This window comes from Antechinus flavipes, chromosome 4 (genome assembly GCF_016432865.1).
Source record: "Antechinus flavipes isolate AdamAnt ecotype Samford, QLD, Australia chromosome 4, AdamAnt_v2, whole genome shotgun sequence".
NCBI lineage: Eukaryota > Metazoa > Chordata > Mammalia > Dasyuromorphia > Dasyuridae > Antechinus > Antechinus flavipes.
Genome location: NC_067401.1, coordinates 44,408,999 through 44,553,177, shown reverse-complemented (window position 1 = coordinate 44,553,177; position 144,179 = coordinate 44,408,999).

Genomic DNA, 144,179 nt, shown 5'->3' with positions numbered 1-144,179 from the left:
ATGTATGTATATTTATATAGTTATCTTGCTGCACAAGAAAAATCGGATTTAGAAATAAGATAAAAATAACCCGAGAAGGAAATCAAAAATGCAAGTGGACAAAACCAGAAGGAATGGAAATGCTATGTTGTGGTCCACACTCATTTCCCATAGTTCTTTCACTAATATAGATCATTCTCTTTATTATTGAACAATTGGAACTGATTTGGTTCATCTCATTGTTGAAGAGAGCCACATCCATCAGAATTGATCATCATATAATATTGTTGTTGAAGTATATAATGATCTCCTGGTTCTGCTCATTTCATTCAGCATCAGTTCATGTAAGTCTTTCCAGGCTTTTCAGAAATAATCCTGCTGTTATTTTTACCTTCCAAATCCAGTTCTTCTTGTGCAACAAGAGAACTGTATGATTCTGCACTCATATATTGTGTCTAGAATATATAATAACATATTTAACATGTATGACTGTCTGACATCTAGGGGAGGAGGTGGAGGGAGGGAAGGGAAAAGTCGGAACAAAAATAAGTGCAAGGGATAATGTTGTAAAAAATTACCCCATGCATATGTTGTATCAATAAAGTTATAAAAAAGGGGGGGGAAGGAATAATGCTGCTGATCATTTCTTGCAGAATAATAATATTCCATAACATTCATATACCACAACTTATTCAGCCATTCTCCAATTGATGGGCATCCATTCAATTTCCAGTTTCTAGCCACTTCGAAAATGGCTGCCACAAACATTTTTGCACATGTGGGTCCCTTTTCCTCCTTTAAAATCTCTTTGGGATATAAGCGCTGTAACACTACATTGCTGGATCAAAGGGTATGCACAGTTTGATGACTTTTTGAGCATAGTTCTAAATTGCTCTCCAGAATGGTTGGCTCCATTCAATTTCTACCAACAATGATTAGTGTTCCAGTTTTCCAGCATCCCTCAAACATTCATCATTATCTTTTCCTGTCACTCAGCCAATCTGAGAGGTGTGTAGTGATATCTCAGAATTGCCATAATTTTCATTTCTCAGATCAATAATAATTTGGAACATCTTTCATATGGCTAGAAATAGTTTCAATTTCTTCATCTGAAAATTGTTCATATTCTTTGACCATTTATCAATTGGAAAATGGCTTAATTTCTTAAAAATTAGTCAATTCTCTATATATTTTGGAAATGAGGCCTTTATCAGAATCTTTGCCTGTCTTAATTTCTTAATAATAATTTCCTTATTCTTATCCAAAGCAGAGTCTGCTTTTTCTCTTTCTCCATAATAGGTTTAATATGTGGCAACACAAGACAGCAGTGGAATGGGGAAAGACTAGGGAAATATATATTTGGGGACATGTATTACAGTGATGATAGACAGCTGTAAAGGGTTGAAACTCTTAAAAGGTTGAATCAGACAACCGAGCACTTAAGGCTAATTAACTATTGGACAATGATTCTATTAGCATATGTTTGGAAAAATGGCCTTTCTCACTATTGTGTCCTGGCTCAATCTTTTGGTGTATACAGATAATCGTAGGAGGGATTAGAGGGTGGAGTAAGACAAGCCAGACTCACTTTGCAGCAGGACCAGGAGAAGGGAGGTTGGTGGAGAGCTTGTGGCAATTTTGTCCATCTCCTTCACTTCTCCCTCTAAGACCAAGGATTTTTGCTTATCCTGACCCTGGCTGATCCTGAGGTCTCCAGGGAGATAGCCCAGAATTTACAGATACCAGAGGTATATCAATTACAACATAACTCATTATGACCAGGTAAGGAGTTGGCAAGACTTTTGGGGGCAGAGACAGGCAACTTTAAAGTTGCCTACCTCCATCAAAAGTATGTAATTAATGAGGAACAGAGACTAGATTTCCAACTCTACCTGTTTCCACAGTTTCCCTAAGAATTCAAATATCCATTTTTCAAACTTACATCTGCCTTCTTCCAAAGCAACAAAACTCCACTAACAATTAGATTTAAAGATGCTATGAGCTGGCTCATCTCAACCTTTAGAAGAAATTAGTGAAATCTTGGAGTTCTCAATGGCCTAGCAAAAACAAGTCAAATACCCTTCATTGAAGAGGAATCTCTCTATTTGCTCATAAATGATGAGTTGGCTTCTGCTTCTAATGACAAAGAACCGATGTTAGCTAATAAAGAAGCTCTTTCCATTCATGGTTGACTTTTATTATTAAAAACTTCTTCTTTAAATAAAGAACACCCCTGTATATATGTGTGTATATAAACACACAGAGAAATTGTTTACTGTATATGCTATACTACATATATAGAGCAGTATATATAATGTATATCTATATGTATTACATATACAATATATGCATATATATACTACCTAAAATATTCTTTTTTTAGATTTATATTTTTCCTGTTTAACAAGTATTTTTCTTTCTCTAACATTCTTCCTACCAATCAAAATTCTTTTTTAAAAAAGAAAAGTAAAACTTTCATCATAATATGCATAGTAAAATAAAACACATTTCCCCATTGACCTTGTCTAAAACTGTATGTCATATTTTGCATTGTAAATACATCACTTCTATGGCAAGAGGGAGATCACTTTTTTCATCACTGATCCTCTGATATCATGGTTTGTCATTAAATAGACCAAAGTTCTTAACTCTTTCAACTGTCTTATATTTGTGCTACAATTTTTCCATGGATTAGAGATAGATCATATATTTAGAACTGATAGAGATCTTTGGGAACATCTTACCCAATCCTTTGATTTTGCACATGAAACAGGCCTAAGAAGATTGTAACTTAGCAATCACTTTAAGAAACAACATAGTAAATCTCTACCTTACTTCCTAGGTAGTAAGTAATAATAGAATTGGGATTTGAATCCATGTCCTCTAACTCCAGATATAGCTTTTTTCCTTGCCATTCCTCTTTTTGGATGGAAGATTGACAAAGTAGCTTTGGGATCATCTAGGATCCAAGAGAGGACCTGTCCTCTTACAATATAAGAGTGTTAATAAACATTTATTTGCATTAAATAAGAAGTCATGTAATTTATTTCACTTTATCCCCTATTTGTCTTAGTTTAGATTCTGAGTTGATCTTCTATTTATTACTTCCCTCAAATTACATATATGTGTGATTCAGGAATTTTTCAGCCACCATATTGATCTGAGAGAGCAATTGGGAGGATGAATTTTGGACATGTCTTAAGTCATATTTCTCTATATAAGAACTCTTGGCCTTGTTTCCTTTGACTCTGCACTATGTGCAGTAAGCTATAGGATACTAGAATGCCAAGTCTCTGAATCTACAGTTTAAAGGGATTTTGACTTTATAAAGGAGAGAACCCAGACAGAGTGGAACCTTATGAATTTGGTAATGACCATAGATTTTATATTTTAATATTTTGAGTAATATTTAGTTTCATCTCTTAGATTAATTCCAGTTCTAGTCAGCAGAGATTAACCTGAACTACTTGATGACCCTATATTTAGTTGTCAGAGACACTCTGTGGTGGCTTGTGGAATATTGGAATCTTTTAGTAAATCTATCCCACAATTATGCCAGAAAGAAAATGAGGAGGCCATTAGTATGGTAGCTCAAGTAGAGCACCCCTGGTGGCCAATTCACGTTACTTTCTCTCACTGAATAATTAGTACATTGACACATGTCTTTCTATAGATTTAATGAAGGCAGTGTTTGAATCACATAAACAAATCTGAACTCCTCACACTACACAAGAATCACAAGTGTTACACTTATATTGAACTTAAAGATTGTACCATAATAGTCCTAGTATAATCAAGAGGCTTAAAGAATTAATAAAATAGTAATCTTCAAGACAATCTCTATTATAATTAATATGACAATCATATGCTAGATAAGTTTCATTTTTTATGTGTTAATTATGTCATGTTTTCCCAACTGGTTTCCATATGTCATGATTTTTAGAACACTTATGATCCTGATTGCCTTCAACTAGAAACAATTTCTTTTTGTTAATATCTTTTATTAATATCGTCTCTAAAATACAACCACCAGGGTTGTATATTGACCTGGAAAACCAAATGAACATTAATCATTTCTATTGTATTTTTAAAAAATTTTGTTATACATTTCCCAATTACATTTTAATGTCAGCAGGCATATTTCATACCTCTACATTACAGTAGCTGACTCACATCATAACCATCATGTGAGGTAGATAGGATTGTGTTATTATCCTTATTTTACCAAAGAGATCATTGATGCTCAAAAAAACTTAAATAACTTTTCCAAGGTCATGAAGCAAATAAACAAGGACATTGGGACCATAACCAAACATTTATGATTTGAAGTCTAGGGTTCTTTCTATTAGAGTAGATCAAAGGTTGGTACATGCTGCCATATAAAAAACAATGAATTTAGAGGTTTTTGAACCCCAACTTTATTATTTGTTTGACATGAAATACATCTAGATCTCAGTTTCCCCATTTGTTAAATAAAAGGCTAAGTTATTTGATCTCTGAGACCTCTTCCATTTCTAAATCTATGATCTCTGAACTGTAGACTTTGCAGTTCTTCTGATCCAAAGATAAATTCAGAAAATTGAGTTATTATACTGTCCAAAGTTATTTTTAACAAATTTTTTTAATAGTATATTATAGTAATATATATAGTAAACTTATTTATTTTTAATATACATTATTTTATAAATCATGTTGGGAGAGAAAAATCAGAGCAAAAGGGAAAAACCATGGGAGAGATAAAAAAAAAAAAACCAGAAAAAAGAAATGAACATAGCATGTGTTGATTTCCATTCAGTCTCCTTAGATTTTTTTCTGGATGTAGATGACATTTTCTGTCCAAAGTTTATTGGGATTGCCTTGGATCACTGAGCCACTGAGAAGAACCAAGCCTTTTATAATTGATCATCACACATTCTTGCTGTTATTGTGTACAATATATTCCTGGTTCTGTTTGTTTCACTCAGCATCAGTTCATGTAAATCTTTCCAGGTCTTTCTATAATCAGCTTGTTCATCATTTTTATAGAAGAATAATAGTCCATTACCTTCATGTACCAGAGTTTATTCAGCCCATCCCCAATTGATGGGTATTCACTCCTTTTCCAATTCTTTGCTACCACAGAAAGAACTGCTACAAACATTTTTGCACTTGTGGGTCCTTTTCTCTCCTTTATGATTTCCCTGGTATACAGACCCAGGATTGTCACTTCTGGGTTAAAGGGTATGCAGAATTTATTGCCCTTTGGGCATAATTCCAGATTGCTTCCCAAAGCAAAACAAAACAAAACAAAAAAACTTTTGGAAGGATTGGAAGGAATAGCAATATTTTAAAGGACATTATTGTGCTAGAGAATGCATCTTTTCATCTATTAGTTAGGAAATGATAATTTTCATTATCCTGAGTAGAAATTTTTTTTCATTGAAAATGGAAAGAAAAAGTTTTATGATATCCCAAATTTTATGTATGAATTAATACTTTTACTATCAATACTTGAAATGTTCATTGAACATTTAATCTAAAAAGTTATATTTCTTTTAAAAATAATGAAAATTGACAAATGAACTTGATTTATTCATTTCAAAGCTTTGGCAAAAATTGGAAATATCTTATTGTCTAGACTTGTTTTCAACACTCTCCAAATTCCCATAGATTTCTTCCTTTTCCCTTTTGTTGATTTCTTTAACTATCATAATATAAAAAGATAAGTATATTATTTGTTTTATCACCTTTTAGATTAAAGCTTTTTGTTCAACCCAGACTGTAAACAATCATTTATTAAGTATCTAATATGTTCTGTGCACCTTGGATATAAATAAAAAAGAAATTTAATTCCTGACTTTGGGGAACTTATATTTTAACCTTTATCAGAGAAACTTGGGAGTTTCTCTAACTAAATTTTTACCTTCTAATTTTGCTGCATTTGTTTTGTTTATCTAAAATGTTTTTTATTCTTATGTAATCAAAATTGTCCACTTAGTTTATTGTAATAATCTCTATACCTATTTGGGTAATATCTCTTTCCTTTTTCATACTTATAAAAGATAAATACTTCTCTTTTCTTTTATGTTTATGATGTTCACTTTTATATTTAGGTTATATAAACACTTGGAGTTTGCAACAGTCTTATAGTATGTTACATATGAGATACTATTCCAAATCTAAGTTTTGCTAGATTGCTTTTTCAGTTTTCCTAGCATTTTTTGTTCATAGTTTCTTTACTTTAACATTTAAATAATTAGGAGCTGCCAAACAGTATGCTTCATTTGCATCTAGATGTTGTGTTATCTGCTCCATTGATACATTTTTCGTAATTTTAAATCATTACCAAATAGTTTTGGCAACCAATACTTTGTAACAGCTTGAGATTTGATTCTAACTAATCCCCCTGCCTTTGCAATTTTTTTCCCCATTAATTCCTTTAAAATGCTTAATCTTCTATTCCTCTACATATTTTTTTAATATTTTTTCTAGCTCTTTAGTAGTTGGATTGGTATGATATTGATTAAATAAAATAAGTTAAATAGTATTGTCATTTTCATTGCTATGTCTAAAACATAAATAATTGATTACATTCTTTTTTTAAATGGAATTTTGATTTTTATTGCTTCCTACTAGATTTTAATATAGATATGTATGTATTTGCTTTATATTTTGCTACTTGGTGAAAGCTAATTTTTTCAACTAATTTTTAGTTTAAATCTCTAAGGTTCTCCAAGTAGATTATCATAACATCTGGAAAAGATGACATGTTTGTTTCCTCTTTACTTTTGCTCATTTCATTTATTTCTTTTTCCTATCTTGCAATAATACTATAAGTAGCATTTCTGGTACTGTGTCAAAAAGTAGTAGTAATAATAAATATTCTTGCTACCCCATTGATCTTATTGCATGGCTGCTATAATTTTGCCATTGTGGATAATGGTAACCCATAGTGTTAGATAGATGGTGTTTTTCATAGCAAGGAAAGATCTATTTATCCCTGTGCTTTTAAAGTGTTTTTTAAAATAATATCAAGTAGACTTTTCTGCATCCAAGGATACAATTATGTTTCTATTATTAATGATTTATCATATTTAGCATTCTTATTTTTAAACCAACCTTGAGTTCCTGATATAAATCAAACTTCCTCATAGTTCCTCAAACTTCCATAACCTTTTAAATTTTTTGCTTTAGCCATTTTACTAATGCTATGAGATGTTGGAAGTTCTTTCCCCATTTCTTCATTTCTTCACTATTATATTACTTTTAACCCTCTTTATTTTTTTTTCTCAAGACTATCAGTTTGTGACCTTCAACAACATTTGGACTTTGAAGGGATACTTGTTTATTCTCACATTGTTAGAATGTAATTCCTCCTTGTTTAGCCTTTGGTAATTGCTTTCTGCTTTCTACTGGGGACTTTATTTACAACTGTGAGTTTATATTTAGCTCTGGTATTTTCATCAGGAATATTTGAAAGTCTATTCCACTCGAGTTTCACTTTTTTTCCCCTGTAGCATTTCTATCAGTTTTATCAGATAATAAAACTTTTTATTTTGTCTTTCAGAATATCATATCCTAGACTTCTTTTCAGAAGACAGATGCCTAAACAGAAGCAAAACACTTTACCCCCATATATCTCTAGCAAAAATCTGAAATATGTATCAGACCAAATAATGATCAAAAAATCCAATGATAAATTAAATGGATTTTTTCTATCATAAAATTGTACCATAAAAGCCAATCAGTAAACCAGGGAAAATAAAAATGGGGAATGCCAGCAAAGTAAGTTCTAGAAGAGGAAGCAAGAGTGGAACACTACTTTCAGAAATTCCAGGTTAGAAAGAAATCTCCTAACTGGTCAGAAACCTACAATGGAGGATGAAACTCACAATGAAGATCTTGAAAGCCACCAGAAGCAATAGTAACCAGTGTGATATGCTAATATTCAGAATGAGGCAGCCCAGATATTGCCATAGAGTACCCTAATGATTGAGTACTTTGAAACTCAAAGTTTAGGGTAGAGAATAGGTAAGTACAGCAATCCACTTGACTTAAATGAGATTAAACAGTGGTATCATCCCACCTAAAAAGTACAATCGGATGTGACATTCTGTTTCAGGAAGAAAAGCTGAAAAAGTAAAAGGAGAATTATAAATCTAGAAATGCTCCCAAATTGAGATCAATAGGAGGGAAAAAATCCATAATATTGTAGACAGACACTCAGAATGAAAAAAAAATTCTCTATGAGTTATGTGAATACCTAGAATAAATGAAGTATAAGGTAAAAAAAGAAAATGAAATAAAAGTCCCAAAGTGTGATGACTGCACTAGCACCCAGGATACCTTAGAATCAGCTGGAGTCAGGATAAGCAAAAGTCCTTAGTCTTTATTCTTGGACTTTAGGGTTAGAAGTGAAGGGGAGGGAAGTAGTATCTCCGCAACCGCCTTCTTCCTTATCCACCTCCAAAAGTGACTCTGGCTAGTCCTATTCCACCCCCTAGTCCCTCCTACAATCCTCTGTATACACCAATCATCGAGCCAGCACAGGATAGTGGGAAGGGCCATTTCCCAAGCATATACCCATAGAGTATTGTTCAATCGGTAGTTAGCCTCAAGTGCTCAGTAGTCCTGACCTCAGTGCATCGACTCAAGAGTTTCAGCCCTCTACACCAAAGAAGATCATCACATAGAGAACAAAGAGTTTAGAAAAGAAAGGTAAACTTTACTCAGTAATGGACTTACTTCTGCTTCTTGGAAACTGCCAAGAAAAAAATATCTGTTACATTTGATTTCAATATCTTGCATTTAGGAGTCACTATGGGAAAATTATCTATTAGATCATACAATTGATTCTGTTATTAATTCTAGGTCTGTAGCAGCCTGAAGATCAGGTTGAATGCTTCTCTACTTCCTGTCCATAGAGTCATAGAAAATATGCTCATAATTTGGGATCCCCTACTTAAAATAGAATAGAATAGAATAAAATAGAATAAAACAAAGAGAACTCAATGACAATAAAACAGCAGGATGTACTACAGCAAAATTAATAGATTGGGGGAAATGTCATTTTAAAAAATTGGAAAAGGGAGAACATTAAAAAAAAACATTGAACTCCCTGAAAACTATAACAGAAAAAAGTCTAGAAACTATATTTTAAGAACTCATTAAGGAAAACCTCCTATTAGAAACAGAATATTGAGTAAAAAGAGTATCCCTCAGTCATTTCCTAAAAGAAATGCTAAAATGTAAAGTATTGGAAATATTATACACAAAATTCAGAACTTTTACATCAAAGAAAAAATATATTTCAAGTATCCCAAAAGAGGAAAGGGTCGGAGAGCAGGACCTAAGCTTGTTGTGTCTTTGAGCATTGGAAGGCATAGTGTATTTTATCAGAGTTTTAGAAAATGTTGTCTCTAGTCTACACACGATATTGGTTCCTCTCTGTTCATTTGAATTTATTCTGGCTGCCCCAAAAGGATGTCTTTTCTAGGTCTCCTGGATATTGAGTATATTTTTGTGTATTCCTGGGTCAGAAGAAGGAACTTAATGGTATTTATTTTTGTATTTCTTGATCAATATTTTCTTTTCTGCTTTTTTTCACATCATTGCTGGTGTGAATATGAGAGAACTAGGCTTCTTGATAACTGTTCATTCTTCCATATTATCTAAAAGTAGAAGAACTGGTTGCTTTTCTTTCAAATCAGGAAGTCTGAAGTTAGGAGGAGGAGATTGAAATCATAAGAATTTCTCAGGAAATGAATCTGCTCAGTAGGATAGCCTGCTGGGAATGCTACTGAGAAATCATTGGAGATTTTCAAAGAACAGCTGTATGTTCTCTTGTTTAGAATGTTGTAAAGGCCATTCTTAGTCAGATGTGGATTGGTCAGAAAGAATTCTGAGATTCTATGAAATATATAGAAACCATTCTATCCAATCCATAGAATCTTGGAGTTAAAGAAATGATGGATATTATCTGATCCAATTTCTACCTAATGTAGGAATCAATCATATAACAAATTTAATGGATGGTCATCTTGTTGGATTCATGTAATGATGGACAACTCACTCCCAGGCAAGGAAGATTATTATTTTATTTTTATACTCCTACTATTTAACATATGGCTTATGCCTAGTAAATATTTGTTAAATTGAAGATTCAGATACATTACACTATCTGGATGAGCCTTTTAAATTGGATCTGTGAATGTTTGTTTGCTTTTTAATGTAATTTAAAAAAAAATTCCATTTACATACAAAGATAATTTTTTAACATTCACATTTATAAGATTTTTAGTTCTAAATTTTACTCCCATCTCTTCCTTTCCTCCCTCCTCTCCAAGACAGCAAGCAATCTGATGTAGATTACCCATGTATAACCATGTAAAACATATTTCCATATTAGTCATGTTATTTAAAAAAGAAACAGAAAAGAAGAAAAAAAAACACAAAACAACCAAAGAAAGTTAAAACAATGTGTTTCAATCTTCATTCAAAATTCATCAATTCATTCTCTGTATATGGATAGCATTTTATGAATTTGTTTTTAAAATATACACATATGTGTCTATAGATAACTGCAATAAATGGTTTTCTTTGCAATGTTATGCATTTTATGTTCTATATTTAATTATTCTGAGCACATGATAAGAGACTTCACCAGACTTCCCAACTTGTCCTCAACACATTGGTAGTGTAATGGAAAGAATGATGAAAAGGAATACAAGAGGTCTCTATTCCAAATTCAGCTTTATGGCTAATTAGTTATAGATTTCATAAGTCACTGTAATTCTTTGTACCCCCAACTTCCTCACTCCCAAAACAAAGGCTTTGGATTAGATAATATCTATAATATTTTCTATGACTCTATGGACAGGAAGTAGAGAAACATTCAACCTGATCTTCAGGCTGCTACAGACCTAGAATTAATAACAGAATCAATTATATGATCTAATATATGATTTTCCCATAGTGACTCCTAAATGCAAGATATTGAAATCAAATGTAACAGATATTTTTTTTCTTGGCACTTTCCAAGAAGCAGCAGTAAAAAGATCTCAATCAATTCTTGATCAAATTACCATTACATAGAGCTGTTTTCCAAAATCCCAGTCCCTCTTTGATTCCACTTTTCCTAGAACCAGCATGTTAATAATGGATTATTATTCATTCATTCATTTTGTATATTGTCACCCCACCTCATTCCTCCTTAAGATTACGTGGCGATAAAGGCCTCATTTCCAAAATATATAGAGAATTGACTCTAATCTATAAGAAATCAAACCATTCTCCAATTGATAAATGGTCAAAGGATATGAACAGACAATTCTCAGATGAAGAAATTGAAACTATTTATAGACATATGAAAATATGCTCCAAATCATTATTAATCAGAGAAATGCAAATTAAGACAACTCTGAGATACCACTACACACCTGTCAGATTGGCTAGAATGACAGGGAAAGATAATGCGGAATGTTGGAGGGGATGTGGGAAAACAGGGACACTGATACATTGTTGGTAGAATTGTGAACACATCCAGCCATTCTGGAGAGCAATTTGGAACTATGCTCAAAAAGTTATCAAACTGTGCATACCCTTTGATCCAGCAGTGTTTCTACTGGGCCTACACCCCAAAAAGATACTAAAGAAGGGAAAGAGGCCTCTATGTGCCAAAATGTTTGTGGCAGCCCTGTTTGTAGTGGCTAGAAGCTGGAAAATGAAAGGATGTCCATCAATTGGAGAATGGCTGAGTAAATTGTGGTATATGAATGTTATGGAATATTATTGTTCTGTAAGGAATGACCAGCAGGATGAATACAGAGAGGACTGCCGAGACTTACATGAACTGATGCTGAGTGAAATGAGCAGAACCAGGAGATCATTATATACCTCAACAACGATACTGTTTGAGGATGTATTCTGATGGAAGTGGATCTCTTCGATAAAGAGAGCCTTAATTGATCAAAGATGGACAGAAGCAGCTACACCCAGAGAAAGAACACTGGGAAATGAATATAAACTGCTTGCATTTTTATTTTTCTTCCCGGGTTATTTATACCTTCTGAATTCAATTCTCCTTGTGCAACAAGAAAACTGTTCGGTTCTGCACACATATATTGTATCTAGGATATACTGCAACCCATTCAACATGTAAAGGACTGCTTGCCATCTGGGGGAAGGGGTGGAGGGAGGGAGGGGAAAAATCGGAACAGAAGTGAATGCAAGGGATAATGCTGTAAAAAATTACCCTGGCATGCGTTCTAGCAATAAAAAGTTATTTAAAAAATAAATAAATAAAAAGAAAAAAAATAGAAATGGAAAAAAAAAAAGATTATGTGGCGATAACCCCTGAATAAGGTCTTTCAGAAATTATAAGTCTTTTACAATATGATGCAATAAAAAGAATAATTGAGTTATATATAGCTTTATGATTATAGAACTCTTTACATGCATTATCACATTTCTTTCTCAGGACAGCCTTGTGAGTGAAATATGGCATAGTATACTTAAAGTATTCCAAAAGAAGTTGAGATTAAAAAACCTGGATTCCAGGCAGAGGCATATTGCTAGCTAACTGTGTTATCGTAGGCAAGTCTTTTGACTTCTTTGGATCTCAGTTCCTAATCTAGATAACACCAGCTGAATTCATTATTAATGGTTACAACCATGCTTACAGGTTGGTGGTCATTTTTAAAGGATCTGGTGATCCCAAGGTAGATGCTACTTAAACATTTAGTAGCCATATTACCTATCCAGTAAAGACCTTAGTTAAAACTAGACACTTTTTAAGTAGGGAATCCCAAAACATAAAAAGATTGCTAAATTTCAATATAATTGATTTCTCGTAAGCCCATATATTTGATTTTATCTATCTAATTAAAACATTGTTATTGGAGGCAGTCAAAATATGTTATCAGCCTGCCAAAGGCATTGACAACACAAAATAGGTTAAGAACCCTTCTTTTAAATAGAAATTTTGTGCTGAAGAAAATTGTCCCCACAGAACAACCCCTGCTGAAGAGGAGACACTATAAAATTGTGAGAAGTTCTAAGAAGAAACCAATGATCAGAATTCCTTATTGCCTTTGCCTAGCAGTCATTCCCCAGAATACTGGAAAGTATAGAAATCAAAGTTCTTGCCTTCTAATCCTTGCTCTGCTCTTAGTACCTATGTGAACTTGGATAAGTAATTTAATCTCTCTGGGCTTTAGTTCCTTCATCTCTAAAATGATTAGGTAGATGTAGATGTTTTCTAAGGTCTCTTTCATTTTAAATCTATGGTCCTATGAACCTAATATGTCACCTAACTTCCAAGCCATAGTAACAAAGGCTACCAAATACCATCTTGATCAGAAGTAGAAAAGCAAGGGAAGGAGAGAGAGAGACAGAGAGAGAGAGAGAGAGAGAGAGAGAGAGAGAGAGAGAGAGAGAGAGTGACAGACAGACAGACAGACAGACAGACAAAGAGAGAAGCAAAGCTCCACATTTTTCAATCCAATCATCTATACAAGTACAACATGTTGAAAGGGACCTAAGTGGACAGGGACCTTAGATATGTTGTTTAGCTCTGTTAATTTACAGATGAGGAAATTGAGCCCCAGATAAGTAACTTAAAGTAATACAACTAGCCTCTTTTGTTTGCAAATGATGGGTTTGGAGAAGGAGGCATAAGTTTGTTCTAGGTTGATATGGTGGAGACTTTTTTGTTAGTCCTGAGCCTAAAGTCACAGCCCTGGGCCTGATTTCTAAACCTTCATCTTGGCTTATGTATTTTTTTGTCCCTCCCTTTATGTCACTTAGATGTGAGACATACTCCTAAATAGTGGCTAGGTTCTGTCCAGAAAGAGACAGATCTGTCTAATTTGGACAGTGTTGGACATTTTAACAGAAACACCTGTCAGAGGACTCCAAAAAAGGATTTAGAGCATGGAAGAGGGCATGAAAGTCAGCTTTCTCCATTCATCCCAGCACCAGGGGTTAATAGAAGGAAAATATTGATGTTTTATTGAATTACACCTATAGGTCAGATCACATAACATGTCCATGATCTAAACAATGATTTTGTGCCGGTGGAATGCACAGCTGAGGCAGATGAGATAAACTTTCCCCTGGAATCTCTCTCCAAGCCTTGTTAAATTGCTTCCTTTATTTAATTACAAATTAATTGAAAACACTCCCACTCCAATAAAACAATACTTAGCCCCCGATTTGTTGATAATAGTCTAATCCCCTTGTAAGAGTCTCACAGACAGTCTAACGTGATTATGTCATCAGTTTTACACTTGTAGGACCTGGGTAAACACGGCTGCCTGAGGTTCAGTAAAAGGATACTAGAAAGAGGTGACATTGAGGAGAACAAGGAAAAATAATTGAGATTTGCTGGAGGGGTCTAAGTAGATGACTTCTCATGAAATCCTCTTTCAAAGTCATAGCATCCAATAGAACATATTTGAGGTATGAAGAGATCCTCGAGATTTGAATCAATTTAGCTCTATTTGATATGATTCATTTTCACTTAGTTTAATAAAACAAACACTTATTAAGTATCTATTTTAGTCAAAGCCTCTATAAAAGTATCATTGTGATGCCTTTGAAGAATACAGAAGTGAGCTTGGGTTTTGTGATGTGTGTGTGTGTGTGTGTGTGTGTGTGTGTGTGTGTGTGTGTTTTCTGCAAGATTTTTTGGCTTGAGTGACTTGTCCAAGGTCACATAGCTACTAAGTGTTAGACGTCACATTTGACCTCAGGTCCTCCTGACTTCATAGCCAGTGTTCTATCCACTGTGCCATCTAGCTGTCCCACACCACTCCCCTCAGTTTGTGTTTTTGAAGGCTAGACCAAAATGCTCAGTAACACAAAAGCCCAAATTTTGGATGACAGCATTCTCCAAGTCATGTATCTGGGTGGCACAGTAGATGGTGTGCTGGATCTGAAGTCAAGAAGCTCTGAGTTCACATCCAGCCTCAGACATTTATTTAAAGCTTAGTATTTAATTGGCACTTTTGTAGAGTGCAAACACTCTACAAATTTTTTTTCATTTGTTTCTCACAACAATTTGAAGAGGTAGATGCTATTATGGTCTCCATTTTAGATGAAAAAATAGAGGTAGACAGAAATTAAATGACTTGTTGAAGGTCCCTCAGGGTTCTAAACAACTCTTTAAATTTCAAGTAACAAATTGTTATGTGACATTGGTATAAAAATTGTCTCATTTAGGAGCTCCCAATACCAGTGAAATCACAAATGCCTGATATCTGGTAGTATATACCTTGTAAATTAATTATTCAATGACTATATTACTCTAATAGTAGAATAGTATTACTCCTTCAGATCAAGAATGCTCCTCTTTTCCTCTATATCTCAAGTGTTTACCACAGTGTCTCATATGATATAGGTGTTTAATAATATTTGATGAAATTAATTAAAAAGTAAATTTAAATGATGTCACCAATTGGAAATAGCATCCTTAGTCAAGAAAATTGATGTAATATGCTTTTAATTAATTATAGAATTATTGAATTATTTAAAGAGAGACAATAAAGGGTAAAAAGTAAAGGAGTAAATAGAAAACACACGTGCTCTTCTTCCCCAATAATAGTCTTCCATTGCAGAAAGTAAAACACTCCCCAAAAGGGAGGAATCATTTAAAAGAAGCAAAAAGGATCCAAGAACTGACTGTTGACAGTACTCTGGCATTAAGTAAGTCACTCACCAGAGTGGGAGACATGGAGACTATCAAAATGGAAGAGATAATCATACTTGAAGCTGCACTAAACTCTTCTCTACCAATGTCCAAAGGAAATAATGATTTATTCTTTGTTTCTGTCATGAGATCCCACAAAGTAGGGTGGAATAAAACCTAACACACACTTAAATTCAGTTGAAGTGGGTAGATGAGTCTCTAACTGAAGAAGCAGAAGATTTTTTTTTTTTAAAGAAAAAAGCTATCATTAAATGGCTTCCACAAAACTGTTCCTTTGTTACCAAGTCAGGAGAACATAAAAAGTGCTTTCATTTTCAGGGGCTCAGAATTACACAATTTCAAAGTTTGAAGGGACCCCAGAAGCTATATGATAAAACCCATACTTACATAAAATTAATTTTAATTTAATATTTTTTGAGTTCCCTCTATATGTAAGGCACTTTACTAGGTGTTGAGGATATGAAGGCAAAATAACCCTGTCACAAAATAAGTTTATTATTGATTGAAATTAAATTGTTTATACCCTCAAGGAGTTTACATTTTATTGGGAGAGGGGAATGTACCTGGATACAAATGCATTAATAAAGAGATGTACAAATTTATGGATTTCAAGAAAGAGGACTAACAACTAGAGAGGAAGAGGAGGAGGAGGAGGAGGAGGATGTCTTCATGTAGTGGATAAAATCTGAACTAAACTTTGCAAAGAACTGGACATTCTAAGAGACAGAAGTGAAGAAGGGAGAACATCCCAAGTGCTGGGAAAGTTTGTGAAAAGACAAGGATGATGCACCATTGCTGCTTAGACACTGATATTCCTTTCAACTGGGAAAAAAATGAAGATTAGCTTCAAAGATTATGGGGCAAATTTTGTATTTGTTTTTGGGATATCTCAGCCTAGAAGCCCAATAGTGATCCCTGACTATGGAATCATATCCAACTTTTTTCTATACTTTTTGAAATCTTTCTTTTTTTTTTAGAGGAAGTTGTTTACTTCTACTTTGAAAATAATGTTTTCTTACCCCCAGTTAGGTGTAAATATAACTAAAGACTTTTTTTTTTTTTAAAGTTTTGAGTTCCAAATTCTATTCCTTTCTCCCTTCTCTCTCCTCTCCCTGAGATAGTAAGCAATCTGATTTAGGTTATCCATGTGTAATCATGTAGAATATATTTCTTATTAGTCATTTAATGGAAGAAAACTTGAATTAAAAAAGAAGGAAAGTAGGAAAAGAATAAAGAAAGAAAAGAAGGAAGGAAAAAAGAATGGAGAAAGAAAGAAACAAACAAAGGAGGGAAACAACATATTTCAGTCTGTATTCAGATACCATCAGTTATTCCTCTGGATACAGATAGCATTTTCCTCATGCAGCCTTTGGGACTATCTTTAGATCATTTTATTTCTGAGAATAGTTAAATCATTCATAGTTGTTCATCATACAATATTGTGTTTAATGCATATGATATTCTCCTGATTCTGCTCACTTCATTCTGCATCAGTTCATGTAAGTCTTTTCAAGTTTTTCTGATATTGTTCTGCTTGTCATGCAATCTCTTTTCTTAAAGTCTAGAGAATGTCTGACTAAATTGAAGAAGGACATACTTAATTATAATCTCTAAGGTGATAATTACTTATTTTCAAAATCATTCTTTTTGCTACAAGGTCTTAGGATCATAGAATTTAGGAGGAGGAGGAGGAGGATGTCTTCATGTAGTTGATAAAATCTGAACTAAACTTTGCAAAGAACTGGACATTCTAAGAGACAGAAGTGAAGAAGGGAGAACATCCCAAGTGCTGGGAAAGTTTGTGAAAAGACAAGGATGATGCACCATTGCTGCTTAGACACTGATAGTCCTTTCAACTGGGAAAAAAATGAAGATTAGCTTCAAAGATTATGGGGCAAATTTTGTATTTGTTTTTGGGATATCTCAGCCTAGAAGCCCAATAGTGATCCCTGACTATGGAATCATATCCAACTTTTTTCTATACTTTTTGAAATCTTTCTTTTTTTTTTTAGAGGAAGTTATTTACTTCTACTTTGAAAATAATGTTTTCTTACCCCCAGTTAGGTGTAAATATAACTAAAGACTTTATTTTTTTAAAGTTTTGAGTTCCAAATTCTATTCCTTACTCCCTTCTCTCTCCTCTCCCTGAGATAGTAAGCAATCTGATTTAGGTTATCCATGTGTAATCATGTAGAATATATTTCTTATTAGTCATTTAATGGAAGAAAACTTGAATTAAAAAAGAAGGAAAGTAGGAAAAGAATAAAGAAAGAAAAGAAGGAAGGAAAAAAGAATGGAGAAAGAAAGAAACAAACAAAGGAGGGAAACAACATATTTCAGTCTGTATTCAGATACCATCAGTTATTCCTCTGGATACAGATAGCATTTTCCTCATGCAGCCTTTGGGACTATCTTTAGATCATTTTATTTCTGAGAATAGTTAAATCATTCATAGTTGTTCATCATACAATATTGTGTTTAATGCATATGATATTCTCCTGATTCTGCTCACTTCATTCTGCATCAGTTCATGTAAGTCTTTTCAAGTTTTTCTGATATTGTTCTGCTTGTCATGCAATCTCTTTTCTTAAAGTCTAGAGAATGTCTGACTAAATTGAAGAAGGACATACTTAATTATAATCTCTAAGGTGATAATTACTTATTTTCAAAATCATTCTTTTTGCTACAAGGTCTTAGGATCATAGAATTTAGCAGTAGAAGGAAATGTAGACATCTTGCAGTCCACCTCCCTCTTTTTATAGATAACAAAACCAAAATTCAAAGAATTCAAGTGACACATTCAAGGTTACACAGGAAGAAGCATAGTTACTATTTGAATTTGAATTTCCAAGTAATCTTTCTATTATACACACCACACTACCATTTCTTCTATAGAAAGATTATCACCTTAATTTTAAATCTTTGTTTCTTGGTTTATTATGACCAAATAATTCACTACTTGGTAACCAATCTACTGGTGATAAGCCTGTCTATCCAGATTTAATTAAACTGGTCCTTGGACAGCAAAGTTTGAGATCAATTTTTTTTTTTTTGGTGTTGCTTGTCACTTATTGATATGACCTTTGAAAATCCAAAGTCATCTCCATGCCAAAATGAAACACTGGCATAGGAGAACTGTTGTGGGACATTTACATGAGAATATTGCCCACTACATGACAATTGCAGAGATGAAAGTCACTTTGTGCTCTAAGAAATGGAAATGGTGAAAAGGGAAATGATTATAATTCTTTAGTTAAGATTTTTGAAATACTTTAAAGTAGAAACTAAGGATGTAGCTGGCCTCTCAATCATTAGTCACTGAAATCATTGTAACAATATAGGACAGAAATTAAGGAAAATACCATATCTAAACAAAATTGAAGCTATGTGAAAGGCATGAAAGGTAAGATATTGTAATCATTCCTTTCCTGGATAGAAATTTGATAAATGAAGATTACTCCATAAAAAGCTAAAGCATGTAGACATCACTGAAATTGGAGCCAAAACAACCAAAGATAAAATGCAAACAATGACTTTGTAGAGGTGAAGGTGAAGTAAACTTTCTCAAATGTAAAACATGCTTAGGTCAATTTAGTAATCTGACTGAATGAATATTTTGCTGAAGGTAATAGAGACCAGAGAAATGACCCAGAGAATGTTCATAGGCAAGATGGGATAATGTCAAGGGCATAGGATCTGAAGTCAGGAAGACCGGAATGTAAATGTCATTTCAGGTACTTTTATACCCTGTGATGTTGGACATAAGGGCAGCTAGGCAATGAAGTGGATAGAGTGCCAGATCTGGAATTAGGAAGACTAGTCTTTATGAGTTCATATCTCACCTCGGATACTTGTTAGCTGTGTAATCTTGGACAAGTCACTTAACCAAGTTTACCTTGTTGTTGTTGTCGTTGTTTTCATCTGTCAAGTGGAGGAAATAGCAAATCATATTGGTATCTTTGCTAATAAAACTACAAATGAGCTCATAAAGAGACAAATATGACTGAAAAGATTGAATCACAATGATATTGGGTATATCACTAAACTTGCATGGGCCTCACTTTTGAGATCTGTGAGATGGACTATAAAATCCCTCCTAACTATCCTCTACAATAATAGTTATGGGGAAGAAGGTAAAGAGTTTATTCAATTACACATATATCTTGGGAAAAACTTATTCAATGAAATATATAAAGATATTGTGGTATAGTAGATCTCTATCTCTACTTTGAGTAGGTGAGCCCTCACCTTTCCTGACCTCATTTTTTTAATCTGTAAAAATAGTGGATTTATACATGATGATCTTTTTTTTTTTTTAAATTAAAGCTCTTTATTTACAAAACATATAGTAATTTTTCAACATTGACTTGCAAAACCTTATGATCCAAATTTTCCCCTCATTTCTCCTACCCCACTCTAGATATCAGGTAATCCAATACACGTTAAATATGTTAAAATATATGTTAAAACCAATATATGAGTGTGTGTGTGTGTGTGTGTGTGTGTGTGTGTGTATACATATATATATATATTTATACAGTTATCTTGCTGTACAAGAAAAATCAGATCAAGAAGAAAAAAAAAACCTGAGAAAGAAAATAAAATGCAAGCAAACAACAACAGAAAGAGTGAAAATGGTATGTTGTGGTCTACACTCAGTTCCCACAGTGCTCTCTCTGGGTGTAGATAGCTCTTTTCATTACAAGATTATTGGAACTGACAAGATGATCGTCTTGTTCTAAATGTTGCATACTCCAATCAATTTTTGTTTTACCTTGCTAACAATTTTTTTAAATTTCAGAATGGAACCATAAGGAAAACTGTATTGCAGACTCCATCTTTTTAAAACCATTTTTTAATTTTTAAGATGAAATTTTCATCATATATTTTATTTTATATTGTTGTTCAGGCCATTTTCAGTTGTGTCTGACTCTTCTTAATCCCTTTTGGGTTTTATTGGCAAAGAAACTGAAGTGTCGGCCATTTCCTTCTCCAGCTCATTTTACAGATGAGGAAATGGAAGCAAACAGTGATTTGCCCAGGGTCACAGTAAGAATAAATGTCTGAGACCAGTTTTGAACTCATGAAGTTGAATTTCCCTGACTCTGAGTCTAGCATCTCTCCACTGCAGCACTATCTAGCTATTTTTGTTTTTCACATCAATAAATTTCCTTTAGTATTCTTCATAGAGAGTCTCAGACAAGAACAACAGGTGTGGAGGGTAGTTGAAAAATTTGATCAATACATAGAAAAAAAATTGAAAATATATACAATAGCCAATGTTCATGGGCCTCCCATGTCTACAGGAATAAATTCATGCTATTTATAATTTGCAATAGTCACTTTTTAATGCTTTGCAATTGCTACTTCTGTTTGCTTTGCTGTAGTTAATATGTATATTATATCGATTCTCCTTTCTTAACTCCACATGGAATCTTGCTCTGTTTCTTTGTATTCATTATGCTCATTGTTTCTTACAGCACTAGAACTTTCCATTATGTTGATGTGCCACAATTTGTTTAACTATACTCAATGAATAGGTATTTGCTTTTTCCCAATTATTTGCTATCACAATAAGTACTATTATTAATATTTTGGGGTATATGGAAGCTTCCTTCTTATCACTGAGGTCCTTGAGGTTATACCTAGTAGTAAGATCTTTGGATCAAAGGGAATGGACATTTTAGTCATTTAATTTTCATAATTTCCAAATTGCTTTACAAAATGGTCGTAATGATTCACAACTCTTCCAACAATACCATGGTGTATCATGTTTCCACAACCCCATCCAATATTGACTCTTTACATCTTCTATAATTTTTTTTTTTACAACTTGCTGGGTACAAGGCATAGGGACTTAATCTTGACTAACAAGGAAGAATTAGCTTTCAAAGGGAAATTATTGAGAATCATGGGAAGAAACAAGAAATTAGATTGAAGGGGATCCTTTAGATTATTTAGTTTTACTAAGAAGGCAGATAATGACAAGAAAAGTTAAATATCTTGCCCTAAAACCATATAGATAGCAAATAAGAGACCACCCATTTAGGTCTAGAATTTCATTAGGTCTAAAAATTAGTGCCCTTACCACTATGCACAGTCATTGCCTCATAGTTCATAATTATTTAGTGTTCCCTACTTTGTCTTGGTAATTATCTTTGTCTATAGGCCAGCAAATATTAAAAAGTTCAGAGTAAAGAGAAATATTATCCCATGCTTTATTCCTTTTTATAAATAAGTATTTTAATAAACATGCATAAAGGGAGCTAAAGCAGGTACTGTTTAGAACTTGTTCAGATATCTAAAATGTCAAGATCATCCACTGCATCTCAGGTCATTGCTAGTCATCTTGACTATTGTCCTGCCACTGGATATAACTAGAAGAAAGACTGTGGCTTCTGATTTTGTGCAATTCTGCTTCTTTTAATCTAATTCAGGTACTGATCAAAACATCATTTCATGATGTCATCGGTCCCTTTGGAAAAACAAAAGACAAACAACAGCAATCCTGGGTGATGAGTTAGCCTAGATAATCTCTAATGTCATATTCTAAATATGAGATTCTAATTAGCTGAAGACTAAAAATAATAGCTCAAATTTATATGGCACTTTAAAGTTTATTAAGCATTTTCCTTGCACACACACACACACACACACACACACACACACACACACACACACACACACACAGAAACAGAGACAAAGAAAAAGAGAGAAGTTGTAAAGTAGTGCAAGTATCATTATCCTCCCTGTAGTGATGAATAAACTGAGGCACAAAGAAATCAAGTCACTTACTAAAAATCACACATTTGGAAAATTTTGGAGGCCAGATTCAAGTCTAGGTCTTCTGGATGTTATAACCAGCACTCAGTGTTCTGTGCCACACAGCCTCTCTGAACATATATCTTCTGGCCCTCCATTCAATATTGTAGGTCTTTTTATCTTGGATCTTTAGGGGGTGACAGGAGCAAAAGGACAAGATTATAATTCCAACTAACCCGAGGTATCTATGAAAAAGCTTTGGAAAGTAAGATTTATGATCAATTAATATAAAAGACAAATGCATATGAACTATAACACCAGATGAGGCAAATAGCCAGTGGTATCAGGGTAAGCAGACAAAGTAGTTCCAATTTGTGGATATGGATAACATTTTTTCCACAAATTATGTCTGAATACAGATTGATACAGGCTCTTTACTTTATTTTTCCTTCAGTTTTTTTTTTTTGAGGGGGAGATTTATGTTTTCTTTCACTGCATGACTTTTTATGGAAATGTTTTGTATAACTTTAAATGTACCTTTTAAAAAGAGGAATTGGAGTGGGGAGGAAGGGAGAAAAACATGGAACTCAAAGTTTTAAAAACAAATGTAAAACATTGTTTTATATGTAACTGGGGAAAATAAAAAATATTAAAAATATAAAATTTTTAAAAAAGAAAGTAAATCCTTAGACACTCAAAGTGCCACAGTCGTATTTCTGCTGTGCATCAGTTGTACTTGAGATTCATTCTCATTTTCTTCCTCCTCCTCCTCCTCTATCTCTGACTCTCCTTTTTCTGTGTCTCTTATCTTTGTCCCTCTATCTCCTCTCTTCTTCTTTCTTGTTCTGTTCTTTACTATCTTTGTCTGTCTCTGTCTCCCTTGTTTGTCTGTCTGCCTATCTCTTTCATTTTGAGTATATAATAGAATGTTTCCCTTCCTTATATATGTATACTGTTAGGACTTAATGTGGATGGAAACATTAATATACTTGCTCCAAGCAGTCCTAGAAACTCCCTTGTGTCCCATTGTTGTAGCTGTCATACAACTAGAACTACATTCTAGTTCTAGAGTTTAATCACTAACTAGTTAATCATGATTGATCAGTGAGAAAACTGGCATCCTAGCTGACAAATTGGTATTTCAATTAATCTATTCATAAAATTGGATAATACTTTCAACCATGCAATCCATTGTTGGTTGCTTCTTAAAACAAGTGAGAAGTCTAAAGGGAACACTGTATGGGTGGGTAAAGACTTATAGTTCCAGATTTGTAAAATGCCATACATGCTTTGGCAACTATATTGACAAATGAGCAATAGTTTAGCATATAGAGTGCTGAACCTGAGTTCAAATTTGGCCTCATCTGCTCACTAGCTGTGTGAGTCACTGGGCAAGTCATTTAACTTCTCACTATCTTAAACCCCTGAAAAAGGAAATGGCAAATCATTCTAGTGTCTCTGCCACATTATCTTATTATACTAGAGCCAGAAGAAGCCTAAATAATACCATCCAGCTTGTACCATCTTAAAGGGACCTCTGAGCCAAGAGTGTTCTCCAGATTAATGACTGCCTCCAAATCCATTGTGCCTTCTTGGCTTAAGGAGAATAAAAGGTATTGAGGTTAACAATTTTTTAAGTTTCATCTTATTGTTCTTGCTCTTTCCAGACCTCTCTTAAAAACTATAAGGCACTCAATTCTAATCTATCCATAGAAAATCTTTTCTTCCTTCAAAATCAAGCTCAGGCACTGCTTCTTCCATGAACACTTTCCTGATCATCTCAGATAAAAGTTATTTTTCATTTCTTGAATCAGCTTGAACTAGAGGTATTTCACCCTTTCATTATGTCATGTATATGTCATATTCTCTGTATTCAATTTTAAGTTTCTTGAAGGCAGAAATTCTGAATATAGCTTTCTCATATTAGGGACTTAATATATGTTTATTTCATTGAATTGATAAAAATTGTGGCCAATTTGTTGAAGGGACAGAGTGCCTGCCTCCAAATTCATCTCTACACTGTTTCCCTCTTATCAAAGCTGGCCTTCACAAAAGGCAAAAGATGCTTCAGCGCTGTTTGGAAGAGAATTGCCAATCTTGATGAAGGGCAAAGGGCATGGAATCTTCTCTGGTGACAGTGCTTAACACTTTCTCTAAGAATTCTGACTGGAAAAATCTCAAAAGAATTGGACCAATCTGGCTATAATTATATTCCCACACTACAGACACCCCATCGATATCCTTCTGGTTTTATTGCTACATCACCACATACCTTAATGGAAGTCATAAAAAGGGTGTTTGAGTGGAGCTGGAGAGCAGGGAAGAAATTAAACATTGACACATGGACCTCTAAGACTTTTTTTATTTGTTTTACACAGAAAAGCATTTGCAACCCCATCCCACCCCAGACTGTGGGAATTCAAGGTTCCATAGCTGACATCTCCACAATCCTGGCAAGGAGGGAAAATAATCCAGTCATGACTAATTTCTTCTCAATATACCACTCTTTGAATATTTTGAATGGGAAGGGACCTCAGCATTTTAGTGCACCACACTGATATTCAAAAAAGATTTCATGTAGTCATACCTATAAACTCAAGATCCATATTGAGAGAGAAGGTTTCCTTGTTGAGAAACTTTTCATCAATGAAAACCCATCCCCAGAGTTGCCCATTACTGTTATGTTTAAAAGCACTTGAGAATGATATCTCCAATTTTGCAGTTCTTCAAATTTATCAGAATATGGTTTTCTTCATACTCCCTTCCAATTATACTTGAAGAATTTTTTGTTGATTTTGATTTGAACCTTGGAAAATAGAGTTCTATCTCATTCTCACTCAACTAGGAAATCAAAAGCAGCCTTAGATACAGGATATTTGGAACCTGTAGGGATGCTGGGAAAATTTAGATCCATTAAAATTGACATATTCCTTCCAGAGGGTACAAGAAACTGGCAGAAGGAATCTTTGGACAGCATTGATTAAAGAACTCAGTAGTTGAGGAGAACTGGGAAAGGAATTGTATACGAGGTACTTCTTGGACCAGATCTTGAAATGAAGAATTCTATCAGGTAGAGTCAGGGAGAAAATACATTCCAGGTAATGAGTGATGACTAGTGTAAAGGCATGGACATTGGACTGATGTGAAGTGGTGTGTGTGTGTGTGTGTGTGTGTGTGTGTGTGTGTAAAAGAGAGATCAGTCTATTTTATTCAGTCTGGTAAGGGTAATGGTATATAATGAAGCTAGAAGCTATGTTGGAATCAACTTGTAAAGAGTTTTAAAAACCAAATAGAAAAGCCTATATTTGATGCCAGAGAGAATGGGGAGAAACTCGAATTTTTAGAATAGGGAGTAATATGGTCAGATGTTGTTCATCCTTTATTTTAGAAGAGGATTGATGATATCATAGGATGATGTCTTGACTTGTGTACAAATTGAAGTTAAATGAGGCAGAGTTATACATCATCAGCCTCACTTTCTCTTCCAAAGTATTGAAATTCAGTTTCAGGAAAAAAGTCAAGGTAATCTTGACTCACCTTTGTGTCTTTGATGTCCGACCAAGGTCTAAGTGCTCCACAATGCCTTCATGGATATTGGAACAAATTGTTCTTATCTTCCTATTCCATTTTGAACAGTTTCACACATCTCCCTAACTCAAAGAGGGATTTGAAGCATATTGATTACTGTCAGATTGTATTAACTTATTTGTGAGATGGTTTTACTGGGGCGGGGGGGAGGGCATTGTGCAATTGCAAATGTTCAGTAGGCAGTTAATAATCTGAGAAGAGAGCTCAGGAGTGAGATTCAGGCTAGATATATAGCTCCAGGTCTGAGTTCTGGGATATGGGACATGGCCATCAGTCACTCTAATTATTTTTATCTTACTTGGGTTAAAGGGGTCTCAATTAAGTATCCTTTTGCGTGTTGTTGTTAATCAGTTGTTTCAGTAGCGTCCAATTCTTTTTCACTCCATTTGGGGTTTTCTTGACAAGGACTATGGGGTCTTTTGCCATTTCCTTCTCCAGATCATTTTGCAGAAGAAACTGATACAAATAGGGTTTAGTGACTTGTCCAGGATCACATAGCTAGTAAGGGAATGAGGCCAGATTTGAACTCAAGAAGATACATCTTACTGACTCCAGGCTCAGCAGTCTCTGCACTATGGTACCACCTAGTAAACCTATTTGAGCAATTCATTAAATGTAAGTCAATGATAATTATAAAGTAGAAAGGAAACATTAGATACCATTTAGTCTACTCCCTTCATTTTGCTGGAAAACCTCGATCTCACAGGTAGTTGGATAATAGAATCATGGTTTGATTACAAAACTTTTGATTCCAACTACAGGGTTTTTCTCCTCCACTTCTTGATTTAATGGACAATGAAGTTCACTCTTAGAAGTGAATGTGTCAACTAAGTTCATATTAACAAGTAAAATCAGCACTCTCTCCTTGAGTGGGTGGCCCAGGGCCAGGAAGGCCACTGCAGTTTTTGGTCAGTGCTTCTATGGCATACTCAGTTCAGCCCTAACCAGATGGCATTGATGCCCTCATACTATTTTTAATCATGGATCAGTTATCCCTGACTGTGCGGTAAGGGAATTAACAAATTGCACCCATTGGCATCTCCAAGGGACCAGAGCAATCATGGGATGTTTTGAAGGAGATTAGCAGGTTTCACACTCAATTGTCTCTTTTTGTTTTTGTAAAATGGAGACAAGGAAAGAGTTACTGATTATTTGCCTAAAATTTCCTAAGTAGAATGTCAGTATGGGCCATTTGGATTGAATGTATTCCTTTAATAATCATAATAAAGTTCCTAATACAAATTATAAATTCTTTTCCTCCAAAGGACTGTGTGTGTGTGGGAACTGGGGAGGTATGGACCTTTGATTACATCTACGTAGCAAAATTTTAGTATGGAAATTACTTCTATCAGTGGTGGTTGACAACTGTTTTTCAACTAAGTTGGCTAAGGTATGGAGAAATTAAGTAACTTGCCTATTGTCACATAACTAATTTAAGGCAAAAACATACTTTGGACCCAGACCTTTCTTTCTCAAAGGCCAGCTTCTCTAACCACTATGTTATCTGACCTCTTAATTTTGATAATAATGGTGATAATGATAACTCACAGATCTAAACACTTCAAACTTTAGCAAACATTTTAATAACAGAATATAGATTAGTGGGTATTTTTGTTATTCCCATTTCATAGATGAGGAAACTAAGGCCTTTGGTTAAAATGCCTTGCTTATGATCTCATGGATATGGCTAATAAGCAGTAAAGCCAGAACTTAAACCCAGATTTCTTAGCTTTAAATACATTTAAAATTTTTTTTCTACATCACAGTCACACTGTCCTTGAAACCATTAGGCATTAGATGTTTCTGGGTGAATCTCAGGTCAGTAGCCTGTAAAGGCAGATAAGGCAAGAAGAGACTTGGGAGACACTTCCTATGATTATATCAGCATGTCCTTGTGAGCGGGGTACAAAACACATAAGCTGCTAGAATAAAAAAAGGCTGAAGGTTTGGGAAATCAAGTTCAGTCAGAGAAGTGGTCAAATTCCAAACACACCCTTAATTTTGGCTTGCTCATCAGATATTTAATTCCTGGCTCAGAAGCCTTGATTCAGCAACCAGCTTTCCATCTGTCTCAGCCCTTTAGATCTCAAAGTTTTGCACTGAAATCCTGTTGCCAACCCAGTCTGACTTGCTCCTCAGGCTTAGGCAAAAATTGCTCTCTCAACACCCAAGAATTTGTCTTCTCACTGACAATTGTTGGCTCTTAAATGGATGGAATACAGTAGTCTACATTTAGGAGCACCCCAATTTATTTATTTACCCTAGAGCTACTCACAGCACACTTTCTGTAGAGGAACTTGGGATGGGCCACTGGTGGAATGTGTCCACCAATCTACTTCTGGAGTGCTCAAAGCCCAACACTCCTGAGGAAGTCAATTTCATGATGCCCCACGCCAGCTGTGAGGGACTGTACCCAGCTGAGCAATCCTCTGTCGTAATCACATCATGTTCTGAAATTTCAGCTTTGATCACTCTGATCTTTTTTTCCCCCTTGACCTGAGATGAATGCAAGGAATGATCTTAAAACGACCCCGTTGTTTTCAAAATCCAGTACCATGTTTGACTTGGCGATCTCTAGTGGCAGTGAATTACACCGGCTGACTTGGCTTTATTTCATGTTTTTATTTTGAGTCTATTTGCCTCATCAAGTGACCCCTTGTTCCTGTGTCAGGGAGGTAAAAATAGGGCATCCAACTCCTCACCTGAGTCCTTGCCAACTCAGCTGTCTGCTTAGAGAAAGACTCTCCTGCCTAAGGCTGACACATCTGGCTTTGATTACACTAATCTCTTATTCTCTTGAGATTATATGGCCAATATCTTACTAGCATAGAGCAGAGGGACAAAGACCAATATTTTAATTTGAATTCCTTCTAAGTGACCTTAACCAAGTCATCAGACTTATTAGATCAGGATTTTCCAATCAATAGGTTAGAAACCTTTAGTAGGTTTTAGTAAATTTGATTCATTTCCATTTAATTAAATAGCATCTGGCAAATCAAATAATAACTTCTGTCCTCAGTTTCCTCCTTTGTAGAATAAAAGGGGTAGACCAGATTGGAGTTCTTAATCTTTTTTTGTGCCATGAATCCTTTGGGTTTTCTGGTGAAGCCCGTGGGCCATTTCTCACAATAAAATGTTCACATGCATTAAATAAAATACATAAGATTATTTTTTTCTTTTCCTTTCAAAAATTTTATTTTATTTTCTTCCCAATAACATGTAAAGTGATTTGTAACATTCTCTTTTTTAAGTTTTGAGTTTCAAATTCTGCCCCTTCTTCCTTTCCCTCCCTCCCTTCTCCTCCTCCCTGAGATGGTAAGCAATCGGATGAAATTATATATGTGCAATCAAATACATAGGGCTATAAAGGAAACCAGTTCTATTGAAATATAATTTGAAAATACTTATCAAAGCAAATTCATAGACCACATGTCAAGAACTCCCAAACTAGATAATTTATTTTTTTCTCTTAACTAGATAATTTCTAAGGACTTTTCTACCTCTTACAATCAGCACTAACCTAATTTAATTTTACCCTATTTAATCCAATAAATTTTTCCATCATGCCTATTGGACTCATATCTCAAGGACTTTACAGTTTAGTACAGGGGAACAATACAACTAGAGTATAAGAATATAAAAGGCAAATCTGAAGTCAGAACTAAAATCATTCAAAGAGGAATGTGTTACTGCTGGATGAAAGTGTGTATATGTGTGAGTGAAGGGTGGGAAGTTGTTGATCAGAGAAGATGGAATTGAGAATATGATGTTTGAACTGAGTGTGAAAAACCTTACTGAGTAGCTATTGTAGCTGATTTCTGCATCTACTCTTCTGTCTATGGGTTACTGAGGGTCCTCAGAAAGAAGAGAAAGCTCTTTGAGAGTGGTAATTACTCTGTCTTGCAATCAAAGACTTTACACTCCATGCAACTTTATTTCACTATCATCTGTGAATGGCATCCAGAAAATGATAAGCACCTTTCCAGAAAAGGTTAAATCCCATCTTAATAAATCAAGGAAGTATCCAGTATCTACTATGTTCTTGACACAATATCATCTATTTGCTACTCATCCTTGCATTCTTCTGACTCTTACATTTTTACTTTATTTCATTTTTGTAGGTTCACTTTGATGTCATACTTTGAATCAATCTTCATATTTGGCAGGAGTATAATCTTCTCTCTGATGCAGAGAATGAAATGGAACAAGAGGAATGGTTTTCCTAAAAGGTGTTTCTGCTATTTCTATCCTACCAAGATCTGGGGTTTCAATAGCTAGAAGTCTTGAGATGGTTACCCAAGGACACAGGTTGAAGCAAGACAAAATTCTTCCCAGCTTCTGGATACAACTATAAAGAATTATGGAAAACTAGACATTGAAGCTTACATGATTCTGAGGCCATATGATTTTTGAGGTAGGGAGACAAGTCTATGAGGTAGAAGAACACAATTTATAATGCCAGGCCATCAGTTTTAAGGATATGAACTATTTCCAACCAACTAGGACAGGAAGGATGCATCCAAAGTAGACTTTAACATTAGACATGATCCTTAAGTGTAGGGTTGGTTGTGTGTGCGTGTGTGTGTGTATAAGATAGAAAGATTAAAAATTTTTTCTACAAACAGAACCAATGCAGACACGATTAGAAGGGAAGCAATAAACTGGGGGAAAATTTACATTTAAGGATTCTGATAAAGGCCTCATTTCTAAAATATATAGAGAATTGATTCAAGTTTATAAGAATTCAAGTCATCCTCCAATTGATAAATGGCCAAAGGATATGAACAGAATTTTTCAGATGAAGAAACTGAAATCATTTCTAGTCATATGAAAAGGTGCTCCAAGTCACTTTTAATCAGAAGACAACTTTGAAGTACTATTGCATACCTCTCAAATTGGCTAAGATGACAGGAAAAGATAATTATGAATATGGGAGGGGATGTGGGAAAACTGGACACTGATACATTGTTAGTGGAGTTGTGAATTTATCCAACCATTTTGGAGAGCAATTTTTCATATGCCTGATCATCTCAGTCACAGCCAATGGCTAGAAACTGGACAAAAAGAACAGAGAAAGAATTACCTGTAGAGAGGCCACTTGTACTATTTCTATTACCTGTGAAAGAAAGAGCAAACTTCCTTAGTTCCAATCCAGTTTTGATGTGTTTGTTTTACAAAGTAAGGCTAAGGAGAGGCAGATTGGTCTAATAGGAAGCTTTCTTCCTGAAGAAGTCTGTTCAACTCTCACCTCTGACACATAGTGGCTCAGTTATTCTAGGATAGTCGCCAAAATCGTGGTTCTAAGTTGCAGGAAAATTTTGAATCTGCATTGAGAAAGTTTCCTTGTTGAGAAGCTTTTTTCATCAATGAAAACCCTTCACCACGATCACTTATTTTTAAAGGCACAATTCTCCAGTTCTCTCAAATTTATCAGAATATGTATTTCTTTATATCTACTGCCAGTAATTTCTATTGATTTTGATTTGAACCCTGGAAAAAATTACTTTTTACAAATCAGAGCCCTCTATCAATCTAACTCAGGTTGGAAACCAAAAGTGGGCTGACTGCCTTAGATATAGAACATTTGGAACATGTACTGATGCTGGACAGATTTAGATCCATTAGACTTGACACATTCTTCCCAGAGGGTACAAGAAATTTGTAGATGAAATCTCAGAGATAACAGTGATTAGAGAACACAAGAGATTCCACATGATGGGAAAAAGACAAGAACTTGGTTAACTTCCAGAATCTGGATTGTAAAAGCCAAAATCCCATAAGATCCAAAGGTTTGTGGGAAGAAGTAAGCTGTGAACCACTCTTTGGGGAGGGGTAGTGAGGCATTTTTTTTTTTTATAAATAGAATATTCTAATGATTGGAAAATGGTAAGTCCTCTGGGAGTAAATGGATTCCTACTTCCAAAGGAGGGGCAAGTACAGGCTTCCATTCTGGTGTCACTATTTAGGGCTACTCCTAGCCAACATTCCTAGCCAGGTATGCCCTGGGTTGGAGAGAGAATAAACAGATATTGACCTATTAATGATGGGGCAACCTGAAAGTTTCCATAAATCAGTGGTAAGTCAGATAATTAAATGTGAACTCTACAGAAATGGCATTTTAGGGATCCAGAATTTTCATTTGCTATATTTCCCAGTCTAGGATTTCTTAGTGGGCTTTTAAATATTTGCTTTACCAATCAAGTAAGTAGTCTTTATACCCCTGTCAACTATTGTTACATGGATATCTGTATATTCATACATATATATATTTATGTCTGTATATTTATATAATCATAAACATACATGCATATGTATAGCTAAAGTTGTTTTTACTGACCTGTGATGCATTTTTAATAAGGAAATCACAATGAAGAAATCTCCTCTATCAAGAAGATCAGAACCTGCTCTGCAACTTAAAGAAATCCTTGAAAAAATTGATCTATGTCTATATCTGTGTCAATATCAACATCTAATCTATATCTGTCTATATATCCACATCTATATCCATATCTATAGTGATTAGACCTACGTCATTAGAACTAGGATGATATCTCAGGACAAGAAACTCATTACTAATGCAGGTAAATACCTTCTCTGCAATGTAGAATCTTACGTGCTTATGTCACAGAGAAGTTAAGTAACCTAGAGTCAAGTAGACAGTATATGTGTCAGAAGTGGGACTTGAATACAGGCTTGTTTAGCTCTACTTCTTCTCACTTCTTCTCTATCTCTATCTCTATGACATCTCTATAGATATAGGTTCTGAATATAAAATTTACTAGAATTATGCAACAGTATATCTATAGTTATTTATAAACATACCAACACTATGTGTATATGCACAGAGATACATTCTCTCTCAATACATAGTTTCTTATTTCAATGAATTTTAGTGATATATTCTGTGATGACCACATTAGCACTCAGGATACTTTAGAATCAGCTGGAGTCAGGATGAGCAAAAGTCCTTGATCTTTATTCTTTGTGGATGTGAGAGGAATGGCGATACAAATCCGGCCAGGAGTCACTCTGGCTTTCTCACTCCACAATCGAATCCCTCCTCCCCATTTCTTTATACACCAACAGATCAAGCCTGCACAGAATAGTGAGGTGGGCCATTTTCCAAGAGAATGCTAATAGAGTATTGTCCAATTGTCCAAGCCTTAAGTGCTTGCTTGTTCGAATTTCAGTGCATCTGCTCAGTTTTCAGTTCACTACATCTCCAACTTTTTTGTTGTTTTGTTTTGTTTTAGAACACAGGTGATCACTCCCTCCCTGACTTCTCAGAAAAGGAGGTGAAAACATCAAAAAGGAGATGATCACTACCCCCCCCCCCCGACTTCTCGGGAAGGGAGATGAAAGCACCAAAAAGGAGATAATCACACCCTCCCTGACATCTCAAGAAGGGAGATGAAAAGCACCAAAGGGAAGTGGGGATTGCTAGCGGGTTTCTGGGCTGAAGGGTCTTATTAGAAACAGATATGCACAAACCCATTAGCATGGGAGGTTATTACACAAGCACATAGCAATAATGCACAGGCTATTAGTGATGACTCTCCCCACAGTCAGTGCAGGCTCAATGTGGTGTAACAAATATCAATTGTACAAGCGAGTAGTGGTATAACAAACACTATAAATCAACATGGTATTATAAAAGATTTCTAGAAGTCTTAGAAGGAAAGTATATAAACAACAGTTATACATACGCCTTCTTCAGCAGCCAAGAGATAGTCCAAAACCAATCTATTGTCCATTGCTTCATGTGCCAGGGAATCCAATGGTCCCTGCAAGTTTTTGAAGTCCTGCAATAGTCTTTTTATATGTTAGGGAATCCAATGATTCCTGCAGATTTTGAAGTCCTGCAACAGTCTTATCATTTCTTAGAAAATCCAATGATTCCTGAGGGCTTTCAAGTCCTACAACAGTCTTATCATGTCTCAGAGAATCCAGTGATTCCTGAGGGTTTTCAAGTCCTACAATAGTCTTGTGTCTAAGAGAATCCAGTGATTCCTGAGGTTTTTGAAGTCCAACAATTTTTGATATCCATGATTCAATCGCCATAACTTCCATGCTCTTTCAGTGGTGGGCACAGTCAGCAACAGAACCACTCAATATTTCTTGGGTCTTTTCCTTCATTTCAAGCTCCATTTTCTTTCCAATGGACAAGGTGAATACAGCTCGTTGGCACCTATCTGATTCCTTCTCCACCTGTAAAGATACAAGAAAACTCTCTCCCCCAAGCAGTTAACCTATCTGGTCCCTTCCATTCACCACTTTCTGGGTCTCTCCACATCATCTGGTAATTATCTAAAGATAGTGGAGCTGCTTACACTGGACACTGCCCTTCTGGTGGATTATAAAACCTATCTGCTGGAGCCAATGAATCTTTGTCAAAAATCAAGAAATTAATAGTATAAAGAGCTAGATTTAGAAATTCTCTAGGGAGGCTTCCCATTTCTTTTGTTTTTGGAGGAATGTCTTACTTTTTTTTTTTAATTTTTTATTTAATAATTACATTATATTGACACTCATTTCTGTTCCGATTTTTTTCCCCTCCCTCCCTCCACCCCCTCCCCTAGATGGCAAGCAGTCCTTTATATGTTGGATATGTTGCAGTATATCCTAGATACAATATATGTTTGCAGAACCGAACAGTTCTCTTGTTGCGTAGGGAGAATTGGATTCAGAAGGTATAAATAATCCGGGAAGAAAAACAAAAATGCAGATAGTTCACATTCGTTTCCCAGTGTTCTTTCTTTGGGTGTAGCTGCTTTTGTCCGTCATTTATCAATTGAAACTCAGGTCTCTTTGTCAAAGAAATCCACTTCCATCAAAATATGTCCTCATACAATATCGTTGTCGAAGTGTATAATGATCTCCTGGTTCTGCTCATTTCACTTAGCATCAGTTCATGTAGGTCTCTCCAAGCCTCTCTGTATTCATCCTGCTGGTCATTTCTTACAGAACAATAATATTCCATAACATTCATATACCACAATTTACCCAGCCATTCTCCAATTGATGGGCATCCATTCATTTTCCAGTTTCTAGCCACTACAAACAGGGCTGCTACAAACATTTTGGCACATACAGGTTCCTTTCCCTTCTTTAGTATTTCTTTGGGATATAAGCACAATAGAAACACTGCTGGATCAAAGGGTATGCACAGTTTGATAATTTTTTGGGCATAATTCCAGATTGCTCTCCAGAATGGTTGGATTCGTTCACAACTCCACCAACAATGCAATAGTGTCCCAGTTTTCCCGCATCCCCTCCAACATTCATCATTATTTTTTCCTGTCATCTTAGCCAATCTGACAGGTGTGTAGTGGTATCTCAGAGTTGTCTTAAGGAAATTTAAGAAATTAAAGGTTTATCCTCTGCCATTTTTGTCAATTTTCTGGTTGTGAAGCAGAACTCAGTTTTTTATTTGAATTTTTCCTGTGATTAGTGACTTGGAGCATTCTTTCATATGGTTGTCAACACTTGGAAATTTTATTTTGAGAAATGTTTGTGCATATTGCTGGACTACTTCTTTCCCAGTAAGTGACTTTGGTTCTCATTTATTTGAATTAGTTAACTTGTGTCTTATGTATCACACCCTAGTCAAGGATATTTGATGTATATATTTTTTCTCAGTTGACTGTTTCCTTTCTTATCTTAGTTGTGTTGATTTTTTTATATAAAATTTTCAATTTCATGTATTAAAGATGGTCTATTTTATCTTTTGTAATCATCTATTTCCCTTCCTTTGCTAAGAATTATTCCTTTATTCATAGGGGTGAAAAAAGATAATTCTTCTAATTCTTTTCTTTAAAAAATATGAAATATCTCATTAGAAAAACAAGTGAGTACCTGTCAGATTGGCTAAGATGACAGGAAAAAATAATGATGAATGTTGGAGGGGATGCAGGAAAACTGGGACACTGATGCATTGTTGGTGGAATTGTGAACGAATCCAACCATTCTGGAGAGCAATCTGGAATTATGCCCAAAAAGTTATCAAATTGTGCATACCCTTTGATCCAACAGTGTTTCTATTGGGCTTATATCCCAAAGAACTACTAAAGAAGGGAAAGGGACCTGTATGTGCCAAAATGTTTGTAGCAGCCCTGTTTGTAGTGGCTAGAAACTGGAAAATGAATGGATGACCATCAATTGGAGAATGGCTGGGTAAATTGTGGTATAGGAATGTCATGGAATATTATTGTTCTGTAAGAAATGACCGGCAGGATGAATACAGAGAGGACTGGCGAGACTTACATGAACTGATGCTAAGTGAAATGAGCAGAACCAGGAGATCATTATACACTTTGACAACGATATTGTATGAGGATGTATTCTGATGGAAGTGGATTTCTTTGACAAAGAGATCTAACTCAGTTTCAATTGATAAATGACGGACAGAAGCAGCTACACCCAAAGAAAGAACACTGGGAAATGAAATGTGAACTATCTGCATTTTTGTTTTTCTTCCCAGGTTATTTTTACCTTCTGAATCCAATTCTCCCTGTGCGACAAGAGAACTGTTCAGTTCTGCAAACGTATATTGTATCTAGGAGATACTGTAACATATCTAACATATATAGGACTGCTTGGCATCTAGGGAAGGGGGTGGAGGGAGGAAGGAGAAAAATCGGAACAGAAATGAGTGCAAGGGATAATGTTGTAAAAAAAATTACCCTGGCATGGATTCTGTCAATATAAAGTTATTATTAAATAAAATAAAATAAAATATTAAAAAAAAGAAAAACAAGTGAGTAAGGAGAGGAAATTTGTTGGAGACACAATATGTAACTTTGCTTTACCTTTGGTAGACCTTTTCTTTTCTTCTTGTGAGAGGATGATGGTGATTCAAGGAGACTGAGAGGCAGTTGTTTTTCTCTGACCTCCCCACGGAGAGGCCATTGTGTTGCCTGACCTCTTTCCTCTTCCTTCTGCCTCTAATTTGTTTTCCCAGTCCACAAGCAACACCTGTGTCAGTAAAAGCTGCTTTGCAACTCCTTCAGATGTTCACAGCTGTGGAGGCTCTCGGAGAATTGACCTGCCCCTTACAGTGCACTTAGGCATGGTCCTTAACAGTAATTGAAGAATTATTGGACCACCTGAAAGCCAAGATCACAGAAGAGCATCGACATCATATTTGAAGGAATTATCAAGGAGAACTGCCCTAATATCCTGGAATCAGAGGGAAAAATTCAAAGACTCCACTGATCACCTTCAAAAAAAGACCTAAAATGAAACTCCCAGGAATATTTTAACCTAATTCCATACCTCCTAAGTCGAAGTCAAAGTTAAGCAAAAAGAAACAATTCAAATATCATGAAGCCACAGTCAAGATCACACAAGATTTAGCAGCTACCATATTAAAAAAACAGAGAGTTTGGGATAAGATATTCCAGGAGGCAGAAGACCTATGATTATAATAAAAAAATTTTACCTAGCAAAATTGAGTATAATCAATCTAGGGGACAATGGATATTCAATGAAATAGAGTTCTTTCAAGAATTTTTGATGAAAAGACTATAGGTGAATACAAAATTTGACTCAAAACTTGAGAAGCATAAAAAAGATAAACAGTAAAGAGAAATCATAAAGGACTTAATAAAGTTAAAGTATTTATATTGCTATATTGGTAGATGATACAGATAAGTTCTAAGAATTTTATCATTATTAGGGCATCTAGGACCTTATAGATACATGGGTAAATCAAATAGGTTGGTATGACCTTTAAAAAGTGGATGGGCAAGAAAGAGGTATGCCCTGGGAAAAGGGAGAAGGAAGAGGAAGAATGGGAAATATTATTTCACACAAAAGCATCATATAAAGATGCTTCCACTTTTTACAGTGGAAAGGGAAATGAGAGGTAATGTACAATGCTTGAATCTTACATTCATCATTTTGAATCAACTGATTCAAAAAGTAAAGGATACACACACATATAGATACATAAATTGAAATTAGGGGAGCACAAACAAATTCACTTGTTAGATCTATAAAGGAAGTGTTTATGATTGAATAAAAGATAGAGAGGATCAAGGCAAATAAAAATGGATGATTTTCATTACCTTGCAATTTAAAAGTTTTTATACAAAAAACTAATGCATCAAAAATCAAAAAGAAAGTAGGAAACAGAAAAAAAAATTATGGGAACTTTCTCTGATAAAGACCTCATTTCTCAAATATAGAGGAAACTAAACCAAGTTTATAAATATAAGAAGTATCCTTCAGTTAATAACCAAATATAATAAAGCCAAAATTTTTCCAGAAAAAGAAATCAAAGTTACCAAAATTTATATAAAAATGCTCCAAGTCACTATTGATGAAATAAATGTAAATTAAAATAATTCTGAGATACCCACCTTATACTTATCAGATTGTCTAATATGAGAGAAAAAGAAAATGATAAATGCTGGAAAGGCTGTGAAAAACTAGATATACTAATATATATTGCTAGAGTTAGGAATTTGTTCCTAACAATTCTGGAACCAATTCTGGAAAGCAATTTAAAACTGTTCCTAAAGAGCTAAAAATCTGTGCATACTCTTTAACCTAGCAATATCACTATTAGGCTTCTCCCCCCACCCCGCCCCCAAAGAGATCAAAGAAAAGAGAAAAGGACACACACACACACACACACACACACACACACACACACACACACACACAATTAGTTTTTTTTGTGATTCTTTTTGAAGAGATGCCCATCAATTGAAGAATGGCTGAACAAGTTGTGGCATATGATTTTTATGGAACACTATTGTGCTTTAAGAAATGACAAACAGGATGCTTTCAGAAAAAAATAAAAAAAACTTGGAAAGACTTTTTGAACTGGTGCAAGGTGAAGTGAGCAGAACCAGAAGAACACTATACACAGTAACAGAAATATTATAAGGAAGATCGGTTGTGAAAGACTACTTTGATCAAGACAATGATCCTAAACAATTCTAAGAGATCCATGATAAAAAGTCTTCTTGAATCCAGAAAGTGACATGATGAACTCTGAGAACAAATTAAAATATACTTTCTTCACTTTATCTTTTTTCACATTTTTGGTAATATGGCTAATATGGAAATGTCTTTTAAATGACTTCACATTTATAAGTGACATCACAGTTTTCTCACATCCTCTGTTAATATATTCAGGTATTGTTTTATTAGCCATGTTTATGTGGGATACCTTTATTCTTTGATTTATTTCTGTGCATCTGTCTTCAAGTTCAGTTATTTTGTCTTGTTTGAGAATCATATGTTATTTAACCTTGTTGCCTTTTGCTTCTCTTTTGTGTTTTCCTTCCATTTTAGGTTTTTTTTTTTTTTTTTGCATTCTAAATCTTTGAATCTTTCCTTCATTTCTTTTGAGGGATTTTCTATCCTGGATTCAATTTGTTCTAACTTGCTAACTAAGTTTTAAAATTCTTTGTTGAAAATTACAATTTCCAATTCATATTAATTCTTAAACTTGTCTTCTTATGGATTTGTTTCTATTTTTAATCACTCTGAAATGTCTTGTTATTTCATGAGCTCTAGGAAATCCAAAGCAATTTGTCTTTCATCCCATGTTTTCCTTTATTTTTCTTTATATCAATAATGTTCCTGAAAAAATAGTCTTGCTTTCTCTTTGAAATTTTGCTTATTCTGGCTTTTTTTCTTTTCTGTTATCTATTTGTAAATTGGAATTTCATTGAATCTTTTTCTCTTGATGTCTTTGGCATCTCAGCTTTTTTTAGGGGAATCTTCATATCTTTTAGCTTCTGATGAACTATCTTTTTTTTAAAATAACTTTTTATTGATAGAACTCATGCCAGGGTAATTTTTTACAACATTATCCCTTGCATTCACTTCTGTTCCGATTTTTCCCCTCCCTCCCTCCACCCCCTCCCCCAGATGGCAAGCAATCCTTTACATATTGAATAGGTTACAGTATATCCTGGATACAATATACGTGTGTAGAACCGAACAGTTTTCTTGTTGCACAGGGAGAATTGAATTCAGAAGGCATAAATAGTCCGGGAAGAAAAACAAAAATGCAAGCAGTTTATACTCATCTCCCAGTGTTCTTTCTTTGGGTGTAGCTGCTTCTGCCCATCTTTGATCAATTGAAACTGAATTAGCTCTCTTTCTCGAGGAGATCCACTTCCATCAAAATACATCCTCAAGCAGTATCATTGTTGAGGTATATAATGATCTCCTGAACTATCTTTTACTGGTGAACAAATTACCCAGTTAGGTGGTTCACTGAATAAAGTGCTGGGCCTGAAAACAGGAAGATTCATCTTTCTGAGTTCAAATCTGGCCTTAAACACTTATTAGCTGTGTGATTGTGGGCAAATCATTTAATCCTGTTTACCTCATCTGTAAAATGAACTAGAGAAGGAAACTGTAAATTGTTTCAGTATCTTTGCCAAGAAACCTCCAAATGGGGTCATGAAAAGTTGGACACAACTGAAAACAACTGAAAAACAACAATATTACCCAAACCAGGCAGTAAAGTTGAGTCAAATTGGATGCCAGCCCCCTTTCTTTCAAGCCTAATGTAACCAAACCATCTTTACTCATTCTTCCCTTACTCTCCTAATTTTGTTCATGTGGCTAATCACAGGTCCCAACTGTTGCTTTTATGGTGAAGAAACAGAGAGAGAATGTGATTTAGGCAGAATCATTGCAATGGCAGGGGATCTCTAAGAGTGAAATGGTGGCATATTTTCTCCAAACTAATTTCTCCTTTGTTCTCTACCTCTTTTATGTGGCTGAAGATAGTGAACATAGATTGCTTCTTTTAGGGGTGAGAACCTCTAAGCAGATATTCACACATGGGTTAGTTTCATAGGACCCTAACCTGAGACTGGGTCCTGCACAAGCTTGTAAGTTTGTCTGTACCCTTCCTGGGGGTATATGAAGCTGTTGGAAGAGGAGCACTAAATGCTATAACTCTGTAGAGTAATTTTCTAGTATTAATTCATAAAAGATTTTACTTTGTCAGGACTTCTTCCTCTTGTGGTTTAGTTTTAATCTTACATCAGTTTCTTTTGTGATAAGTTGGAGGATGATGTGGAGATTTGGAGAAAGTGACTAATAAAACATCTTATGCCCAGTGGTAGGATATGAATTCAGTTCCTTTTAATTCCAGAACCAGTGACTTTTCCTCTGTACCATTTGAAATTTTCTTGGCAAAGATACTGGAGTGATTTACCATTTTGATATGGTATATGGTGTAATATTTTCTTCTCAAGTGCATTTTCTAGATAAGGAAACTAAGTTAAGCCTGTGGTATCAAACTCAAGGAGTTTTAAGGCCCAGATGGAGAGAGGCTTAAACCAGAATAAAATACAATTGCAAAATGTTTTTCTCCAGCATGCCATCCAATTTCTACACAAAGGATTCTCTAATTATCCTCATTATTTATCTTCTTTCAAAGAATATGAGCTGACATTTGGGACCATATCTTAAATGTGTTTTGTATCTTTCATAATACCTGTTATGATACTGAACAAATGTTCAGATTGATGGAAGTCTGTCTTGAATCTTAACTTCCTCTTTGTGGTTGTATTTTACATTGTTTCTTGATGATATTTTTAAAATTCAGGACAGCTTTTTAGCTTGTTCAGGGATCTGAACATCTTTTAAATGTGGAAGAAAATTCTTCCTATCATTAATAACAATAGGAGATGAGGGGGAAATGGGGGGGGGGTTTAAGTCATAAATTAGCTCAGGGTAGGGAGGCAGCAGGAAAATGATTCCAAACTGCTGACAAGATTAATATGCAGTTGATGGGGAGTGTTTTCACACCAGGGTGCCAACAAATAAACACAATTCAGAAATCTGGCCTCAGCCTTACCAGGGGAGGCAGATTCCTGAGCCAAAGAAAGGGAACAAACTCAGGAGAGAAAGAAAAAGAGAGGCACACTGTACCCATGGCTGTTGTTATGCCAGAAATTCCTTGAGTTGGATCGGATGGCAGGTGATGACCTAAGCCATAGACCCTGCTGGGTTACACATTTTCCAACTAAAAACAGGGAAAGAATGGCAAGGGGGCAGAGGATGGGGCTGGGACCAGGGGCTCAGCTGCCAAACCTGTGGGTGGCAACCCTCCACCTGCTTCACAGGCAAGACCACAGCTTGTCCCCACAGAATGGAATCTGAGGATCTGATCTTTTGGCAGGACACAAAGTGCTACTTTCTTTCAAATCCATGTCATACTTCTATCCCTCTCTGGAAATTCTGACACTGTCCTTTCCATTGAGTCCTTGTCCATTTGTCCTTTTGTATACCTATCCTGACTTCCAACACATACACACACTAATATGTATGTGTGTTCTGCTTTTGATACGTTGGGAGGAAGCGTGGCGAAAGCCAATAAGGGAGATCCACGTAGCCATCCTCCCTAGGAATGTTTGATGATGTGAATTTGGAGAAGCAGAATGTTTCCATTCATCCTAGGTTTTAAAAACAAACAGAATCTCTGCTTCCAAGGTGAAATAAATATGAGTTCAATGAAAATGATTTAGAAAAAATTCATGGTCTAGTGTGAATTGGCTACCACAAGAAAGTAGTGGAACATCTTTTCAGCTAAAAACCAAAATTTTGTGGGGATTTTCTAGGGGGAATTTGGGATAAGGTATAAGTCAAATTATAATACCCTCTGAGGTCCCTTCCAACTCTGAGATTTTGTGATTTATAAAATATTTTATCCTTACCTGTAAGATGACTTTAATTAAATACTCCATTGTTTATAGGAATGTAGCAACACTCCTCCCCCAAATTTCTTTTGGGAAATAGTGGCAGTATAGTATAAAAAAATCTGGGTTCAAGTTTCTGCGATCTACCATTTCTCATTTAGCTAAAATTTCTTCTTTTAAAGACAGGGTCCCTCTAGCTTAGCCAATCTATGCCTAGGCATAGTAAACACATACATACACACACACACAATATTTATGATATCTATCTATCATGTATATTATGTACAATATAATATGTAAATATATGTAATATTCCAACTTCCCCCATCAATAAAAATACAGTTTCTACTACATTAACAAATTATTCTTTACTGTGGGAGTTGGGAAATATCCAGGCATAGACTTTATAGACAGACCTTCTCTCTGATGAGGACAGGCCTCTAATTATCTTAGAATCCTATAAGAATCAAAAATTTGAAGCAGCTAAATAGTCATTCTCTTCCTATATTTCCCCTTTTTGTAAAAACAAAACAACAAAACTTTATAGAAATCTAAAGTCTCTAAATAAAACAAATAGGATTGTGTGTCTCCCACTAGTTCCCAGCATTAGTTGGAACTTCTATTGACAATCTGATATCAGTGGATAGGGAATTCTACTTTTGAACATCAAATATCCAATGATAATATGGCTCTATTGCCCAAGTTGGGGGAAGGGAGGGGAGAGAATACTTGTATGTGTCATGTGGAAACTCAATAGGAGTCATAGAATGGATTGACATTTTCTTGAGTTTTCCACTTTGGAATCTTGCCCTGCCCTGACTGTATAGCTCATAGTCACTCAACTGAGGAAGCTAAGACTCAGATGGACAACTGTGTATATAAGGATGCATCTATTTCTACACCTGTTCACAGAATAGGAATGGGATACAAATTATGTCTGCTTATGGAAAGTTTGAAATTGGTGAATTTCCTATTGCATGTGGAGAGTTTTGGTCCCATTTAAATACTGAAGAGCTGTAATATATAATACTCAGAGAATCCTACTTAGTTCAAGATTATTGAGGACTGACAGGAGATTATCTATGGGGTTCTGGGTGAAGGTTGCTCATTGGTCAATTTTTATATTTTTGATGAATTCTGATGAAAATTCTGATATGAGCTCTATTTGTTTTCTCCTACCTTTCCCCTTGAATTTTCTGAAGTGTGTTTAAAGAGGGAGATGATGATACTCAAAAGGTAGATACTGTTAAGGAGGTTACCTTTAGCTGACCCACACCTATCATATTTAGGTGATAATTATAAAATCCCTCAAGGTTTTGAGGATTCGTTCATAGAAACAATAGTAATGTTCCTTACAAATCTAGACATTTAATCATTATAATTTAATATATTTATAGTTTATAAATATCATATATAATTTAATTATATGGATTATATAAATTATAATGTAATATAACTTGTAATCTTTCCATTATAATTTAATATCTTTCCACCAATGCTGATTGTATAATAATGATGAGCAAATATAAAGGGTATTCCAAAAGTTTTAGAGTAGTTGTAAGGTAGTAGACTTTGTAAATATAAGCTATAAGACTTTATAAAAAACAAAACAAAAAAAGGGAAAAAACAAGAAAAGAAAAAAGAACATGAAATTGTATATTTAATGAATGCACATGTACAATTTAACACTTGGAGGTTAATTTTGTTGAGTAAGTCTACAAATGAATTTCACTGATGTTGATATTCATTATGTGTAGTTTTAAGCTTACTAGTATAAAAGCTTAAAGTTTTTTTATTATTATTAATTCTTAGTAGCATAAAATCTTAAAAGCTTTAATAACTTAAAGCTTCCCCAGAATTCTGAGACATGTCCTAAAGTTTGCAAAGGACTCTCTGTGAACTGTCCCTTAATTCTTATCAGACATTCCAATACTCTAAATAGGTTGTGTGTTGATGGTGGTTGTTGTTAGCCCCATTTCACAGATAAGGAAATTAATTTCAGGGATTATGGATTATGGTAATTTCAGGGTCTATGGTAAATTCCAAAGGAGATTTGAACCTCATGTCTATTCAAATTCTAAGTTTAAAGATCTGGGTTTGCAATAATGAAGTTCCCAGCAAGGTAGCAGTCCGGAGTTATTATTCTCCAGGCTTATTTTTATTGGGATACAAACCAGAAATCTTAGAACCACAGTGGCCTGATTGGAATTGGAATGCATGCAACTGCTAGGTTATATTTTACTAGATTATAGATTTCCCCATATGGGCTGGTGCACATACATGCCAGGAGTTTTTGGCATCTCTGGGCAAAAGATTTTTTTTTAATCTTATGCCACCTTCTAAAAGATTCTCTGTCTATTGTGTATGTGATAGTCAAGGAAAGGGTAAGAAAGGTTGTCTATTCTCTGCAATACAAGATAACATGAAGAATCAAGGTCAGACCTTTGGAGGAAGGGAGGCTATATTTCCAGTCACATGTCTTACACAATTGTCTCCTAAAGTGAAATGTCTCTATCTTACGGGGCAATCTCACTCCCTTGTGCCCCACCTCTCCCTTTTGAATTTGTAGCTATTTGGGAAGGCCCATTCCTCTGGCTGGTGGAGTATAGGATTTCATTGGCCTGGTGAGCTTTTTCACTAAGGTTTCTTTGCTGACCTTGAGGGCCCAGGACACAGTGTTGATCCCAGGGAAGACAGTAATAGTTCTGTTGACAGATACATTTCAACAGCTGTATAGAATCTAAAGGGTGGGGAGCTTGGGGGACTGCATGGGGAGTGCTTGAAAATTAACCCTTTCTTGACATCAACTTTCTTTTTCTAAAAAGGAGATGCTTTTATTTATTCCAATTCAGTCCAGAATCCATGAAAAAGGTTGGGGGGAAAGACTTCTTTATGATTGACTGTGGCAAAAAATATTTTAAAGCTCAAAACACTTAGGTATTTAGAGTTGTCAGAAGCAGCCCTAAAATTCATCCAATCCAAATTCTCCATTTTGTAATAATAGCTAACTTTTATATAATGCTTACTATGCACTTGATACCACATTTATTATAACTATCTTATTTGATCCTCATTACAAGCCTGGGAGATAAATACCATTATTATCACAATTTTATACTTCAGAAAATTGAAGATGATGCAGCAAGTTTCTAAGATCAGATTTGAATTCAGGACTTTCTGATCCCAGATTTCATGTTCTATCCACTGGACCACCTAGCTAAAAAAAAAAAAAAGCTATATGAACCTCTGAAAAATGAAGCTAATTAATTTAGGATTACATAATCAGGAAATGTCAGAGTCAAGATTCGAATCCTTCTTGCATTATATCACACCCTATCAGTCATGAAGAGCTGAATATTTTGGAGTTTTTCTGGACCAAGGCCAATTAATATGTTATTAAAATTGGGCTTCTTTGGTAAAGAGTCCTATAAATCATTTACAATTGTCTTCATGTTACATTTTTGTTATTGAAAATGAGATCATGATCCTTAAAACTAGGATAAACAAAAGAAATGAATTGATTTTTCTTCCTTTAAGTCCAGTTTAAATGACAAAGTCTAATCTACATCTTACCTTTATATTTGCTTAAAATGCATACATGGCAAGAGAGTAAGGGCCTCTTTGTATTCGTTGTGGTACTTTAACCATGTGGCATTTTAAGTGATAATCCAGTGGGACCATTTTCTAATACTAGTGTTGAGGGATAGGACTAACACCCATGTTATAATAATAGCTTGCATTTTTTTGCAGCCTTTAAAGGTTTACCAAGTTCTTCACATACTTTCTCTGACAATAGTCCTGATGGGGTAGGAGAAGGTAAGGAAGGAAATAATACAAGTATTTTTTTTTTTTTTTTTACAAATGAGGAAACAGAAAATTCTCAATAAATATTTATTAAACACCTACTATATACCAGGAACCATGCTAAGCACACAGAACATAAAGAAAGGCAAAAGATAGGATATAAGGAAAGCCAAAAGAGTGAAAATACTATGTTGTGACCCATACCCAGTTGCCACAGCCCTCTCATTGGGTGTAAATGGCTCTCTTCATCAAAAGATCATTGGAACCGGCCTCAATCATCTCATTGTTGAAAAGAACCACATTCATCAAAATTCATATTCATATAATCTTATTGTTGCCATGTATAATAATCTGGCCCTGCTCATTTCACTTTGCATCAATTCATGTAAGTCTTTTCAAACCTCTTTGAAATCATACTACTAATCATTTCTTATAAAACATTAATATTCCATAATATTCGTATGCCATAACTTATTCAGCCATTCTCCAATTAATAGGCCTTCACTCAGTTTTCAGTTTCTTGCCACTACAAAAAATGCTGTGACAAACATTTTTGCACATGTGGAACCCTTTCTCTTCTTTATGATCTCTTTGGGATATAAGCCCAATACAAACACTACTGGATCAAAGAGTATGCACATTTTAATAGCCCTTTGGGCATAGTTCCAAATTGCTTTCCAAAATGGGTTGGATCAGTTCACAACTCTATCAACAATGTATTAGTGTGTTTGATTCTTGCTGTCCCATAAAGTCATTAGATTCCTTTTCCCCTGTTTTAATGTGATTTTCTGTGGTTATCTTTCATATCTCTTTTTCCATTTGGTTTGTGTTACTGTTGAAGTAGTTTTCTTCAGACAATTTTTTCCTTCCTTTTCCAAAGGAAATTCCAAAATCCTCTCATGCATATCTCTCATTTCCTTTCTCATTTTTTCTTCTATCTCTCTTATTTACCTTTTGAAGTCTTTTATGAGCATTTCCAAGAAGCCTCTTTGAGCATGAGATCAATTTATCTCACTGTTTGAGGTTTTTCCTGTGGATATTCTCTTCTCATAGGATTTTGTGTTTTGGTCTGCCCTGTCAACATAGTAACTTCCTATAGTCAAGCTTCTTTTTTGTTTCTTGCTCATTTTCTTTCCTTTTCTTTTGATATTTCCTCTTTTTTTTAAACTTTCAAGATGGAGCTCTAATCCTGAAGTAAAGGTGGTGCTGTCCCAAGCTTCCTGTGCCTTGGCTTTGAGCACAGGGGCCCCTTGTGTTTGTAGGGGTTAGCTTTCCCTTCTTTTTCCAGGAAACAGCCTGGTTTCTGGGAGTTTGCCTTCTGAGCTGAGACTGGTGGCTACCCCATTGATTTACTCTTCTACTAATCCAAGACTGAGGGTTTTAGCTGCTGATTTTCTGTAATTAAGATCTCTCTGGCTTTCCCAGAATCTACCTGACCTAGACTGAACACCTTTTTCACCCCCAGTGAAAATGACTTTTCTTGAAGTTTTTTTTTCAGTCTGTCTTGAGTTGGAGATTGGTTTCATTTTATCAGACTCTGTTCAGAGGCTTGGTTTCATGTAGTTTTCAAGGGAAACTGGGAGAGCTTGCGCAGCTTCCTGACTTTACTTCACCATCTTGGCTCTACCCTTGGAACTCTCATAACTGTAGTTTCTTACATGACAACATTATTACATTACAATCATGTGTTATCATTTCATCAAATCCAAGAATTTTAGAATTGGAAGGGGATATTAATAATAATTAAAATTAATGATTAACAAATCTTAATAATAATTAAAATATAAAAATAGAAAGCATATAATGTTTTAAAATTAGCAAAATACTTTATACATTTGATCTTCACAACAGTCCTAGGAAGTTGATGCTATTTTTATTTCTATTTCACAAATGAGGGAGGAATTGTTATTTGCTTTGATTCAAATAGCTAGTTAGAATCAAAGATTGGATTTGAATTCAAGTCTTTCTGACTCCAGGTCAAACACTTTACCTATGTATATTCCACTTAGTTGCCATTGACCATCTAGAAATATTTTCAATAGTAAACCCAGTTTAACATATTTAACAAATAGTCATCTTAAGTCACTCTTCTTGAAGATCCCTATGTGAAAGAAATCTTGTCTTGAAGAATACTATTTCACTTTTGGATGACTCCAATTGTTGGAAAAGTTTACCTTATAATTAAGTGTAAATGCACCTCTTTATAACTGCTACCCATTGCTTCTTGTTCTTTGCACTAAAGTAAAATAAAACAAATTGATTCTTTCCTGTTCCTCCTTCCCCATTCCCTTGCCAAGTAACAAACTTTCAAATACTTGGAAATAATTATGTCTTTCCTAGTATTTTCTCTCTAGATTAACTCACTCCATTGCTTTAACCAATTCACATATAAGATAAATGGAATATTCTTCACCATCCCATTCCTTCCCTTTCAAGGCCCATCTTAACAGTTGTGTGCACAAGACCAGCCGTTCCTTAATAACTAATCATGTAGCTTGTTCATGACATTTTAAAATTACAAATAGTATTACAATTAATATTTTGATATATGAAATCTGTCACTGATTTCATTGGGAATATGAATCCAAGAATAGGATCATGGGATTAACTGTACAAGCCATTCAGTAACTTTTATTCAGTAACTTTTCAAATTATTTTCTAGTCGCATGAACCATTTCGCAACTCTACAAGAATAAATTCGGGTACCTACCTTAGCCCCTCATCACTGATTTTTTTCCTTTTATTAATGTGTGTGAAATGATACCTCAGAGATTTGTTTTAATCTTTTATATCTATATTGTGGTTTTGGAACGATTTTCAGATGGGTTTTATAAGTTGCTTTTGTCCAGTGAACACAAACAAATCACTTAACCTCTCTAAGCTTTGTTTCTTCATCTGAAAAGTGGTAATAATAATAGATTTTACATCATAGGATTGTTGTGAGAATTAAATGAGAAAATCTGATCATATAAGCACTTTGCAAATCTTAAAGCAATAGACAACTATTAGCTACTTTATTCATTTGGAAACTGCTTGTTTTTTGTAATAGCTCTTAGTCTTATAGAGTTATATTAATGTGCTATAGATTTTGCATGTCAGACTTTTATCAGAGATGTTTGAGCTAAAGACATTTTCTTAATCTATATTTTTCTTCTAATTTACCTACTTTTATTTTATTTGTAATTAAATAATCAACTTTATTTTGTCTTCTAGCTCATGTCAAGCAATGAATTTTTCCTTATGTGTAATTTTGAAATGTATGATCTATTATTCTCTGTTGTTTTATGATGTGACATTTTATATTTAAATCAGTAATTATGGTATTTGGTGTAAAGTATTTATCTAAATCTTGTTTCTTCCAAACCACTTCCTATCTTCCCCAGAAGTTCTTAATGAATAAGGAATCTCTCATCTATTTTATGCTCTTTATTTTATTAAATATTAAATTTCTAATTATGTGTTTTTAGATCATGCTTATTTAATCTTTTACTATGAACCCCTTCCTCAGATAAAGAATGAATATACATTTTATAATGAAATTGCTTTTTTTTTTTTCCTGATGCTTTCAAATTTTTCCCCTTGTTTTTCCCTACCCTCCACTAGAGATCATAATTTGGCATCAATCTTTCTCTCTCTGTTCCTTTGTTTCTCTCTTTGTCTCTGTCTGTCTGTCTGTTGCTCTCTCTGTGTGTCTCTCCATCTTTGTCTCTGTCTCTCTGTCTTTGTCTCTGCCTGTCTATCTCTTTCTCTCTGCCTATATCATCATACTTTTACTTATTAGTTCTTTCTCATCCTTCATAGCATCTTCTTTCATAGGTCCTTTGTAATTTATCCTACTCAGAATAGTTTAGTTGTTCGCAGTTATTCTTTGAGTGATATGGCTATTACTGCATACAACATTCTCTGATTCTGATTATTTCACTTTTCATTTTTTCGTGCAAGTCTTTCCATTCCCCCTCCCCCCCAATATCAAGCTGTTGATCATTTCTTACAGCATAATAGTATTCCATTAAAATTATATACCACAACTTGTTTAGCTGCTCTTAATTGATGGTCATATCTTACAACCACAAAGATTGCTACTATAAATATTTTAGAACATAAGTATTCTTTTTTTTTTTCCTGGTTACCTTAAGAAACAGACTTACTAGTAGTTTTGCTGGATTACAATTTTGTCTTATTTTTCACACTTTGAAAATAATTTCAGATTGCTCTTCAAAAGGGTTGGTTCACAGTTCTACCAAAACTGTATTAGTTTCCCAATTTTTCTATATCCCCTCTCCCTTCCATCATGTTAGTTAATCTGATGGTTATTAGATGATATCTCAAAATTGTTTTAATTTGCATTTCTCTAATCAATAATCATTTAGAACATTTTCATATTACCTTATTTTCTTCATTGAACATCTACCTGTTCATATTCTTTGACTATTTGTCAATTGAGGAATGATTATTTGGTCATCTTGATGAATGATTTCTTTCCTTCTGCCCCTTCTGCCTACTCTCAATCCACTTATGCATTAACTTATAGGATAGTGTACATATATTTTATCCCCTGCTGGAATGTAAACTCTATGAAGATAGGACAGTGTCTTCTCTAAATATTTTATTTTAATTTATATCTACCACAGTGCACAACACACATTATAATATAGGTGATAAATATTTGCTGAATTAATCATTAAGCTAATAAATCATTAGTTTAAAATATTCTGCTATCTCACAGGTTTGGTTATATTGTATGTAAGATTGAGTCCTCATTTGGCAGAGTGTTATAGAATCTCTTTCATAACATGGAAAGCTTACGATAAGAGTATTAATATCTATGTTATCATGGGCTTTTATATTTATTGTTTCAAATTAAGGGATAATTCTGCTTGTGAGGTAACAAAGGTCTAAATTTCTCACAAGAGTAGAAATATAACCTAATCAAATTAATAACATGTAATTGTAACATTTTATCAAAAAAAGTAAATAAAATAACAAAGAAATTTTAGAAGAATATAAAAAAAAAGACTCCCAAAACAACAAAAGATAAAAGAAGCTAAGAAGTCTAACTTTTCAATATATAAAGTTGAGTTTAACTCATTCATAAAAAGAAAAAAATGGATATCATTCAGAAAAAGAAAAAAAATAAAGATATTTTACATGTTGAAAGAAGTATTTAAAAAGTAGAAATTCACACTATTAAAAAAATTGTCAGGATGGTATTAGAGGTTTGGTTATGGATGAAGTAGCATGCTGCTTTTGTTAATATTTGTGGAATTCTATAACGGTGTTCTGTTGCTTATTTTAAAATGAACAAAGGTATATTGTTGGATGAAAAAAGAAGAAGCAACACTGATCACCTTAATGTAGATGACAAATAAAGTTGAGATGAGTTTTTACTATTTGCACTGTCATCCATTCAGCATATGATACTGAACAAGTTATTGAATTTTGTATGTTTTCATTTCATTCTCTCTTGCATGAGGTTGCCTTCTGCAGAAAGGGAAAAGGTGATTTGGACATCCCTCCAATATTGACTTATTTCCTTCTCTGTTTTTACCAGATGTTGTCAATTATTCATGGTTTATTTCTTGAGCTGTACTTGGGAAGAATGGCTTTTCTTCCATAGATTTCAAATAAAATGAACATATTTGATTTGACCCCTGAATAATAAGAGCTTTCTCTTTAGACAGTATTATTATATTGTATTATATGAAATTTGATATAGAAATGCATGTATTGATTTTCCAGTACCAATATCCATTATCTATTAAATGTTTTATTTCTCTCAGTGTTTGTGTGTATACGTGTATGTGTGTGTGTGTGTGTGTGTGTGTGTGTGTGTGAGAGAGAGAGAGAGAGAGTAAGATAGAGAGAGAGAGAGAGAGAGAGAGAGAGAGAGAGAGAGAGAGAGAGAATGAGAGAATGTTTGGAAGAAAAAAATTCCCATATGAAAATGCATCTTATCCAGATTTTAATATTGGCTTTATTTTTTATTATAGATCTTCCATGGAAAATCTGATTTTTTTCCCCCAAAGAGCCCTAAACTGGAAAATTAAATACCTGAATGGCTTATAATTCTGGACAGTTCTTACTTGCATGAGCTTGGCCAAGTCATTTTTCATCTCTGGGTCTCAACTTCCTCATCTGAAAAAATGAAGAAATGATATAAGATGATCCTTAAGTCTTATTCCAGTTCAAATATTGTTTAATAATTGTATGTTGCTAGAGCTTCTGCTTAAATTATTGTTCTCTGTCTCTCTTTTCTATGGCCAAATTTTGAGAAAAAGCTAGAGTCAAAACTTCTATACCCTTTCCACTCATTTCTTAACCCTTTGAACCCTAGCTTTCAATTTCATTACTAAACTGTATATTCCAATGTTACCAATGAACTCTTAATTGATGACTTGGATTTGTTTTCAGTTCTTATTCTTCCTGTCCTTTCTGCAACATTTGACAATACTGACTGCCCTCACCTTCTAGCTACTTCCTTTCTGAAGGTTCTCATGATACTGATCTCAATTTGTTCTCTTCCTTTTTTTTTTGACCATTCTTTTCAGACTGCTAGATGTATGTGTAAAATATCGGTCTTTTGATGTGTCACCATTTCATAGAGTATACCTTATTCTCCATTAAAATTTGCTTTGTTAGTTCACTCATTTGTAGCATACATCATGTCAGACTTCTGAAATTTGTGTTGCTTATATTAAAATTTGACAAGTTGTAATATGCTAAAGCAACATAGACACCAAAACTGTTCTCAAATTGTGGAATAATTTATTTGTTTACAGACAGAAGATATGAATTTGATTGCTAACCATAAGGCAAGATATTCACATTCACATTCACACAGACACATTCACAGAAAAGCTTCATTATATGAATTGAAAAAAGTTGAAAAAGGTAAAAAAAGACATATTTCAGAACTGCATTATTTAAGTTTGAAGCTTGAAGTGAAACATATTACTATTATAGTGAAAGAATAAGTTCAGCTGAGCACAGAAATAGCTTGGAAGAAGAAAATTAGATATGCCACCAATTTGGGTCAATTAGTTTGTCTGATATGTCATGTCAAATGAAATGTCGGTTGAGTCTAGCTTAGTAATGGAAGAATTTATTAAAAACTATTTAAGCTATGTTTGTCAAGTAATTTTATGGATAACTCCTGAGACAGAAAAAGGAAATTGAAGTTTATAGGATCAGAATTGTGAGTTACCTTGTACCTGAATTTTTCTTCCCCATGTGTTATCTCTCCAAATTTTTGTAGGTGTATATGCATTGTCTCTCACAGATCTTGAATATAGGTAGTGATCAAAAAATATCACCCAGCTATATTTGTGAATTACAATGTATGTTGTTATTCATCTACTTGCTTTAAGATGTGAGTACCTGCAATGCTATTATTATTTCTTTTTGCTCATCAGCAAGATTTTCCTGCATTGCTAGGTAAATAGCAATACTTAAAATCAAAATATGTAATCATTGTGAGTGACTAGTTTGCATAAGTGAAAAACATCAATGGAGGTTCAGGATTTAAATTCTTAAGTAGGAGAGATTATATTCACCCATCACAGGATTACCCCCAGTGCTCTAAGAAACTTTACATGTGAATATGCAATAGAAATCATTTTGGAGGAATTAAGACTTGTCAATTTAAGAGTAGGTTTGAGGGAGTAAATCAGACCAAAGAATGAATAGATTTCCATAGATGCTGTGTGAGGAGTATAAGGTGCTACACTACTACCACTCTACATATATGTTAGATACATAGTCATCATTCATCATCCATCTGAGCTTGAGTCACCTATCACCAACTGCCTATGAGACATTTCTATCTGGATGCTACATGGGCATCTCAAAAACATTTCAAAATATGATTCATTATGATTGTCTCTGAAACATCTCTCCCCGCCCCCTTTTGTTTTTCTATTGAGGGTACTACCATCCTTCCAGTAGCAAACCAATGTTTAGTACTTTGGAGTCATCCTCAATTTTCCTTCTCCCTCACCCTCTGTATTTTGCCAAATAACATCAAGTCTACTTCCCAATGTCTCTTAAATCTGCTTCTCATTTGTCCTTGGCCACTATCATCTATCATTCATTCTATGGTCACAGCTTCTTATGGACTTTCTTGTCTCAAATGTTTCCCTTTTCTAATCTATGCTCTATATAACTGTCCTAATAATATTTTAGGAATATTAATATTCCTAAAGTATAAGTCTGACCACATTTGCTTGTGTTTGAGCTTTACTTAGGAAACTACAGAGCTGTCTCACCTCTGAGAACAAAATACAAATTCCTCTGTTTGGCTTTTGAAGTCTTCTGTGATCTGGCTTTAGCCTACCTTTGGATTGGATGGAAATCCTGAAAATTTCAATTTAAAGGGGGTGTTCAGGACAGCCATTTCTTCTTTTTTTTCTTTTTTTAATAACTTTTTATTGATAGAACCTATGCTAGGATAATTTTTTACAGCATTATCCCTTGCATTCACGTCTGTTCTGATTTTTCCCCTCCCTCCCTCCACACCCTCCCCCAGATAGCAAGCAGTCCTTTACGTGTTGAATAGGTTACAGTATATCCTAGATACAATATATGTGTGCAGAACCAAACAGTTTTCTTGTTGCACAGGGAGAATTGAATTCAGAAGGAATAAATAACCCGGGAAGAAAAACAAAAATGCAAGCAGTTTATATTCATTTCCCAGTGTTCTTTCTTTGGGTGTAGCTGCCTCTGTCCATCTTTGATCAATTAAAGCTCTCTTTATCGAAGAGATCCACTTCCATCAGAATACATCCTCAAACATTATCGTTATTGAGGTATATAATGATCTCCTGGTTCTGCTCATTTCACTCAGCATCAGTTCATGTAAGTCTCGGCAGTCCTCTCTGTATTCATGCTGCTGGTCATTTCTTACAGAACAATAATATTCCATAACATTTATATACCACAATTTACTCAACCATTCTCCAATTGATGGGCATCCATTCATTTTCCAGCTTCTAGCCACTACAAACAGGGCTGCCACAAACATTTTGGTACATACAGGTCCCTTTCCTTTCTTAAGTATCTCTTTGGGGTATAAGCCCAGTAGAAACACTGCTGGATCAAAGGGTATGCGCAGTTTGATAACTTTTTGAGCATAGTTCCAAATTACTCTCCAGAATGGCTGGATGTGTTCACAATTCCACCAACAATGTATCAGTGTCCCTGTTTTCCCACATCCCTTCCAACATTCCCCATTATCTTTCCCTGTCATTCTAGCCAATCTGACAGGTATGTAGTGGTATCTCAGAGTTGTCTTAATTTGCATTTCTCTGATTAATAATGATTTGGAGCATATTTTCATATGTCTAAAAATAGTTTCAATTTCTTTGACTGAGAATTGTCTGTTCATATCCTTTGACTATTTATCAATTGGGGAATGGTTTGATTTCTTATAGATTAGAGCAGGACAGTCATTTCTTCATTTCTTATCAGACTGCTCTCCTTTGGATTCCTCCATCCTGCCTCCCCCCACCCATAACTTCTCTCCTACTCCTCCCTTATATGTTATCTTCTTTCTTTGGGATGCAAATTCATCCAGGGCAGGATTTGTCTTTTTTTTTTTTTTTTTTTTTAATTTGTATTGGTATTCTCAGTTCTTAAGCTTATGAGCAAGAATAACTAACCTAGCAAACCTAAGTATAATGAGAGGAAATTGACCTTCATTGATCATAATAGTAACAATAACTACCATCTGTATAGCATTTACTCTGTAAGCACTGTGCTAAGCTCTTTACAAATATTATTTCATCCTCACAGCAACCTTGCAAGATAGATGTTATGTCTTTCTGTCTATGAACAAGTGTTCTATGAGATGTGAACATAAGATTTGATTTCAATCTTTGTATTGGACATGAGTCTCAGTGGTCCTCCAATTCAACAGTTGGCTGAAGTTTGAATCCCCCTCTATAATATACTCTAGGATGACTGTCAGTCTCATGAAGAAGTCCATTTCATTTTCAGAAAATTGTAAGATGTCTTTCCTTCAATTGAACCGACATCTGTCCATAACTTCCTTCCATTGGTATTTGTTATGACCCTGGGAAGTAAACAGAAAAAATACATTGATTTTCCCATGAGACACTCCTTCAATTACTTGAAAATAGTTATTATATTCTATTTAAGTCTCTTTGTTTTCACATCAGACATCCTTTTTCTTAAACTAATCTTTATGTGATACAGTTTTGATTCTTCCTTTTCCCACTGTTCACTTTCCTCTAGACATGTTTTAGTTTTTCACTAATTCATCTAAAAAGTGGAGTCCAGAAAAGAAGGCAATATTCTAGATGTGATTATTTGTATTCATGTCTCTTTGTGTCCATAGGGTGATATCTTATTGAACTGTTAGTAGTTTAAGGGTACAGCTCCAATCTTTTTTTCTCCTGTGTGTTTCCCCTAGCTTCTCACACAGCATTTTCCTTCTCCCCTAGACAAAGGTCCACTTAAAAAAAAAAAAAGCTAACAAGAAAATTTCCAGCACTATTGCATAGGTACAGTCATGAAATATCACCACTTCTGAGAATACAATTGATTTCACCACAAGAGACGATGCTCATGAATGTGGTGGGTAGGAGTGATATATTATCAACTAAGAATTGTGCAAGAAAATGTTGCAAAGGATTTCCTCTAAGAGAAGTAGGCTGGTCATTTGACAAGAGGGAGACAGAAGAATAGGGACTGGATTTGTGATTTTATTGGTGTGCTCAAAGGAGGAAACTCCCATTACCAATATAAGCAGGACTTGCTCTGAAATTCTCAGTTATCTGGAGCAGAGTATAACTTATTTATAGTATACAATCAGTATGGGTCAGAAGCAGTGTTTGAACCCAAGTCTTCTTGACAGTGGAACCAACTCTCCATTTGATATGACATATTATAATAGAGTGAGAGCCTATGGAAAAATCAATATGTTGTAATGCTATGCCCAAGGAACCATAGGAGTATTCTCAAAATATTGGGATGGTGTTCCTATGAAAGACATATAGTAGAACACAGAGAAAAGTTACATTGGATGAGTCAACGTGAGAATGCAGTGATCTGCTTGGTTGGAGGAAGTCTATGCATTTGGACAATAAGAGATCAAACAGCATAACAAGATATTGCTGCTGTATGAAACAATTTTTAATCTCTAGCTCCATTAAATTCATGTTACATTTATTTTCCTCCAAATAACATAGCAACTGTTTTGAGGATAGAAGGAAATTCATTATGGTTCATATGGTTAATTGAGGTGTAAAAGTCCTTTTGATAGAGTAACAGACTAAACTAGATTATCCTCAGGATAAGTTACTGGGATAGGTTATGTGTCTCTTTTTTGGAGAAAATGAAAGGAAATCAGGTCAATAAATACAGCTGTAAGAAGAGTAGCTGACCTGGGGGAAGGGAGACTGCCTGAGAGGGGGGAGTGAGTCAGGGAGACTCTTAATTTAAATCTACAATCCTTGTTATGTATTAAGTGCCTGTAGACTTTTGTCTAAATTTTAATAAGGTACCTATAAGTTTGGTTTGCTTGATTGAATCCACCTGAATAATTTCCTGCCTATTTCAGCCACATTAATCATATGTAACATTTTCTGACACTTTTACTAATGTGGTAGAGGACATGGGCAAATGCTGCAGTTTTGCTCTTTATAGTATTTTTTAAAAGTCTCCACATTCACTGGAATGATTGGCAATTGCCTTTAGGAAAAGTTGGAATGTTATAGCACAACAGGAGGCGCCCTTTAATAAGACCTTACTAAACTAGGGGCTGCCTCAGCTGGTAAATGTGAACTGTTAACCAAGATGGCAGGAAAATGGGTGATCGGGCTAGGCAAATACTCCGGTTTGCTATGGATTTTCCTATAAAATGAGCAGAGATCACCAAGTGTCAAAGACTAATAAGAAAAGAAATTTAACAAGACCAGTGATTATTATTTTTATTGTTCTTATGATTGATACATAATTGAGAGACAACATGGCAGAGTGGATAGAGAGAACTCTTGGCTTCATGTTTTATTTCTGACATATATTACATGAATAAGTCACCTAATTTCTTCATCTTCCAGGCTATGCTCTAAGACCAGTGGCATCACTCAAGAAATGAGGGCCACTAAATCATAAAGACTAAAATGTAACTTTTTGAAAAATTAAAAAAAGGACTTATAATGTCACATTAATATTATGTTCTATTATATTTATATATACATATTTATTTATAAATATATGTTTATATATTTATATACTTGAAATAATTTAAATTACATTTTAATCTGGTTTCAAGGCATTTGGGAATGTTGGATTCAATGTCCCAATATCAAACACCTCTACTGTTAAGACTGTAAATTGCAGAAAGTTTGTAAAGATGCTTTGGTAAAGAAAATTTACTAAAGAGGAGATCTGTATATTTATGAAATCATGAGTCCAGTTGGGGGGAAAATTGATAATAATACTATATCTCTATTGAATTTATTAGCTTTTTTTTTCCCCTGAGGCAATTGGGGTTAAGTGACTTGCCCAGAATCACACAATAGTTCTTTTTTCTTTTTAATAATTAGTAGGCCCCTGAAGATTTGGGAAGCCTTCAAGGTTATTGCTAGGAAAAGTTACTCTTTTAAAAGGCAGTGAGACCTCATGTACACAGAGTATTGGATCTGGAATCAAGAAGACATATTTAATCCTGCTTCTGACATTTGCTAGCTATGTGATTATAGGTACATCATTTAAACTTCCTAGTTTCAATTTCTGCATGTGTAAAATAATGATAATAATACCTACCACCTGATAGTAAGATAATGTGTGTAAATTACTATATAAATGTTAGTTACTATTGTTATTCTATAAGCAGAGACAGAGTAAGGAAAGTAGGTAGCAACATAGCACATAGAGCACTGGGTCTGAATTCAGAAAGACCTGACCAACTAAGACCTCAACTCTTGCCATCTATATGCCTTTAGGTTACTTAATCTCCATATAACTCATTTCTCTCAACTATAAAATTGGGATTTATAATAGTATCTGCATCTCAGGGTCATTGTAAAGGTTAAATGAGATAATATTTGTAAAATACTTTGCAAAACCTTAGAGACCTAAACAAATGCTATTGTGATGAGAAGGATGAAGATGAGGAAGATATTATGGGAGAATGGAATAACCAGTAGACCTGGGTTTTCCTCCCAGCTTTGTCACCACTTGACTCAAAAAATACTCTGCATTTCCCTTCCCTTGGCTTTTATTTTTTTTTCACCTAGCGTTATATCCAGCCCTGACACGCTGTGAATCTTTTGGGTGCTGAATAAATTCTTTGGCTTTTTTCAGAAATAGGTGCTTCTGAGAAAAAATTCTATAGTCTTTTTTTCAAGAGACTAATCATCATACATATCCCAAACTAGAAAACTTCTTTGGAGGGAAATGAAACATTCATGTATAAATGAATTCTCCAAATTATAAGCATTATCAATAGTAAAACTATATAAAATAAAAGCTTCTTAAAAGGAAATCATTTAGTAGATGGAACCAAAGTAGAAATTATCTTCTGTATGGCTATCTACACTGGACAAGATCCTGGTATATGAGCTATACCTCTGATCCCAAGACAGTGTGAAACAGTAAATATTATATCCTGATAGAAGAAAGTACATTGGGGTTAACTAGACAGCAATGACAATTCTCATTTTGTACTCTTGGGGGCTGCCTGCTGCAACCTTTCAAGAGTCTAAGGTCTGCAGAGCTCTTTTTTTCAGCCTAAATACTGACTTACTTGGAGACCCTTGTGTGTGCTGCTTCTAAGTGTTCTGGCCCATAAAATGAGGTAAATTCCTTCCCATAATTTCCACCTACCTCCCTGCTCAGGGGTTGAATAGCTCAGGGAAAAAATTGTGTTCATTCCTCCCCTTCCCCCTCATTCAACTAGGGTGTAAAGATGTTGAAAAGCTTACAAGTGAATCTGAAAAATGCTCTGTGGTTTCTTGAATATTATTTGCAGGGAGACATCAGGGAAAAGTACATGAGAGGTGACCATTGTTTCTCAGTGTGGCTGTTCAGTTACCATCCAAACAGGCATGCAATAGTGCAACCAAGTGATATTACCACTGATTGTTGTTAATACTCCAATGTGAGAAAGACAGTTAATTTATAACTTCTTATAATTATGTCGTAAATGCACAAAAATCTTTCCTAGTAATTACCTATAAAGTATGTAAAAAATATAACTCTTTCCATTTATAGCTGATTAAACTAAAGCTGAATAATTAAGTAATTTGCCTGTGGTTGTCACACAATAAGTGCTAGAACCAGGATTCATATTCAATTGTCTTGTCTCCAAGGCTAAGTGTATGCTATAGGATGGGGCACTATCTTAAAAAAAAATCTGACTAAATTTAATAATATATGGCTATAAAATGTTAAAGATAGAGAAGAAAAAATGAGGTAGCAATATTTAACCAAGCTATTGTTAAAGTATGTCTGGAGCACCACTGGCATATATGTATGTGTATAAATAGATAAAGAAATAGATATAGATATATATGTATGTATAGTATGTGTAAGAACATATATCTGTATGTGTATGTCTTATATGCACAAAAATGTAAGAGTCTATCCTATGGAATCTATGGAAGTGAAAGAACTTGCTTGTACAAAATGATGACAACTTTCATTTGGATAGCATTTGGATAGATAGTATAAATGGATAATATTTATCTGGTCTGGAAAATCTGACTTTGAATTCTGCCTGAGACACTTATGTGATCCTGGGCAAGGCATTTGACCTCTATTTGCCTCAGCTTCCTTAACTGTAAATTGCCAATAATAATAGCATCCATCTTGCAGGATGGTTATAAGGATCAAATGAGATAACATATATGTAATTTCAGTTCTAAAGTCCATTAGACTGTGGAACTTTCCTGCTTTCTCCAACTCTGCCCTTGTAAAGTGACTAGTACATAGTAGGTTTTTTAAGAAGCATTTTCCATCACTACTACATAAGGTATAATTACCCAACGTCACACAGTGGGTATGTTTCAGAGGTAGGCCATGAAAGCCAGATCTATCAACTAATTCACATTCCCACAAGAGTTTTATTTATTTGTCCAGAAATGAGTTGTGGCCCTCACAGGGATGTTTTGGATGGTGTTTGATAACTAAGGTGCCTTTTAGTTCTAATATTCCCTAGCCAGGGAAGATTTTCTATGAAGAGAAGGCACAGCCTTAGCTAAATGAAAGATAAAATATGCTGTCCCAGGCACATGAGTAAGAAAGCATGAAATTTGCAGCGAGAGAAAATGGTCAAGGTGAAGCACTTCAGGAGAGTTTGCATGCTGTTGGCAGGAACGAACACACTCAGACCTTTGAAATCAGAGTCCTCAACTCAAATTTTTAACAACTTTGAACTTTTTACTAATTTTACCTCTGGCAAAAAAAAAAAGCAAATTGTTTCTAAGAAAGAAAGAGAAAAAGGGAAGGGCTTGAAAAGTTTCCTGGAGAAGAATATTTGAGAGAAACCATATTTTGATGAGTTAGTGCTAAATGAATTAGAAACATGTGGACTGAATTTCCCTTGAAATACAAATGGATCGAATAATTAATGAAGGACAAAAAAGCCATTTGGCAAAAATTCACGTGGGGTTTTGCTGAACCCAAAACATTTGAAAATATTTTGAAATATGCAAAAAAACACAATGCATCAGGATTTGTCCAGCCCTAGTCTGGTTTTAGAGAAAAAATATTATTCATAATTTATTGATCACTTAATGGAGCTCTACAGTGAATATTCCATGGTTATTGTGTTTAGGCATCCCTTAGACAGCCCAATGGTCAAGGTCATTCTCATATTCATTTTCATTTGGGGTCTGGAGGATGTGTACTGGCTAATACAATAGCCCCAGAAGAGCTCATTACCATTGCTTTAAACTCTCTGCTAAATGGGGCTTAGTACAGTAGAGTTTGTAAGCCTCCAGGCCATTCAGGTATTTTCACAGCAAATCTGGACCTTATGGTTCCAATATGGAGGGAGTCTTTAGCACTTTATTTCTTGGTTTGTTTTCAATCTTAAGCCTAGTCACAGCCTAAGGGAGCCCTTCAGTTGTTGGTGGAAACGGCCTTAAAAGGAAGAGTGATTCCCAGTACCTGGGGAAAGTAGTTGGGACAAAGGATCACAGATCTTTCAGCTGGAGAAAATCTTAAAGGTCATCTAATTTTAGAGTCCTTCTTTTTTAAATTTTGTAATTTCATTAACACAAGAAAATCCCACCACACAAAGTTCTGTAACCTGCTTTGGATTTTGGAAAGTTTATGCCTGGGAATCTTAGCTAGGTTCATTGAAAATATGTTCATAAGAATATAGGAACATAGATTTAGAGATTGAAGGGACTTTCAAGATCATGCAACCTAGCCCTTTCATTTTACAGATGAGGAAACGGAGGCACATAGAAGTTTAGGGACACAGCTGTGGCCAACTAGTATTTATTAAGTGCTTACTATATGTCAAACATCACCTCTCTTAACTAAGTGTTAAGTATTATGCTAAAGGCTAGGAATACAATAAAAGAATTTGTTCTTTTATTTGCCCTTAATAAAAGGCCCTTTTTGGCTTTTCAGAGGAGGAAGACAACACATAAAAGAAAGCTAAAAAGGGGAAGGAGTTATGAGTGAGGATGTAAAGGTAGCCTAGAGTAGGGAAATGCTTGAGAAGATCCAGGGGGCAGTCTGAGGAAGAATGAATGACATGATTTAGCTAGTCACCCTCCTTTAATTGAAGTTCTGGGAGGAGTCCTTCAATCAAGAAACTGTGTCAGGGATGGAGAATATTTTCAAGAATTTCTAATCTTTTATTATTCTCTTGCTGTCACCCTACAGTATTTGTGCAAATATATTTTATTAAAATATTTTGTTTTCCAATCACCAGAATTTCTTTCAGTGTCTCTTTTTCTGCTCTCTCCCAGGAAGCTATTCCATGTAACAATGTTTTAAAGGAGAAAAAGAGAAAAAGAAAAATCAGTAAAAACTGATTGCGCATTGAATAAAACCTGAAAAAAAATACAGCATTCAACTTTCATATACCTCTCACCTCAACAGAGAGGTGTGGGAATGTCTTTCCACTTCCTTTTGGGGGGGACAAGCTTGTTCTTTATAATTTCTCAACATTCACTTCTATTCTTTTGTGGTTATTGTTTTTCTTTCCATTGTTATAATCTCCATGTAAATTGTTTTCTTGGCTCTATTTATTTTACTCTGCACCAAATCATCTAAATCCATGGCTCTTAGTTTTATATATTTATCATTTCCTGCAGTACTGTAATGTGTTGTTTCAATATTCATGTACCACAATTTGTTTATTCAGCAATAATGAGCATTTACTTTTTTTTCCAATTCTCCATTGCCACAAAAATGCTGCTAAAATATTTTTTGTATACATGAACCTTCCTTCTTCCTAATTGTCTCTTTTTGGGATGAAAGTCTAGTAGCTCAATCTCTGGGCCAAAGAATATGAATTTTTTTGTCACTTTATTTGCATAGTTCCAAATTATTTTCCAAAATGGTGGCATTGATTCAGAGCTCCATGTGCTATTGTGCCTATCTTCTCACAACTTTTCCAGCACTGACTTTTTCCCTATTTTGCTATCTTAATCAATTTGCATCCCCTATATTTAATTAATTTCCAAATCTCGATCCATAACATTTTTCATAGCTGTCCCTTTCTTTGCACTCTACTAACTACTATTTTGGTCCAGGCTGTTATCACCTCTCATTTTCACTATTTCATCAATATACTAATTGCTTTTCTTGTTCTCATGCTTTTTCCTTTCACATCTATCTTCCACACACTGCCAAAATAATTTTCTAAAGCATGGGACCATACTACTCCCCAGTTCAAAATTCTTCATTGGTTCCTTATTATATCTAAGATAAAACTCCAATTCTTCATTTTGACATTTAAAGTCCTTCATAAAACTGGTTCCAGTCAATCTTTCCAGACTTATTTCCTATCATTCTTTTCAGATGAATGATGAACATATGAATGTAAATTTTAAAAAGCATTTGTTTTGTTTATTATGTGCCATATACTGTGTTAAATGATAGGACTATAAAATCAAGCAAGGAAGGTAGTCCTTGCTCTCAAGAAGCTTATGACAAAGACAACATTGAGTTAGGGATGGCATGGAGAAAAGCATGATGACATAGTTTGGAAATGTCCAGGAAATTGTGCAGTGACTTGGTTTCAGATAAAATAAGGAGAGCACTCACCTATCAGAGTCCTTCAAGACATCTTTATGCTTTGAGAGATTGTAACATTAAAAGTCCTCTTTTATCACTGTACTTTTGCAGAGGCTTCTCTTTTCTTTCCTCCCAGAAAACCCTCCTTTTTTCTCTCAATTACTTTATTACTGTTGAAAGCACTGCCATGTTTCCTTTACTATCTAATCTCACTCACCCTTCATATGTTGCCTTTTTCCAAGTTTTAAAATTATTTTTTCTGCACCATCTCTCATAAGAAATCCCCTTCTGTTCATACACATAATCATCACCTTAATTTGAACTCAGGAAGATGACTCCAGACAGATCCAACACTATATCCCTTGTGCTTGTCCTCTTGGATGCTTATCATTGTCTGAATTTAATTCAGTTCAATTCAGCAAATATTTTTAGCATCTCCTCTGTACCAAGTAGTAGGCTAGACATCAGAGATGCAAAATAAAAAAAAATGAAAAAAAATTCCTGCTCTTAAAGAAGTTTCATTATACATATTTATGTATATGCAAAATATACATAAATCAATGTGTAATATATATATATTTAAAATATAAAATAATTTCAATGAGACTCACTAACAACTGGGTGATTCTGGATGATTCAGAAAAGTACTCTTATGGAAGTTAATATTTGATTTGAACCTTGAAGAGAGGAGAAGCTTCAAGGAAGTGAGGTCAGAAAGGTATGCATTTCAGATAACATAAGGAAAGGTATGGAGGCAGGAGTATTGTGTAAAAACAGTGAATAAGACAGTTTTACTAAAACATATGGCATGAGATGAAATAATAACTTATAATTAGTCTGTAAGGAGAGGCAGAAGACAGATTGGGAAAGACTTCCAATAGAAAATAGGAATTTCAATTTCATCTAAAGGGTGATAGTGAAGTTTCTTGAGTAGGGGAGTGATATGATTGAGACTGCTGCTGATCAATCAATCAACAATTGTTAAGCATCTAATATATATCAGATACTGTCCTAGATATTAGGGACCTTAAGGTCAGGAATTTATTATATTCTATAGGGAGAGTCAATATGGATACATATGTATTTATGTATATGTGTATATATGTCTGTATGTATATACACATATGCATGCATGCAAAAATCTGTGAAATTTGATAAATACAAAATAATTTTGGAAGGTGAAGTCTAGGGAGCTGGGAAATTGTATAGAAGGTAGTATTTGAGATGAGCTTGAAAAGGAACAACATTGCACAAATAGACTACAATAAAAGATTGAAAGTTGTGTTTAAGTAACAGCAAGGCCAGTTTACCTAGATTGAAGAGTACAGAAAGAGGAGTATATATTATAATTCTAGAAAATCAATTTGATGTCAAATGATGAAAAGTTATAAATGCTAACTACAGGGGATTGTCCGTGATCTTTGATGTAACCAAGGAGCCACTGGAGTTTATTGAACAAGATAAAGATGTGGTCAAAATATCACTTAGGAAGTTTTTAGAAGATAGATTGACAGGAGAAGCTAGAAATGGGGAACCTAAATCAGAAGCTGTTCACATAAGAGATAGCAAGGACCTGAACCTTAGTTCATAGAAGAGTTGTAGTTTGAATGGAGAAAAGCAGACAATTGCAAGGGAGATGTCAAAGAGAAACCATAGACACTAATCTTGCTGCTTTCTGGGTATTCTGTACTGCAAGCTCTTTTTGGAGGTTTATTTCCATTTCCTAGTAAGCCAGGTTTCATCAGTTTTGATGCTTGCCTCGTGCAAATACTTCTTTGGTGATGATTTGGATTTCCCCTGGGTTGAGTGTGTGCTGCTAAACAGTTCTAGGAAGATGGAAGCATTTGGCTTTTTGAGTGGGTGGCCATATGACACATGGGTCATCTGAATGTGTGAGTGGTTTAATGAGAATCCTGACTCTAGGCAGTCATCAATTTACAACCCTAGAGCATGGGGAAACATTCCTCGCCATGACTGCAGTGGTTCCTTCTTTTCCAAGTCCCATCTGCCAATGAATCAGTGTTTTCCTCTTTTTCCATCTGAAAGAGTAAACATTATCTGTTTCTCTCCCTTCCCAGCCAGTCTGGCAGTCATTGTGCTTGTCAGAGAGCCATGGTTCACTGCTAAGAAATCTCCTGAGATGCTTATATGCAACTTCGCAGCCACTGAATCATACAATTTAGGCCCTGACATTGAGAGCACTGGTGTTTGGCCTCAGTCCACATAGCACTGTGATGGGTGATGTTTGCCTTTATTCAGTGGACCGAAGACTTTTCTAGTGACCTATAGACTAGGAGCTTAGATATGAACTAAGGAAATGCAGTGGGTGTGCTCAGAGCAGCCCCTCACCCTTCCCAGCCCCATCTTGGCAAGCTCCCGCTAGCCAGAAGCACATGGCCTCCCAGCCCCTAGGCCTTCCCCCTATAAATTTTTTGGACAGTAATAGAGAAAAACAAACAAAACAATGGAAATATATTTCATTTCTTGGAATAAGTAGCTGGGAGAAGAAAAAATATAATGAAGTAGCAATAGCTTTGTTTGATTTATAAGGATGAGCTCACTTTTCTTTTTATTTGTCTGAATGCATGTGCAACATTACACTTTGATGTGTCTCCTTATGCTTGTTTGTATGAACATCCTGGGATTCAAGTCTTTCAAAGCAGTGACTGAGAAGGGTCCACATTAATGTCTAACCAAGGAAGGTTTGGAGGAGCAGAGTGAGCTGGAGGAGAAGGATGGAAGGTATTGCAGCTGAAAAAAAAAGAGAGGTTTTAGAAGACCTCTGATTAAGCTCCTAGTTTTTAGTCAGTAGTCAAGAAGTATTTGTAAAGCATTTACTATAGGCTACTCACTATACTTAACATTAGGAATAGAGAGAAAGGCAAAAACAGATGACTGCATTTATGGAACTCATATTCTAATGGAGGAAGTCACATGGAAATAACTATGTGCATGCAAGATACAATGTATATGGGAAATAATCTCAAGATATAACATTCCAGGTGTGCAGGATAGTCAGGAACTAGTATCCTGGGAGGAGAGAAGAGAAAAAAAAACAACAGTTATTTAATGCCTACTATGTTCTAGGAAATATGTTAAACACTTTGCAAATATTATTTCATTTGATTTTCATACCAACTCTAGGAGGTTGATGCTATTATTTTACAGATAAAGAAACTGAGGCAGATAGTGATTACATGACCTGTCCAGGGACACACAGATAATAAACATTGGGGGCTGAGATTTGAATTCAGGTCTATGCAAAATGCAGGCCTGGAATTTTATCCTCCTAGCTGTCTCATAGTAGGGATAGTATGTAGATTACTATAATTGGAGTGGGGTGTGTGGAGAGGTATAAAGTATAAGAAGATGGTTAATTAAAGGGATCAAATTTGGAAGGTCTTTAAATGATAAAAAGGATATTATAATTGATTATGTAGGTGAGAAGGAGCCAATGGAGTTTATTGAGCAAGGATGAATCTGGGCTTTGGGAAAAATCACTTTGGAAATTGAATAGAAGAAGAAGGGAGGGGAAAGAAACCTGAGGCAGAAGATTAATTGTTAGTCAATAAATAAACATTTATTAAGTACCTACCATATTCCAGGCACTCTACATGTTATGTCTATATGTCTATGTCCTGCCTTCAAGGAACTTACAATCTAATAGGACATATAACATGCAAACAAATCTATACAAAACAAGCTATAGACAGGACAAATATGAAATAATTAAAAGAGGGAAAACACTGTAATTAAAAGGAGTTAGGAAAAGCTTCTTATAGAAAATGGAATTTTAATTGGGACTTAAAGGAAGCTAGAGAGGTCAGTAGTAAGAGTGGAGGACAGAAAACTTTCCAGGCAGGAAGGACAATCAGAGAAAATGCATTCTATGTAGTCTTCCAATGCTACTACATAAGAGATGTAGAGCTAGAAGACCATTGTCACTGAATCAAAGAATACATGTCAGGGAGTAAGGTGTAAGAGGATTGGAAAGATAAGAAAGGTTAAGTTATGATGGGTTTTGAATGCAAACATAGCAATTGTTCAATAGGAAGCCTCTGAAGTTTATTAAGTAGAGGGGTGGGAAGGTTTGAATGGGATATGTGTATGACATGATCCAATCTCTGTCTTAGGAAAATCACTTTAATAGCTGAATGGAGTGTGAATTGCAATGGAAAGAGACTTGAGACAGAAAGTCCTATGAGCAGTCTATTAATCAAGGCATGAAGAGATGAGAACTTGCTTCAGAGTGGTGCCATGTTAAAAGAAGAAGGTTTGGGAATTGTTGCATAGATGAAATTAATAGATGTTGGCAACAGTTTGGATATGAGGGGTAGAGAAAGTGAAAAATCTAGGATGATCCCTAAATTGTGAGCCTAGGGGGCTGGGACTATAGTGTTGCCCTCTACAGTAATAGGGAAGGCGAGAAGGAGAGTTAAGAGGGAAAGATAATGATAATATCCATTTGAGACATATTGAATATTATGGACATCTCATTTGACATTTCTGAAAGCAATTGGTTTGGAACGAGAAAAAGAGACTTGAGAATTATCAGCATAAAAATGGTAACTGAATACATAGGAACTTGAGATCACCAAGTGAAAAAGTATAAAAAGAAAAGAGAAGGGGATCCAGTATAGAACCTTGGGGTACACTTATGATGAAAGGACATAATCTGTAGGAGGATAAAGCAAAGGAAATATATAGGACAGTCAGATATCTAGGAGGAAGTTCAGAAGACAACGTTGTCCCAAAAACCTAGAGAGAAGAGAATATGACAGGATGTCAAAGTTTGTACAAAGGTCAAGGAGAATGAGAATTGAGAAAAAGTCATTGGATTTGGCAACTAAAAGATCATTAATTACTGGAGATAGCAAACTATTGCAATAGTCCAGGTAATAGTCTAAGTATGATCATGTCCCCAAATTCTCCTTTTCTATCACTATTTTGTACCTTCATGATGCATTACATTAGAAATTTCTTGACAACAGAAACTATCTTTTCTCAATCAATCAACAGGTTGACTTTAAGATTTCAAGAAGCTTACAAGACATCCATTTTTAAGATATCTGGAAGACAGTTGGTGTTGCAAAAGTAGAAGTTAAGAGAAAGATTAGAAATGACTATAAAGATTTGGAAATTCACTACATAAAGATTCTAATTGAACTAAAGGTAACTGATGACCATAGATCTAGCTATTACAGGAGCAAAAAAGAGAAAGTCCAGGAGGATACCTGATGCTAATGGGTATGACCTGAATAATGATACAGCAAAGGAAACAGAAGAGTTGTTGGACAGATAGGAGAAGAACCAGGAGGAAACAGAGTCATAAAAAGCTAGAGAGGAGAAAGTATTCAGGAAGAGATGAATAGTGTTCAGTGTTATACAAGTTCAAGAAAGATGAGGGTAGAGAAAAGACCATTAGACTAGATATCATTTGTAATTTTGGAGAGAGTAGCTTCAGTTGAATTGTTCATGATGTTCACTAAACAATATCATTCCTGTTGTTTGGTCATTTCAGATTCTTTGTGATCCCATTTTTGCTTTTTCTTGGCAAAAAGACTAGAGTGGCTTGCAATTTGTTTCTTCAACTCATTTTAGAGATGAGGAAACTGAAGCAGACAGCATTAAGTACCTTACTCAGAGTCACAGAGCTAGTAAGAGACTGAGGCTAGATTTGAACTCATGAAGACAAGTCTTCATGAGTACAATACTCTATCCACTACAACACCCAACTGCCCACAACATTCTGTGAAATGTTAAAAGAAATATAACTGCCCTTTCTTATCTCACAATGTGCATTCCTAATGTCACTGGATAACAGTAGGGGAATTGTCCACCCTTTCAAGAACATTCCTAGTTCTTATTTAAGGTTTAGAGCCACAAAATGAAGAAAAGAAAAAAAATCTACATCAGTTGTAGGGAATCCTGTGCAAGACTTTGTATTTCTTATTTATGTTACTCAGTTGCTTTTAGTAAAGTCGGCCAGGATTCACTAAACTAAAGTTGTCTACTTCAGAGGGGTTATATTGTGGGGATTTTTCAAGAATTTCTTTCCATCTTGCTCAGCTTAAAGTTAATGTCTGCTCCCCCCTCCTCCTGGGGGTCTAATTGTGCCATTACACAAAAATGTTATAGCCTCCATTAAATAATAATCATTAAAAATGAAAGATAGATTCACTAATTCCTCCACTCTACCATTTTTTACCTCCAGGCTAAAGGCTTGCATGCACAGAATCAGTTGCTGATCTTAGAAAAATCTTGTCATTTTATTACAAATACATTTGAGCTACATAGTCCAGGAAAGGCTGAAAACCAGACTTTCTCTGTGAATGGCCTGACTTATATAATCTTTCTAAGTGGTAAAAGTAAGTGACCAAAATAAAGACCAGCCAAGAACAAGAATTTAAGTTTTTCTTCTCATAATAATTTCTCTACCCCTTATGAATACATGGTCCTGTACCCCATGTTATGGGATGGGGAAATACAACTTAAAAAATGATATTGGAAGCTCCTCAAGGATTTGGATATTAAATTCCACTTCTCTCTACTACCTCCTATAACATGCTGGTCTCTCAAAATGAACAGAACAAATGACCTGTCAGTTGATTGATAGATTAAGAAAAGATATAGTTACTGTTGTCAAGATATTGTCATCATTTCAGTGCAAATAGCTGATAGATAAGAAAAGTAAAGTTTGGGAGACATGATTCTGGAATCATAAGCTAATAAATCTAGAAGAATCTTGGAAAGCTTTTCTTAATTCTGGGAATAAGGTAATTGACTTCCTTGATGTCTACTAGGTAGTTTCCTTATGTCATTTTTAAAGTTCTTTGTTCTCTGTAATAAGTAATCAACATTCTCATGAATCTGAAGATATTGTAGTAGAATTGTCCTGACTCTAAAGCTAAGTAGCCTCAGAAGATATTCTTACAGAATCTTGTTTTTTGAGTAACAGCAACAGCAAACATTCATGTGATCCTCAATATCTGTGGAGCTAAGTAGGATAAATATATTGAATTGGGCCCACCATGTTTGAATCAGACTGATCTGTGCCAGTGCCTCATTGATCAAACCGGGAACTCATGTTATCTCCATCATTAAAACTTTTGGGGTTTTCTTTTGTGCATCTTTTCCAATTTTCTCTGGTCTATAAATTTTCAAGATACACCTGGCCACATGGGTCATAGCACACTAGGGGGTCCCAAACTTCTGTTTGATGAATTTAAAATATTTTTGGTATGATGTTTTCTTGAGTAGCAGAAAATCTTCTTGATATGGTAAGACCAGATGAAAATCAGTTCCACTTTTTCAGCTTGAAACATTATTTTGCCAGAGTTGTCTGAAGAAAAAAAAAAGTATACATATGATATTTTTTAGGATATGAGATCATTTGAGAGTCTACTTTATCCTTTCTAAAGCAAACACAAAACACAATAGATAAATAGATAGATAGATAGATAGAAAGATAGGAAGATAGTTCCATAAATTGATAAGTAGATTGCTTTATTGAGAAGTAGGTAGACAGACAGACACATACATTAACAGATAGATAGGTAGACAGACACATAGATAGATAGATTTATATATTAATAAGGAGATTACTATATTGATATGTAGGTAGACAGAGAGACGGATAGATAAATAAACTGATAGGTAAATTGATACATTGATAAGTAGATAGCCAGCAAGCCAGTCAGATAGAGGGATAAACAGATGATAGATAGAAAGATAAATACATAAACTGATAGGTAGATAAATCAATAGTAGCTAGGTAGGCAGATAGATGTGTAAATTAATAAACAAATCAATAAATTAAAGCTGGATAAATATAGATATAGATAGATAGATAGATAGATAGATAGACAGAGCTCTGACTGCATCATGTTCAAAAAGCTGCCTCCCTTGTTCCTCCAAGACTTACATTCTGGGTAATGATTATCCCCAGACACTCTTAGATCACCTAATTAAAGACTAGATTAATAGTAAGAGGTCTAATTCTACCTCAGACCTCAGGTACATGTTAGTTATGTGGTCTTGGGCAACACATGTCTTCTTTATAGAAAATAATTTCCTCATCTGTAATATGGAAATAATAATACATAGCACAAGTGTGCAGAACTGGTAAAAATTGATAGAAATTAAATTGACTTAAGATAAGGGAATAGGAGAAAAAATTCTAACAATTAGGGCTGCCCAAAGTGGAATGGAATTATAGAGCTGGAATTATAAAAAAACTTCAGACCTAATATAATCCAATACCCCCTAAATTAAAGCAAAACAAAACAAAGAAAAGAAAACCCAGACACAGAAAGGTTGTGACTTGCCCTAAATTACCAAGTATCAGAGATACTTTCACTCTAACTTTCACTCCAAAATTCATGCTCCTTCCACAGACCCACACTGGAGCCATTAGTTCTTACCCTGGTTTTTAGCCTATTCTTGTCTCCATTGAAAGTTTTCAAGCAGTAGATGGCTTACCACTAATTGGGTAACTTATAGGAAAGGTGTCTTTAGTGGGTCTGGGATAGTTTAGATGAAGTAGAAATTATGGCCAGTTCTTAGATTCTGTGACTTTATGATTGTATTACCCATCCAAACTGAGTGGTTGTGAGGGAAATTTTTGTCACCTTTAAAAGGCCATGTAAATGTGAGCTATTATGATTTTGATGACTGACTGTGGGTAGGGAGGCCCCAGTCTTTCATAGCCATACTTCAACTGTGGGAAGGCTTTCAAGGAAAATAGCAATTAATGTCAATTACCTAAGTCTCTGCCCAATCTGGCAGCTCTTTTCAGGCTTTTAAAAACAATGTGATTCTATCAGAGAAATGTGGAAGTGGCTGAGAGAGGAAAGGTCACTGCCACCTCTTAGTTTTACAGTCACCTTTAGCTAAATCTGGACTTTTTCCTAACTCATTGTCCTGGGAGATTTCTCCCAAAAGACAGTGCATAGTATCCAGGAAGGTTGACATGAGTGTGACACTGCTGGTTAGGTTTTTACTCACAGCATCTTGGAGTATGTTACACTACCATTTTTTGAAATTATAGTCTCTCTATATAAAATTCTATGTTCAGTCTATCCACCTCTATACAAAAAAGAAGGGAAGAAAGAAACAAAAAGTAAAGGAAAGAATTGATACTCTTGCTGTCAACATACTTAGAATCTAAAAGTTACAAAATATACATCCACAGATATGCATACAATACTGTATTTTTTCCATTTTCATTTTCATTAACTTAAAAATTATACTTAGTCTTGCTCAGGTTGGACACTCCAGTTATTCAATAACTATGTAACAAGATGTGAAGGGACCCCTCTACTGGAGGGCTGGACTAGAATTCTGTTCATTAAAGTACCTTCTAGCTCTGGTGGCAACTACAAAGTAATAGAGATTCATAATTTCATACAGGATCCTCTTTTCTGTAAAATATAATATAATATATGTTATAATATAGTATACATATTTCCATATATAAAAGAGACCCTCTTTTCTGGGGGTCTCTTTTATATATGGAAATATTTATATTTTAAGTTCATAATAAAAATCAGTCTTAGGTAATTCCTTATCCCCCCCATCCTGTGAATGATGAAGGGGGCTGAGGAAAAAGGGATATATGGAATCAGACTCAAAAAGGCAAATGCGTTTGACCTCTGAGCTCTTTAGAAACTAGGCTTTCTCAGATAATTTCTGTTTTTCCTTTTCCATACCCTCTTGCAAAGATCTCATTTTCTTTCCCCATTTTCCTTCTAATTCTCTTTTAAGATCCTTTTTTAATTCTTCCACGAGAACCTTGTGAAGTAGGGACCAATTCATATCACCTTTTGGGGTTTCATCTGGAGCTGGAGCTGATTTGCCTTTAGAACCTCAGAGTTTGAGGTCTGTTCTCTCTCTCTCCTTAAAATCTGTCTATGGTCAGAGTTCTTTTTGCTTTTTTGCTCATTTTTTATAAGGGTTGAGATCTGCTCTTATGGCAAAGGGGTGACAGTCATTTTAATTTGTCCTGGGGCTGGTGTTTCTGACTGATTTCCAGTGCTGGATAGGCATGGTCAAGTCCCATGTTCTGGGTTTCAGGGACTCACAATTTGCCTTTTGTATTTGCTTTTGGGTGTCTTACAGCAAATTTGTTGAACCACTATCTTGCAACCAGGACAGAGTAGCCTAAGAGCCTCACAATAGATTCCTGCTGCATGGAGGAAGCAACATCTTAGCTTCCAGCCTCAGGTCTTTCTCCAGACTCCCTGCACTGTGTTCTGGGATTGGCAGCCTCTCCCCCTGCCCAATTGAAACAAACCTTTTCTGAAGTTCTTATAAAGTATCTTCTTATGGAAATTTGTTGTACTCCAAATAGTTGTGGGTAATAGTTGTGGGTTCTGTCACTCCAAAACCAATCAGAGACATTATCCGCTGTTGATTTGAGGGAAGCTCAGAGAATGTCAGATAAAGATGTGTCTACTCTCCATATTGGCTCCACCCTCTGCAATTAGGCTTCCTAAATACTGAATACTCTCTGCCTGGGTCCAGAATTGAGAAGGTCCTTAGAAGAGAGAGAGAGAGAGTGAATGAGGCTTCCATTTGATTTAAATAAAAGATTGGTTATGGACTCTGATTTCACAGTCCTAATTACTTATTACAAGATAATTGGAGCAAGAAGAGATTAAAAACTAGAGAACTCAGAGAAGGCTTCAAATATGAGAATGTATGTGAGATAAAGAATCTGTGAGAATTTGGGAGAAGGGGATTGGGGGAGAAGTACATTACACAAATGGATTGTGTTTTTTTATGAATGTATAGTGGAATGATATAAAATTAAAGTTTGAGCATTAAGAGTAGTCTAGTTTGACTAGAACGTAGAATGTGTGAAAGGGAGTTATATAAACTAGGACTAGAAGATAAGTTAGTACCAAACTATGGAAGGCCTTAAATGCCAAATTGCAGAGTTTGTTTGTGATTCTAAAAGCATTAGGAATTGCTAAAAGAAAGTAGAGTAGATGTGAAGGACTAAAGATCAGAGGGATGTTGTCCCCTTAGTATCGTTCCCTTCAACACAATCATTTATTGGTTCCATGATTTTTTTTTCCTTTTACCCACTCAATATTCAGGCTATAATTAATTTCCATGTACTTATAATTTTCCCCTCACAACTTTTCATTACTTTTTGTGTTGCATTATGGGCCTCAAAGGATATATTTCTGATTTTTATCTTTTTCCATTACATATAATTGCATTGGAAAGATTGCTGAATTTGGTGTGGGGGAACTAGATCATGTCTCTGACATTTTCTATTTGAGGAAGCTTAGATAAATTACTTACTCTCTCTGGGTTCTAGTTAGTCCATCATCTGTATAGTGATGGAGTCCAACCTCACTGATCACTGAATAAATGATCAATAAGATCCTTTCCAATTTGAAATTGGTTATCCTATAATCTTTTATGTCCCAGAATAAAATGTAATTTTATAGAGGTACTATAAAGTACTCCTTTAATAAAATAATTTAGTGCAGTTTTAAGTTATCAAAGCTTAAGACTTTTAAGACATTTTGTATTCTTGTTCAGAAATCACAACAGATTTTTCCAACAATCTGTTCAACTTTATATCTTTATTATTTATTTTCTTGTTGGCTTTATCCAACTCTGGGGGTGAAAGTATATTAAATTCTCCTACTCTTCATGTGTTACCATAATTTTTTTAATTCATCCAACTTTTTTTTTATTAACTTAGATTCTATATCATATACATATATTTAAAAATGAAAATTTTTGTTGTTTTTGGTACCTTTAAGTATGTAGCTTCTCTGTCTGTTTCTCAATATCATTAGTTTCTAGGGTTACACTTTCCAGTGATTGTACTTTTTAATGACTTCATAGGATTGCTGTGACTTCAATGAACACAGTATCTCTTTCTGGTCATCACTATCCTACATGTGTTATTTTCTGTTTTAGCCTAAGTTTCTTGAGCATAAGAAACAGGTGTATATAATACATATAAATGCATGTATGTAAACATACACACATATATAAATATAAACATATATACATGTACACATGTGTATATATGCCTACATATGAGTGTATGTATGTATGAATGTATTCTGTTTGTCACTCTACTACTTAGGACAGTACCTAGCATATAGAAAACTTCTAAAAAAAATTCATTCATACATCATTTTGGTCCTTATACTTTTTAAAATTTCTTTCTTTTTCATTACTCTAGAATATATTTCCAGAAATGTTAAACACCAATTGATGCAGAAGTATACACTGAGAAATACTTTGTAACCCAAGTCTGGGGGATATTATTCAATCTTTGTTATTTCCCTAACTTTGCCCCACTGACAGCACAACACCCCTTTTTAAACCAATAACTATCTTAAAGAATCTGTTCTCCCAAAGTGTCAAAATCCCCCATAATTTGTTTTAAGATCCCTATCTTGCTTTCTCTTGTTTCTGTGGAATCATTTTATGATGTTGTGAGATATAATCAACTATCACTCCTTTCTATATGATTTACCACTTCTGAAAGCTATTCTTTTTCTCACATTATCCTAGATGAAGGACAAGAATCAAAATTATCTCTCTAGTATCCCAAATAATCAAATGAGAAAATATTCTTGAAGCAGTTGGCAAAGTTCTTGGCAAACAGTAGGCACTGTCTAAATATGAGCTATGAGGAGGAGGAGGAAGAGGAGGAACTGGAGCATAATGACAATGATGATTCCCATTGAATTGTGATAAGAAAATTTCTTGAGTCTTACTTTGCCATCTTCTCATTTCATTACAACCAATCAATATAATTTATTTCTTTTTGCTAGTCTTCTCATTATTTCCTTTATCTCTTAACCATTAGATTCTTTATAATATTTGTATTCTTCTTGTCAATGTTTCTCAGTTGATTTGTAAGGTTTTCTCTTAAGAATAGTAATGGATAGACCAAAAAACATTTCATTACATAAAGATATATCAATCTAGCTCTAACCACATCAAAACAATTATTTGATTTCTTAGGGGTTTTTTATTATTACTATTAAAAATGTCTTACATTCTTTTGTTTGGTCAGTTTGCATGTTAAATATTCAGCATGCCTTTGCATTCTTTTGAGGGAATTATTTGAATAGTTAACTATTCCTTTGTGTTGAATGCCATTTTTTAAATAATCTCAATTTTTCAGATTATCATTTTGTGTATTGATAAATTTTGCTTTCCTGAATGTTGTTGTTTAACTTTTATGATTTTATAATAGTCTAATTCATTGTCCTTGTAAAATGTGAAAAGAGGTTTGATTTTTAAATTATTAAATTTGTACATGATGTTTTAAGTGAATTAAATTTAGAGTTTCTTTAAATTGATATTCTCTGCATTCTCACAATCCAGGTTTTGCTACTTATTTTCCTTATTTCTGGACAATTTTCATGCATGATTACTTAAAATGGGGCATTCAATCCACCAATCTTAATTTATTTTTCCTAGATGATTTAGATTAACTATAGATAATATTTAGATTATTTTTTTTCATTAAAATTTCAAATTCTTTGGCAGCCCTTTTTGTAGGGCAAGAAACTGGAAACTGAGTGGATGTTTGGAATTGGAGTTACACTTGGAGAATGGCTCAATAAGTTATGGTATATGAATGTTATAGAATATTATTATTCTATAAGAAACAATCAGTAGCATGATTTCAGAGAGGCTTGGAGAGACTTATATGAACTGGTGCTAAGTAAAATGAGCAGAACCAGGAGATCATTGTACATGGCAACCACAAGATTATATGATAATCAATTCTGATAGATGTGGCTCTTTTCAGCAATGAGTTGATCCAGGTCAGTTCCAATGATTTGTGATGAAGAGAGTCATATACACCCAGAGAGAGGACTGTAGGAACTGAGTATGGATCACAACATAGCATTTTCACTCTTTTTGTTGTTGTTTGCTTGTGTTTTATTTTCTTTATCATTTTTTTTCTTTTTGATTTGATTTCTCTTGTGAAGTAAGATAATTGTATACATATGTATGCATATGTTGGATTTAACATATATTTTACCATGTTTTACATAGATTACTTGTCATCTAGGGGAGGAGGTGGGGGGAAAGGGGGGAAATTGGAACACAAGGTTTTGCAAGGGTTAATGTTGAAAAAGTATCCATGAATATGTTTTGAAAATTAAAATGCTTTAATAAAAGTAAAATAAAATAAAATAAAATTTCACATTTTATATTTTTTGTTTTTACCACTCCTATTTTTCCAATTTTGTTGTCTTTTAAATTTGGTCAGCAAATTATTCTTCTGCTTTTGCATTTTTACATTCCTAGTCTATTTCTTGTATGACCCCTGCCTTGTTTTCTCCTTATCTTAAGTTAGATTTAAGTTTTTTCCTTCAGAGTGCTATTTTCTATACTTATATGATGGTCTTCTGATAATTTTTAAAACCATTATGAAAGTTATCAGAATTATTCCACTGAGAAGCTAAATGGCTTACTGGATATTAGATTTGGAATTAGTAAGATTTTCAAATTCTTCCTCAGATAGATAAAAACTAATTGAGCCAGAGTTTCTCCACTTGTAAAACACGACTAATAAGAATATCTACTTTCTGGAATTGTTTTAAAGATTAAATGAGGTAACATATTTAAGTAATGTTTTGAGAACTTGACTAGCTATTATTCTTATTCTTATTGATGTTTTAAAGCCTTCGCATAATTTGTTGTAATATAGTCAACCACTTCAGGATATTTTGATTCATTTTTCTTTACTGTAAAGTGTCATTGAAATGACTTTTTTCTTCAATCATTTACTTATTTCTCCTCCTTACTCAGCTTTAATTCATCTTTACTTATTGAATTTCCACTAAAAAACAAGTTTATTATATTCAATTTTTTCTCTTTTGAAAATCGAATTTTGTGTCTCTCCCATGGTCCTCTTTTTTATTTTGTTGTTCTTGTTTTTCTCTCAGACTATTGAGAGTGGATGAGATCTAGGATCCTGGCATAGAAAAATTTCTGGAAAAAAAAACCAACAACACTTTCCTTGGATCTGTTATCCACCTTTCTCAGATTCAACTGTTTTGGTTGCCAGACTTCTCTCCATGACTGATTCCCATAGTTCCTAATCTGATCTCAGAGGTTTGACCATTAAGACAGGAGAAGTCTCATTGGATACTGCCATGAAGGTTGCTCAGAAAACACTTTGAAATATGATCCCACCTTCATCTTTCTCTTACTTCTGATGACTACTCATTTCTTTTAGGATAGTATTAAATAGAATTATTTTGTGATGGAGTCTTTCATTTTTTTCTCTTCTGGCTATTGATGTAATTGTCAGAGAGATATTTTTGTTATTTATTTGTAGTTATGAACTGAGGATATCCCTTGGTTTACCCATCATTCTGCCATATTCCCTCATCCTAAGATATGAAAAAAACCAAAGAATTCCATCCAGCCAAGAAGTCCTTTTTAGACAGTTATCATTAACATTGTAATCTAGCATTCTGGATGGATGATCTGTGGGAGATTTATATGAAAACAAAGATGTAAATTGAACTTGTTAGGATGGACGGCATGTAATATGCATCACTGGAGGGAGTGCTCACATTAAGAGAATACAAATTCATCTCCATTTCCTAGTATCTACTTCTCTGGAACTTTAAACCAGATAAAATTGGTTGAATTATGGAAAATTAGCAAAAATTAGTTAATGTCCAATTTTGGGTTTTTTAATAGCTTTTTTATTTACAAAACATAAGCATGGGTAATTTTTCAACACTGACCCTTGCAAAATCTTCTGTTCTAAATTTTCCCCTCCTTCCCCCTACTCCCTCCCCTAGATAGCAGGTAATCCAATACATGTTAAATATGTTAAAGTATATGTTAAATCCAATATATGTATACATATTTATAGTATACACTAGAAAAATCAGACCTAGAAAGACAGAAAAAAAACCTGAGAAAGAAAACAAAAATGCAAGCAAGCAATAACAGAAAGAGTGGAAATGCTATATTGTGGTCCACACTCAGTTCCCATAGTTTTCTCCTTAGGTGTAGATGAGTGTCTTCATTACTGAACAATTGGAACTGGTTTGAATCATCTCATTGTTGAATAGAGCCACTTCCATCAGAATTGATCTTCTTATAGTTTTGTTGTTGCCATGTATAATGATCTCCTGGTTCTGCTCATTTCACTTAGCATCAGTTCATATAAATCTCTCCAGACCTCTGAAATCATCCTGTTGGTCATTTCTTACAGAACAATAATATTCCATAACATTTATTTACCACAGTCAATGTCCAGTTTTAGACAGAGTATATCAGGTAAGCAGAGACTCAAGTCAGAGAAGGGGTAGATTCTGCATGGATCATGAGACTAATGGAATTCAAACAGGGCATATGGTTGGATCAGAAAATATTTTACTATTCCCAATAAGGTCTATATTAGAGTCTGAAAATTTGCTTGTATATTTTCTAGGAAGGATTTGAATTCTGGCAAATTCAAAGGCAAGTGAAAAAACCAGCAACAGGTCCTCACATAAGCTTCCAGTAAAGTGACAAATAGGTCAGATTAATGAGCAAAGCAGGCTGCATTTTGATTGATGAATCAAGAATCTAGGGAAGCTGATTCGGCAGAAGTTGAGAACCTGCAAGAAGATCTCTCAATGTGTTTTGCTGTAGTGATAAGAATGTAGTACTAATTATAGCTTTTGATTCTCCCAGAATGTAATCTTAATTCCCCAAGAACTTTCTAGATTCATGTTAGTTTAGAGAGAAATTTTTGGGGGGGCAAATTCTAGCATTTATCTGGGAATTTTGGTGCTTTTTTAGTTTTGATAGAAGATTTCTTCTCTGGACTGTGGAAGCTTTTTCAGTCAAGTCTTCCTTTCAGCGAAGTTTCAGAATCTCAAAGTTTAGGCATTTTTCTGAAATCTGAAGAGTTAAAAGTCCTTTTCTGGTGTAATATCTGTTTGTGGGGCCCTTGCAGACTTCCAAGGTTGAGGTAAGGTCCTCAAAGTATGAAGGAAGGGGAGTAGTTTACAGCCTTGCTGAGCATTCTGGAGTTTGTAGTTCTTCCTGATAGCCCCAAAGTTTTTATGTGCCATATAGAATCAAACCATGGAATAAAATACCTGGCCTAGTAGAGTCAGTTGGTCAATAAGCATATATTAAGCAGGTTATATGTGCTAGGCACTGTGATAAACGCTGGGCTTCAAGAGGAGTTTAGTAAGTGTCTATGGTATGATTTCCAATGGGATATGATAATAAGTAGCTTTGACTCTTGCTATTCTCAGTTTCAAAGACTAGTTTTCATAATCTACAAGAATATATTATTCTGAAAGATGACATCAGCTCTGAGATTCATATCTGCTCTGTACCTCCCCACCTCCCTCTCATTAAATAAGGTAAGGATGGACATCAGAAAGCTTCTTCTAGACCTTCCATCACTTAACATGGCTGCCCCTAAATTCATCTCATCATTTTCCTCATGGCTGTTTTCCTGAACTTCATAACTTCCAGAAAGTCATCATTATGCTACAAGATGACATCAACACTCAATGTCCTATCTCTTCAATAACTCCTGGCCCTGAGTCCCCTCCGTCTCTCTGCTTGGTGAAATAAGATCCTCTGTTTGAGGAGGGTACTCAGGATATTCACTTCATCATTTCCACGCTAGCTGTAAGATTTCATTGTGCCCTCAATGAATTACTCTCCACCTCCTTTGCAGCTTTTTAAAATGTGTTTTTCCCCATGTTAGATTGTAAACTACTTGAGAACAGGGACTTGCTTTGTTTCCCAAGAGCTTAACACAGGGGTCTGACATATAATGGGGCTTTATAAGTGTTTATGACCTCTAACTCTTTGAGAAGGTTGTGTAGGAGTTAAGGTCAGTACCCCCAGATTTGTGCATGTCCTATAGCAATCTGTTCCTTCCTTTTCCTCTGTAGTTCCCCTTCATGCCCATCTAATGGTTCTAATCCTGTGGAGGTGAGCTTTTTATTATAATGCCATGTCATTAAGGTCTGATTAACACTGTTTCCTAGCCCATCTCATCCCCAATTCAATAATGAATGATTTGGATACTGGGTATCTGGATAACAAGACTTTTAAGAAATGGAAGCAACATCCCCTGATCTTTCTTGGGGTGTTTCATGAAGAGGCAATTTGAGATGTTCCTTCACATTGTCATAGAGTCAGAGTGAGATTGAAAAGGCTCTATTTGGTGACTAAGGAGCCAAGGGGAAAATGGGCTGTGGGGTGTCATTGGGAGCAGAATGATGCTTTCTGGGGAGAATTAGGATGTTAGCCAGGTGTCCTGGCCAGGGTCCAATCTTGGCTCAGGATGTTTTACCTCTTGAAATTCCCCCCTGTAGTTCTAATTGGATATGGTATTCTCCCTGGCTTCCTGTCCCACTGCAGAATATGGGAGCATTGGGCGGCTGTGAAACAGCTGCTACATTCCACCCCTGAGGTGCACGGACAGGCTCCAATGGTGGATGAAGCAAGCCTTCTGCACCAGTCAGGCAAAGTATCAGCTTGCAAAGTCTGAGAGTCCTTTAGGGGAGATGGGCACCGTGGAGAGCAGAGATGCTATTGTGGTGACATGCATTGATTCATTGTTATGTACAAGCTCAATGAGGGGTTTGGGATGGCCACTCCAAGTTTGCCTGTTGACTTGTTCTGCCAGCCTGAGAAGGGATGTGAGAGTAATGACAACACCGTATTCACAGCAGGGTATTGTGATTGACAGCAGCGTGAAACCCCCAGGGTGGGTTTCAGCTGCCAGGTCAGGCCAGATGGGAGCTACCTCCTACGTATGCCGGGAGGCTGGGAGGAGAGCATAGTCATGTTTCCCTGCTCAGTCTTTGCTTTATTTTGCATTTCAGAATTTATACTTTCTTGTTGGAATGCTAATGGTCCATGACAAGGAGGAATGTGATAAATGCAGCAATGACAACAATGAAATACTATACACTGACAGGGAAATCACGACATTCTCCTAGCGTGGTGAACCCCCTGTGAGGATGGACGTGGGAAGGTCAGGGGAAAACAAAATATTACAAATATCTCATTTTATGACAAGGATTCTGACCCTTACCCACAAAATAAAAATGGATTTGAGAAGATTAGTTCAGAATTACAGGAATGATAAAGAGCAAATTCAGTATCTAAGAGGAAATTGCCGACTTAAATTTCCAAAGGAAAAGCCCTACATGACCTTGAACAAGCTAGTGAAATATTCTGGGCCTCAGTTTCTTCATCTGTGATATGACAGGTTTGAACAAGGTAGTCTCCAAGGCCTTTTCCAGCTCTAAAATTCCATGATTCTTTTGGTTATTAAGTCAGGATAGCCTCATGTTTCAGAAATAAGGCCCTAGTGAATGGGAAAGAAATGGCTGTGATTATTTGTCTGTCATCCATGTGACCATGGAGACATATTTTGGGAAACCAGCTCTAATTTGTTCTAATGAAGTCAGGTAATGATTTGAATTTGATCTACAGATACATGAAAAGTGCTAGCAGCATAGATCTTCTATGTTTTTTGAATATTTTTCTTTTCCCCTGGGTATCCTTACATTCTTTTTTCCCCTTACTCTTTTATTCCATGCACTTTCTTTCACCCCAATCCCATTTCACTGGAAGTTGAGGCCAATAGTTCACATGGGTTTTATTCAGTTTCTTCTATTCCTATACTATAGAGTTTTCCTTTATATTGTTATTTAGTTGTGGTTTAGTCATTCCTGACTCTTTGTGATCCTATTTGGGGTTTTCTTGGCAAAAAGGCTGGAGCGATTTACCATTCCCTTCTCCAGCTCATTTTACAGATGATGAATCGAGGCAAAATCAAGTATTAAATGACTTATCCAGGATCACACAGCTAGTAAGTGTCTAAGGTCAGATTTGAACACAGGAAGAAGAGTTCCTAACTCAGGCCCAGTGCTCTATTCACTGAGTCACCTAGTTGCCCCTTTTATATAGATTACTATTTAGATATGTATCCGAGTTATATATAGCCCATTTTATATCATTGGACATATCATGTCGGATAAGAGCTTCACAAAGTATTTGCCCCATTGAATTGGGGGAGGAAGAGTACTGACATAGATGTGAAATCATAGCGTGGTCAGAGAATGGAAATAGAAATGGAAATGGAAATGGAAATGGAAATAGAAATCAAAGGTTTGTCCCAACCCACAGTGCCTGAGGGCAAAACTTATCATCTAGTCTTAGTTATAATGCTAATGAGTAACTTTTTTTTGTTTAACTCATGTCTTTTTGCTGTTCAAATTTCATATGGATTATTGCACAACATATTTTACAAGGTCACCTACTTGCAGTCTTATTCCTTTTGATATAATTCTGAATGTTAAAGACAAAAGCTATCTTCATTATCCATAGCTTAAACTTGGCAGTTTGGGATTAAGGTGAGAAGATGGAAGTAGCACACAGAGTAGTAAAACTGGAAACAGATAACAAATCCTGCCTCTGACACTAAGTTTCTCTAAATCTCAGTTTCTTCATCTGCAGTAAAGTGGGCATAATAATAATACCTACATTGCAAAGCTAAAGTGAGGATGGAATAACAACATATGGAAAGTGTTTTGTAAACATTGAATACTATATAAATAAACATTGTTGTTATATCATACATCTCTTGAGAACTCTCTGAGTAGGTTTTTATGTCCCATATTTTTCTGTTAAGCAGATACAACATATGAGGGCAAGACAGGGCTTTGGTGGTACAACATCAATTAGATTTTCTTTTTTCTGTGGTTGTATCCCAAATTTTAGCCTTTACAGATTGGCCCATACTGTCTTTAATTTTACTACACAAGGTCAATCCAGCTTCCTTGTCATTGTAAGAACATCTGCAAAGCAAAAGAACTATTCATCTGCTCTCCTTCACTTTAGCTATGTGAAGAGATCATCTTTTCTTGAATTCTCCATTTCTTTGATGATGTGATTTTCATTTTTCCATCAGAATTCTTTAACTGAAATTGTTGTTTGTCCCTTCTTCTTGAAGAGGATTTTCACAACAGGAAGATGGTGCCATGAATAGGATTGATATGAAAGAAGGGTTGTGCAAAGTCACCAGTCCCAGGTTCTCCTCTGGAGTCATTTTGGTCCAGTGGCAAATTATAGGTAAGGATGACGGGGAACAGCCTCTCTGTTGTCCTTTTGACAGCACATTTGTGTTCTTTGTAAACTGTGTGTAGTCCAAAAAAAATAGATTTTTTTTAAGGGAAGAAGCTTGGAATCATTGGCAGACCTGTATAACTTCCCCAAATCAGTGAACCCTGATTTCTCCTCTGGTCAGTGATAGGCACAGCACACACACACACACACACACACACACACACACATAGATAGGTTATATAATTGTCCATTTCAGTGTTATCAAATCCAATTAGAAATGAATCCCTTTCACTCAATATTACCTTGGAAAATCATAAATTAATAATATCTATCTTTTATTATATTTTTATTTTGCTTTGTTAAACACTTCTCAATTATATTTCAATCTGTTTTGGCCCATCTCAGGAGTTTTGCAGGTTCTAATAGTTCTCAATTTTTTTGGTTTCTTCCCTTCCCTATTCTCACCATAATCACTACTCTCTTCCTAAGCCTCTTTCTTTCTTACTTGGACTAATATTACAATAGTCTCTTAATTGATTTTCTGACTCAAATTTCTTTTAGCTCTGATAAACTGGCCACTAGTCAGCAAATTTATTTCCCTAAAGTTCTGGTTTGACTACTTTATCACCCCACTTAATAAATTTCAGTGACAATTGGCTATTAGCAACAGACTCAAATATAAAAACCCTCCATTTGGTTTTTAAAGCCTTTCACAATCCACCTCATTTTACCTTAATTGTTTTGTTATACACCATCTCCTTCTGTATAGTCTATCTCTCACCAAAGTGGCCTTCTTTGTGATTCTGTGCTTGATATATTCCAAATTTGTAATATATTTCCCTTTGAATTTCCCATCCTGGATCTCTAATTTCCTTGAAGTCTAATCTTGGCCACCACATGCTGCAGGAGGACTTTGCCTATTCTCTCTGCTCAAACTTACCTTATATCTGCTTTGTTTTGTTATTTTTTTAAATACACACAACAAACTCTCCCTTACTGCCCTCGACCCCAATAGTTAAATGTAAGTTCCTTGAGAACAGAAATTTTTTTTAAACTGTTTTTTCTTTGTATCCTCCATGCCAGGCATTTGAGTTTATAAACTGAGTGGTCCTAAATTTTCCAATCCTCATTTTGTCATTCAGTGTCTTGGTAATTTCCAGATATCTGGAATCAATGTCTTCTTTGAAATGATTTTGTTAAAAAACAAAACAAAGCAAAGCAAAAATACAAAACATGGCTAAATAAGAGTCCTGTTGAAGTCTACTAGACCTCTATTGACCCATTTACCAAAACTCTAGCTCCTCAGCCAAATGTCTAAATCTGATTTTAAAAAATTAAAATGCATTGAATAGTATAATCATTGTATAAGAGTACAAAAATCATCCACTCCATATTTCTTCACTTTGCTTACAAACATCATAGACAAAATTGACAAATTCCTTGCTATTTTACTCTGCTTATATTTCCCCTGATCCATTAATCTAATCAGTAATCTCTTTAAAAAGTGAGTGGGCCTTCTCTCAAGGTATAACTCATTCAGAATTATTTTCTAATATCCAAAAGCATATACTTTCTTGGTTATCTGAAGGACTTTGAAGCCACTTCCTCCTTTGGAAAACTTCTCCTGGCTAACAGGAAGCAAAGTATAGAATCTTCTCTCTTCTTCCAGACTGGTCTTTTCAAGTTATGATTCCTCTTCTGCATAACATAAATTACAAAAGAAATTGGTTCATGATACAATTAGATACTTGCCTTCATTTATTCATTTCTTCTTTGTTTATTTTACTGTTATAGTGGCAAAACTTCTGAACTAAGAAGAGATCTAGTTTGGATACCTAGATCTGATACTGGACCATGAGTAAACCTTCTCTAAGCATAAATTTTCTTGTCTAAATGGTGAGCACAACACTTGTCCTAAATGTCTCATTGGGTTGTGTTGAGAAAATGCTTGTTGACCTTAAAGTCTCACTTAAATGGAAGTTATTTTCTTACCATTAAAAAAAGTACATGTTTTTGGCTCTCATTGGTTTTATTACTTTTTACTCTAGAAATAGATTTTTTAAAAACAGTAATTAAGAACTCACTATTCAGTTTCTTGGGGAAGCTTAATAACAAATTTTGGCTATAGTACTTAACAGAAAATGTGCACTTACAGAAACTTATTAAAGATAGAAAAAGGGGAAATGATCATCAGAGTTTCCATCTGGAGGAAGAAAAGAGTTACGTGATATAATCTAAGTGATATTTAATGAGTAAGAATATATAAAAATAAATAAATTTTGAATGTGATGTATTCCTAAAATGGATCATGTCTTCCAAGAAAAATGGGAAGGAAACATTATGCAGTTGTAGATATAACCAACAATATATGTCATAAAGAAAAAGAAAATAGCATACACAAATACCTAAAAGGTTCTATAATTTCTGGGGGTGACATAGACTGATCTGTAATTTTTAGTAGATAAGTTCTAGGCAGGAGTCAAAGACTGAAATATTTAATGATTTAACAAGGTCAAAAGTAATAGATACGAGAGACAAGGTTGGGACCCAGGTGCTTTCTGGACTCTGAGAATCTGTCCATCATATCATATTGCTTCTGTGGCAATTACAAACCTCTACAATCTTTTAAAAAGATAAAATTTCTGTTTTAAGTCTGATAAAATGAGTATCAACATATTGTGAACATTGATTCCACATGAGTCCCCAGGATATGAAGAACATATGCATAAAAATAAATTCATGATCATAACACCCAATGTATTCATAAAGCACATAGAAATCCAGGTCTACAGTGTGTCTAATTTGTCCCTCATGTAAACCAGCTATAGCAACAATTAATCAGATATTAGAAGGGGCAAGCAGGTGATTCACTGGATAGGCAGGACCTAGAATCAGAAAGACTTGAGTTGAAACCTGGCTAACTGCATAAACCTGCTCAAGTCAATAAATCCTCAGTTTTCTTGTCTATAAAATGAGCTGGAGAAGGAAATGGAAAACCACTCCAGTATCTTTGTCAAGAAAATCCCAAATGGGGTCACAAAAAGTCAGATATGCCTAAATGACTGAATAACAACAAAAAGAAGGAATTATTAATCAAATTCATTGCCTGGAGGCATTCAACTTGACTATGTTTCTATGATTAAGGTTGTCTCCAAATAATTTCAATGATTTGAACTCTTAAGAGGGATAATGTTATAATGTTTTGTCTAAAGATATCATCCTTTCATAGTGGCATTTAAAAGAGAGAGATCAGGATTGTTGTTGCTTTTGTTGTTGTTTTTCCCTTGTGTCCTTCTTTCAGAAATTGGCTTTTGTGACTACTGTCCATGGACTCTTTCAGGCAATGTGAACCCATATCTGCTAGGGCAAAATGCTTCTATGGTAATCTTTAATATTCCTTCAGTGTTCACATATTGTTGCCATCTCAGTCTGGAAAACCTCCTTCTTAGTTGGCCAGTCTTCTACCATGCTCAGAGAGGAAGTCAGAATGGACGTGTGGAAGATGTGAAGATCTCCATGTCCAGTAGCATCCTGCCCTTTCCAATGGGAAATCCTGCCAGCTCTTTTTATATGCCATCACAGAAGGATACTTCTTGCAGTACAATAGTCAATCTGTTTTATTCCAATCAACCAAATCTTTGTGAAGGGATGACCCCAAGGAAACAAACAGAATTGTTTGGGGAAAAGGCTCTACTTCCCAATTTAGAGAATTAGGAAGCAATGAAAAATTAGGTGATTTGTCTGATTATGTATAATCAGGGTATGTCTGGACCAATATTTTAATCCTTCAAGGCTAGCCCTTATCCATTATGCCTGGGGTCCATAAACTTGGATGAAGAAAAATAAACGTTTAAAAATATTTGCTAAACTCTAACACATAGCATTTCTTTTTATTATTTAAAAACATTATTCAAAAAAGTATCCTCAGATCATCAAAGGGGATACAAAAAGATTAATAGTAATAATAACTATAATAATAAATAATCAAAGCTAATATTTGTGTAGTATTTTAATTTTTATAAAGTGCTTTACAAATATTTTTTCATTTTACTTTTACAACAAACCTGGGAAGTAAGAGCTATCATTACCCCTGTGTTTTATAATTGAGGAAATAAAGCAGATAGAGATTTAGTGATTTGCCCAAGATTAACTGTACTGTGCTAAGCTTCTTCAAGAGGTGAGTACTTTTATGTGCTGGACATAAACTGAATAAACAAGCAAAGAGCAAACCAAATCTCACAAATTACTTGGCACTTTGTTAGCAGGCATCTAAGCAGTTCATAATCAATGATGAAGTCATTAAAAAGGTAGTTAACAGATCATTAGCACAAACTTTTGGAAGAGAGCCTTGACACATTTTTTTTCCTAGAGAATTGCTAAAAGAGAATTTTATTTTCCTTGTGCTACTGCATATGATGAATAAAGTGTCTAGTGAAAGGATGAAGGTGTATATAAAGTCACTCAATTCTCTCCTAGTGTAGAAAGTTAAAGACAAAGATAGGGAGTGCCTTTGAATGGCTATCTGGGGGAGGTAGGGGTAGGATGCCATCATCATCTAATTTAGATCAGTTCTTTATGCTCTCCAGGATTCTTTTAATGTTCACAGATGACAATAGGCCCATAAATATTCATCTAACAGGTCCCCAGTCTCCCTTGAAGATAGGAGGAAGTACACAGCTCCCCTGCCTCAGACTCAAAAGAGCAAATCATCTTTAAAATGCTATTATAAAAGTATTAACATTGTCATTAACATGCTATCTGGTTATCATATGTAATATGTTATTTCATTTATCACCTGAGGTGTATGTTTCATATTATATTGGTGTTATCAGGAAATGCTCCATTTATTTGTTTGTTTCTTCATTAGTTGCTTTGTTTGTTCTTTCAGTCAATTATTTATTTTTAAAATTTAACTTTTATTGAATGGTCAATAATATCTTAAGTTAAAATTAAGACTTCAAAAAAGCAAATTTTTCCCCTCTGAAGCAAAATGTTGTACTGTAAAGATACACTATGTTGATCTCAAACTATAACTGTAATAGAGGTAAGAATAACATTTAATAGTAAATCAAAAAAAAGCATATATTAAGTATTTGTCATTTACTAGGCATGATATTAACTGCGAAGGATGCAAAAAAGATGGAAAATAGTCCATAACCTGAAGGAGCTAATTTTCTTTTCTTTTTTTAAATTAAAGCCTTTTTATTTTCAAAATATATAAATGGATAATTTTCAACATTCACCCTTAAAAAATCTTGTGTTCTAATTTTGTCCCTCCATGCTCCCCACCCCTTTCCACATGGCAAGTGATCCAACGTATGTTAAACATGTGCAATTCTTTTATACATATTTCCACAAATATCATGCTGCACAAGAAAAATCAGATCAAAAAGAAAAAAAATGAGAAAGAAAACAAAATGCAAGGAAACAACAATGAAAAGAATGAAAATTCTATATTGTGGTCCACATTCAGTTCCCACTGTTCTCTCTTTGGGTACACATAGCTTTCTTCATCACAAGATTATTGGAACTGGCCTGAATTATCTCATTGTTGAAAAGAGGAATGTCCATCAGAATTGATTTTCACATAATTTTGCTGTTGTCATGTATAATAATGCCCAGGTTCTGCTCATTTCACTAAGGATCAGTTCATGTAAGTCCCTCATGTTCTCTCTGAAATCATCCTGCTGATTGTTTCTTATAGAATAATATTCCATAACATTCATATAACATAACTTATTCAGCCATTCTCCAACTGATGGGCATCCATTCAGTTTCCAATTCCTTGCCATTACAAAAAGGGTGGCCACAAACATTTTTGCACACGTGGGTCTCTTTCCCCCCTTTAAGATATCTTTAGGATACAAGTCTAGCAGAAACACTGGTGGATCAAAGAGTATGTACAGTTTGGTATCCTTTGGGGCATAGTTCCAAATTGTTCTCAAAAATGGTTGAATCAGTTCACAACTCCACCAATAATATATTAGTGTCTCAGTTTTCCCACATCCACTCGACACTTGTCATCATTTTTTCCTGTCATCTTAGCCAATCTGAGAGGTGTGTAATGGTAACTCAGAGTTGTCTTAATTTGCATTTCTCTGATTAATAGTGATTTAGAGCATCTTTTCATATGACTAGAAATGGTTTTATTTTCTTCTGAAAATTGTTCATATTCTTTGACTATTTATTAATTGGAGAATGGTTTGTATTATAAATTTGAGTCAATTCTCTATATATTTTAGAAATGGGGCTTTTTTTCAGAATACATGAATGTAAAAATTTTTCCTAATGTATTGCTTTCCTTCGAATCTTGTCTGCATTGTTTTTGTTTATACAAAAACTTATAATCAAAATTATCTTTGCATTCAATAATGTACTCAAGTTCTTCTTTGGCCATAGATTCCTTCCTTCTCCATAGATCTGAGAAGTAAACTATCCTTTGTTCTTCTAATTTGTTTATGATATCTCTATGTCTAAATCATGAACCCATTTTGATCTTATCTTGGTATAGAATGTTAGGTGTGGGTCAATGCCTAGTTTCTGTAATACTAATTTCCAATTTTCCCAGCAGTTTTTGTCAAATACTGAGTTCTTATACCAAAAGCTGGAGTCTTTGAGTTGGTCAAAATCTAGATTACTATAATCATTTAATATTTTGTCCTGTGAATTTATCCTATTTTACTGATCAATAGCTACCATGAGGTATTTTCTTCTATTTTTGGTTTTATTTAACTGATCTTGATGTTTCATTGAGTCATTCATTTTCATTTGTTCAATTCTAATTTTTAGTGAATTATTTTCTTTTGTCACCTTTTTTTAGAATCTTTTGTCTTTGGCCAATTGAATTTTTAAGTGAGTTGTTTTGTTCAATTGATATTTTTCCATTTCACAAATTCAATTTTTCAAGGAGCTATTTTGTTGTTGTTTTTTTGAAATCTATTTTGTAAGGAGTTTTCTTCAGAGAATTTCTGTGTTTCCTTTCCCAAATTCTCCTGCAATTTTCTAATTTTCTTTTCCCATTTTCTTCTAACTCTATTTTAAGGTCCTTTTTAAATTCTTCTAAGAGAGCTTGTAGAAGGGAACCAATTCATATCACCCTTTGGGGCTTCCTCTGGAGATGATTTGCTTTTAGTGTCCCAAGAATTTGAGATCTGTTCTTTTCTTTCTTCATTAAAAAACTATCTATGGTCAAAATTCTTTTTGCTTTTTTGCTCATTTTTTTAAAAAGATGATGTATGCTTTTAGGGCAAAGCGGAGCTTGCCTAAACTTCTTCTACAGGTAACAATGGCCGGGCTGAGGTTGGTGCTGCTGACTTCTAGTACTGAGTAGGCATGGCCAAATTATTGTGGGGTTCAGAAGTTCACTATTTGCCTTTTGTACTTGTGTTGGATGTCTCACAGCTAATCTGCTGATCCATTGGCTTGCAACCACAGAGTATCCGACCGATTCCTCCTAGTAGATTCCTTGGTGTGAACCTTATATCACCCTAGGTCTCTCTGCTGTTAGCCACCTCCCTCCATGCCTAATTGAAATAGACCATTTCTAAAGTTCTTCCAAAATATCATCTACTGAAAATTTGTAACATTCCAAATATTTGTGGGCTCTGTCACTCCAAAACCAGTTCAGAAGCTTGATTTGGTGTTGATCTGAGGGACATTAAGGAGAGCTCAGATAAAGACATGTCTCTTCTCCACTATCTTAGCTCCACTCCCCAAAGAGCACATTTTCTAATGATAGAGACAACATATAAAAAAATAGCTATAAAACCAGATATGGGCAGGGTAGAAAGGAGCCAATCTCAGAGAAAGACAATAGCAGCTGCAGATGAGAGGAGAGGAAATGTCTTCTTCAGATGGTGAGATTTGGACTAAGATTTGAAGGAAGCCATGAGTTTCTATTAAGAAATCAGAATTTGACATGTTTTAGGGGAATAAAACACTTTTAAAATTAAACAATTTAGATTTTCTAGATGGTCTTGGAGAATATTTTGCTTAAGAGAATATACTTCTAGTCATTGTATCACAAAAATGTGAACTTATTCAAAGTCATACAAATGCCAAATAACAGGATTGAAGTTCAGATCTATACCTTTTGACTCCAAATTCAACTCTACTTAAGTACAGAATGAACAGTTTATCATCATGCTTCTTTTCTAAATGAGAAAGGAATGAACTGCAACCAGTAGTGTGGACCCCACCCTCCACCCCCATGTCCAAATTGGCCAAAGGTTGTTAAATATTTTTCTCCATTAAAAACATGTTCAATTGCAGAAAAACTTGAAAATAGTTGCTAAATGAAAACCAGTTAAAAAATCAAGCCAAAAAAAAAAATGCTGGCAGCATTTACACTGAGTTATGCAGACAGCACATGAGCCCTAATATTAGGTTCAAAAAAAAAAAAGGGAAAATGATGTTCCATTTCTCAAAAGGAAAGACCTCAGCTATGTGCACTTGAGCTTGAAACACTGTCAATCCATGCTGCTTCTCTCAAAGAAACCTCTTCACTTCTGTCAAATAAATTGTCCCATTTTCAATAAAAGGAAGGGAACAGAGTCTACAAGTTATAAGACAGGAAGTTTGTCTTTGATTTCAAGAAATATTATAAGACAAGTTTGAAGGGGTGATTAGTGAAAAGGCAGCCTGACTATGTAATAGAAACACAGTAACTGGGATGAGAAACTTAACAGTCCAATGATCAGATCAAATCTGGAATGTCATATTTAATTTTGAATATGACACTCTGGTTAGGTGGTATAGTAGATAGACTTGTTACCTAAAACTTGTTAGGTGTGTGACCTTGAACAAAGTCATTTAACATTTATTTGCCTCAGTTCCCTCAATTATAAAATATCAGTATCCCAAGATTGTTGTGAAGATCAAATGAGTTAATAATTATAAAAATACTATGCCTAGTATATAGTCATTATAGAAGTGTTAGCTATGATGATGGTGGTGGTGGTGGTGGTGGTAGTGTTAGTGATGATGATGATGATGATTCACATTTTGAGATGGACATTGATACCTTGGAAGCAATCCAGAAGAAGATGATCAGGATTATGAGGGAAGATGAAACCATTCCATATTAGATTATGCTGAAGAAATTAAATATGTTTATTTAGAGAAATAAAATATTTAGAGAGAGACTTGATAGTTATCTTCAGGTATTCAGAAGTCTATCATATGTAAGAAAGTAGATTTGTTCTACTTGTTTTCAGAATATAAAAGTGAGAGTAAGAGGCAAAATTGAAGAGAAGAATATTTTGGTTTGATCCAGTAAACACTTGCTGGCTTTTATGAGAGACAATGGAATATTGGTGCAAATCTCTATTTACTAATACTCATTAACTATGTGATTTTGATCAAGTTACAATCTCTCTGGATCTCCATTTTCTCTTGTGTAAAATGAAAACCTTGGAGTACTTGAACTTTGAAGTCTCATACAACTCTAAGACCTGTGAATCCAAGATACCAAACTAGTTAATTTTTTTTTCCAAAGTGAGGTTATGGATCCTTGATCTTTTGAGGTCCTTAAAGAAAGGCCAGACAATCACTTGCAGGAAATGTTTGTGTGTTTAGAGGGTGGTGGTGGGCAGTTGTTCTGTTTGGCTTTTGGTTGAATTAGATCACCTCTTCACCTTTGAGATTTTAGGATCTCAATAAAATCACAGGATTCCCCTTTCTATTCTATTCTTCTGAATTTTAACTGTGATTTGGAAAACAATGATCCCAAACTGTGTTCTGTAATGATTGATGATCCCTTCCTGTTGCGCCTTAGCTGAAGTACTCTCTATTCTATATCCCTCCTTCTACCATCCTAACTTCCTATCCTGTATGTCAGAGGTGGCAAAATTACAAAAAGAAACAGCATAAGATCATTCAGAGGTAGTATAAAAAAGGGAATAATAATCGGGTACAAGAAATGTTTCAGTCTGATAAGAGGATCTGTGGATAATGGCACAGGGAGGAAAATTAATTTTAGTAAGGACATTTAATGATAAGTTCCAGCAGTAGGAGACTATTTTTTAAAGGACAATTGAGGTTCCACAGAAACAGAATATGGAACACATCATTTGGGTGTGGTGTGCTAACAAACATTCCTCAAATGAATGTCCCAAGCTCAGTGGCCTAATGTAGTTTACTGTGGTATGGATTCCCAGGTCTTATTTCTATTGTGCAATATTCTGTGACTTCCTTTGGGGTGGAGTGGGAGAATGGGATTTGGATCTGGTTACATGCCTAGAGAAAGTCATGTATTGTGTATATACATTGAGAAATAGGCTTAGACAACTTTCACTTGCTTCTATTGTCCATTGGTTCTAAGGATAACTGAGATTTGGGAACAGTGTTATCTTAAAGATATAATAACTCTGTATCATGTTCTTCATTAAATACCAAAAAGAATTTTGTTGGAGATTTAAAAATGTGTGTGTGTGTGTGTGTGTGTGTGTGTGTGTGTGTGTTTGTGTGTGTAAAGGGAGAAAATTATTTTGGGGATATGTTGAATTTGAAGGTCTTATAGCAGGGGTCCTCAAACTATAGCCACAGGCCAGATGCAACCCACTGAGGACATTTATGTGGCCCTCCAGGTTATGGTAAAGTCAGACTGGAAGTGATGTTCGACCTAAACTCACATTAGCAACACACACTTCCAACACTGGTCTAAGGCGGCACAGACAGAGTGTGAGGTGATACTGAGGTGAGTTGAGTTCCCAAGCCGGGGTATGTGGTGTGGGGAAGGGAGAGAGATGCAGAAGATGGAGAACTGACAGCCCGCAGCCTTGTACAGTAACGGCAGCCACCACAACAGACAGGTGTGGGGATGTACAGTTCATGCTGTGCATATCACAGCTGCTGCAGGGGGAATTCGCTGCAACAATGAAGGTCAGAATCAGAAGCACAAAGAGTAGGAGAGAGAGTGTGGGGAAATGGAGGCATCACAGTGCAGAGGCACCTTGGAGGAAGTTGGGCATTGCAGTCTGTATGTCTCTGTGTGGACAAAGTTATTGTTGGTATATTGTTTTTGTAGCACTATATATATATGTATTTTACTAATAGCAATTTGGAATCCCTTAGGAAATAATGATGTCAAGAAAAAAAATTGACTCAGAGTGTAGGATATTCAAAGAACAGTGGACTTATGATTACTTTTTCATGCAGTACAAGGAAAGAGCTATATGTCTGATATGCCAGACACTATATTCTGTATTCAAAGAATATAATTTGCATTGACACTATGAAATTCAACATAAAGATAAATATGATTGTTTGGTTGGAGAAGTAAGAAAAGGTAAAATATTAAAACTGAAAAATAAATGGACAACTCAGCAAAATACTTTTGTGAAGCAGAAGCAGCTAAATATTTCATCACTGCAAGCAAGTTTTCAAGTTGCAAAACTAATAACATGCACTAGTAGACCATTCGTGGAGGGAGAATTTGTTAAAGAATGCCTTCTTTCTGTTGCCAAAGAGATGTGTCCAGAGAAGGCCGATTTATTGAGTACAGTGGGTCTTTCAGGACCTACAATTACATGGAGGATTGAAGAAATAGGAGACAATCTGCATCAGCATTTGCAAAACTCCATTAAAAAATTTCATATTTTTCCTTGGCACTCAATGAAAGCAATGATGTTTGTGATTCTGCAGAACTTCTAATTTTTATTCTTGGGACGAATGATTATTTTGAAGTCATAGAAGAGCTTGCTGCACTGCAAAGCATCAAAGGAACAACTACAGGAGAGGATATCTTTGAAAATGTTTGCCAAACTATGAATGGTTTGGAGCTGGACTGGGCTCAACTAGCCAGTGTGACAACTGATGGTGCTCTTAGCATAATAGGGTCTAAAAAAGGAGTAATTGCTCGCATTAACCAAGAGATGGACAAACATAACCATTCTCATCCAATAGCGATACACTGCCTCATCCACCAACAAGCACTGTGAAGTAAATCACTGAAGTGGGACTCTGTTATGAAAACTGTGGTTATCTTGTGTTAACTTCATTAGAGCTAATGCACTAAATCACAGACAATTTCAGGAATTTCTGTCTGAGCTAAATGTTGAGTATGAAGATGTTCTATATCACACAGAAGTCCATTGGCTGAGTTGAGGGAGATTTTGAAACATTTTTATGACTTATTTCCACAGATTACAACTTTTCTGTTTTCAAAAAACAAAGAAGTACCAGAGCTCAATGATGCAGAATCGAAATAGCACCTTGCCTTTCTGACAGATGTACTACTCAACAACTTCAAATATAACTTCAAGGAAAGGGGAAGCTCATCTGTGATATGAAATCACATGTCAAAGCATTTGAAGTAAAATTAGGCCTCCTCATCAAACAAGTGAAGGAGAAAAACTTCTGCCATCTCCCCACAACTCAAAAATCTGTTAGCGGAAAAATCGCTGATTGCATTCCCAAACAAAACATATGTGGATTCACTGGAAAAATTGCAAAAGGAGTTCCAATTTAGATTTAAAGAGCTTCATCTCCATGAACAGGACATACAGCTTTTCCATAACCGATTTTCTATTGGCATTGAAAATGTGGATACAATTTACCAAATGGAACTGGCTGAACTGCAGAATTGTGACTCTGAAAGATGCATTCAAGTCAAGCAGCCTTCATAATTTCTATGCATCTCTCCCCTCTAAGACATATCCTCATCTCAGGAACCATGCACTCAAAATGGCAATCATCTTTGGCAGACTTTTTTCTAGAATGAAACATTTGAAATCTCCAACCAGATCAAGACTAATGGATGCACACTTGCATCACTTGTTATGACTAGCAGTGACAAATATGGAACCAGACACTGACCATATCATTAGCCAAAAGCAGGCCCATAGTTCCCAATGAAATACTGCTAAGTTTGTTGATTTAACTTTACTTCATTTTAAATATTGTATTTGTTCCCATTTTGTTTCTTCACTTCAAAATAAGATATATGCAGCATGCATAGGAATTTGTTCATAGTTTTTGTTTTTACTATAATCCAGCCCTCCAACAGTCTGAGGGACAGTGAACTGGCTCCTTATTTAAAAAGTTTGAGGACCCTGTCTTATAGGATATGCAAGTGCTTATAGAATAGATATAGAAAGCAGGCAATTGGGCTGGATGTAAAGATTGGTATGCTTTATGCAAAGAGATATTAATTAGCCCCCTGGAAAACTATGTTCAGGCTCTTTAATTTTTGATCATGAATTTCAGGTAGACCAATAATTTTTAAATTATCTCTCCTGGATTTATTTTCCAAGTCAGTTTTTTTTTTCTAATAAGATATTTCACATTTTTTCTATTTTTTTAGTTTTTTAATTTTGCTTTGTTGTATCTTGATTCTTCATAAAGTCATTAATTTCCATGTGCTCAATTCTATCTTTTAAGGATTTATTTTCCTCAGTAAGCTTTTGTATCTCCTTTCCCAATGATCCAGTTTTGCATTTTAAGGTATTTTTCTCCTCCTTAGCTTTTTGTATTTCCTTTGCACTACTCTCAATCCTTTTCCTAATTTTTCCTCTATCACTTACTGGATTTTCAAAGTCACTTTTGAGCTCTTCCATGGCCTGAGACCAATTCTTACTTTTGTTGGAAGCTTCTTAGGACCTTTGGCATTGTTATCATCTTCTGAGTATGTGTTTTGATCTTCCTTGTCACCATAATAACTTTCAACAATTCAAACTGTTTCATTGTTTGCTCATTTTCCTAGCCTGTTACTCAGCTTTTAACTCTTTGTTAAAGTAGGACTTTGTTTCCAAGGCAAAGATGGCATTGTCCCAAGTTTCTTTGTATGCACATACATACACATCCAAGTTTTATGCAGCTGTTTTTAAGAAATCCTTCCAGGACTGACCACAAACACTCTTTTCTGCCTTGGAGCTATTAGGTGTGTCCCTGTCACTCTGTAGCTATAAGATCTAATATGCTAAAACAACACCACCAGGGTTAAGACCAGAGCTATGCTGGCATGAGCTGCACTGGGACTGCATACCATTCTCCCATCCAGTTGCCACAGACCCTCTCCACTGACTTTTTGAATCCTCCCTGGAGATCTCAGGCTGAGGAGTTCAGAAGTCTCCAGCATTGCTACTGATTCAAAAGTCCCACCTCACTGATGCTGGGGTCCAGACTGGACCTTCACTGGTACAGCCTGCCCTGGGATTATGCATTGAATTCTCAACCTGATGTCACAGACCTTTTCTGCTGTCCTTCCAAGTCTTCTTTGGTGTCTCTGGGCTGAGAGGTCTGGAAGTCACCAAAACTGCTGCTGACTCAGAGGTTGAGCTGGGGCCACCATTGGGGCTGGCCAGGGATGCACTGGTGTGGCCTGCACCAGGATGCAAGCTGTTGTCAGAAACCTTTTCTTCAGACCTTCTAAATTCTTTTCAGTTGGAAAATGTTCTAATCCATCTTTTGTGATGTTCTAATGCTCTAAAATTTATTTAGAGTCACTATTTTTTTTTAATTTAATTTTATTTAATAATAACTTTGTATTGACAGAATCCATGCCAGGATAATTTTTACATGACATTATCCCTTGCAATCACTTATGTTTCGTTTTTTCCCCTCCCTCCCTCCTCCCCCTCCCCCCAGGATGGCAAGCAGTCCTATATATGTTAAATATGTTGCAGTATATCCTAGATACAATACATATTTGCAGAACCGAACAGTTCTCTTGTTGCACAGGGAGAATTGGATTCAGAAGGTAAAAATAACTCGGGAAGAAAATCAAAAATGCAAATAGTTCACATTCATTTCCCAGTATTCCTTCTTTGGGTGTAGCTGTTTCTGTCCATCATTTCTCCAATGAAACTCAGTTGAGTCTCTTTGTCAGAGAAATCCACTTCCATCAGAATATATCCTCATACAATATCGTTGTCGAAGTGTATAATGATCTCCTGGTTCTGCTCATCTCACTTAGCATCAGTCCATGTAGGTCTCTCCAAGCCTCTCTGTATTCATCCTGCTGGTCATTCCTTACAGAGCAATAATATTCTAGAGTCACTATTTAAAGGAATTTGGAGCAGTTTGGGGAAGAGGTTGGACAAGTTCCTGACTTTACTCTGCCTCCATTCCCCCCTGGAGAAATATGAATTCACTTAAACAGTATAAATTATATAAAAAAAAAATTTTCCAAGAGTGTTTAAGCATTATGGACCCATTATACAGGTAATTAAGTGGAAGGTAAAATAAAACACCAATTAATAGAATAAAGTAAAAAGTGTTGTTCTGAAGTGTTATGGCCAAGGAGATATACATACAATTACAACCTCACAGAACAACTCAAGCACAGGAGATGCACTTCTAGATTCCTGTTGTTCATACCACTTCTATGTCTTTCCTTTTCCTATTTTGTTTGGATTTCATCCATTCAAATGGGAACTCTTTGAGAACAAGAATGATGTTAGGTTTTTGTGATTCTCATACAGCTCTCATACATGGCTTATGCTCCTTGACTTGTTATATGTTTGTTGAAATACATAACAAAAATTATTTTTATGACATATTATGATTGGCAAGTTCTCATTGGATTTTTGGCTATTTTTGAATAAAGCAGAGGGCATCAAATCATTTATCTGTTTATTCATCTTTAGCATAGCCCATTAAACCCTTGTTGACTTCTTTATGGAGCTATCCATTGAGGACAACAGACTAGTGAAAGCACAGTCTAGAGAAACCTCATTAGAGATCATGATGTTTTCCATAAAACAGAATACATAATTCTGTACTAATCCAATTATGTAAGATCCTAATGTTTTTCATTTGCTTTCAGTTTATCCCTTTCTTCCCCACAAAAGATGCGCATACAGATTAGGGGGGCTAGGCACTCCATAGATACAAAAAGAACATTTTATCCTCTCTGTGATCCTAACAGATAAGAACATTGAAATGTTAGTCTAGATACTCAGAATCACAGAGTTTCAAATTAAAAAGATCTTCAATGGCCATCTGGTTTAACAAATATGCCAGAAGGAGTCTCCCAGATGCTATACTCTGTTTAGAGATTTCAATGGAGTTCCAATGAACTATTACCAGCTCATTACCCATTTAAAATTTCCCATTTCCCAACCTCAAATCTAAATTGGATCTCCCTACAACTTCTACCAATTGATTCCAATACTTCCACCAAAAGCCGAAAAGAATAAATTTAATCACTATAAATCTGTAACCTTTCCAATACCAAATCTTTTCTTTTTTGGGCCAAATCTCTCCATTTTCTGCCATCATCACTATGCAGAGATTCTGAAATTCTTTGGATATTGTAAAGCTTATTAATGTCCTTCCTAAACAGTGATGCTCAGAACTAAATGTGCGGGACAATATTCTAGGGGTGGAGCCAAGATGGTGGAGACAACACACATTTCTTTCTGACTTTTTCTACAATCCTCACACTAATTATGAAATCTAGCCTCTGAATTAGCTCTGGAGCAGCAGAACCCACAAGTATTGGGAGTGCAACAAATTATCAGCAGAAGGTAATTTTATAGATCACCAGAAAAAGTCTGTTTCAATTGGAAACAGGAGGGAGGTAGCCAGTACAAGCAGCTGAGTACAAACATCAGCGCAGACAGTGCAGAGTCCCAGAATGGTACAGTCTCAAGGACGGTCCATACTCTGTGTGGTAGAGAATCTAAGGAAATGAAACAGACCATAAAAGATCTGTTTCAATCAGAAATGAGAGGGAAGAATTGAAGCACAAGCAGCTGAGTACAAACATCAGCACAGACAGTGCAGAGTCCTGAGGCAGTGAAGACTCTGTGTGGCAGATAATCTACTGGGAGGAATCTATAGGAATTTACAATAATGTTGGCGACTCTGCCCTGGTTACAAGCCAGCAGATCAGTAGAGAAATTACAAAACATCCAACACAAACACAAAAGATTAGTAGTAAACCCTGAAATATCAGAATCTCACAGAACCTGGCCATGCCCACTCAGTACCAGGAGTAAATCAGCACTGATCTAGCACAGTCTAGCCCACTTGGAAAACCTCCCCCACCCTAAAGGCAGACCTTAGCTTTTTTAAAAACAAAAGAGTAAAAAAGTAAAGAAGACTCTGACAATAGACAGCTTTTATGGCAAAAGAGAACCCTGAGGAGACTACCATGTTTCCCCGATAATAAAACACTGTCTTATTATTTTTTTGGACAGAAAAACACCAGAGGGCTTATTTTCAGGGGAGGGCTTATTTTAATAAACATTGACAGCAATTTTAATAAACAGGTAAATGTGAACAAAAAAAAAGTACCTTTATTCAATAATGATCACGTCATCTTCTTCAACAACATCGTCATAAGTGTCCATACCCTGAATTCCATCCTGGATGTCTTGCGCCTCTATTTCCTTCAGAAGAAGTGGATCCAATCTGTCATGTCCAGCAATATAGCTTTCCTTAAATGAACATGTCTTATCCAGGTAACCTGCTCATAGTGCCTTGGCAACACAGCTGTTGGTAATTTTATCCCATGACTTCTTCACCCAAGTCACGACTTCTTGCAGACAGGGCTTCAAAAAGTTTCCACGCTGATTTCTTTCCATTTTATTTTCAATGTAGTCATTGACTTCCATGCGCAAATGGTCCTTGAATGGTTTGTTTATTGCAATATCAAGGGTCTGGAGATAGGCAGTCATTCCTGCAGGAATCATTAGTTGATCTATTCTTCTCTCTGCAAGGAAGTTCTTCATTTCTTTATTGCGGTGAGTGCTGGCTGAATCCCAAATTATCAGACCTCTTTGGTTACCTCGCATAACAAGTGGCAGCATTAAATCAACCCACTTTCTTATAATGGCTTGTGTACACCAGGCTTTTTCAGTTTCAAGAACGTAAATGCCTGATACACATTCTATCTTATCTTTCTTGCCCTTACTGATGATTAGAGGTGTGGCTTTCTTTCCATCCAAATGAATTGTCAAAACACAGGTGACCCGTGCAGACAGAATAATAAAATTATGACCATTAGTCCTTCTTTTCACTCCATCATGCCCCTCAATAATGTTTTAACCCCATCATGCTCCCTGAGTGCTCCTTCTATCCTCCATGATGCCTCCTGAGTTCTTCTTTTATCCTCCATCATGCCCCTTTTATCCTCCATCATGCCCCCTCACTGCTGTTTACATACCAGGTTTTTATGTTGTCCTGCCTCAGCTCTCCTCCGCGGCATTGCTCTCAATGGCGCCAGCAAGCAAATCACTGGGGAAGAACAGAATGACGTGCTCACTGCTGCAGCTCTGATTGGATGCAGCTCAGAGTGCAGCGTGCGTTTCACCGGGGGGGGGGGGGAATAGAGAGGAGGAGCGGGGGAACACGGTAATAGCAGATTGTCTCCAGATGAAGCCCTAAAAGGTGATATAACTTGGTCTCCATCACACAAGGCTCTCCTAGAAGAAATTAAAAAGGATCTTTAAAGATAGCTAGAAAAAGATGGGAAAAAGAAATGAAAAATTTACAAGAGGGTTTGGAAAAAGCATATAATTCATGGAAGGATAGATTTGATAAAATGGAAAAAGAAAACAACTTCCAGAAAAAACAGAATTTGTGAAACAGAAAAAGAAAATAACTCCTTAAAAAACAAAATTTGTGAAATGGAAAAAAAAAAAAATTCCATAGAATAAAACAACTCATTTAAAGATTCAGTTGGACAAATATAAAAAGAAGTAAAAAAAAAAAGTAAATGAAGAAAATAATTTACTAAAATTCAGAACTGAACAAATAGAAATGAATGACTCAATGAAACAACAAGAATCAGTCAAGCAAAATAAAAAAAAATGAAAAAAATAGAAAAAAAATGTAAAATATCTAATTGGGAAAACAAAAAACTGGAAAATAGATCTTGTGATGACCGCCCATTTTAAAATCAGCCAGAGTCAGGAATTCAGGTTAAGAGAAAATCTTCAATCTTTATTCTTCTTGAGGTGAAGGGGGATTAGCAACGTGTGCAGCTACGACAGGAACCAACCAGCAGTCCCTTTCAGCTTTTCTCTCTGCCCTTCTGCCTCCACCCACCAAAATCATCATTTCCTATACAACACATCAGGATTTGCACAAAGAGTGGGCAGGGACCATTCTTTCTCCAAGCATATATATTAATAAAGTATGGTACAATTACTATTTAGCCTCACGTGTTTGGGACCTCAGTGCATCAACTTGAGCTTCAGCCCATTATATCTCCCACTTTCTTTTGTTTTAGAACTCAAGGAAGTCAGAGGCCCCAAGGGGAGGTGATCACCCCCTCCACCCCGACTTCTCAAGAGAGGAGGTGAAAGCATCAAAAAGGAGGTGATCACGACCCCCCTGACTTCTCAGGAAGGGAGATGAAAAGCACCTAAGGGAAGTGGGCGTTTCTAGTGGGTTTCTGGGCTGAAGGGTCTTATTATGCACAAACCCATCAGCATGGGAGATATTACACAAGCACATAGAAATAACACAGAGGCTATTAGTGATGACCCTCCCCTCAGTCAGTGCAGTCTCGATGTGGGGTAACGAACATGAATTGTACACGCAAGTAGTGGTATGACAAACAATATAAATCAACATGGTGTTATAAAAGATTGCCAGAAGTCCTAGAAGGAGGGTATGTAAACAACAGTCACATACACACCTTCTTCAGCAGCCAAGAGATAGTCCAAAACCAATCTATTGTCCATTGTTTCACATTTCAGGGAATCCAATGATACCCCCAAGTTTTTGAAGTCCTGCAAAAGTATTTTTATGTGTTAGGGAATCCAATGATTCCAGCAGATTTTGAAGTCCTGTAACAGTCTTATCATTTCTCAGAAAATATAATGATTCCTGAGGGCTTTCAAGTCTTATGTCTCAGAGAATCCAATGATTCCTGAGGGTTTTCAAGTCCTACAACAATCTTATGTCTCAGAGAATCCAATGATTCCCGAGGATTTTCAAGTCCTACAATAATCTTATCATGTCTCAGAAAATCCAATGATTCCTGAGGGTTTTGAAGTGCAACAATTTTCGATGTCCATGAGTCAAACACCATAATTGCCAGCTCTTTCAATGGTGAGCACAATCAGCAACAGAACTACCTGATATTTCTTGGGTCTTCTCTTTCGTTTCAAGGGCTTCATCTCTCTGTGATGGACAAGGCAAATACAGCTCGTTGGCACCCATCTGATTCCTTCTCCACCTGTAGAGATATAAGCAAACCCTCTCCTCCAAGCAGTTAGCCTATCTGGTCCCTTCCATTCACCACTTTCTGGATCTCTCCACATCATCTGGCGATTATCTAAAGATAGTGGAGCTGCTCGCACTGGACATTGCCCTTTCGGTGGGTTATAAAACCTGTCTGTCGGAGCCAGTGCAACTTTGTCAAAAATCAAGAAGTTAATAGTATAAAGGGTTAGATTTAGAAGTTCTCTAAGGTTACCTGTGGCTCCCCCTCTCTTTTGTTTTTGGAGGAGTATCTTAATGTCTTTGTTTCTCCTCTCTACTATTGCCTGTCCTTGAGGATTAAAAGGTATGCCAGTGATGTGTAAAATCTTATACTGTACAAAAGTGTGCAAAATGTTTGGAAGTATATGCAGGACCATTGTCTGTTTTTATTGCTTGTGGCACACCCATAATGGCAAATGCTTGTGTGAGGAATTCAGTGACCACTTGGGCTGTCTCTTTTGATGCTGGTATTGCAAAAGTGAATCCTGAAAAGGTGTCTACCACTACATGGATAAAAGACAGACAACCAAAATATTTATAATGGGTCACATCCATTTGCCAGATTTCATTGGGTCTCAAACCACAAGGGTTCTTCCCTGGAGGCAGTGTAGGAGCGTGGAAAGGAAGGCAAGCCGTATAAGCTTTTACTATGCTCCTAGTTTCCTCTCTTGTTATTCCAAATTGTAAACATAAAGCTCAAGCAGCCTGATGATATTTAGAATGAGATTCCTGGGCTTCTTGGAATAAAGGAGTATTGATCAACATAATTAGAAGGCTATCTGTCTTTGAATTACCATCAAAAATGGGACCTGGAAGTCCACTATGAGAGTGGACATGCAAAATATAAATCTTACCTGGATGCTTTCTCACTTGCTCTTGAAGTTTCTTAAAGAGCTGATATATATTAGAGACTGCAAATTTTATTTGGGCTGTGGCAATTCTTTGTATCACACCTACTGAATAGGCCAAATCAGATATTATATTTATGTCTCCTGGATAATAAATAAGAGCTAGAATGATCACATACAATTCATTCTGCTGAGTGGACTGAAAAGGAGTTCTGACTATTCTCTTTATAGTTGTCATGAGAGTATAAAGCACAAATATTATGTTTGGATGCATCTGTAAAGATAACTGGTCCTTTGAGAGGAACTTTAGAAACTTTTTCTTCAAGAATCCATTGCCAATTATGTAATAGTCTGGTTATCTTTAATGGAGACCCATGTGTAAAATTTGGAGCCATGGCTAATAAAATTTGCCACTCTGGGATGGTCTCACAGCACACATTAATTTGTGTATTGGTATAAAAGGTGTATATTTTGTCAGGTCTTGTCCCAGATAATTGTACTGCTCGCTTAATGGCCTTTAATAAAATTCTAGCTACAAGTATTGGGTAAGGAGTAAGGCTTTGTTCTGGTTGTGCTGGGAGGTTCACCCACTCTATCACACTGTCTCTTTAATGAAGAATTGCTGTGGGTGCCTCTTGTGTGGCAAAAACTGATATTTCAAAGGGTTTTTGAGTGACTCTTTCAACCACATTGGATAAAGCCAATTCAACTTTTCTCAAAGCCTCTTGAGCTTCTTTTGTAAGCTGGCATGGTAAATTTAAAGCACTGTCTCCCCTTAAAATATCATATAACAATTGCAATTAATAGGTAGTCAGGCCTAACACTGGTCGCATCCATTGGATATCTCCTATCAAATTCTGAAAATCATTTAAGGTGTTTAGCTTCTCTGTTCTTAAGGACAGTTTTTGTACTGTAAGCACCTTAGGGTATACTTCATATCCTAAATATTGAAAAGGAGCATGTCTTTGAATTTTTTTCTGCAGCTATGTACAATTTGTAATTCTTTAGTGTTTCTATGGTATTTTGTAGACATGCTTCTAATATTTGTTCCTCAGGTGCACATCCCAATATATCATCCATATAATGTAATAACATTACTTTTGGAAATACTTTTCTTACTGGAGCAAGAGCAGCAGCAACATATATTTGACACATAGTGGGGCTATTTTTCATTCCCTGTGGCAAAACTGTCCATTCATATCTTTTATAAGGCTCAGCTAAGTTAACGCTGGGCACTGAAAAGACAAATCTTTTCATATCCTTCTTATCCAGAGGGATAAAATAGAAACAATCCTTAATATCTATGACCCAAAGAGGCCATTCTCTAGGCAATTGAATAGGAGATGGAAGTCCAGGCTGAAGAGTTCCCATAATTTCCATCTGTTCATTCACCTTTTTCAAATCAGTCAACATCCTTCATTTTCCTAATTTCTTTTTTACAAGAAACACTGAGGAATTCCAAGGACTTGGAGAAGGTTGTAAGTGTCCTTGGTCAAGCTGCTCCTGTACTATATCTAATAAGGCCTGAATTTTATCACTACCTAAGGGCCACTGTTCTATCTACACTGGTGTATCAGTTTTCCATTGGATAGGAACAAGTGAGAGTGTTGGCAGGCCTTCAACAGCAGCCCTGCTTAAAAAACTGAAGTACTCATTTTTAATCCTAATTGCTGTAAAATGTCTCTTCCCCACAGATTGATGGGGATTTTTTCAACTATAAAAGGAGTAAAAATTCCTGTTTTGCCTTCAAAAGTCCATCTCATAGAGATAGCACTAACTTCAGCTGTTATTGATCCTCCTATGCCAAACACATAGGCATCTGCTTTAATCTTTGGCCAGTGACTGGGCCAATTGGCACCTCTAATGATTGTATGATCTGCACCTATGTCTACTAATCCTTCTAATGGTAGGCCATTTATATAGATAGTGAGTATAGGACAGTCTGCTTTTACAGCTGCTATCCAGTATATTCCTGGATTTTGTGGTCTAAAGTCAGAATCTGGGTGACTATCACTAGGTTGCTTATTAGGATTCTGTATGAGTAAACCTGATGCTACTACTTCTCCTGGGTGATAAGTCACACATTGTCTACCTGTATTAGTGACTGGGATATTATTTACACATTCCCAAGTTTCCCACATCAGTGTGTGGATGGACACTGTTTTGTACGTACAAAAAGGAGGTGAAATAGTCAAGCCTACTGTGCCTGGAGGCAAGGGATCCATAGGCTGGAGAGAAACAGATTTCACCTCTCCAGGGGATATCTCCGGTCCCAGCTGCATATAGCTCTATTCTCCCCAATTGTAATCCCTTAGTCCCATCAGGTTGCTTCCTGGCTGGTTGACTGTGTAATCCCCTTCTCCCATCATATGGCTTTCTGGCTGATTGTTCATGTCCGGGTACTAGATTTCTAGGCATTCTCTGGGTGCACCATGGGCTGCCATCATGCCCCAAGTGTTTTTTGCCTGGGGCACTGGGGCTGGGCCCCTCATCCCATTTCCCTGAATCTGTCTACATTCTGAGGCCTAATGGAAGCATCTGTTGCATTTTGCACATGGGGTATTGGGTCTTGTTCTCTCACCCTGTTTTCTCATTCTGTCTCTATACCAACATTGAGCTTTCAGATGCCCTACTTTACCACACTGAAAGCATTGATGAGTCTTTCTGGAAGTCCCTTGCCAGAAGAGACCCTGTCTTCCCATATTGGGATCTCGGGAAGTCTGCATCATAGCCTGGCTATAAAAGGCATTTGTGCTCACTGTAGCACATCATCTTATGAGCTCCTCGAAAGGAGCATCCTTGTGCAGTCACAGTATAATTCTTCTGCAAACCTCATTAGCATTTTCCTTAGCAAGTTGCCTTATCAAAATGTCTGTTACTGCATTTTTCCCATTAGTTCTTGTGATAGCTGTCTGCAAATGTCCTACAAAGTCAGCAAAGGGTTCATTTGGCCCTTGTGTTATTTTTGTGAAGGCCTCACCCTTGTTGTCTTTATTGTGGAGAGAAGCCCACACTTTGATAGCATCGGCAGCAATTTGCTCATATGCTGCTAAAGAATAATTAATCTGTACTGTGACATCTGCATAGGAACCTACACCTGTTAGTAGGTCACAGGTGATTGCAGCATGAACTGTACTTTGACTATTTTGTTGGGCTTGCATCCTACAGAGCTCACTATATTCAGAAAGCCACAAGTAGTTTTGCCCAGGTTCTAGGCATACCCTTGCTATAGATTTCCAGTCATTAGGGGTCAAGATTTCAAAAGCCAAGTTCTGTAATAACATCTTAACATAAGCTGATGTAGCCCCATAAAAAGTGCAAGCCTTTTTCAGGTCTTTGAGGATTTCTATATCAAAAGGAGCATATTTTCTACTTTCTTGACCTGAAGAGTGAAACTGTTGAATCACAGGAAAAATGTGAGTGTGAAGTTCAGTTACATCTCTCCCTTCTGTCTTGGCCTTAATTAGTCCCTTTTGCAATCTAGTCATAGGAGTGGTTGGATGCTTGTGGGGAGGTGCTGGGGCTGTCATTCCCCCCCCCCCCACTACCCCCCTTCCCTCCATTTAGGAGGGTCAATTGATGGAGGAGAGTCAATTACCTGCTCCTTAGGTGGGGCTGAAGCTGCCTCAGATTCACCACACCCTTGAGCCTCACTTAAATCTCCATGCCCTGTGGGGATATGGTCATTAATCTGTTCATCTTCTTCCTCTTTTATCTCAGCTTACCCCATTTAGCTGTTCCTAGAACTTTTCTTTTTTCTGTAACTTATACAATTTTTTAAGGCCAAGTGTATTATATTGTATACATAGAATGCCTCGATGGAAATTGAATGAGGACTATTTTCATTGTAATATGTGGATAGCTGTTGCCCAATTAATGTCCAATTATCTGGAGAGATTTGCTCTTCCTCTAAGAACCAAAGGGAGGTGCGTTTTAATGTACCCAGAAGTCTAGCTATCTGTTCCTAAGTTATAAGTAGCCCTTGTCCTTCTATCAGCTTAAGCATGTTTTCTATAGTGTCACTCCTGGATGGGGGTGATGGGAGGGGGTTTGGGAGAGGTGGAGAATCTTTAGCTAGCATCTGTCCTATTTCAGCCAAAAAAAGGTTACTAGTTTAGTTTTTAAGAAAACAAGTTCCCTGTTTTTTTTTTTTTTTATTACAATACTCACCTAAGTTCCTGGTCACCAGAGACTTCTTCAGTGAAAGTAGGGTCCTTGGTTCCCACACTTGGGCACCAAATGTGATGACCACGTATTTCAAAATCAACCAGAGTCAGGAATTCAGGTTAAGGGAAAATCTTCAATCTTTATTCTTTTTGAGGTGAAGGGGGATTAGCAATGTATGCAGCTGGGACAGGAACCAGTCAATAGTCCCTTTCCACTTCTCTCTTTGCCCCCTGCCTCCACCCACCAAAATTGTCATTTCCTATACAACACATCAGGACTTGCACAAAGAGTGGGTGGGGACCATTCTTTCTCCAAGCACATATATTAATAGAGTATGGCCCAATTACTATTTAGCCTCATGTGCTTGGGATCTCAGTGCATCAATTTGAGCTTCAGCCCATTACAAGACCTACAAGAGACAATCTAAGGATGATTGGACTCCCTGAAATACATGATGAAAAAAAGGGCCTAGACACTATCTTTCAGGAAATCATCAAATAAAACTGCCTAAATATCATAGAAACAGGAGGTAAAATGACCATTGAAAGAATTTACTAAACGCTTCCTGAAAGAGACTCCAAAATTAAAACCCCCAGAAATAATGTGGCTAACTTTAAGAACTATCAGACCAAGGAAAAATATTACAAACAGCCAGAAAGAAACAATTCAAATACTGAGGAGCTACAATAAGGACTACTCAAGACCTAGTAGCTTCCACTCTAAAAGATTAAAGGACCTGGAATCTGATATTCCAAAAGGTAAAGGGTCTTGGGATGCAGCCAAGAATGAATTACCCTGCTAAACTGAGCATTTTCTTTCAGGGAAGAAAACAGAGACATTCAATGAAACTGGTGAATTCCATTTATTTTTGATAAAAAGACCACAGCTAAACAGAAAAATTTGACTTCCAAGAGTCCAAGAGAAGCATAAAAGGTAAAAAGAAAAAAAATCTCTTGAAAACTATATTTCTATTATGGGTATACATTTGAGTACATGTATAATCTGATTTTACTGTTATAATATAAAAAAAGAAACTAGAAATGGAAAGGAGATTGTAACAAAAAAAAAAGGAAAGTGGAGGTAAAATGAGGGAAATTACATCTCAGGAAGAGGAAAAGAAAACATATTATAATTGAGGGAAAGAAGGGAGGCTGATGAATATTGTATGAATTTTACTCTCATCAGATTTGGTCCAAAGAAAGAATATTAGATGTATTTGATTTCACTGAGAAACATCTCTCATCTTATAGAGAAGTGGGAGGGGAAAGGGGAAAAGGGAAGGTGTTGGCTAAATAGAAAGGAAAAGAGACATAGTAGGAGAAAGGTATAAGAAAGGGAGAGAGTCTCTAAAAAGGGAGGACTGCTTGAGGCAAGTAGCGCTCATAAGTAAAATACTGGGGAGGAGGGAAAGGGGAAAAGGAAAGAAAAGTGTAATTTGGGATTAATAAGATGGCAGGAAATACAGAATTATTAGTTTTAACTGTAAATGTGAATGGGGTGAACTTTCTCATAAAACATAAGTGGATAGCAGACTGGATTAAAAGCCAGAATCCTACAATATGTTGTTTACAATAAACACATTTAAAGCAGAGTAATACATACAGAGTAAAGGTAAAAAGCTGGAGAAGAATCTATTATGCTTCAGGTGAAGTAAAAAAAAAGCAGGGGTAGCCATCCTGATTTCAGATCAAGCAAAAACAAAAACTGATTTAATTAAAAGAGATAAGGAAGGGAACTATACCTTGTTAGAGGGTACCATAGATAATGAAGCAATATCAATATTAAACATATGTGCACCAAGTGGTGTAGTATCTAAATTCCTTAAGAAGTTAAGAGAGTTGCAAGAAGAAATAGATAGCAAAACTATAATAGTGGGAGATCTCAACCTTGCTCTCTCAGAACCAGATAAATCAAACTACAAAATAAATAAGAAAGAAATTAAAGAGGTAAATAGAATACTTGAAAATCTAGATATGATTGGAGGTAATTATTGGAGAAACCTGAATGGAAACAGAAAAGAGTACACTTTCTTTTCAGCAGTTCATGAAACCTATACAAAACTGACCATATATTAAGATCTAAAGACCTCAAAGGCGGAAATAGTAAATGCAAATTTTTTCAGATCACAATGCAAAAAAAAAAATGCATTCAATAAAGGACCAGGGGGAAATAGAAGAAAAAGAAATTGGAAACTAAATAATCTCATCCTAAAGAATGAATGGGTGAAACAGCAAATCATAGACACAATCAAAATTTTCTTTCAAGGGAATGACAATGAGACAACATACCAAAATTTGTGGGATGCAGCCGAAGTGATAATAAGGGAAATTTTTATATCTCTAGATGCTTACTTGTATAAAATAGAGAAAGAGAAGATCGATAAATTGGGCTTGCAACTAAAAAAACTAGAAAACTAGAAAAAGAACAAATAATCAAATCAAATCAATCAAATGCCAAACTTGAAATTCTAAAAAAAAAAAATTCCAAAAATAAAAATAAAAGGAGAGATCAATAAAATTGAAAGAAAAAAAAACTATTGAATTAATAAATAAAACTAAAAGTTGGTTTTATGAAAAAAAAACTCCAACAAAATAGATAAATCTTTAGTGAATTTGACTAGAAAAAGGAAAAAAGAAAATCAAATTGTTAGTGTCAAAGATGGAAAGGGAGAACTATCTACCAATGAAGAGGAAACCAGAGCAATTATCAGGAGTTACTTTGCCCAACTTTATGCCAATAAATTTGACAACCTAAGTGAAATGGAGGAATACCTACAAAATTATAGATTGCCCAGATTAACAGAAGAGGAAATAAATTACTTAAATAGTCTCATTTTTAGAAAAAGAAATACAACAAGTTATTAATCAACTGCCTAAGAAAAAATCTCCAGGACCAGTTAGATTTATATGTGAATTCTACCAAACATTTAAAGAAACAATTAAATCCAGTACTATGTAAACTATTTGAAAAAATAGCAATGAAGGACTTCTACCAAATTCCTTTTATGACACAGACATGGTACTGATCCCTAAACTAAGTAGGATGAAAATAGAGAAAAAAAATCATAGACTAATCTCCCTATTGAATATTGATGAAAATCATAAATAAAATATTAAGAGATTACAGATAATCATCCTCAGGATAATACACCATAACCAAGTAGGATTTATACCAGGAATACAGGGGTGGTTCAATATTAGGAAAACTATTATAATATTAATAACCAAATTAACAAAAACTATATGATTATCTCAATAGATGCAGAAAAGGCGTTTGATAAAGTCCAACACCCATTCCTATTAAAAACACTAGATAGTATAGGAATAAATGGATTTTTCCTTAAAATACTCAGTAGTATCTATTTAAAACCACCAGCAAACAAAACTATTTCCAATAAGATCAAGGGTGAAACAATGTTGCCCATTATCACCATTGTTATTCAATATTATATTAGAAATGCTAGCCTTGGCAATAAGAGAAGAAAAAGAGATTACAGGAATTAGAGTAGGTAATGTGAAAACCAAATTATCACTTTTTGCAGATGATATGATGGTATACTTAGAGAACCCCAGAGAAGCAACTAAAAAGCTATTAGAAATAATCCACAACTTTAGCAAAGTTGCAGGATACAAAATAAATCCACATAAATCATCAGCATTCTTATACATCACTAACAAAATCCAACAGCAAGAGATATAAAGAGAAATTCCATTTAAAATAACTGTTGATAATACCAAATATTTGGGAACTTATCTGCCTAGGAAAATTCAGGAACTATATAAGCAAAACTACAAAACACTTTCCACACAAATAAAGTCAGACCTAAGCAATTGGAAAAATACCAGGTGCTTATGGATAGGTAGAGCAAATATAATAAAGATGACAATACTCTCTAAACTAATATATTTATTTAGTGCTATATCAATCAGACTCCCAACAAACTATTTTACTAAACTAGAAAAATAACAAAATTCATCTGGAAGAAAAAAAGATCAAGAATTTCAAAGGAATTAATGAAGAGAAAAGCAAATGAAAGTGGCTTAGCTGTACCAGATCTAAAACTATATTATAAAGCAGTGGTCATCAAAACCATTTGGTACTAGCTAAAAAATAAATAAGTTGATCAGTGGAATAGGTTAGGTTCACAAATCAAAATAGCCAATTACTATAACAGTCTAGTATTTGACAAACCCAAAGACCCCACCTTTTGGGATAAGAATTCACCATAGACCCACACCTAACACCATATACCAAGATAAGGTCAAAATGATCTAGATAGAAAGATGATTCTATAAACAAATTAGAAGAACTTCTCAGACTTGTGGAAGAGGAAGGAATTTGCGACCAGAGAATAACTAGAGATCATTACTGATCATAAAATAGATATTTTTGATTATATCAAGTTAAAAAGGTTTTGTACAAACAAAACTAATGCAGACAAGATTAGAAGGGAAACAATAAACTGGGAAAACATTTTTACATACAAAGGATCTGATAAAGGCCTCATTTCTAAAATATATAGAGAATTGACTCAAATTTATAAGAAATCAAGCCATTCTCCATTTGATAAATGGTCAAAGAATATGAACACACAATTTTCAGATGAAGAAATTGAAACTATTTGTAGCCACATGAAAAGGTGCTCCAAATCACTATTGATCAGAGAAATGCAAATTCCAACTCTGCGATACCACTACACACCTGTCAGATTGGCTAAAATGATAGGAAAAGATAATGATGAATGTTGGAGGGGATGTAGGAAAACTGGGACACTGATACATTGTTGGTGGAACTGTGAACGGATCCAACCATTCTGGAGAGCAGTTTGAAACTATGCTCAGAAAGTTATTAAACTGCATATCCTTTGTCCCAGCAGTTTTTCTACTGGGATTATATTCCAAAGAGATCTTAAAGGAGGGAAAGGGACCTCCATGTGCAAAAACATATGCACTCTTTGTAGTGCCAAGAAACTGGAAACTGAGTGCATGTCCATCAATAGGAGAATGGTTGAATAAATTATGATATATGAATGCTATGGAATATTATTGTTCTGTAAGAAATGACCAGCAGGATAATTTCTGAGAGGCTTAGGGACACTTACATGAACTGATGCTAAATGAAATGAGCAGAACCAAGAGATTATTATACACAGCAACAACAAGATTATATGATGAACAATTCTGATGGACGTGGCTCTCTTCAACATTGAGATGATTCAAACCAGTTTCACTCGTGCAGTGATGAAGAGAGCCATCTACACCCAGAGAGAGATCATGGGAACAGAGTGTGGAACACAACAAAACATTCTCACTCTCTTCTCACTCTCTCTGTTGTTATTTGCTTGCATTTTTGTATTCTTTCCCAGTTTTTCTTTTTCTTTCTTCTTGATCTGATTTTTCTTGTACAACAAGATAATTGTATAATTATGTATATATACATTAGATCTAACATGAATATGTTTAACATGTATTGGACTACCTGCCAGTTAGGGATATGGTGGGGGGAAGGAGAGGAAAATTTGGAACAAAAGCTTATGCAAAGATCAATGTTGGAAAAATTACCCATGTATATGCTTTGTAAATAAAAAGCTTAAATAATAATAATAAATATATTTGGGACTATTACCTCTTTATTCTTGGAAGCTGTGCTTCTTATAATGTAGCTCAAGGTGCCATTATTTTTGATCATTATATAATGTTATTGGTCCACATTGAGATTGTGGTTCATTAAAAGTTCCAGATCATTTTCAAACTACTATCTCATCTTGGCTCCCCTATCTTGTATTGGTGATACCAGTTTTTGAATCCAAGGGGAAGATATTTATCCCTGTCAAATTTAACATCAATAGATTCAGCTCAGTGTTCTAGCCTTCCAATTTCTTTATGAATTAACTCTGTCATACAGGGTGTTAGCTATTCTTTCCAGTTTAGCTTGATAAGTATACCATCTATCACTTTATTGAAGTCAATAATAACAATATCAAATGGCACAGGGCCAAACATAGATCCCTGAGGGGCTCAACAAGACCTCCATGGAAACTGGTATTCAAAAATTGAGTCTTTCCAAAACATTTAATTATACTGTTGTGTAACCTTTATCTCCCCATCTTTCCCACAAAAAATGATGTGGAATTTTATCAAAAGTTTGTTATAATCTAGCTAAACTTTATGTTTACAGTGTTACTCATACTAAAATGATCTGCTAGTTTCCTTTTTTTTTTCCTGGAGCCATATTAGTTCTTTATAATCAATGTCCTTCTTTAGTTGATAGGAGCAAAGATCAAGAGCTGGAAAAAGTAATTTAAATTCTAAGATTTTTTTTTCAGATGGGAAAACAGAAGCCCAGAATTATTGGCTTGTCCTAAATAGCCAGAGAAGTCTCTGACTTCAAATCCATCCCCCAACAATACACACCTTCCTCATTCTAATTTTGCTTACTTCTATACCCAGCCTTAATCCCTATAACCTAAATTAATACCTTGCTCCTCATTCTCCAAAATGTAAATATCCATCAATCAACAAGCATTTATTATTGCCAAACACTGTGCTAAATTCTTTATACAAAGAAGACTTAAAACAAAACCTGCTCTCAAAGAATTTTCTTTTTAGAAAGGAAAACAACATATAAATAATTGGTTGTACATATATTTCTTTGTATTTGTCTTAGAGTAACTATCTCCTTTAATTTTGGCAACACATATGCTTAGGTCTTACAACAATTTGGCTCCTAGTAACTAGTACTATTACCTCCAAATTACATTGTATTTCTCTAGCATATATTTTATATAGACATAGATTCATGTTACCTTCCTTGAGAGAATTTGTTTCTTCTTTCCCACACTCTCACTTTCTTCTTTTCCTCTTTCTAGAATGTTTCATTTTTATTTCAGTGCCTTCATCACCTAATACAGTAGCTGTAACAGAAGTACTTAATAAATTTAGCTGATTTATTGACTAGTTCATGCATTCTTTCTTTAATACACATCCTAAAATTTGCCAGAATTTAGTCAAGCTCATCATCGTTCTGCAGTTTTTTTTTTCAGATTCTGTTCTATTTTCAGACTCTAATCTTTTTCCTTTTCTTAAAATATAATAACTTCTTCAATTTTCAGATCTTTCAAATAGTACTGATAGTGACAGAGAAATTACATCTGCTTTTTTCATCAACTAAGTATAGAGTTCATCTGGAATAATTGATTTGGATTCATCACAAGTAGAAAAGTGTGCTCTTCTTATTGCCTCATCTGTGCTTACTATCAGCCATTTTTTCTTTTATTCTTTCTAATCCAGAAATCATGCTTCTTGGTAGGGAAAAAAATAGAAGCAAAATTAGAATAAAACAATTCTGCCTTAAGACAAACCAAATATGTTTTCTGGGTCTTGACTTCTACAAATGAAATTGATTCATACATCTTCAGGTATTTGTAAGGCTTGATAAAGATAAATGATATGAAAGTGTTTTGAAATGTCAATATGCTATTTGAATGAGGGCATCCCCAAATTTTCCCAGTTTTATTGGAAAAGTTTATGTGGAAACCAGAAATTACATGTAACTGGGGTTCTTGGACTGACACAGCATCTCATTTTAATGATCTGGGAAAGTGAATTTGCCAAAAATAAACTCAGTTGCCAAGACCACTGGAAAACCCCAGCTAGGATGTGCTGTGTATGTATAAGTCCCTCATCCATGGGAGAATTCTCTAACAGTAATCATAAAGTTTTCAAAATGTATTTAATTGTTTATGAATATATTGGAATTTTGTTATAATGATGTCCTTGGGGCTGTTATGGAATCATTCTGAAGATGAAATCATCTTAGAATATGACCTTAGATAACTTTAATAATAAAAGGTCTTTGGAAAGGATTCTAAATGGTCTTCTCTTTAAACTAATTCTACTCAGTGATGAGTAACATTAGAGTGTATTCCAAGTACATTATTCTCTTTAGGGATCCTATTATCTCATACTTTTCCCTTTTTCTGTTCCTCTCCCTTTTTGTTTATCATTATTTGTTCACTATTATTTGGCATTTTAAGATTTGTATCAACAAAAAAAAATTACATACATCATTTTACTGGATCTTCACAATAAGTGTAGTAGGTATATTATTGTTTCCATTTTACAAATAGGAAACTGAAATTCATTGAGATAAACTTACTGGCCCAGAATCACATTGTGAGGATGAAAATTTCTCTTTGAACCCAAGTCTCTCCTAATTTCAGATCTAGCACTATTTCCTATAAATAATCCTGCTACAACATGAACATTTGTAATGTACAATTGTAATGTACTGGGTGAGTTGGTAGTGAAAAAATAGAAGCAAAATTAGAATAAAACAATTCTGTCTTAAGACAAACCAAATATGTTTTCAGGGTCTTGACTTCTTTTACAAATGAAATTGATTCGTACATGTTCAGGTATTTATAAGGCTTGATGAAAGTGCTTTGAAATGTCTGGGTGAGACGATAAAAATATTATTTTAGAAACAACATTAAACAAACATATTATCTCTTGCACTTGACCTTAAATCTGTTTTGCAGGAAATTGATGCAAATCAATACACCTTGAGAAAATTTTAAAACAGATACCTTGTTTATGTGTTACTAAAAGTTCTCTCAGGAGTCCTTTCCCTTTTACCTCTAAGAGAGCCATACTATATAGAAAACATCATTTTTAAAGTAAAGAAAAAACAGGAAGAAGAGAACAGCAAAATATGTTAATACATCCAAAAAATCTAAAATATATGCAATATTCTAAACCTGTGAGCTTCCCCCTCTGTAAAAGAGTGAAGAATCATGTCATTTTTCTTTTGGGGAGCTCTTTTATCACAGATTGCTAGATCTATATCTCTCTATCCATCCATCTATCTACCGTGTTTCCCCGATAATAAGACCTATCCCGAAAATAAGCCCTCCTCTTACTGTGTAAGATTCCTCTAAAATAAGCCCTCCCCTGAAAATAAGCCCTGTTGAGATTGCTACTGTAGTGAAGGTGATCCCCTATGCTACACGCTATATTACGGTACCCTCTGTATGCACTGTCTCCCCACTCCCCAGTGAAACGCATGCCACGCTTTGAGCTGCATCCAATCAGGGCTGCAGCAGTGAGCGTGTCATCCTGTTCTTCCCCAGTGATTTGCTTGCTGATGCCATTGAGAGCAGTGCCGGGGAGGAGAGCTGAGGCAGGACAACATAAAAACCTGGTATGTAAACGGGAGTGAGGGGCCATGATGGAGGATAAAAGAAGAACTCAGGGGGCATCATGGAGGATAGAAAGAGCACTCAGGGAGCATTGCTGTCAATGTTCATTAAAATAAGCCCTCCCCTGAAAATAAGCCCTCTGGTGTTTTTCTGTCCAAAAAAATAATAAGACAGTGTCTTATTATCGGGGAAACATGGTATCTATCTATCTATCTATCTCTATTTCTGTCTTTCTATCTATGTATTTATCGATCAGTCGATCTACAACAGCTAGTTGTATGAGCTGTCTCTTCAGAGAATTTTTATAAGGATTTCATACACACAAAACATACACACATACATATATAGAGTGTTGTGACTTTGGAATCTTGCTTTTTCATTTAGAAATAGGGAAAATGCTTGGCATTTTAATTAATTAAGATCAAGATTAAGATGCCCTTCAGTAGTTGAAACAAAATAATTTCAAGTAATTCGTAAACTACTAAGTAGTGAGGATTGGATGACATTAGCTGCACAGTACTGCTATTCAACAAACTGACAATCAGGAAGAATCTCCTCTAAAGTGTCAGTAGCAGTGTTGCTATAGTTAAGAAATATCTTTGGGGGTTGCCATAATCAGTAGGATATAAACAGTATTGATTTTATTATAGAGAAAGTTGTGCAAATATTGTCCCCCTTAGTATAAATGGCAATAAAATCTGCATGTAAAATACATGTTTTGAAGTGACTATCCCAGCTCCAACTCCTACTGACAAATTGGGTCCCCAAAATATGGCTACTATAGCAATGAAGAATTTGGGGTGATTGTGATTAACTGATGATATAGCTCATATAGCTCAATAGCCCTCCTGGTATGTCTCCTCCCTTCTCTGAAACATACACATAGTTATAATTTGATCAAACACTTTATTATTTAATCATCATGTAATTATTAATTTAATTTAATTGAGTGATTTGATTGATTTACTCAACTTTTATCTTTACACATGGAAAATATTCCTTCATTACTATGCCATAGGGGTTGCCTTGAGCTCTTAAAGGTTGTGCTGGTAGAAAGAAAACTAACAGATTCCACTTGGAGTCTGAGCAGTGAGTGGTATGTTTTTTATCTAAGTCCAAGGAGGTCCATTATCAGAAGACTGGCAAATAGGCCATGAATGGAAACTTGTTTGTTTGTTTAATAGTTTCACCGATTCCTGGGAATCACATACATAGGCATAGAGCAGTTTCATTAGTAGAAAGATTGCCAATAGTGGTAAAATCATGCCTTTCTGAAGTATTGAAGATTAAAAAGATTATTGATTAACCAGTAAGCATTTATTAAGTAACTATTAGGAGCTAGCATTGTGCTAGTCACTAGTCACACATGTTTGTATACATCTATGTAATATATGCTTTGAGATATATATATATATATGTATATATTATATATACACATATATATTTATATGATATATAGATATATCTTTGAATACATGTATATGTATATATATATATGCATATATATATATATATACACATATATAAATATATTTGTTTATAAAGTTCTGAGTCATCACCTAGAAATAGCATTGAGGTAAACATGTCAATGTTAAATCTGTCTTTTTATCTCTTTCTGTGTATCTATTTCTCTCTCTGTCTCTGTCTGTCTCTGATGATAATGTTTTTTCAGGTGTTTCCTCATAATTTTATTTCTAATAAGTATTTCAAACTATTAACATCCTATACATAATTTTATTTACCAAAAAATGTCATGAAATAAGCATTAGGCAATACCTACTATATACAGACACTATCCTCACAAATATCTCATTTTATTTTCCTAACAACCCTAAAAGGTATGTGCTATTTTTACCTGTACCTTACAGTTAAAGAAACTGAGATAAATAGAGGTTTCATGACTTGGGTGTCAGGTACAGAGGTGATACAGTTAGATATGTTGGATTTAAGGACCAGCAAGAAGTTTTAGAACCTGGCAGCCATTCTTGAGATAACCATCTGAGTAACCATCAAGTATTTCACAAGATAAATACCTGAACTGGAACTTGAAGAGCAGATAATTTGCTATTTCCTATAGAAATCCTCTCGAGCCTTTTAGTGGTTAGCATTAACTCCTTATTTCTTCTTGCATTATCATTTATAGTTTTATATGGAGAGATCCTATTCCTCCCTTATATTTTCACTCCACCAAGTAATAACCATAAAAATAAGTCACTATTTATATAATACCATTTATGTGCCAGGCTTTTTACAATTATTATTTCAATTGATCCTTAACTCTGAGAGATAGGTGCTATTAATAGCCCCATTTTACAGTTGAAAAAACTGAGGCAAGCAGTGATTATAATGATTTGTTCCAAAGCATGTAAGTAGCAAGTATCTGAGACTAGATTTGAACTTAGGCCTATCCAACTTTGTGCTCTAGGACAATGACCTGTTCAAAGAATGTGCTGAATAAATGCCTGGTGGATAATTTTTGGATTGGATTCAATTTTTTTTTAATTGCAGTAAGTTAATTTTGATACCCATTGCTTTATGAATGAAGATGGAAGAAAAAAATCAGAGCAAAAGGGAAAAATCATGGGAGAGATTTAAAAAAAAACACAAAAAAGAAGTGAACATATTATGTGCTGACTTACATTTAGTCTCCTTAGATCTTGTTCTAAATGCAGACGGCATTTTCTGTCCAAAGTCTATTGGGATTGCTTTGGTCACTGAACTGCTGTGAAGAACCAAACCTTTTATAGGTAACCATCACACATTCTTGCTGTTATTATGTACAATGTATTCCTAGTTCGGCTTATTTCATTCAGTATTAGTTTGTGTAAATCTTTCTAGACCTTTCTATAATTCCATAATCAGCTTGTTCATCATTTTTTATAGAACAATAATATTCCATTACTTACATGTACCACAACTTGTTCAGCCATTCCCCAATTGATGGGCATCCATTTCTTTTCTAATTTTTTGCGACCACAAAAGCACTGCTACAAACATTTTTGCCCATGTAATTCTTTTTCCCCTCTTTTATGATTTCCTTGGGATATACACCCAGTAATGGCACTGCTAGGTCAAAGGATTTGCACAGTTTTATAGTCTTTTGGTATAGTTCCAAATTGCTCCCCAGAATAGTTGAATCATTTCCCCCCATTCTTTCCAACATATATCATTACTTTTTCCTGTTATCGTAGCCAACCTGAGAAGTATGAGGTGATACCTCAGAGTTGTTTTAATTTGCATTTCTCTAATCAATTGTGATTTAGAGAATTTTTCATATAATTATAGGTGACTTTTATTTCATCATCTAAAAATTGTTGATATCTTTTGATCATTTATCAATTGGGAAATGACTTGTATTCTTATACATTTGTCACAGTTCTTTATATATTTTAGAAATAAAACCTTTATTAAAAATACTGTCTGCAGAGATTTTTTTCCAGCTTTCTACTTTCCTTTTAATCTTGTTTCTGTTGGTTTTGTTTGTGCAAAACTTTTTCTTTCTTTTTTTTTAATTTTTTAATATTTTATTTTATTTTATAATAACTTTATATTGACAGAATCCATGCCAGGGTAAATTTTTTTTTACAACATTATCCCTTGCACTTGCTTCTGTTCCGATTTTCCCCCTCCCTCCCTCCACCCCCTCCCCTAGATGGCAAGCAGTCCTATATATGTTAAATATGTTGCAGTATATTCTAGATACAATATATGTGTGCAGAACCGAGCAGTTCTCTTGTTGCACAGGGAGAATTGGATTCAGAAAGTAAAAAACAACTCGGAAAGAAAAACAAAAATGCAAATAGTTCACATTCATTTCCCAGTGTTCTTTCTTTGGGTGTAGCTGCTTTTGTCCATCATTTATCAATTGAAATTGAGTCTTTGTCAAAGAAATCCACTTCCATCAGAATACATCCGCATACAATATCGATGTCGAGGTGTAAAGTGATCTCCTGGTTCTGCTCATTTCACTTAGCATCAGTCCATGTAGGTCTCTCCAAGCCTCTCTGTATTCATCCTGTTGGTCATTTCTTACAGAACAATAATATTCCATAACATTCATATACCACAATTTATCCAGCCATTCTCCAATTGATGGGCATTCATTCAATTTCCAGTTTCTAGCCACTACAAACAGGGCTGCCACAAACATTTTAGCACATACAGGTCCCTTTCCCTTCTTTAGTATTTCTTTGGGATATAAGCCCAATAGAAACACTGCTAGATCAAAGGGTATGCACAATTTGGTAACTTTTTGGGCATAATTCCAGATTACTCTCCAGAATGGTTGGATTCATTCACAGTTCCACCAACAATGCATCAGTGTCCCAGTTTTCCCACATCCCCTCCAATATTCATCATTATTTTTTCCTGTCATCTTAGCCAATCTGACAGGTGTGTAGTGGTATCTCAGAGTTGTCTTAATTTGCATTTCTCTGATCAATAATGATTTGGAACACTCTTTCATATGAGTGGTAATAGTTTCAATTTCATCATCTGAAAATTGTCTGTTCATATCCTTTGACCATTTATCAATTGGAGAAGGGCTTGATTTATTATAAATTTGAGTCAGTTCTCTATATATTTTGGAAATGAGGCCTTTATCAGAACCTTTAACTGTGAAGATGTTTTCCCAGTTTGTTGCTTCCCTTCTAATCTTGTTTGCATTAGTTTTGTTTGTACAAAGGCTTTTTAATTTGATGTAATCAAAATTTTCTATTTTATGATCGGTAATAGTCTCTAGTTCATCTTTGGTCACAAATTTCTTTCTCCTCCACAAGTCTGAGAGATAAACTATCCTATGTTCCTCCAATTTATTTATAATCTCGTTCTTTATGCCTAAGCCATGGACCCATTTCGATCTTATCTTGGTATATGGTGTTAAGTGTGGGTCCATGCCTAATTTCTGCCATACTAATTTCCAGTTATCCCAGCAGTTTTTATCTAATAAAGAATTCTTATCCCAAAAGTTAGGATCTTTGGGTTTGTCAAACACTAGATAGCTATAGTTAACTATTCTGCCTTGTGAACCTAACCTTTTCCACTGATCAACTAATCTATTTCTTAGCCAATACCAAATGGTTTTGGTGACTGCTGCTTTATAATATAATTTTAGATCAGGTACAGCTAGGCCACCTTCATTTGATTTTTTTTTTCATTAATTCCCTTGAGAGTCTCGACTTTTTATTGTTCCATATGAATTTTGTTGTTATTTTTTCTAGATCATTAAAATATTTTCTTGGAAGTCTGATTGGTATAGCACTAAATAGATTAGTTTAGGGAGTATTGTCATCTTTATTATATTCACTCGGCCTACCCAAGAGCACTTAATATTTTTCCAATTATTTAAGTCTGACTTTATTTGTGTGGAAACTTTTTTGTAATTTTGTTCATATAATTCCTGACTTTCCTTTGGTAGATAGATTCCCAAATATTTTATGCTATCAACAGTTATTCTGAATGGAATTTCTCTTTGTATCTCTTGCTGTTGGATTTTGTTGGTGATGTATAAAAATGCTGAGGATTTATGGGGATTTATTTTGTATTCAGCTACTTTGCTAAAATTGTGAATTATTTCTAATAGCTTTTTGGTAGAATCTCTGGGGTTCTCCAGGTATACCATCATATCGTCTGCAAAGAGTAATAGTTTGGTTTCCTCATTGCCTACTCTAATTCCTTTAATATCTTTCTCAACTCTTATTGCAGAGGCTAGTGTTTCTAATACGATATTGAATAATAATGGTGATAGTGGGCAACCTTGCTTCATTCCAGATCTTACTGGGAAAGGTTCCAGTTTTTCCCCATTGCATATGATGCTTACTGATGGTTTTAAATATATGCTCTTGACTATTTTAAGGAAAAGTCCATTTATTCCTATGCTCTCACGTGTTTTTATTAGGAATGGATGTTGAATTTTATCAAATGCTTTTTCTGCATCTATTGAGATGATCATATGGTTTTTGTTTGTTTGGTTATTGATATAGTCAATTGTGCTAATAGTTTTCCTAATATCGAACCAGCCCTGCATTCCTGGTATAAATCCTACTTGGTCATAGTGTATTATCCTGGGGATGATTTTCTGTAATCTTTTTGCTAATATTTTATTTAAGATTTTAGCATCACTATTCATTAGGGAGATTGGTCTATAATTTTCTTTCTCTGTTTTCAACCTACCTGGTTTAGGTATCAGTACCATGTCTGTGTCATAAAAAGGAGTTTGGTAGGACTCCTTCAATCCCTATTTTTTCAAATAGTTTATTTAGCATTGGAATTAATTGTTCTTTAAATGTTTGGTAGAATTCACATGTAAATCCATCTGGTCCTGGCGATTTTTTCTTAGGGAGTTGGTTGATACTTTGTTCTATTTCTTTTTCTGAGATGGGACTCTTTAGGATATTTACTTCTTCCTCTGTTAGTTTGGGCAAGCTATATTTTTGGAGGTATTCTTCTATTTCATTTAAGTTGTCAAATTTATTGGCATAAAGTTGGGCAAAGTAACTCCTAATTATTGCTCTAATTTCCTCTTCGTTAGTGGCGAGTTCTCCCTTTTCATTTTTAAGACTAACAATTTGATTTTCCTCTTTCCTTTTTTAAATCAGATTTACTAAGGGTTTGTCTATTTTATTGGTTTTTTCATAGAACCAACTCTTAGTTTTATTAATTCAATAGTTTTTTTTTACTTTCAACTTTATTGATCTCTCCTTTTATTTTTAGAATTTCAAGTTTAGTATTTGACTGGGGGTTTTTAATTGTTCCTTTTCTAGCATTTTTAGTTGCAAGCCCAATTCATTGAGTTTCTCTTTCTGTTTTATGCAAATAGGCCTCTAGAGATATGAAATTTCCCCTTATTACCACTTTGGCTGTATCCCATACATTTTGGTATGATGTCTCATTATTATCGTTTTCTTGGGTGAAATTATTAATTATGTCTATGATTTGCTGTTTCATCCAATCATTCTTTATTATAAGATTATTTAGTTTCCAATTATTTTTTGGTCTACTTTCCCCTGGCTTTTTGTTGAATGTAATTTTCATTGGATCGTGGTCTGAAAATGATGCATTTACTATTTCTGCCTCACTGCATTTGAATTTGAGGTTTTTATGTCCTAATATATGGTCAATTTTTGTATAGGTTCCATGAACTGCTGAAAAGAAAGTGTACTCCTTTCTGTCTCCATTACATTTTCTCCAGAGATCTATCATATCTAACTTTTCTAGTATTCTATTTACCTCTTTGACTTCTTTCTTATTTATTTTGTGGTTTGATTTATCTAATTCTGAGAGTGCAAGGTTGAGATTTCCCACTATTATAGTTTTTGTGCAAAACTTTTTCCAAGTTGGCAATTTTGTTTTTCATAATGTTATTAATTCTTCTTTGTTCATAAATATCTCCCTTCTCCAACGATGTGATAGATAAATTATCTCTTGTTCTCCTAATTTGTTTTTGGTATCATCCTTTATGCCCAAAACATGGTCCATTTTGACCTTTTGGTATGGGGTATGAGATATAGGTCTATACCGATTTTCAATTTTTTTAATACTGTTTACTTATGATGAGTATTTCCCTTTCTGTTTCTAGAATATTGAGGCAGTTTTCCTTAATGACTTCTTGTAGGATGCTATCCAAGCTCTTTTTTGATCATGACCTTCAGGTAGACCAATACTTTTCAAATTGTCTCTTCTGGATCTCTTTTTCAAATTGGCTTTTTTGCCAATGAAGTATTTCACATTTTCCTCCTTTTTTTCATTCTTTTTAGTTTGTTTGACTGATTCTTGCTGTTTCATAAAATCATTGGCTTCCATTTGCCCTGTTCTAGTTTTTAATGTGTGATTTTCTTCAGTTATCTTTTGTTCCTCTTTTTTCATTTGGTTTACTCTACTAATTAAATAGCTATTCTATTCAGGCAATTTTTCCTTCCTTTTCCAAATTGTCCTGTTTCCAAAATGCATATCTCTCATTTCCTTTCTCATTTTTTCTTCTACCTCTCTTAATTGCTTTTGAAGTCTTTTATGAGCATTTCCACAAAGGCTAGAGATCAATTTATCTCTCTTGGAGATTTCTTCTGTGGACATTATGTCTACACTATCACTACAATAGCTTTCTATTCTCAAGGTTCTTTTTTTTTTCTGTTTCTTGCTCATTTTCTTTTGGTATTTCCCCTTTTTAAATTTTTTTTTAAGTTTGAGCTCAGCTCCTGGCATAAAGATGGCATTGTCCCAAGCTCCCTGTGCAGCTTTTAGCCTTGATTTTGAGTACAGGATTCCCTTGTGTCTGTAGGAGGTAGCTTTGCCTGCTCTGTTTAGGAAACAATCTGGTTTCCAAGAGTTTGTCTTCTGAGCTACTACTGGAAGCTGTCCTACTGATTTGCTCCTCTATTGAGCCAGAACTGGGAAGTCTTAGTTGCTAATTTGCTGTAATTAAGACCCTCTCAATAGCTTTCCCAGAGTCTTTTTGACTTGGGCTGAATACTCTTTTCACCACAGTTATACTGACCTTGAAGCTTTTTCAATCTATCTTGAGCTGGAGAGTAGTTTAATTCCTTCACACTCTGTTCAGAGGCTTGGTTTCATGTGGTTTTTGAAGGTAACTGGGAGAGCTCAAGCAGCTTTCTTACTTTACTCTGCTATCTTGACTCCAACCCTGGAATTCTGGCTTGGACTTTCAAAATAATACTGCCTTACACTCTTAGAGTCAGGAAGTCTGAGGTTCAAATCTTGCTTCAGAAACTTACTGTTGGCCTGAGCAAGTCACTATCTTTCCTTGTGCTTAGTTCCCTCATCTGAAAAAGTGAGGGATTTGGGTTTGATGGTCTATGTAGTTCATTTTAGCTCTAAAGAGATATCCTATGGAATTAACGTCCTAAATTAACTTAACAAGACCCACTCCTTAAAAAGAAAAATTCAATGTGTGTAGCCTTGACCTGGGTGTCCAATTTCCCCTTTTTAGTTGGGAAGTGCAAGGATTCATCTCATATGTAATCATTCCTAAAGGCTCTTTTTCCAGGATGCCGATTCATTCAACAAGACAACTGAAAGAATAAACATTAAAAAAAATTTAAAAATCATCTACGATCCACATTCATATCTTTTCAATAGTTATTAACTTCAGTTAAATACCCTTTAATATCTTCAGATATTAACAGAATATGTTTTAGCTCAATGTGAAATCACACTTCTTTAGTATTGGCAAAGGTCTGGAACTTCTGATCAATTTATCATAAAATTCCTTCAAATTTCTCACAGCAGGCAGCTATTGCTTTCTTCCCATAACATTTTGATATAAGTTTTTTCTTCCTCAGCTGATTATTTCTCAGAGTTCTACTCTCAAATAGCATGAGAAAGATTTCGGGCAAAGAAAAAGTTTCATAATTTTATTCTTATTTGTATTATTTTCTTCTCTATTATCTTATATCCTAGTATCATAGCAGTAGCAATAGTAGCAGCAGTATAATAGTACTAGTAAAATAATAGTAGTAGTTGTAACAGTAGAGTATTATTAGTGGTAGTAGTAGAGCTGCAATAGTAGCAGTGATGTGGTAGTAGTAGTGATAGTAAAATAGTGGTGGTGGTGGTGGTGGTAGTTATAGACAAGTAGAAGTAGTAGAAGTAATTGTAATAGTAGAGTATTAGTACTAATGGTAGTAATAGTAGAAAAATAACAGTGGTAGTAGTAGAGTAGTAGTGATGGCAGTGGTGGTAATAGTAATGGTTCTAGTACAATAATAGTGATAGTAATACTAATAAAATAGTAGTAAGTAGTAGAAGTAATGCTAGAAGTAGAATAGTAGAGAGACTAGTGTAATAGTAAAGGGAGTGGTAATGGTGGTAGTGGTTGTAGCAGCAATGATGATGAGTAGTTTTTATTATTCAGTCATTTCTGTCATGTCTGAGTCTTTGTGACTCTATTTGGTGTTTCCTAGGCAAAGACACTGTAGTGGTTTTCCATTTTTCACTTATATAGATGAGAAAGCTGAGGCAAACAAAGATTAAGTGATTTTTCCCAAGGTCACAAAGTTATTAAGTGTCGAAGGTAAGATTTGACCTTAGAAAGGTAAGTCTTCTTGACTTTAGCTCTGGCATTTTATCTACCATTCTACCTAGTCACCCATGGTAACTATAATAACAACTGCCATTTAGCTAGATGTTTAAGATTTGCTTTTAAAGTTTGTGAGGCAAGAGTAAGAGATAACAGTCTAATAGTCACTGATCCATTAGTATTTTCATGATGTCAGGAGAAAGAGAGGAAGGCTTTCAGTCCACTCCAGATCCCTTTGTGTTGAGCTATAGGGAGAAAATATACATGAACCACACAGAATGAACAACATGATAGATGGTGATTCTCATCATTCAGAGATACTCCTACTTCATTCTACTTCCTAGATCACAGCTGATGTAGTTAATGTGGTTCAAAATGGAAATGGAATATGAAAGTAAGAGTTCTCTCCAGATTTCATAACCCAATTATAAGAGAGTATCCCTCTGAAAAAATGTCCAAGATAATTTGCCTATCCAAGGAAAAATTTTCTTAACACATTTGATAAATGTTTTCTTAATATAAATTTTTAGTGGTTTCATGACAGAGTGGATGTTGTGTTTTTTAAGTCTAAGGAGATTACATCCATTGATATGAGCCTCACAAAGCACTAGATTATCCATACGCCTAACCAACCAAAGTCAAAAAAAAAAAAGGCTTTTTTTTTTCTCTTGACTTCCTCTCCCTTTTGCTGAATGTCAGCACCAAATTCCATTTGATTTTTTCCAACCATATGTCTTTTTTTTTTTTGCAGGAGAGAGGGTGGTGCATGAGGCTTCACTCTTGCATTCCAATTGTCTGGATAGCTTCTACTTGGATCTCTTTACAGCAACAAAGCCTACTTACATCTGCATTCAAGAGACAAAGAAAATATTCTAGTATTTAAACACACATGTGCATGTGCACACACACACACACACACACACACACACACACCCCATCCTCGGTAATCCACTGAATTTTATACACAGACAAAATGGAGTGCAAAGTTGAGTGGTTGAGAAATTATCTAATGAATTAGATCAACATAGGGCCACTGACATAAGTTGTTGATTTTGTCATAGTATTTGAGACCTAAATGATTTAGATATTGGCTCCCAACTTATTTTTACATTTATCACTTAAATTGAGGAGACATATTGTGTTACTGCATCATTAACAGTTGATCTCCTTGTTAATTTAACTTAGTTTCTAAAATATTTTCATTTGCAAAATGACAGAAATTTTGGGTGGTGAGAATCAAAAGAAATAACTTATTAAAAATAATAATAGTTCACATTTTTGTTAACTTTTTCAAAGCATTTTACACATGTTAACACATTTGATTCTAACAACAAATCTCTAAGGTAGGTGCTTTTATCCTATTTTATAGATAAACTGAGGTAGAAAGAAATCAAGTGATCTATGTAGACTCTCATAGCTACTAAATGTATGCTGCATTGGACCACAGATCTTCCTGACTCTGAGAATTGTATTGACTATAATACTTAGCCAGCAATGTGTATATGTTTATGTATTTTTATGTAAGTATAGTATGTATATTATATATGTATATTTATGTATATATGTATGAGTATATATATAGTGCTTTATATATCTTAAAAAGCTAAATAAATGAAAGTATTATTTATACTCATTTTGAATACAATGAAGTCATTACCCTCCTTTTAATATCTTTAGAAAAAAATTTTTTTTTTGTTTTGCTTTCCCTTTTGTTAACTCCTACTAGTACATATGACTGCATAATACAAAAAGTTTGGAATATATTTTACAGTGAAACTGGTACAGAAATATTGGGGAAATATAGAAAATCATGGAACTATTTAAATCTCAAAGCTAGCATATGCATGAAGTGAATTTTTGTCTATTTCCTTGAATAGCCCATTTGTTTTAGTCATAAAATGTGTTCTTCCTAGGGATAAAAAAAGTACATCTCTTCCTCACATCAAACAATACTCCAAAGTTTTCTTCTTTCTGAAAGAATATAAGATAAGTACACTGATCAAGACATTCGTTGAAGTTATTAACACAAGAGTTCATAACCCAAGACTATCTGGGCTAGAATCTTGACTTTGCTACTTATTATTGTGGAATGGGTAGATAAGTGGTATAATTTCCTAAGTCCTCAGTTTCTTTGTCTAAAAATAAAAATACTAGATTAGATAATCATTAATGTTTTTTATAGCTTTAAATCCTATGATCAATTGATGTGGTAAAAAATAAACAAATAAAAAATATTTCTTATATAAAGTCTGAGGAAGGGATAGGCAAAAAAGAAAGATACAATTCAAACTCCTCCTTTGGCAATCAAATCAACCTCCAATTTCCTAAGCTTTTAAACATTTTCCAAAACAGATGCAAAATAGTTTAAAATTATTTATGGTCAAGGTGACCCTTCATCCCCCTCCACAACTTCTCTCAAACCTTGGAGTAATTGGCAGGAGTTAACTCTGGGAAAATGTCACAAAATTCTCTTCTTATTGTATTTCTAGTCACTAGTTACACAGGTGTAAAGAAATCCTAAGTCATTCCAAAGAAGCACCTATACTTCTGCCCATTCATCTGCTTTAAATTTGTATCTCCAAAGGCAACCACTCCTCTCTTACTGGAAATCTCCTGTTCTAAGGTTTAAAAAATTAGTACAAATGAATCACTGGCCGAGACTGAATAATTTTCTCAGCATCCTTCTATGTGCAAAGGTCATGTATGGAAGCCTCCATCTAATGAGGGAGTATAAATTCTTTCTTCCCTATAAGGGAAGTGGTTGTGAGGCCACTTTATCTTGGCTTAAGGAGTTAAGTTCTGAATTATAATAGCTTTATACAATTGAACTGGTAGGGCATTACCAACATTATTTGTTGTCAGCTTACTCAAACCTTTCCCTTTCTCTTTTCTTCATCATTAGATATCAGTCCTCAGGTTGGAAATTCTCCATTGGCTGACTGTTTCTAATCAGATAAAATTTCTTTCTTGGTTGCCCAAGGGATTATTGTAGTCTTTCCCAGTGCTGATGGATTGAATAAAGTCACAAGTTATTACATGAACATTGTATCAGAAGCAGAAGGGGTTTGAGGATGTGGAAAGGGCTACAGAAAAGGGATGGGCAAGTTTCCTGATTCTTGGAATTGGAAGAGTTCACAGTCAAAAACTAACTGCTGGACATTGGTGCTACTGGAACACAGTAATTACTGTCATCAAAGTTTTAGACACACTTGAAAGTTGTCAGCAACATTGCCAACATGTTGGATGAGGAGAGCAACCAAGTCAAAAAGTGAGAAAAGATTGAAATGGCCAGTGGGGATAATATATGAAAGCTAAGCCACCATTTCTGGTAGTATCAGAAATGAGATCTTAGAAACAAATGTAGCTATAATATCCCTTAGTCTCACCCTCTTATTCAAGCAATACTAGGTTCCTGATATAGTTATTGCATTGTCATATTTGAGTATTGGAGAGTTTCTTTGGGATGTGACAGATCTCCATGTTGAAAACTATGCTATTTGGAATGATGTTTGGGTCTCATAGTTCTAGGCAGCATATGTTCTCTTCTTTTTGTATTTTTAGTCACTAGTTACACAGGTGTAAAGAAAATCCTAAGTCATTCCAATATACACAACACAATATTCTTACATTATGATAATCCTGTAATGAAGTGCTTAAGAGTGTTTCTTTGGAAAACATTTTGAGTCTTCCTCATTTGGATAAGTAAATTAGAAGAGAGTTATTTGCAAGCATAGAGTGTTAGTACTAGAAGGGAGGAATCTTTGGTTTCCTTCAAGATTCATCTCAAGCTCCATCTTTCACATTAAGCCCTTCCTTATCCCCCTTCCTCCCCAACCTCTAAGTATCCACCCTCTCAAAGTTAACTGGTATTTCTTTCAGCACATATTTTCTATAATCATCTAATGAACAAGCATTAATTAGGCAGGTATTATGAATATGAATAGTCACTTCCAAAGGAATTGTCTTTTCCCTGGAAGATGTCAGATATAATGAAGGGGAAAATATAGACAAATTGCTATGTTTAAACAAATATAGGATAAACTGTACATAATCTGAGAGGGGAAATATTAATATTAAAGAGAACCACAAGGTGGAATTTTAGTTGAGACTTGAAGGAAGAAGCTAGGGAAATCAGTGGGGCAGACATGAGGAAGAAGAGAATCTCAAGCATGTGGAACAGCCTGAGAAAATTTACAGTCAGAAGATAGATTATCTTGTGTGAAGATTGTAGAGTAAATGAGGAAGAGGAAGGTATAAGAATAACACAAAAATAATGAGGGTTTGGTTACGAAGGGCCTTGTTATATCCAAACAGAAGAGGTAATAGTAACCATTAGAATTCATTGAATAGGGCACTGATACAGGCAGATCTATGTTTTAGGAAGATCTCTTTGATCACTTAATAGAGAATATAATACAGTAGGGAAACGATGCAGGAAGACCAATCAGAAGGCTACTGCAATAGTGCAGATATGAGATGATAAGGAGTTATACCATTGTGGTGGCAGTGCCAGTGTAAAGAAGCGGTCATATACAATAGTTGATGAAGAGGTAGAGTAAAAAAAAAATAAGTGAATGATTAGATAGGGGAAAGAATGAGAAGTCATGGTTGAAACCTACCTTTGAGTCCCATTTTGGACTTGTTGAATTAAAGTTGTCTATAGAACATCCAGTATAAATAGTTCAATTGGAGAGGCAAGACAGAAGGCAATAGAGAAATTAAGGTTGAATAACTAAATTTGAGAATCAACTGCCTAGGAATGATATTTGAATCTATGATAATTAAATCTAGGTGATGAGATCATCAAGTAATTCTCTCTCAGAATGGAAAGAAAAGAGAAGTAAGGCAAGTTAAGAGTAGAACCAGGAGAGACTAGTGCTACAAAAATCTAGAGAAAAGAGAGCATCAAGGAAAAGAGAGAATTTGGCAGTGTCAAAGACTGCAGAGAGGACAAAAAGAAGAGAATTGACAAAAGGCCATAAAATTCAACAACTAAGAGTTCATTGGCAACTTTAGAGAGAGTTTTAGTTGAATGTTGTGATCACAAGCCAGACTATAGGAAGTTCAAAAGAAAATAGTAAAGGAAATAGAGACACTGACTACAGATGACCTTCTTGAAGAGTTAAGATATGAAAAAGAGAGAAGATATATAAGATAATTAATCAAATGAGGGTTCTTTAAAAGATGGGGGAAATATAAATACATTTTTAAAAAAGAGAAACAACCAGTATGCACAGACATGGAATCACTTGAGATCATTGAGATTAGAATCCCCATATGCTCAGTTCGCCAATCCTGCCACTTTTCAGCCTCCATTCTTATCTTGAACTGCTATGTGAGTTGTCACCACAATCCTTTATAGATTAAGTATAAATTCCTGCAGCACTTCTAGGATAGTAAGTACCAAGAATTGGCTATTATAGATAAACACTTTTATGATGGAGACATCAAGATCTTTATCAAGATAGAGATTGAAATGCATGAGAGAGAAGACTTAAATGTGGAGAATTTTTGCAACTTTGCAGGGATGAATTCCAGAATCTTCCAGTTATCTCTCAGGGAACCCCCTCTCATGAATTTTGTGTCTCCTTTTTGAAGGATTTCTTTGTATTGATAAAAAATGGATAAATATGAGATGAGCAATTTATTGACTTGACTAAGATTGATTACTGCCTAGCAGGGATGAAGGAAGGAAAAAAAAGAAAGAATGAAAGAAGAAAGGAAAGAAAGAAGAAAGGAAGGAAGGAAGGAAGAAAGAAGGAAGGAAGGAAGGAAGGAAGGAAGGAAGAAAGACAAAGAAGGAAGCATGGAGGGAGAAAGGAAGGAAGAAGGAAGGCAGGAGAGGTGAAAGGGAAAGAGTGGGCAAGAGGAAGAAGGAAGGAAGGAAGGGAGGGAGGGAGGAAAGTAAGGTGAAAAGGAGAGAAGAAAGAAGGAAGGGAGAAAAAGAGAGAAAGGAGGGAAGGATGGAGTAAGGGAGGAAGGAAACATAGCACTTATTATGTGCTAGGCATTGTGGTAAGTACAAGGATAAATGTATAAGCAAAAAAAAAAAATAATAAGATAGTCACCACCCTGAAGGAGCTTACATTCTAACCAAGGAAGACAACAAACAAAGAGACCTAACAAATTGAGGTGGCTGGTAGGGGAAGGTGATGAAAGAAGCTGGCACAAGGTCATGGTTATGAAGTTTAGAAGCCAGAAACAGGATAGGGGAAAGAATGAAGGCCAGCTTGAGCTCCTCCACAAAATGGAAGCCTCAGGAGGAATTGTGCTTTTCAGAGGGATATTCTATGTTGAGAAATCCACAGGAGATAGGTGGTTGGATGTTTTCAATCGAGGAGGCCCAGGTTTCAGGATGAGACAGTGGCAAAGATAAGGTTTTAAAGTTTGGAATTCAGAAACAACTCTGAGATAGAAATTTTTTAAAATCCTTATGGATATGTGAGGTTCTAATGAGAAAATTGAAATAAGAAAGGAGTGATTTCCTAAAAACTACAAAGATGCATTTCATTTCTTATATAAACCTTTTTGCTCTTCATCCCTTTTAATCTTAAAAGCAATGAGGGAGAAGGGAAGAAACCACACCCAAATTGGGATAGGAAAAAGCAGCTGTTTCCCAGATGCCCAGAAAGACAGACCAGCAGTTCTGGAAGGAGATGATCTTCCCTCCCATAATGTGCTTTATTCCAAAGTTAATTTAGTTCCTAGATTTTGAAAGTGTCCTTCTCAGATACTTTGAGAACCTCCCTACTCAAATGCAGAAGAATAGCTTATACTGGTGCATCTATTTCTGCTCTTTCTTTTGCTCCCTCTTTCAGCTCTTCCTTTCTGACCCCCAAAATAACTTCATTCCTTCCAATGTCTTTTTTGCAGCTTCATAAATATGTAAGGTACTTTCATATGTGAACTGCTTTGTTGCTGAAAGAACTTTTGTCAATGAAAAACTGATAAAATTGACTTGTGAAGAAATAGTTTCCCACACAAAATGTGAGGAGAGAGACAGACTTTTTGGAGGACAGAAAACCAATTATACCGAGAGGGTCTATTTGAGGATAAAGAAATGTCTATCCATTAGCTTATTTGTAAAGATTGAATTTATTCAATTTATTGTTTTATTTTTAACTTATTTTTTGAAATAAATTTTAGTGATGGCATCTGTTTCTTATATCATCATAGTATTCTTGTCTTTCCCTCCCAGGGAGCCACCTCCTTCAACAAATTAGAGTTTTTGAGAAGAAAAAAATTAGCATATCTGATTGGCACATTTAAAAAAAGTGAAAAGTCTGTGTAACTTTTAATACATATGGAATTCCTAACTCCACAAAGGTGGTAAGTTGGGGGATTTTCTCTTTAGAGTTATGCTTGATGTTTATAATTGTGTTGCATTCACTTTTGATTTGGTGTATGTGTGTAGTAATTCTTCCTATTTATATTGTTGTAGTTACTTTGTATTTGTACAGTGTTTCCTTAGATCTGCTCATTTCATTCTATTTTCATGCTTCTTTGTATTCATCACACACAAACATTTCTTGAAAACCAAGAATATTTCATTAAGGGCAGCTAGGTGACACTGCGATTGAGCATCTGGACCTGGAATGAACAAGACCTGAATTCAAATATGGCCTCAGATACTTAATCCAGGGCAAATCACTTAACTCTGTTTGCCTTTGTTTCCTCATTGGTAAAAGGAGCTGGAGAAGGAAACGGACTATCATTTCGATATCTTTGCCAAGAAAACCCCGACAAGACATTACAAAGATTCAGATATCATTTTAGAAATCAGCTAGTTCACCCCTCTCATTTTACAGACAAGTAAACAGGCCCAAAAACATGATGCAATTTTGCTAAGGTCATAAAACAAATTAGTGATAGGATATGGGTACTCTTTCCATTATAAAATGTCCTTAACAAATCCGACATGGCCCTTGTGTTATATATTCAATATGAAGAATAACACAGGCTAAAAAGATCATCATCAGAAATAGATCTAGATGGGACTTTATAAACCATGCAATCTAAACCCCTTTATTTTTCAGAAAAAGAAATGAAGACCTAGAGATGTTCAGTGATACAGGTAATAAATGACAAAGATAAGATTCTAACCCCAACAGATTCTGATTGCAATTTGCTCTTCATAAATGAATCCCTCAAAAAAAGATGTGAAAACTCAAAAGAGGAGAAACTTAGAGTGAAACTCCAATTAAAAACAAATAAACCAAATGAGAAAAGTATGTTGTTAGAAAATAATCAACTAAATTCCAGATCATCCAATATAACGTATTGGATGAAGTCTGTATTGCATAATTTATGCTTTTCAGATTTGGAAGGACCACATAAATATAAACAATTATAATTTTGTATTAAATCTTTTAAATTATAATAATCATAAAATATTACAGTAAAAAGGTTTATTTTTTCCTTCTTTTCATAATTTAAAAAAATGTATTGACATCTTTTGTCCTTATCATCTTCACTCAAATATGTCTCTCCCCCCCTTTACCCAGAAAACTAGCCTTTGTTAAAAAAGAAAAAGGGGACTTCCGGCTAAGATGGCGGAGAGGAGGCTCACAGCTGCATAAGCTCCGCGCTTTCTCTCACTATCCACTTCATTACAAGCCTCTGAATCAATGCTTGACTGAAAAAAACCCATATATAGTTATCAAGAGAAGCCAACCTTGAGATTCGCCAAGAAATGTCTGTCTTTACTGGAGGGCTGGGACGGTTTTAGATCGGGCGCAGGCTGAGGGCAGCGGCAGTGAGAGCACGGGAGCAGACAGGAGAGGAGGTGGGGAGTGATCGCAGCCGTCTCTGCGGGGAGAGCTTCGCTACAGGTTTGGATACTTTACTCTGGCAGCAAGTCAGCAGCCCAGCAGAGAAGCTAAAAACACCGGGGCTGAAGAATACAACCCCAAACAGCTGGAGTCTCTCGGGACCTGGCCGCCCTCCCCCCCCCCCCCCCCCCATGCCCACAGTGACTCAACACGCTCTGGGATCTCAGAGCGCAGGCGCAACACAGTCCTGCTAGTGCCTCACTGCTGCCCCCCGCAGTCTGGAGAGGAAGCTCGATAACACACCCAGCCCCTCCCCCAAAGAAAGACTCCAGTTTTTTCTGTTTTCTTTGCTAGTTTGCCTCTGATTATTAGACAGAATGAGCAAGAAGCTGAAGAGGACTTTAACCCTTGACAGCTTCTTTACAGATAGAGAGCAGACTCTAAATCCTGAGGAGACTAAAAACAGACAGTCTCCAGGTGAATCCCCAAAGGAGGAGATCATCTGTTCCTCAGCACAGATGAACCTCATAGAAGTAATTTAAAAAGCTCTCACAAGGGAGCTAGAAGAAAAATGGGAAAAGCAGAGTGAGGCTTGGCAAAAGAGCCTGGAGAAGTCAGTTAAAGAGAGAGTGGATAAAGAAGTAAAATCCTTGAAAAATAGGATTGGTGAACTGGAAACAGAAAATAGCTCTCTAAAAAACAAAATTGGCGAAATGGAAAAAAATTCCACAGAACAAAAGAACTTAATTGGACAATTAGAAAAAGATCTTTAAAAAGTGAGCGAAGAAAATACTTCACTGAAAATCAGGGTCGAACAAATGGAATTGAATGACTCGAGGAGACAAGAAGAATCAGTCAAGCAAATCCAGAAAAATCAAACAATGGAAAAGAATGTGAAATACCTTCTGGGGAAGACAACAGACCTGGAAAACAGATCCAGGAGAGACAATCTGAGAATCATTGGACTCCCAGAAAAGAATGATGAAAAAAAGAGCCTGGACACTATTTTCCAGGAAATTATCAAAGAGAACTGCCCAGAAGTCATAGGAACAGAGGAAAAAATAAACATTGAAAGGATTCATCGATCACCCACTGAAAGGGATCCTAAAATCAAAACACCAAGGAATATAGTGGCCAAATGCCAGAACCCTCAGATGAAGGAAAAAATATTCCAAGTGGCTAGAAAAACCCAATTCAAGTATCAAGGAGCCACAATAAGGATCACCCAGGATCTGGCAGCATCCACATTAAAAGATCGAAGGGCCTGGAATATGATATTCCGAAAGGCTAAGGAACTTGGTATGCAACCAAAAATAACTTACCCAGCAAGAATGAACATCTTTTTCCAGGGAAGAAGATGGACATTCAACGAAGTAAGCGAATTTCATCTATTTCTGATGAAAAAGCCAGAACTTAATAAAAAGTTTGATCTACAAATATAGAACTCAAGAGAAATCTAAAAAGGTAAAGATTAATCTTGGGAACTATATTTTGACTATATAGATGTATAAAGAATACATGTATACCTTGTTCTAGAAATTGATGTGGAAAGGACATTGTACCAGAAAAAGGGTAAAGTGGGGATAGTACATCTCATGAAGAGGCATAGGAAACCTATTATATCTGAGAGAAAGAAGGGAGGGGAATGAATATAGTGGGTATCTTACTGCCTTCAGAATTGGCTTTAAGTGAAAAATCTTAAGACATATTCAATCTATGGTGAAACTTCTCCCACCTCATTGAAAAGTGAGAAGGGAAAAGTGAAAAGGGAAGGAATAAGCTAAGCGGAAGGGAATACGGGAACTGGGAGGGAAAGGGGTAAGATAGGGGGAGGAACTCTAAGGCGGGGGGAGGGATACTAAAAAGGGAGGGCTGTGAGAAGCAAGTGGTGCTCACAAGCTTAATACTGGGAAGGGGGGAAAGGGGAAAGAAGGGAGAAAAGCATAAACCGGGGTTAACAAGATGGCAAGTAATACAGAATTGGTCATTCTAACCATAAATGTGAACGGGGTAAACTCCCCCATAAAGAGGAAGCGGTTAGCAGAATGGATTAAAAGCCAGAATCCTACAATATGTTGTTTACAGGAAACACACCTGAAGCGGGGAGATACATGCAGGTTAAAGGTAAAAGGTTGGAGTAAAATCTACTATGCTTCAGGTGAAGTCAAAAAAGCAGGGGTAACCATCCTGATCTCAGATCAAGCTAAAGCAAAAATTGATCTAATTAAAAGAGATAAGGAAGGGCACTATATCTTGCTAAAGGGCAGCATGGATAATGAAGCACTATCTATATTAAACATATATGCACCAAGTGGGGTAGCATCTAAATTCTTAAAAGAGAAACTAAGAGAGCTGCAAGAAGAAATAGACAGTAAAACTATAATAGTGGGAGATCTTAACCTTGCACTCTCAGAATTAGATAAATCAAACCACAAAATAAATAAGAAAGAAGTCAAAGAGGTAAACAGAATACTAGAAAAGTTAGATATGATAGATCTCTGGAGAAAATGTAATGGAGACAGAAAGGAATACACTTTCTTTTCAGCAGTTCATGGAACCTATACAAAAATTGACCATATATTAGGACATAAAAACCTCAAACTCAAATGCAGTAAGGCAGAAATAGTAAATGCATCCTTTTCAGACCACGATGCAATGAAAATTACATTCAACAAAAAACCAGGGGAAAGTAGACCAAAAAATAATTGGAAACTAAATAATCTCATACTAAAGAATGATTGGGTGAAACAGCAAATCATAGACATAATTAATAACTTCATACAAAAAAACAATAATGATGAGACATCATACCAAAATGTATGGGATGCAGCCAAAGCGGTAATAAGGGGAAATTTCATATCTCTAGAGGCCTATTTGTATAAAATAGAGAAAGAGAAGATCAATGAATTGGGTTTGCAACTAAAAATGCTAGAAAAGGAACAATTAAAAACCCCCAGTCAAATACTAAACTTGAAATTCTAAAAATAAAAGGAGAGATCAATAAAGTTGAAAGTAAAAAAAAAAAACTAGTGAATTAATAAAACTAAGAGTTGGTTCTATGAAAAAACCAATAAAATAGACAAACCCTTAGTAAATCTGATTTAAAAAAGGAAAGAGGAAAATCAAATTGTTAGTCTTAAAAATGAAAAGGGAGAACTCACCAGTAACGAAGAGGAAATTAGAGCAATAATTAGGAGTTACTTTGCTCAACTTTATGCCAATAAATTCGACAACTTAAATGAAATAGAAAAATACCTCCAAAAATATAGCTTGCCCAAACTAACAGAGGAAGAAGTAAATATCCTAAACAGTCCCATCTCAGAAAAAGAAATAGAACAAACTATCAATCAACTCCCTAAGAAAAAATCCCCAGGACCAGATGGATTTACATGTGAATTCTACCAAACATTTAAAGAACAATTAACTCCAATGCTAAATAAACTATTTGAAAAAATAGGGATTGAAGGAGTCCTACCAAACTCCTTTTATGACACAGACATGGTACTGATACCTAAACCAGGTAGGCTGAAAACAGAGAAAGAAAATTATAGACCAATCTCCCTAATAAATATTGATGCTAAAATCTTAAATAAAATATTAGCAAAAAGATTACAGAAAATCATCCCCAGGATAATACACTATGACCAAGTAGGATTTATACCAGGAATGCAGGGCTGGTTCAATATTAGGAAAACTATTAGCATAATTGACTATATCAATAACCAAACAAACAAAAACCATATGATCATCTCAATAGATGCAGAAAAAGCATTTGATAAAATCCAACATCCATTCCTAATAAAAACACTTGAGAGCATAGGAATAAATGGACTTTTCCTTAAAATAATCAGGAGCATATATTTAAAACCATCAGTAAGCATCATATGCAATGGGGAAAAACTGGAACCTTTCCCAGTAAGATCTGGAGTGAAGCAAGGTTGCCCTCTATCACCATTATTATTTAATATCGTATTAGAAACACTAGCCTCGGCAATAAGAGTCGAGAAAGATATTAAAGGAATTAGAGTAGGCAATGAAGAAACCAAACTATCACTCTTTGCAGATGATATGATGGTATACCTAGAGAACCCCAGAGATTCTACCAAAAAGCTATTAGAATTAATTCATAATTTTAGCAAAGTAGCTGGCTACAAAATAAATCCCCACAAATCCTCAGCATTTTTATACATCTCCAACAAAACTCAACAGCAAGAGATACAAAGAGAAATTCCATTCAGAATAACTGTTGATACCATAAAATATTTGGGAATCTATCTACCAAAGGAAAGTCAGGAATTATATGAGCAAAATTATAAAAAAGTCTCCACACAAATAAAGTCAGACTTAAATAATTGGAAAAATATTAAGTGCTCTTGGATCGGCCGAGCGAACATAATAAAGATGACAATACTCCCTAAACTAATCTATTTATTTAGTGCTATACCAATCAGACTTCCAAGAAAATATTTTAATGATCTAGAAAAAATAACAACAAAATTCATATGGAACAATAAAAAGTCGAGAATCTCAAGGGAATTAATGAAAAAAAAAATCAAATGAAAGTGGCCTAGCTGTACCTGATCTAAAATTATATTATAAAGCAGCAGTCACCAAAACCATTTGGTATTGGCTAAGAAATAGATTAGTGGATCTGGGGAAAAGTCTAGGTTCACAAAACAGAATAGTCAACTATAGCAATCTAGTGTTTGACAAACCCAAAGCCCCTAACTTCTGGGAAAAGAATTCATTATTTGATAAAAACTGCTGGGATAATTGGAAATTAGTATGGCAGAAATTAGGCATGGACCCACACTTAACACCATATACCAAGATAAGATCAAAATGGGTCCATGACCTAGGCATAAAGAACGAGATTATAAATAAATTAGAGGAACATAGAATAGTTTATCTCTCAGACTTGTGGAGGAGAAAGAAATTTGTGACCAAAGATGAACTAGAGACCATTACTGATCACAAAATAGAAAATTTTGATTACATCAAATTAAAAAGCCTTTGTACAAACAAAACTAATGCAAACAAGATTAGAAGGGAAGCAACAAACTGGGAAAACATCTTCACAGTTAAAGGTTCTGATAAAAGCCTCATTTCTAAAATATATAGAGAACTGACTCAAATTTATAAGAAATCAAGCCCTTCTCCAA